Here is a 101,584-nt window from a genome sequence, read left to right as displayed (position 1 = left end):
AAATGGCTTCAACACCATAATTCATATTAACACTAGTATCAAAAATAAATTTGCCATAAATAACATTTATGTAATCTTAAATGGTTAAATAAAAAAAAAAAATTAACTCAATGAAACTGACTTATATCCACAAGTATTTTCTTTTCTGGGGAATTAAATGAAATAATTTGTACATATTTGAATTTAAAACACCAAAAGGTATCGCGAATTCTATATTTTAAATGCTTTTAGATTTAAAAGCTACGAGAAGTCAAAGTTAATATTTCTCATTCTTCTACTGTAGCCGCAGTGAACAATTAAAAAATATGGAAAATATGTATAACATCATAAGTTTGGGAATTTTCGTTAACCATGACGACTAAAATGACTTACTAATGCTAAAGAACGGCAAAAATCGTGAGGACCGAAGCCCGATTCCCTGAAAATTGTTGTTGAATTAACGAAAAATTAAACAGTTACACCAGGGAACCTAGTGGATATGAGTTCAATTCAAAGACCACTTCAATAAACACTCTACATACCAGAAAGCCTCTTAATAAACCTTACTTTCATATCAAAATTTAATCAACAAAACTGGATAAATTTTACAAAAATGGGTCAGAGTCATTACTTCTGGAGATATATTTTATTAACAAGCAAAGCAATACAAAAAAATTTAAGGTTTTATCAATAATTATACTGCAGCACAAGTTTTTATGCAAATAAAATGGCTGTACACTTTCCTTTGACTCTCGCTGTATGTATGTCACGATGATGTGCCTGAAATGGAATAGACATAGGTGGACGACAAAAACTGAAAGATAAAACGTTAAACTTTTGAAAATACCACCTTTTTACGAGGCACACTCATAATATTGTATTTAGAGGTCTAGAACATGATCGTAATATTTTTTAATTTCCTACTCTAAAATCGCTAGCACATGTTTCAAATCTTATTCGAGAAAAAATGGCAAACAATTAATTTTAGATTTTATAAATAAAATTGAGTTTTTGACTCACTTTTTAAGGTCTACAACATAGCATGATCGTAATATTTTTTAATTTCCTACTCTAAAATCGCTAGCACATGTTTCAAATCTTATTCGGGAAAAAATGGCAAACAATTAATTTTAGATTTTATAAATAAAATTGAGTTTTTGACTCAATTTTTAAGCTCGAAGAACACGCAATGCGCTATTTTAAAATGATGAATGTGCGCGAAAACCATTACTCTTTATCAAATTTTATTTTAAAATCGGCACGTCAAATTACATTTCAAGATGCACTAGCAGCAGTAGTTTAAATTTTGTGATAGTTACTATATAAAATTTACATTTCTAGTTAAAAACAAATGTTTATAATTTCATGCAAAATTATGTTCATTTTATTAGGAATTTGCTGTTTGAATTTAATTATCTAATTAATCCTTTAGGATTTTTTAATTATTTTTTTATTTGTTCACAGAAATCCATTCTGACACAGGTATCTCTGATAAAGTGAACTTAACCTAAAAATAATTTTATTGGAATAATATGTAGGTAAGAACTAGTCCTTCAGAAGCAACATTCCTGTCCATCTTATATTTTAATAATTGTTTGGATTTAATCATTAAACTATTAGTTGATTTGCGCTTGAAGTAGCGATATGTACTACATACTAAATACTGTTATATGCAAAGATATGTATGTATATGGAACAGGAAATCAGGAGGATATTTTAACAGCAACATCGTTATTACTGCTTTGCAATTTTCAATGTTGTTACTGCAGTTGTTATTGTTAGTAGTAGTAAAGAACTTTTTGTATAAATAAAAGAAATGAATCTAGAAATAAAAAGACATATTTGTCCATCTTGCTGTTGGAAATGTTATTGTTTTCTTGGTTGTTGGTTTCAATTGATGTTTCAAAAGTTTGTTGGTTCAATTCTCCATAGTCCTACCCTGGCACAAAATGTTATGGCGTCATTTACTTTGGCGACATGTTTTCCATTTAATTCAAGTATGACAGAAGAGAATGAATTAAAATGTTTTTGTAGCCAAATAAACAATAAGAAATTCGTTGGAAAAAGAAACAAAAACGCGCCCTGAAATGATGACAAAAAACATAAATGAAGGATGTAATCAGAAACAACACTGCCAAGATTAACGCCTACACAATTTGTCAATAAATACATGGGCGGCATTAATATCCTAACCAAACCGTCAAATGACATCCAAAAAATTACATACATACATATTTATGGTAAAGCTAAATTTACGAAAAAATCATATACATACATACATACATACATACATACATACATACATACATACATACATACATACATACATACATACATACATACATACATACATACATACATACATACATACATACATACATACATACATACATACATACATACATACATACATACATACATACATACATACATACATACATACATACATACATACATACATACATACATACATACATACATACATACATACATACATACATACATAAATACATACATACATACATACATACATACATACATACATACATACATACATACATACATACATACATACATACATACATACATACATACATACATACATACATACATACATACATACATACATACATACATACATACATACATACATACATACATACATACATACATACATACATACATACATACATACATACATACATACATACATACATACATACATACATACATACATACATACATACATACATACATACATACATACATACATACATATACATACATACATACATCATACATACATACATACATACATACATACATACATACATACATACATACATACATACATACATACATACATACATACATACATACATACATACATACATACATACATACATACATACATACATACATACATACATACATACATACATACATACATACATACATACATACATACATACATACATACATACATACATATACATACATACATACATACATACATACATACATACATCATACATCCATACATACATACATACATACATACATACATACATACATACATACTACATACATACATACATACATACATACATACATACATACATACATACATACATACATACTACATACATACATACATACATACATACACAACATACATACATACATACATACATACATACATACATACATACATCCACATACATACATACATACATACATACATACTACATACATACATACATACATACATACATACATACATACATACATACATACATACATACATACATACATACATACATACTACATACATACATACATACATACATACATACATACATACATACATACATACATACTACATACATACATACTACATACATACATACATACATACACATACATACATACATACATACATACATACGTAGTTTTTCCGATTTAACGAACATTCGTTTCTACGAACATCGCATTTAGCGAACTATCAATATTTTTACATTGAGTACCTTACATAACGAACAAAAAATACTTTTTGTACTCAGTTTAACGAACAAATATAAATAAAATTAATTGAAATTAGAGTTTAATTAACAAAAATAACTAAAAAACATTTCAGAAAAGCTTCGACGTTTTAGGAGGGGTATTTCCTTTTCCATTGCTTTCGAATATGGATTTCGAGAGTTGATTTTTTCTAATTTAGTAAAATGAAGGATCTAGATAATCTGAGATTTGTTATTAAAGATTTATACAAAAAATATGAGATAATCAAATCTACAATCCTTAATGTCGCAAAATCTAGAAAATCAGGACAACCAGAATTTGGCCTCAGAATTTGAAATCATAGAAATTGACGTTCAAAATAAAGACTTTACCAATCTTATACCTTAACATTTCGCTTTTATTTTTCGGCAAACTTACAAGTCCCCTTTATTTTTTCCAATAAAAATCAATTGTAAGAAATTGTAAGAAACGATATGTTATAGAATAAACAATTTAAAAAGTTTTTCTTTTGGAAAAAGGATATTTACAGGAATCGCTGTAAAATAAAGGAAAAAAGATTTTTTAAAACTTTGGGTTCAGATATCTCAAAGAAGGAAAAAGAACAAGATATGACAGAGGCAATATTGCAACAATTAAACTTAATTCGCGTTGTAATAACTTTACATTAATCTATTTCCTAAGCCTGATGTAATGGAGGAATTCTGAGGCCAGATTCAGATTCATCGCAATTCAAGACATTGGGTTTCAACTTCTTTAAGAATTATGTCGTCCGAGTGCTTTTCCAGAACGTAGATTAGTTTTACGAAATGAACTGTGTTTTTTTTCAGATTTCTTTATTGTTTTCACATTGTGATATAAATTGCTAGTTTTTCATAAAATTCTTATAAAATATTGTCTAAAGAATAATTGTTCAATTCACAATCGATGTTGTAGCGTTGTATGCGTAGTATGTCAGCAGCTGCTACAATAGTTATAACAATGTTGTTGGTATTTTATATGCAAAAGCTCTATACAACTCTTACAATTTTTCATATGTTTATTTCAGCATATAAATAAAAAATTCAATCGATTTTGGCATAAAAAACGCTAAAGTGGTAACACAGAAATTCAAACAAACAGCTGTTTACCAAAACAAACAAAAATAAAATTTTATTAAAAACTGTTTATTTATTAGTTTTAAATGTGGAATAAAGAAAATAAGAGAATTTTAAATTAAAAGAAATTAATTTGGTTTATTTCGCTTGTTTAATTAATTTAATATTATTTGATTTTTTTATCTTTTGACATTGTTTGTTTTGATTGTTTTTTTTTTCATTGAGTACATAAACTTATGACTTGCTGCAAAGATCTGTTCACAATCACTGTTACTACACTTTAGTAGATACAATATACAACTTGATTGTGAATTGAACAAATATTTCCTGAAACATATTTTTAAAAATTTGATTTTATGTAATTTTAATTATTTATGTACCCAAAAGACACTTTCGAGTTAGTACTGCATATAATGAACTTTTCGATTTAACGAACAGGCCTGACAACATATAGGTTCGTTAAATCGGAAACTACTGTACATACTACATACATACATACATACATACATACATACATACATACATACATACATACATACATACATACATACATACATACATACATACATACATACATACATACATACATACATACATACATACATACATAACATACTACATACATACATACATACATACATACATACATACATACATACATACATACATACATACATACATACATACATACATACATACATACATACATACATACATACATACATACATACATACATACATACATACATACATACATACATACATACATACATACATACATACATACATACATACATACATACATACATACAATACATACATACATACATACATCACATACATACATACATACATACATACATACATAATCAACATACATACATACATACATACATACATACATACATACATACATACATACATACATACATACATACATACATACATACATACATACATACATACATACATACATACATACATACATACATACATACAGTTGCGTTCAAAATAATAGGAGTGAAAAATTTAAAAATGTTTAATATAAATTTTTTAGTGAAAGATTTAGATTTTTAATTAAATATTTTTATAATTTATTTATTTAACTTGTTCTCTAATTTTTATAGTCGTTATTTTAAATATTTAAGAAATTTATATAAACAAATATTTATTTTTTAAAATTTATATACAAAATTTATTGTTCAAAATAATAGGAGTATTTGATTTAAGTATTTTTAAAATAAAAACAAAAATGAAAGGACTTTCATCTAAAATATTATTAATTAATGTGTGGCAGCACAACAACAGAATTTGGGTCTATGAGCCTCCGGAACTTAATGTCTTTCCGACAACGGTTTTGAGGGGCTTGATGACACATGTCGTGGCCGATTACCAACAAATACGCAGTAATTTATTCAGAAAGCCTTAAAAGATGTTATACGCAAGGTCTTTTAACGTTTTGTTTTAGAATCAGTAAGTTGACAACCATGTAATGGCCTACTTCCTATGGAACGAGCTTCCACCAATTTGGAATCAGTAATGTTTTCATAGGAAAACACAGCCATTTTATCAAATTTGTTTATTGGGATTATGAGAACATATCTTGGTGTAATATGTTTACCTACAACATTTGGTCTACGATACCATTTTACAATTTATTAGACCATACCCTTTTTGTCAAGAGCCATCATGAATCATTCCAATTATACAACTTCCGTGAAAGTTGGTTTTAGCTTAATATTTTTCGATTAATGGACTTCCAATATATTTTCTGAATTCATTTAGATTTAAAAATGTAATTTGTTGTCGTATTCATGCATTAAAAACTCATCCATTTATGAAACCACCTCTAAATGTGTTACTTGGCAAACTTTATGGGTTTCACTATAAGCTTTATAGTCTAAAATTAAATTTTTTCAAAAAAGATTTGTTTAAAAATTGATCTGAGCTGACTGAATATTGATCACGATGTTTAATAACCACAATTTGGCTTAGTTTCACTAATTCGGGACGACCTAATGGGATTAATTTTTAAAAAATGATAAGCGCTTATGGGAAGCCCTTATCGTTTTTGAATAAAATGTTTATTTTTTATGAGAGATTTTAAAACAATTGACTTCCTAAAGTATTCAAAAAATCTTTTAATGAAATTACCGTGAGAATTTTCATATTTTTTGGCGATATTTTTATAATTTTCAAGATATTTGAACAGATTTCATTTTCGTTAATTCTGACATTTTCTTTCAGGATATTAAATGAAATAATTATGAACTGAGCTCAAAATCATCTAAATATAACAGTTTTATGTTAAATTTTTAATATTTACTACGAATAAAGGAAATTAATCTAACTTAGGTTAGATAATATACGGTACTCCTATTTTTTTGAACAGTCGTATTCGGATATGGATTTCGAAAAAAGTGAATACCAAAAAAAACTAATGAACCTATATACAAAATTTCATTTGTTTGTATTTTAAACACTTAACAAACAATTATCGTGAACCAATATTGGATTTCTGTAAATCTTTCTTTTTTAAATTAAGATGCACAATTATTTTTAAGTCTCACTCCTATTTTTTTGAACGCAGCTGTACATACATACATACATACATACATACATACATACATACATACATACATACATACATACATACATACATACATACATACATACATACATACATACATACATACATACATACATACATACATACATACATACATACATACAGACATACATACATACATACATACATACATACATACATACATACAACATACATACATACATACATACATACATACATACATACATACATACATACATACATACATACATACATACATACATACATACATACATACATACTACATACATACATACATACATACATACATACATACATACATACATACATACATACATACATACATACATACATACATACATACATACATACTACATACATACATACATACATACATACATACATACATACATGATATGAATATATTCATTATTAATCATTTTTTTTTGTAATTTGACCCTTTTTTTTACTTAACTAGTATCATTTCACCTAAAGCACAAAAATGATGAGAAAATATCGAATTATAGTTAAATTAAATTATTTCAGAAAACTAATTTTTTAAATCCTATGAATTTAATGGTTTTAAATTGTCTTGGAAATTGTATTTTTTAATTCGGTTAACAAAATTTAATTATTATTTGTTCACTAATCACACTTTGTTTAAAAAACATTCACGTCACAAAAACGTTCACCTTAATCTCTACTCAACATAGAGATACACAAAACTGGATTTATGTATTTTTTTTAAGAAACAATAATAATTCTTAATTCAATATCTATTTATAGACTACGATGTTTTTGTTACGATACACTCGAAGTAAATAACCGAGATATTTACAAACAATTGTCAATTGATGCTACTGTATACATATATATTCAAAGATTTAACAAAACTTAGATGGTGATAAGAAGAGAAATATTTAGCTCGTTAAATGGTAAACAAGATTGAAATTAGAAAGTGTTATCAATTTAGTAATGAAGGGCATTTCAACTGAAACTGTTGAAACATCATCATGGAAACAATAAGTATGACGAACAATAAAAAGTAAATGAAATTTTGTAGACATCTAGAAAGAGCTCAGCAAAATACCTTCAATTTCATTTTCAATTAAAATATTCATTTATACGACCAGTCATTCTTAGAGTCAGTCATCAAGTCGTTCATTCAGTCAGCTATGTAGTCATTCCTTATCAGTATTCTCACTATAAAGTTTGTTTGACTTGAAACGATCATTGTGGTAACATTTTAAATGTGTGCAATACAGATGATAAGAACCAAAGATGCATGAAACTTGCAAAACTAAGCTTAACACAATAACTTTTATTGTTTCCAATGCATTCATCTTTCGCCTACACGCTCGCTCTCTTTGTGTTATAGATTTCACAAACTAACAAAGTCAAGACAACACTTTCTACTCCACCCTGACAGTAGGGTAGTACATGGATGCGATGGAGAACAATCCAAGGACATACAAATGCATTTTGCCTCATTCTATACAAATGAAAAGCGTAAAGTTTTAAATTGCACAAAAAAACTGAAACCGAACTCAAAAGAAAAACATTTTAAAAAGATTACTTAGAAGTTGATGTTTATGTTGGGTTTAATGTGTAACTTTGCCCAAAAATTAAATGCAAATTAAAAGTTTGACAAAAATTTAATACTGCTTCAAGTAAGAGAAAGAACCATTTGGATTTTTTTTAAATGAGGCCGTACGTAATACCTAAATAGTATGGCTGTGTTATTTCTTAATAATTAACATTTTCTTTTAATGAAATATTACGGAGTACTGCACTTTCACTAAGGAAATAATATAGAACGAAAAACCTTTTAACCCTTACACTGTACTTCAAAAAATAAATATTATACACATGTTTCCTGTTATTTTATTATACATACATATGTAGTATGTATAAATGTATATTTAATATAAACCGTTTATGTTATTATGTTCAAATTGAACTGTTTGGCAAATATAAACAATGTTTTCTTTTCAAACAATACATTTTGCACGGTCAATTCTGAACCGTAAATACTGCCCAGCAAAAAATCTTCAAATTTTGGTAATGAGTAATCTAGATAATGTAGTTATTTAATACATTACATGGTAGTGAGTAGTCGTTATCAATAACATTATTTAATTTTTTTAAATGGGATTTGTAGCCAATTATCTAGAGCATCAGTCCAATTATCTAAAGCATCTATCCAAAGTTTGTGGTTCGAATCATAGTTGATATCAGAATTTCTTTTTAAACGTCGATTTATACTTTTATGTAAAAACTATAACAAAAAGTACTATAATAACTTGTTAATGGAGCACTGAGTAAGCGGAAAGACTAATAAACACAAAAATTAACTGTAGAGCCAGGTTTAAGCCCGGGAAAGTCGGGTAAGCACATTTGTAACCAGTTATTTTTTGAACCTCGTCGAACAAAAATAATTAGTTATTCATCCCAGAAGTAAGTACTTCCACATTGATTCAATATTACTTGCCTGCTTACCGGGTAAGTAATGTTTTTCCTGGGTGTTTAATGGTTAATTAAGATTTTTGTCTTAAAATATAAGTCGAAAATTCAACATATAAAGCCAGTAAGTAAAATCAACTTTGGTTGAAATTAATACTTATACATATTTATAAAACTAAAAACAGCAACAATTTAAAACAACAATAACATTTACCATCCAACCATTTACCAGCCAACAAAGAACACCCCATTAACAACAAGAAAAAACAATATGTTTTTAATAGAAACATTCAGAAGATAAACATAGAAACCAGGCAGTACTTTAAAATAACTACGAAATGAGTAGTACAATGTCTAGAGAGGACGAAGAATAAAATCATCGTTTAACCTCCGCTTCTTTCCACAATAATCTTTGGAAACTTCTTTGTTGGCAAACGAAATTAAAAGCGCTTGCTTGTACTAGAAAGAAGGGGGAGCTTCCACCATTTTATAGCCACAAATTGGAGGCATTGTAAGCCAATTTAATAGATTTTTATCTTAATTAATCGCAGAAATTAACAAATTACCAAAGATGTTGTGTAAACTTAAAACGCTTCTAAACAAATAATACTCTAACTCTTATAATATACACTATCCTTTTCATGTTGTTGTTATTGTTATTGCTATTGTAGTTGTTGTGGTTTATAAATAATAAAACAAAAAAACACTATGAAATTTTAGTTAGTGGGTATACCCGACCGTTAGATACTCTACAATTTGTTTAAAGTTTATAAGCTAATCCTTAAAGGAGTATTTCTCTTTACTATTATTAAAGTTGTTTATATATGTATATATTACATACATATACACGGTCCCATACGAATTTTGAACTACGACTTTTGCCTTTATTTCATTTTTATTTTAAATTAAATATATGTTTTCTTATAAGTATGTACATACATACATATATATTATATTTTTCAATGATGTTAAACTGAGTCAATATACACACGAATCAATCACTTTACCAATTGTTATACTTTAAAGTGGTTGGACAATATTTTTGGGAGTTACAAACATCAGAACAAACACACGACAAACTCCCCACCAATAAAGAAAAAAATTAAATGAAAGTAGTATGCTTGGATTAAATTTAATTATTTTCATAGTACTTATACTTGTGCAAGTATATTGGGTTAATTAGTTGTTCTGTTTAGTTGTTGATGTTGTTTTTGTTTATTTTAATTTCAAATTTTTTTATTCTTATTTATTTTCATTATTTCGGTTTATTTCTATGGTGTGCGTTATAATCGCTCAATTGAACGTAAATTGTTTAATAACTTGGTTCTCGGTTCTTGGCTCTTGCTGCTTGATTCACTTCATAATCCAATTTTTAATAAAAGAAGAGGGGATGAAAATATATACAAATATTTATAATATGTACTATGTACATACATATGTATATATTTTTTCGGTTAATTAAATCGTACAATTTGTTTATTTGTTTATTTATTTTTTTAGATGCTTTCAATTGAATATCACTAACTCAAGTATCCGTGGTGTAATTACCGCGATGCTTGTATTTTTTAATTTAATTTCATTCGAATTTAATTTCAAAACTTTAATGAAATTGAAACAGGAGATTATTTATTTGACCTCAAATTTAAGGTTAAAATCAATAATCGGTTTTTATCTTTCAAAAATTATACAGCAACGTTTGAAAGTAAACTAACAATCTATCACTTTAATTTAGTAGAGATGTTGTGATATACATAAGTCGTTTCGCTCGTTGAAGTTGCAACAACGAAGTCTTAACAAAGTTTAGCTAAAGCTTTCTTTGTAAAACAAATTCTCCTGTAATTTACTAAGTAAGTGTTCATGTTTCAATGTATTGTTGTATTGCATCACCTTAACAGGAAGAATAAAACCATGTACTTCCATAGTTTCTTCGTACCGTTAATACGCAGAATTCGAGACGAAAACAAAAGAAAATTTGAAGACAAGCGAAATAAAAGAAAATAATAAACTTTTAGAAATTATTTGAGAGGATTTACAAATAAAAAAAGTACACAATGTCAACAATGCAATGGAAATTCTAATGAATATTTACATAAAAATGTTTAGGGTAATTTTTCAGAAGTCAAAAATAGAAATAAAATATAAAGTCTATTCAGAAAATGAAATGAGTCTACATATTGCATAGAATAAATATAAATAGAATCGAAAGTGGCTACGACAAAACCTAAGTGTAGAAACAAAACCTAAGTGCCAAAAAAAGAAAAAAAACATTTGGGTTTTAAGAAAACTATCCAGTAAAAATGCTTCTTCACCCATTTTAGTTAGAACCTAACATTATATACTTATAACGGTAACATGAATTATGCCTAAAATGTACAAAATTTCTTGAGGATCGGTCCATAATTGGCCCTAAATCTCATATTACTCAGTTTACAGTTAATTATCAATAAATCTTTTAACAACGATGGCAATAAGCTAAAATTTTTATAGACCTAGATGAGTTGATCATTTTACCATTTTTAGAATCTTCAATATACCCTAAAAATCGGAATATATTGGAAAAAACGCTTTTTGTTGACTAGACAGTCTAAAAAAATTATATCTCAAAATTTTCTTAACCGATTTAATATTTTTCAACTGTTTTGAAAAGAGTTTCCTTTGTCATTTTTAAAAAGTATACACACTTTTATATTTTTTACGAAAATGTGTAAAATATTTAGATCTAAATACAAATGTTTATATATTTTTTTTTTTAATTTTTTTATAATTCAAGATCATTTTTGACCCACACTTTAGTTAAAAACATATTTTTTTAATATTTCTTTATTTTAGCCCATATTTTTATGAATACATTTTTAGAATCTTCAATATACCCTAAAAATTTTTTTAAATTTTTTTAGAATTCACGATAATTTTTGACCCACACTTTATTAAAAAACATATATTTTAAATATTTTTTTTATTTTAGCCCATATTTTAATGAATAAAATAAGATATGAAACCTTGAAAGCTGATAAAAACTGACAAAAATATAATTTTTTATCTCTCATTTCTAAAGGAAATTATCAATTTGAATAATAAAGCTTATATTTGTGTTGCATATCTTACGTTGATATTTTACTTCAGCAAAGAGAGATTTGGAAAATTTTTGTTTTTACAAAAAAAATTCTATTTCTGTCAGTTTTTACCTGTTTTTATTCATAAAAATATGGGCTAGACCTACCAACTTCACTAGTTTTTGCGATGAGTGTATTGATTTTTTGTAATTTTGTCACACTGTGATATCAATTAGATATTTCTTATTTTCTAGTTTGCTTTTTAATTTTTTTAATTCTAAATACATTTTCATATCTTTTAATGCTCTATTCGACTTTCCTATACCAACTTGCATATTAATAAAATATGTCAATAGTTATATCCTTAATGTACATATGTACATACATCCGGCTTTAATTTGTTTCCAATATTATTCGGTCCGCTCAAAAATGGCTATAAAACATTTCAAGATAAAGTGTGATTTTAATCACATATATTCTAAGTAAGTGGATTGCGATTTTTATAATTATGACCTGTGACATTATATGAAATTTTGGATGGTCTTAAACAGCTCATGAATAACGCTAAAATTATGTAAGATTTGTTATCGGTGCAATCTATAGTGAGATTTTAAAATATTAATGCAGAGGGAAAATAATGCACAATAACTCGAAAACAAAAACAAAGTGTATGGAATTTAATTGTCAACGCATCTGAAATAGTAGAAATTAAAGTAAATGACATACATATGTATGTTTATAACCTTTGATTCCCAATATCTCGCTTAGCGTACATTGGATGATGACTTTTAGCCCCTTAATTTAGACCACACGACAAATTCATTCCCCAGTTTGCTTTTTTACTTACTTTCGTGGGGTACTAGATCAATTTAAATTTTGCGTATTTGAAAACGGAATTTAACAATTAAATTTTTCAAACCTTGGTATACAATAGAAAAAAGTTAAACACTTCACTACATCTTCAACTGCAGTAAGGTATGGAAGCAACATTCAACATTAAACAAACAACATCGTACACTTTACTTGGAATTTATTTCTTCAGCATTATAAATTGTACTTGAAATAAAAACATTGTCATCATTCATCCTTCGTTTCCTCCACTCAATCATCCATCCAACTCTCAAGTCATTTGTGTTACATTCTACTTTTAGATGTTTATTCTATGTTCTTCTTTTTTTCTTCTATATTCAAAATTGTTTATCTTTTTTCTTTTTGAACATTTTAAAACGAATAATAGAATGTTTTTCAAGTTATTTGCTGTTATTTCGCTCTTAATTTCTTTTAATTTACAACTTTGAAATGTTTAATTTGCAAAATAAACCAAATCTAAACAAATACATACATATGTATATGTATGTATGTATGTACGTTGTTCTTTCCACAAATATGTAGCAAAATCGACTAAGTAATTAAATCATATTTTACTCGTTTTTTTTTTGTGTTTTTTACATTACTTCTTCATACAAAACAAAGATCACACAATGCAATAAATGCATGATTTTTTTTAATATATTGCTTGGGAAATTGTTGTTTCTCATTTGATATAAATATTTTATACCTCTTTGGTTAGATAATTTTCTCTTTGGTAAACAAGTTAAGAAAAGATAATTTTCATAGTACAATTTTTGAAGAAATCAAAAAAAGTCCTTTTATTTACCCAATTTTACACTTTTCAATCGATTTCCGGCACCGGTTCCCGTTATCCGATTGGACTAAAATTTAACACCAGTTAGTTTTAGACACTAATGAACAAAATAAGATCCATCCAAACAAAATCATTTTTTTGGACGCCTCTAATGTACGTACATTCCAATGTACACTTTTCTACACACAACATTGCAGACAAATTTAGAACTGCCTTTTTAAAAATCTCATGTAGAAATACCTCCTACTTAAGGCGTATTAATGTACTGAACACGAAAAAAACGAAAAATATTTTTTTGGAAAGGACCCTCAGTTCCCTACCAGCGTTTGAAAGTTTTTATCTCAGTAAAATATGTTAAAAAAATGTCTGCAATCTTTTCGAAATGGGTCACAATTAAAAGTTCCGTAATTTCAGTCTGATTATAATAATTGTAAAACTTTTGGTCTACAAAATGAATTTTAGTGGGTTTGAGAGGCATATTACTTTTGCCACTTATAACGGCGACAGACAACTACATAAAATTTGACAGATGGTAGGTAGGGTCAATTATGGACAGATTGTCAGAAAATTTGGTCGAGAAGTTTCAGTTCCTATAAAAATAATTTGTGACAAATTTCATTGCTTTACTAGTATTTTAAACCCAATTATCAGCATTTAAGAACCTTATACGAGGACTAGAATTAAATATAACCCGATGTCCGCCATACTATATAGTAAAATTTCTGGGTGCATAAAACTGACTTGTGTTAAATTTCATAGAAATTGCTTCTGGGGGGTCACTTGTATGGGGGATAGGCGAAATCTTCAACCGATATTGTACTTTGTCAGTACCAAACAAACCTTACCTATAAAAAATACATGTTGAAAATTTCAGCTATTTATTTTTCTCGTATCTATAAAAAGTGGTCGGGACACCCTAGTATTTACGTTATATTCTTCCATTACCCTGCAAAAATTGAGACTACTCCGCCAACGCGTGTAAAGAGTACTCCTCAAAGGACTGGTCCAAAACTAATCCAAATATATGAAAAAACATACTCCATTTAACATTGTAATGTCCTAGGTAAGGACCACTTAATTCATCAATTCTAAGTAATACAAAAACTACTCCCTTCCTAACGTTGTAGGAGCACATGGTCTGAAGTAATGCATGCTACGGACCATGTTGTTAAAAAAAAATAAAATAAACATGATCCATGCCTGCATTACATAGGACTACCAAACGGATCATGTATTCCAATATTGTTTAAAGGGGATTAGTTTTTGGATTACCTAAATGGATTATGTACTCCAATAATTTTTGCAATTTCATATTAAATATAGTAAATCATGGGCAATCCACTTACTTAAGTAATATAAGTTATTTCGGTCTAAAGGGACTTTTATATTACACTAAATTTAATAATTAGATACTTGACATGTCCATAAGTCTATTTGCTAAGAGCAAATGTTTGACAATGAAATGGGGGAATATCAGTCCAAGGTTTCCACCTCACAGCTTTAACTGTGGACCATAAAAACCATTAAACTCCTATTACAGAACAAAACTGGCTATTGACAATAATTCGTTCAAAAATTATGGTATTAAAATATAATTGGAAAAATAAGTAATTGAGTTGCCTCTTTCGAAAATGCCCCCGATGATAATATAACTACATATTAATATCATTGCACTAGAATGCAATTCTGCATAAATCTAATATTAGTAGTAGATTCCAAAAGTATAGATCCATAATAACCAAATTCCATATGTACGACTCATGATTTATTTGCCATATGGGGAATTTCATGTCAAGTGAACCAACTCAAAAAATAGATTTTGATGAAATTTGCACTAACTTTAGTACTATTGGATAGTAGGTACCCCTTCAAGAAAATTGTTTAAGCTTCTTATAAGCAAAAAAAGGGCCCATTTAAAAAAAAAAAAAAAAAATTGGAAAAAATTAAAAAATAGCTATCTGAACTCCTTTGGACAATTTTTGCTGGGACCAATAGGTGAAAAGTTACTCTCATTTGAATAAAACCCTGTATGACCAAAATGTCCAACTTTGACCCCCTCGGACTCCGGCAGTTCTTGACCGATAGAGCTAAAAATTTGTGTCTGCCTAATATCCCATAGTACTAATCTTGGTGCAAATTTCATCCAAATCGATCGACATCGATTTTTAAAGTTGCCTTTACAAAAAATTGTTTTTTGGTAAAAGTAAAAGTGATTTCAGATTCAACTTGTTCTTCTCTATCTTATATACTTACAAAGTTTCCACGAAAAATGGACTTATAGTTTCCCAGAAAAATGTACTTTTAAGTTTTCAACAAAATCGATTTTCCAGAATAATTAAATTAAATCCCTCATTTCCAAAAATACCAAGAGCCAAAACTTTTTGAAAGAATTGTTTCCTTCAAAGTGAAATTAACAAATGGTTGAAATCAATTAGTCCTTTGGGATACCATTTGGACCTACAGTAAAAATATCTGAATATTTTTATTTGAGTATAAACAAGACGAGTCAAAAATATTTAAACTTTTTATTCATCAATTATAATTTCTTCTTTACGAGGTTGACGTCTTATACTACTTATATAAGAATGAGATGATACAAGTAAACGATGCAAAAAATCAATATTTGTTGAATTTCTATTACATTTTCTAGAAAACATTAACTTATAATTCCTTTAATCTTTTATAAGTATTTTATAGACAGTGGAGGGCATGAAGTACCAGTTGTATATATGAACAAACAAACTTTTAACTTTAAATAACGCTCACATGGGATAAACGCGTGAATTAAGCGAATTTATCACGAGTGATAATAGCATGAATATCGTGAGATAAACTCTTGATTCATACGTGATGTATGAATACATGCAGTTTTCCAGCTTAAATAGTAAAAGCCTAAAAGTAGGCAAATCATTTTATTGAAATATGCTTTACTATTTACTGCAAATATGTATAAAAAATAAGTTTTTTAGACAAAACATTATTCGTTCCGAAAGCAAGCCATGACTTTCTGTTAATAAAACATTTCTATACAGAATTGAATCATTAGATTTCTAAAAATTAACTGTCGAAAAAAAGATTTTTTCCCAAAAAATACCACTGTGCATGAAACGATAATAAATATTCTTAATTTTGGTCATACTTACTAATTGACATTTACATTTTCTTATTGTTTCTTATTTCTTTTCATTCATTCATTACTTTGAAAATATAACAAAGAATATTAAAATTTAATTAAAAGTCAAATAAAATATTGATAATTATTCAATTGGCTTCTGTATATGGATGATAGAGTGTCCCGAAGAATGTCCTTTTTAAGAATTTTATTTAGGAGAAACATGAGAAAAATAGAAAAATATATTTCGAATGGTCCTCAGTTCCCTACAAGCGATTGAAAATCCTGACCTCAGTATAATTTTTGAAAAATAAAATATCTTCGATTTTTTTTAAATCTGTCTCAAAAATTCCGCGGTTTTGAGCTGATTACAGGAAATATAATCTTAAAATTTTTGTGGAGTATTTTTGGTCCACAAAATAATGTTTAGTGTGTGGAGAGACACATTATTTTCGTATTTATCGAAATAGGTGTCTAAAATTTCGTAATTTTTAGTTGATACAGAAAAATATTTAAAAAATAGTTTGGCATTTGGGTTGGTCCATTTCAGTATTTTTAGAATTTTTGATTTTTATATGCCCCTTATAATACACTGAAAGTGGTTTTGCGGACCAGAAATACACTGAAAAAAATTTAATTATTTTTCCCTCGATAAGCTTAAAATTACGAAATTTTTGAGACCCATTTCGAAAAGATTGCATAATTTTTTTTTAATATATTGTAATGAGATCAAGATTTTCAATCACAGGTAGGGAACCTAGGACCGTTTAAATTTTTATTTACTTTTTCTCGTATTTAGTACATTAAAAAACATCTTTTGAGAGGTATTCCTCCAAAAAAAGTGGTCCACGGGACAACCTAATGTGCATAGTATGTATATTGAATAAATTAAAAAAAAAAAACAAACAGAAAATAAGTACGAATCTAACGAACCAGTAGAAGTAATAATAAAATTAGGTATTAAGAAAAGTTTAATATATATTTTTCTTTGTTTATTATCCTAATTGAGCGTCGACTTATTAATTAAAATATGAGAATTTCTACAAGTACATTGTATGTTGGACATCGCCACACGATGGCTTGACCACAGAACATTAAACTAAACAACAGGAGTAATTTTCTCCCATAACTTTTACAGTAGAGGCAAAAAAATTAGCATATGGACGGTCGTACGGACATTTGTACATAGTGTACTAAATACATATTTATATGTATGTGGAATACAATTCATCCCATTTAGAAACATGAGTAAAATGTGTAGTTTTCGTACGTGACGAAAAACTGAATTATTGTAAGATTATACGAAAATCTACGAATTGTGTAGGTGTTTTTTTTTTCTTTTTAATTTAATACACTAATTTACACAATTTTTCTATTTATAAACTTTTTTTAGTTTATAAACTGTTTTAAAAAGCTTAATGTAATCACTTTTATTGTACATATATTACAAACATTTGACCTAAATTGCCATTTTGTTCAACACTACTGTATAAAAATAAATGAACGAATAATACTTAAGCACCTGGTATTTTTGTTAATTTGAATTTAATAATGATTTAGTGTCGTTCTGTTTTGGCTTCAAGTGCACATGTTGTTTTGAAAGTTCATAAGAGAGCAGACCACGTAAGAAACAGGGTAAATGTATACAAGGATACAAGTACAGTCAAACTCGTTTATAACGAACTCGGTTATAACAAATTCTCGGTTATTACGAACTACTTTTCAAGTCCTGACATTTTGGTAACTAATTTCATATAAAAAAACATCTCTTATAACGAATTCGGTTTTAACAAATCCTCGTAAAAAACTAACTTTTTTTCAGCACATCTAATACATTTTTAATTTTTTATAAAGAACTTCAAAAACTATGTCCTGAAATCATGAGAAAATATTCTGTTTTGTTTGAAAAAACTTAAATTTGATAAAAAATAAATGAACAATTTTTTAATCTACAAAATCTTTACCGGGTTGTTACGAACTTCACTTATAACGAATAAATTAAACTGGACCACGGAGTTGGCCATAAACGGGTTTGACTGTATTTTAAAGTGACCAACTAACTAACTTATTTTCCAGCAATTACGGAACACTTGTAACATATTTCTATTAGTAACTTGATACAAAACACCAGATCACATTTGTTTTGATTAATATTGAGTTTACTAAATTTTAATACATAAAATTTTTATTTTTATTTAAAAACACATATAGGTACATATATAAATTCAGAACATAAAGAATGTCATTATTGCTCGTATTATATGTTTGTATGTAATTACATTTGTGTGCAGGATTTTAATCCATAAAAGTAAACAACTTCACAGAAAGTAAAATAAATAGTCCACAAATATAAAATGTCAAATTGCATTGTCGGTGGAGACACGAATAAAAAAATAATATTTAAATAAAAATGTTTAACGAAACGAATAGCATTAACAAAAACCATGAGTTTATTTTTACGAAAAATGTTGAAAGAAAACAATAAAGCAATAGTTATTGATTATTTCTATTAGTTTGTAGATATTATTTATATACATATTCACAGTGTGTGAATGTATGCACGAGCCTTTAATACGGTGAAGAAAAATAATACAAAATATTCTCTGAGGTAGGTACGAAAACGACAATGTTGACGGTCAGCATCATCTTCGGGGTATACTTCATTAATTATTTGCAACAATGCAAAGTTATTATACGGCTTTAAACACATGTATGCATACATCCATACATACATACATCGATAATACTTAACTAAGTTTAAAAATCAGTATAAAAACCTCATTCGTTTCAGGCTCCTCTAAAAGGATATTTTTGCTTAAGGTATTATTAATAACGTCATATTTAATTATTTTAATTATGCAATAACATTCAGAGATAGAATTTGTATAAAAATATTTCGGGATTACTGTTCACAATATTGCAAAAATAATTAAAATATCTTAAAGGTTTGAGTAGATTATTAAATTCTAACAGCTAACTCCTTATAAAATAAACATAATTTTAAACTAAATTTTTTACAGTAACTATTACAAAAACAAACAAAGAATCATTATTAAAATATAGAGGTACACGGCTACAGTACTTCGAAGAACGTCGAATTTTTGTTTTGTCACAAGCAATTTTTGTGAAATTTTAACTTTGACTTCTCGGAGGTTTTAAATCTAAAAACATTTAAAATATTGAATTCCCTAAATCTTTGATTCAAAGTATTTTATATTCAAATATGTGCATATTATTTCATTTAATTATCCAGAACAGGAAATACTTGTGGTATAAGTCAGTTTCACTGAGTTTTTTTGATTTAACCATATAATAATTAAGAATATTTACGACAGATCTGTGCAGAGAGTTATGTCTCAATTTGTTCGAGAGGAACTTCTGATGTATATGAACATAACATTGGCCATAGTAATAACACTGAACTAATTGTGTTGAAATCATTCTAAAACCGTAAAAATAAAAATTATTCGATTAATCGAGGAAAAATATTTGTTTTTCTTCCAACGAATAAAAAATTTCCAATTTAGTGCAATAAGTGAAACAGATTAACATTATTTAATTTAAGTATCTGTCTTTTCACAAGAAAGACAACAATTTCTAAGTATACTGAACCCGGTTTTCTGGGCAAGAAGATACGGTAATTGACAGAGTGTAACCCTTCACCGAAAATTAAAATGGAAACACCACATTGTAGATAGGATCAAAAAGGCATATGGGTGCTGGGCGATATGTAGGATAACTATAGGCATGAAATGGGGTTTTAGTCCTACTATGACACATTGGTTTTATAAAAGTGTAATTAGACTAATTCTAGCTTCAATAATCTGGTTGACTTCATTCGACAAAAAGTGTAATATCAAACTACAACAGGGAGTTTAGCTTACATGCTGGTTGGGTAAAAGTGGTGCCATAAGCACAACGTCAAGCAAGGCTCTAGAAACGTTGCCAAATATTCCACCTATTGAAACATATCGAGCCCTTTTCGCGCAAAAGACGTTACCGACAAAAACTAAATTTTAAAGGAGAGCATTCTTTTAATTATCTTCGAAGTAGGACATAGCATTACTGCAAAACTCCTTTAATAAATATTATTACATCTAAAATATAGGATACATTTTGTTCCGATTTTATATTTACGCTATGTCCGATTTTTTTTTATTACTTTTTTCTTGTATTTCGTAAAAATAATAAAAATTAATAAAATGTACATGTACAAATGTACAATTCGCCATATATCGAATAAATAAGGTCCGCCTTCCGAAATCCACAAACTTAAAACCAAATATAAAAGTTGGTTAAATGGTAATAATATAAATGCAATGTAATTAGCAATTGGAATGAACTAAATTCATAAAAATTTATAGAAAATCATATTATTTATTGCGTTAATTTGTTCAAAATTTTACAAAACTCATAAACAGAAAATAAATGTGTACTCACGCTTTTTACTTACTGCTGGAACTCTAACTACGAAATTTTCAGAGATGTTTGTTTTTTTATCAATAAACCTTTTTCTTCCATGAAAAGCAGAGCACAACGCGCCTGCTTCTAATACACAATTTTTTTATATAAAACAGTTTGAAAAAACGTCTGCAAACGGGTTAGTTAAACATCGTATGTATATATACATAATTATAAAAGCCTATAAAGCTTCCACTTCTAAATCCGTTGAGAAATTTAAAATATGTAGGTTGAGATTCAACTATATTACTAATTTATAAGTGTGTTAATGTAAGAGAACCGGTTTTTACAAGTATCTTAAGATTTTGAAGGTGTTTGGCAAATTGTATTATATTTTTTTTTAATTATTCGAATAAAAACATTTATTCTTTATTCGTTCGAATAATCGAATAGTACATTTTTATTCGAATAATTGACAACTCTAATGTATACTGAGAAACTAGGCAAATTAACATTCCGGTACGTAACATGCTAATGGGCAAAATGGGGCTCAAAGTAGGCCACCTTTGACATGTAAACCCATCCGATTAGAAGATTATTTTATTTTCTGAAAGTTTACATAGACTATAAAAAAACGTGCAAAAAACATGTTCGTAACTCAGAAAATTCTTGACCGATCTTGGTGAAAAATTTTGTCAACTTTAGAAACATCGATTTGTAAATGTGTAATAGATGTAAATAGATGTAAATGTGTAATAGGCATCGATTGAGACGTATTCCTACATGAAATTCTTAAAAAGACTGTTCCTCGGGACACTCTAATGCACATACATATGTATATACGTAAGAATGTATGTACCCAATAAGCAAAAACCTTTGAAATGATGTAAATGTGTATTTGAAAACCTCTTCAAATTTCATACATAGCCTTTGAGAACAAATTTGAAAATTTTTGTTTTCAAATGGAAAATTATGGCCTTCTCAAACAAAAAGGCAGTTAGAAATCAAACGTATTTTTCAAATGTATTTCAAATTTAAAAAAAGGCTAGAGGTAAGCTTGAAACTAAAAAAAATTTCAAACGTATTTCAAGTATTCTTTATTATTATTTTCATACATATTTCAAACCCTAATTATAATGCTAACTATTGCAAAATTCATATATTTTTTTACATCACCTGAAAATAAAACATTCATACATTTATTTTAGCATATTTTTCTTTTATATCTCCGATTATTTCTCCTATATTTAACGTTTTTTCGCTCCCTTGCTGTAGAAAAAATGTTCTGTTTTTATTTTTCTAAAATAATTTATTTTTTGAAAGAAACTTTTCTAAGTTCAATTAAAACAAAACTTTGAAAATTTTATAAATATCACACATTATATTTTTTAAGCGTTTTTTGAAATTATCATGTTTATTTCAAAGGCTAAACTTTAAAATTTGAAAACAATTTGGAAAATACATTATATAGTTAAGAAAATTTTCAAAAATATTCACAGGTTTGAATCGATGTTTATTGGGTATGTATATTAATGCGCTAGGTTTATAAATATTTACATATATTTTCATCATAAATTTAAGACAAACTATAAGTGAATACATACATATACGAATATGTATATACATACGTACATAAATATTCTGGTTATTTTCTGTTTTTTTAATTTTACAATTACGAATGTTTGTGCAGTCACATAGGATGAATATACACTTCAGTTTAAGTAGTGACAATGAATCCTTTAAAGTACCTTTAGACTATGAGCCTTTACGTATGGAAAATCAAATGAATTCCATCCGTATTTTTAAAAAGAGAATAAAAGTCGTATGATTTATACTTTTTGCGTTTACACTATTGGTATAAGACAATAACTAATTAGAATGGAAACAGCTGTTTCATTTTTTTGTATATGTTTACATTAAGGATGTCAAACGGGAAATCCCGCTTCCCGAAACGAGGATTTTTAAAAATAAAATCGCTCGGAATTCGGGATTTTAAAATCCCGAAATTTAAGTGTTTTTCCACTAAAAGTATAAAATAAGAAAATTTTAATATTTTATTTATTAAAAAGTATACAGCAACATAAATTACATTCTTGATTGAGTAATTTGGAACTTAAATATCCTTTAGACTTAATGATGACATTCTAAATAAAAATAATGTTCAATTGCTAAGATGCTGTAGCCTCGTATGGATCCTCATAAAACATCCTACCTAAATAGCAGGTTTGAACAAATTTGGAAACCTTGCAAGACACATGGGTCTTCCCTATAATGACTTCTGTAGAAATTGTTAAAATTTAGGTGAAGGAGAAACAATTACTCATATTATACATACTTATGTTCTAGAAACAGCATGTAACCATTCCTTAGGGTTGACTTATTTCTTTGATATCGCTGATACTGCTGAATCTAGAAAGCACTGTAAGCTTAAAGCTTATTGTCAAGCTTTTTGAGTGAAGAGTGAATAATATAAATTATATACTTAGGAGAATTATTGTAGTCATTACAAGTGAATTTATATATAATTAACAAATTTCTTGTTACATTAGAACACAATAAACTCAGTAGTTGGGTAACATTCAACTAAATCTGTTGGGCAAAACTAAGACTGTTCCTGTGTGTATACAACATCATGATCATCACCATCATCATGACAAGAGACAAATAAATACGAATCCCAAAATACTGAATGATAAAGCATGCGTTAAGAAATAAAAGCGTGTGAAAACCTCCAACATTTATTTACAATATTTTTTATTTTTAATTTAAACCTTATTCTTTCCCTCCAACATTTATTTTTGTCAGCGCCCAGGAAATGTAATTCATTCGGAATATTGGCCACTAGAGAAACAATGCTTAAATTGCAACCAAAATTCATCTGTTTTTTTATTCTCTTCTTCCATGTGGATTATTTTTACGTTTGTTTCATTTTGTTCTTTTTTATTTATTTAAGAAAACTGATGGGCAGCTTTTGGTTTTATTTTGTTGTATTTTTTATTTTTGGGTTTTTGAGTAATTCTTATAACATTTTGCGATTTTTAACGATGCAGTTCATGGTATTGTACTGAAGGAAGTTTCCCATCTACATGTTCTGAATGACTAAACGAACGAACGGGCAAATAAATGGATGTGTCGGTAAATATGGAAATTTTTTTATTAAATAAAAACATAAAAAATTTCATCATTTGTGTGAGTCTTGCACAAACTTAAACACATATAGATGCGTTCTATATAGATACATTTTTATGGCACATTCACACAAACTCTGACATGGCCATGTTGATGACAAAAATTGACGTAAGAGCACCACAGTGAACAAAATACACACCCGTACGTAATATTCAAGGATTCATAGCGGTTGGCTGCTTAATGCTATGGGCAAAATTTTTAAATTTAAACATTGAAACGAATACTCTGCTTCAATCAGAAATACACACACATACATACATTCATTCAAATACAGATACCAACCCGAAATGATGTCATATAAAGTCCACGCACTACGAGCTGCGAGATGATGTATTTTTTGTTAATTAACAACATTTTAAATAATAAAAGAAAAATATTATTTTTTGCTGCCGCAGAAGGACAACAAACGTATGTGTCTGTCCGTGTGAATGTGTGTGTATAACTGGAAGTAAAGCTTAATTGCTTTACCGTTGCATATACGTATGGGTGTATATTTTTTATATGGATACTTAATGCACGAACAACCACCCACCCACCTGTCACACACATATCAAATCTGAATGTAGTGGTAACAGACCCAACAAATATTTTCAAGTCAAAATATCGTACAGAATCGTTTCTGTGATTTTTTTTTTCTATGATTTTTAAGGTTATACACATATTTCCCCATTGCCCCATATAACCTCTCTTCTATAAAATTACTTTTTTTGTCAACAAATTGTCAAAATATTTTAGAATTAAGGTAAAAACTACTTATATATTTTATTAAGTATTAAAAATAATCCTAACTTTTAAAATAAGGTATCATTGATGTAGGGTATCATATGGTCGGCCATGACAGAGTATACATTCCTACTAGTAGGGCTTTTCCAAAAAGTCACCTGGCATCACTAATAAACCTTTTACCAGTTTCATACCTTACGTATTCAAATCTAAAGCGATTAATCTTCGTTTCGAGAATCCAAAGTAAATAATTCCACCGATTAGGCGTTAACATCAGGCAACTTAAGACATTCTTCTCATCATCATTATAGGCTATAAAGTATTGAAAATATTTTTTTGAACAATTAAGCTGTTCTCCTATTTCTTTTTCTTGAGTTTTAAAAAAGTATACACACTTCTGTATTCTTTACTGATATAAGGGAGTTAATAGGATCCGATTTCAAATTTTGTAATTTTTATCCATTTTTTAAATTTATGTAAATTTTTGACAGACTATGTTAGGTAATACAATTTTTACTTTTTGTTGTAAATTTTTCAATTATACAATTTACGTTTTTTAAAAACTTTGTTAAACAAATTTTAAACTTTTTCAGAGATTCCATGGGGATTTATTCTTTTTTTAAATTTAACGATATCCAAATTATTCTGTCTTTTAAGAACTCATCAAACCATTTTTTAATATTCATGCTATTTTTGTTAAAAAAATTTGGTTGAAACTCCAATTAACATAATACCCCAGGAAAATTAGGCAAAAAAAATATGCAATCTGGGGAATTTAAGATAGCTAAATAAAATTGACACATAACTTCCCCTTAGCATAATTAGCAAGGAAAGTCACCGTGCGCTTTGTGAGATATTGGAGGTCAAATGTTACAAAAGTTAGTTTTTGTCGAATAACTTGCTTATAATGTTATTATAATTTCTATAGAGAATTAAATTTCATACATTTTGGTTGAATAATTTTTTTGCGTATCATTAGCTGTTTTCGAGCTATAGTGCATTATTTTTCCATTGCACTAATATTTTCAAAACTTTATATAGAGTGTACTAATACCAAATTTGTCATATTTTTCACGTTATTCATAAGCAGTTAATATTTGCTTTTCCTTTTTCACATGTTTTATCTCAAATTCGCTATATGACTGTCTATCCATAATTTCAGATAGGATCACAGTTCATATTTATGATCAGAATTAGAAAAAAATTGGTGGCCACAATCCACATATTTAAAGTAATATCCCCACCAAACTTTATTAAAATCAGACTTTATCTTTAAATATCTTGTAACAATTTTTGAATTCTCAAAAGAGTAAAAACACTACGGTACACACTAATATTGGAAACAAATTAAAGTCGGTTGTCTATATTAGAGCTAGCTGAAGTCGTAGTTGCGACCCCATCGGAAATTTCGGATAGACGGAGATTTCATTACGAGCCAGAGAGTGATGCTGTGATAAGGGATGTAATAAAAATTAATTATGTACTTTTAGCTAATATTATAAATAAAAAAAGCGACGTTATCCGTATTGGAGCTAAAAATATAAAGGCCCAACTATAATGTGCATAAGCTTGCTTAAGGTAATGTCAAAATCGAACGAAAAGTCTCTCAAATGCTTAAGAAAATCCGAGGAAACTTTTAGGTGGCTATAATGTACCTACGGGCATTCAAAACAATTTAGCTCTATTTGCACATTTATGTGACACACGTAATATAAAAAATACATATTTCAAAATATTTTATTGAAATAAATTCATTTTCTTGTAGCTTTCCATTTTTTTCTTTATTTTCTTTGTGTATAATAAACAAACAAGTGATTACGTACGTAATGTGCTGTCAGTATCGCTCTTTGCTTAAGCAAATAAAATTTGACGAAACTTGACGAAACTCTCTTAAGTACATTATAGTTTGTCACATACATTTTATATGTGTTCGCACAGTTGTTTAAGCTGACTTCAGTTTGTTTAAGCATATTATAGTTAGGCCTTAAGGATTTGAGAAAGTCATTGCAATGAAAAAACATTCACTATAGCTCGAGAACAACTAATGTTATTCGAAAATATTCCTCAACCAAAATGTAGGAAATTCAACTCTATAGAAATTATAATAACATCATAACGCGTACCGACGCATAATATGTGAGATATTCCCTAAAAACAGATTTTTTTAACCTTTGACCTCAAATATCTCGCTTAGCGGACACGATATTTTCGGTGACTTTTAATCCCTTATTTATTATGCAAAGCTGAAGCTATGTGTCAATTTTCATTTAGATATCTTAAATTCATCAGCAAAACTCTTATAAGTAACCACAAAGCTTTTAAGGAAATGATGTAAGCTCTCATTTGAGCAAAAAAAAATACAACAAAATACAACGTCCATTTTGAAAAATAGGGGCAAATTAAGTGCTAAATATTGCTAAAAATCTTATTCTTGAGTTAAAAAATGTTTTTTTTATAGATATCCCACTCGCATCTCATTATGGGACTATAAAGTCCTTAAAAAAATTGTCTAAGCTTTCTTTTGAGCAAAAAAGGGAGTTTTTTGAAAAAAAAATAAAAATAAAATTTTCTCGAGATTTCCCGAACCCCATACTCCAGGTGTTATAAACATCAGCACAAAAGCATAATATCCTCCAAACTATAGTGGTGAAGGGTATAATAGCATTGTCTTTTAAATGTTCGAGGGGGGTTAACATCAGTGTTGTCATTTTAGTGATTTTCGGGTACAGCCGGAAAAATTAAATGGGTATTTGCAGTGCTTTTTACAATTTCTTACGGTGCTTTTAGTGAGTTTTGAAAATAATATGGATTTTTTTAGAAGTAAGTTGTAACACTTCTAATGAAGTTGTCTTTAATACTTTTTATTCAATCATAATTATTCATACCTATTTGTAAGTCATTGTCGAGATGAATTTTAATTCATCGTAAAATATTCTCTCTATGGAAATTGAGTGGTGTCGATTCAATCTTGGTTCAACTCGTGATAATAATTATTGGTTGGAAATAGTAAAAAAAATTATCAGAAATTGCAAAAAAATTTCACTTTCACTGTCGACTTGGTGTCGACACCGACTATATAATAAGGTGATTGTATGGTTTTAGGGCCTTACTCATAACAATTTATGAAAGGTTTATAAGACAAATTTTCTTAAAAAATTTATTCTATAAGCTTTTAGAATTGAAGTGTCAAATATATCCATATAACCCATTAGTCCAATATATCGGGCGTTATTTTCTAACGAGATAAACGTTTTAAAACTATTTCAATAATTTTGTTATACCCACCATCAAAAAATATGGGTGCTGTATTAATTTTGTCATTCCGTGTGTAACACATCGAAATATTGCTCACAGATCCTATAAAGTATATATAATCTGGGACCTCGTAAGATTCAAAGACGATCTAGCTATGTCCGTCCAATCAAAGTTTATTATATGGCAACGATTTGATAGTGGGTATATAAGATTCAGCATAGCAGAATATAACACTCTTGCTTGTTTTTCAATTAGTTTTTTATTTCGATTGTTGACGCTAAAAGAACTTTAAGTTTTACCACATGATGATTCTCAAAGTTTTTTCTTAATAAAATTTAATAAACCTACAAAAAGATTTTTTTATGTTTTGCGTTCTATTGTATTTGTAAAACGTTTTTAGAAAATTTTACCCGTTTTTGAGCCATTCACGGTGCTTTTGTTCATGGAAGAGTTGGCAACACTGGTAAACATGTACATACATATATGTTTGTGCATTTCACGTTATAGTATCTGTGTGTGATGCAGTAAGTTGAAATTAATTTTTTGCCTTTGCTCACATCTTAAAGTTACAAAAGTCTATCACTCTCAATTAGTGTACGTTAATGCGGTAGTTCTTGTTTCCCACTGTGTGAGAAAGTGGTGAAATTAAACAATTTTTTTTTTTTGAACTAAAATGCCCAAAACGCGGAATTATTTTTACTAATGAAATTCTAGTCGAAATGCTTAAAACTGCTAAAACATATGAGATATAGTACTGCCTTTTTAAGAATTTTATTTCATTTTTCATATTTTGATTCGAAGACAATATATATCAAAATATTTTTGGAATTAGACTAATTGGACAAAAAAATTGGCACGTACAATACTGTAGTTATATTCATTGTGTATTTAATTAGTCGTTGTATCTGTAAACTTATACGATTTGTTGCTCTAATTCTGTTTGTATGTGCAATATACGTACGTTTATTGTTAATAATCAGACAAAACTACAACTAGAAAAAACTGTTTTGTAAATCTGCAATAACCACAATGTAAAAATTTTATTTAAACTCTTATACAACGAGCACATAAATTCATACATACATATTTATTCCCATACTGAAATTTAAGAAAAATATAAACAAACATAAAATTTCATCCCAAATATAAAACAAACAAAAAAAGTAACAAAGTTACAAAACAATATAATACAATCATTTGTTAACATTGTGTTTTGTTAGATGCTAAAACCAGAGGTCGGAGAAGGTAAGAAACATTTAAACACTCATGCTAACATACTTATTTAGATTTACATACGAACATACATAGTTACATATACATATGAATGTATGTACATGTACAAACTTGAATTAACAGTAAACAAACATTGATGTAATTCCGGTTTCCGTAATGCACTCATATGTATATGGTCCTAATAGGAACAAAACTAATTTTTATGTTTTTATTCCTTACAAAACAATAGTTATGCGTTTGTGCCGATGTTTATATAACATCCAAAAATATTTGTCCTACACCAACCTTAAAGTAAACCCATCAGCTCAGAATCACTTTCTGAGCCGATTAAACTTAAAAATCAATTCTTTGGCCACGAATTGTTGAAATATTTCGGAATTGAGGTATAGAGTATAATTTGGTTTTATTTTGTTTTTATTTTTTCATTGCAGATACTTTTTAGATGTTGCAGCATAATTTAAAAATATATGTACATATTACTCGAAGTACTTGTTAGGGGTATAACATTAGAACAAACTTTTCAAAATAATTAAATGGGTTTTTAATACTGTAAAAGATAATAAAATATGAAATATAATATCAATTTATCGTAGGCGCACAGTGTGCCGTGCCCAATTTACTGTCACTTTAAGGAAATTTAAGGATTTTTGGTTTTTATACCCTCCACCTTCGTGAGTAGGATATTTACGTCCGTATAATTCTATCAGGATTGCTTTCGAGAGGTTTACTATTAAAAATAGGAAAGGAGGTCTATAATTATGTATGAGTAAAATATTGTCAAAATAAGATTTATTTTATTTAAATTACAATCAATTTTACGATAATAAGCAATTTTGAAAAAGATTAGTACAAATATAAGTTTAGATAAAATTTTCTTTTTGAAACTCAAAGCGAAGTATTGAAAAACAGTACACAAAAAAGTTTTTTGGTACTTATTGATGACCTATGATTACATTGAACTACAAAGCATTGAAATGTAAGTTGTAGTTTTATAGATTGACAAAATATTTGTCTTAGGAGTTTATAACGGTGAAACATATGTTTTGTTACCTTTTTTGACAGTTTTTGTTTGACATACGTATGCGTAAGATTAGGTTGTAAGTAAATCTGGACTGACAAAAGAGAACATTACCATTTGCCGGAGGCACTATCTCTACAAAAGTTTAATATATTTTATCATTTATCATCGTTTCATCATCATTTGGATTAAATACTACCCTATGAATATGTATATGTATATTAGGCCCACAATTACATACTAAGAAACATAAATTTTCTCTTTATGGATGTGTGTTTGCATGTATGTATATTTATGTTAGTTATTTTCAAGCCAAAATAATAGTTTTTAAATTGTCAACAAAGTTATAGGATGTCAAATGTTATTGAACTTCCGAATAGGATGTTGATTCAGCCACAAAAATAAAAACAAATTTGAACAAATAGAGAAACAAAGAAACACCCACCGCACTCTCCAAAAAGTATATACAATTTACAATAAATTAATTCTTATAATTTTGTTATTAAAATACAATGCACATTGTTGCCCCAAGTCAATGCAATCAATGCAAGCAAACAAATAAAACAACAAACCCAAGAAATTCTACAAGTGGAAGAACCACCACTGCAAGTTTGTGTGGGTATGTATGTACCCTTCAAACATTTAAAAGAGAAAACTATTGCGCATCACCCCAGACGCCACGTCAGAAACACTTCTGGACGATTGTCAGACGAGAACGCACATTTTACAAAAACAAAATACATTGATTTCGAATTTTCGTCTTCTAGAAATATACTTTTAAGTTACTTCCGGATGATAGTTAGAAGAGTGCATCCATTTTGCTTAAACAAAAAACCATGCCTGTTGAATTTTTTTCATCTGGAAGTATACGTTTTAGTGACTTCTGTATGAGAGTTGGGTGAGAACACACATTTTACAATAACAAAATACATTGTTTCCTAATTTGTATCTTCTTGATTTGTATGTTTATGTCACTTCTGGAAGACAGTTTGAAGAGTGTTCACATTAATGTTGTATTTTATTCATCTGGAAGTGTGGATTGTAGTCACTTCTGTACAATTGTCAGACGAGAGCACACATTTTACAAAAACAAAATACATTGATTTCTAGTTTTCGCCGTCTGGAAGTATACTTTTAGGTTACTTCCGGATGATAGTAAGAAGAGTACAAAAACAAAAAATATAAATACTCCATTTTTTAGCGTGAAAAAAAAAATAAAAATAAATAATGCAGAAATTTTGTTAAGTTCAGTGATGTTTTGTGTTTTGTTCAGTCATGTTCAGTTTTAATTATTCATCGTAAAACTTAAATGAGTTCTTGAATTTAATGTTCATAGAAAAATAGTGTAATTAAAATATTGTGAATCTTAAGTAATAAAAAACAATATGACAGTGTTGTGTTAAAAATCAACTGTTAATAAACATTTAAGAAGGTTTTCCTTATTGGCGAAGTGTATTAAATATATACCAAAAAGTATAAGGAAGGATTATATAAATAAAATTAAAAAGTAAGTTGTCATATTAAAATACTATTTTAGGAATATGTTAACAACTCTAAACGGCTTCCATTTCCATTATTTTTAAAAAAGTCTAATATGTTTCATTAAAAATGTTTTTATATTAAATTTCGACTCTCTCTTAATTCGTTTAGGAGGTATAAGCATTTAAAGACTTTTTCAAGTTGTACATTTCGGCTTTCATTTGATGAACATTGCATTTTTAACATATTTAGATTTATTTGAGTTAAATCTTAACTTTCAATATTTTTAAAACTATTTGCGCGTTTAGGTCTGGAATCACTATATTGAAATTAATACTACTGTTTTATACATAAATTATTTTTTGACTTGGGTCACTCGACACGAAATTGCCCATATAAGATATTTAATATTGAAATCAGATAGTTTTAAACCCACCTTTTTTAAATAAATACAATTTTATTAATTTCCATATAGCTTTGGATTTAATTATTCTAATTATAGGTACTTTTTTAGTTATTAATACCAGGTCTTTCTATGACCTATCATAAGATACTAATATTCTTAATATTTAGCATGCTGTTCCCAAGATATTGAACCTAAGTATTAGAAGAGAGCAAACAAAAAATGTCAAAAGCAATATCCCGTTTAGGTTCGTTAAGGTGTTTCTATCGTTAGTGACTGTAAATAATTTAAAAAATAATCCATGACTTAGTAATTTCAGATCTTTATAGACGGTTTAATTCCAAGTTATTGAAAAAATGTTCATGAAAGGTAATTTTTTTATTGATTCAAAACAATAAATAAATAAATTAATTAATTTTTAATTATTTTATTTTTTAGAAAGCAGTAGCTAATATTAAAATACTTCTAACTGAATTAAAATATAAAAAAGGGATCTGGTAAGTTATAAATGTCTTATTTCATCACGTGGTTCTACTAAAAATGTCGATTATTTGCAGAAAATGTAAAAAATGGATCTGACCGTTTAAACTTTGGTGGTAAATGTATTGGACATGAGAGAATCCTATTTTTATTGCTTCCTAAAGTATAACTGGTAATTTCAATAAATACAAAAGTATGTATATTCAATATTAATTATAACATTATTTTGGTTTATTTCGTTGAAGGATTAATGCGTTCCATAATATAACTCTTACAATTTGATGGATTAATCATAAAATTGATGAAGAACTACAAAAATATTTTAGAGTCCAACGTTTTACAATTTTTGGAAGTATACCAGTCAGCAGTTGGAATATTAATACAGACTCCCTGAAAATTATCTTATTATAAGGTAATAATTCTAAATTTTTGATACATATGTACATTAGACCGACTCCCTCTGTATGGAAAGCAAAAACGTGTTTTTGTTACCCCTCCCAAAATTTATCTTGCTTTGTTTTATGATGATTCCCAAAATATTTTAAGTGACCACTGAACCAAATTAAAAAAAGGTATTTTGGAATTATTTTTTTTAAATTTTTGTTTGTTTTGAAACAAAATATCCAATACGGGGTATCGTTTAAAAGGTATTTTAAAGTCGCGTCCAATGATGTATTAATCATAAATAACCGTTTGCTTATAATTTTCATATTCCAAAATATTTAAAATTGTTAGGTTTTTACTAAGAAAAATTAAATATATGCACAATTTTGCAAATTTTGCGCACCACTAGACTTGGCTTCAAAAAACCTTTCAAATGATACCACATACTGTATATATTGTTTAAGAAATGCTGTATAATTTAAAACAAAATAACTAAAAAGGGACTTTTTTGTAACCGGTTCAGCTCACGAACGGCCACCGATAGACTAGAAATATTTTGGGAACCATTATAAAACATAACAAAGATTTTTTGAAGCTGGATAAAATATTGAATTTAACATGAAGAATCGTGTTCCCATACGATATTTTCTTTAAAACTGTCCAGCTCACGAATGGACAACACTTAACCGAAAATATTTTGGGTAACATCATATTACATAACAGCGAATATTATGAGGGGGGTAACTCAAGCACCATTTTTTGTGAGTCGGTCTAATGTACATATATTACTTTTTTTAGATTAGTTGTTAAATCTGTTATTTTTTCTACTATTTTAATTTCAATTAATTCAATAAAAACTATAAAATTTCATTTTATTTAGATTTATTTTTATAGATTTTATTTTGGTGAGTATACAAATAGAAGAAGAGAAAACTCATCTTCTAGAAGACGAGAATACTCATCTTCTAGAAGAAGAGAATACTCATCTTCAAGAAGAAGAGAATACTCTTCTTCTAGAAGAAGAGAAAACTCATCTTCTAGAAGATAAGATAGGAACACTTCTAGAGGATACTAGGTAGTCACTTCAAGAAGTGACTTCCTAGTCACATCTAGAAGAGTCTTTGGCAATACCTTACTTCCAAGAGTCATCTAGAAGTTTCTTCTGCTGGTCTTCCAGAAGTATCTTCCAAGTTACTATTAGACGTTCCCCAGCTCGGCATCAGTTCTTCCCGACTGGTGACAAGAATTCTTATACTTCCGCAACATCGCTGGCGAGCTTTTAGCACGTTTGGAAGTTTCACACGGGTAACTTCCGCAATAGAAAATGTTTGTAGGGTATGTTCGTTGCACATGTGCGAAGGAAAATGCATACATTCACACATTGAAATTAGAATTTATTTAAGATACACTAACTTTGTGTTAGAATACATGTAGTCTTCTTAGCTTTAGGTTAGAAGGTTTTGTTTACATCTACAACACTTTAGTACTTCCTTCAAGCAAAACATGTTTATTTAATAACTTAGTTATTGTTTTTGTTTTTATAATACATCGATGAAGAATCCTGGTTGTAAATACACACATTTATACGTATATACATATGTATGTATGTACGTTCGTATTAGGGTAATCGATTTAAAAACAGCAGTGTTGATTTATTAAGAAAAGAGAAATCTTCATCGATAATAAAATGAGAGATTTTTATGCATCACTTGAAGTAATTATTATATTTTAAAGAAACTAGACGGAATCTGGCATTTCAAAGCGATGAATGTAGTAAAAATTAATCATTTTCAATTTCAAAAAATGGCACGAGAGAAAATTTTAAAATGTTTCGTAATAGTCTAGTAATATTGAGCCCTAAATTTAAATTTTACATACAAAATATTTAAATACCAGGTACATCTACCTGGTCCCCTTGGTATCAACATATTTGGTTATATCTTCTTCTGAAATTGGATATAGCTTCCGTATAAAGTCCACTTCCGAAAATCATTTAATAGTAAATAACTTATAAATTAATAGTGTTATCGGACAGTATTATACTCGAATATATGACATTTTTTCTGGATCATCCCATAATTGGTCATACCTCCCATAGAAAGCCCTCTTCTGAAAATCATTTAATCGTAAATAACTAATTGCTTAATTATGATATCGGGATATCATAATTATATATATAATATAATTCTACGAAATTTTTTCTGGATTGGTCGATAATTGATATCTTCCATATAAAGTCCACTTCTTTTTATCTGGTGAATGTGCTGCAGGGGGGGGGGGTTTAATATATATTTTTTATAATACTTCAAGTTATATTATTTAAAAAACTATTATCACTTATTGTTCATGGTTATTGACATTCTATCACCAACAAATATATTTTGTGTCTCACAAAAACTAAAAAAGTTAGCACAAAATATTCACACAGTGAAATATTTTTATATTATTCGGTGTTAACATATGAACTCCTATGGCGCATGATTGCTCTTCTAACCTACCCATTTTTACACTTTTTTATCGATTTCCGGCACGAGTTCATGTTATTGAGCTAAAATTCAACGCAAAAAAGTTAGTCAATAATAAATAAAATAAAACTCACCTAAACAAAATAGTTATTTTTTGGATACCTCTAATGTACATATACATACATGTACACATGATATACATGTGGATCTGTCTATAAATCCACATAGAGCACACTTCAATGATTCGGTGTGTATGTATACTGTATACTGTATATGGATGGCGCAACATGTTGTACTTGTATTGTAATTGTTTGAAATATTAACACCCATGTTGCTCACTACCAACTTAGACATGCACAAAATTCTTACATGTTTTGCATACTAAAGTAAAATAAACGGAAAATTGTCTGCTTTGTTACGGAACTAATTCCACAAAAATTTTAATATGTTATGTATTCCATCTACAATAATGAACTAAGAAATAAAAGTTAGCAATAAAAAGTACTTTACTATACTAAAATTCAATGCAATATTTTTATTATAATCTCCATCCATTTATTTTAGTTTAAATGTTAAGATTTTAATCGCGTTTAAAGGTAGTTTGTCTCTTATATTTTAAAGTCATAAATTATGTTCTAAAAGAATGAAAAAAAATGTATAAAAAAACTAATAATCGGGCCAAAAAGAAAGAAATCTGGTAAAAAGTGGGTTGAGGAAGTCCAAAAATGTATATTAAATATAAATATATTTCAAATGTTTTTCCAGCTGTACTGAAGCAAGGTGGTAAATTAAAACCACTTTATCTCAAAATTTCGATAGATAGGAAAAAAATTGTTAATTAACCACCGAACAGCCCTTTCCAAAAATATATGTTTCATTCAATGAGCAAACAAAAAATATTAAATTGTAAACTTGTGTTATTTACTGTTAAAATTCAAAAATGTAAATTATATGGACAAATTTTTGATAAAACCATTTTCCACTTCACCTGTTAACGTAGTCCTATAGTCCGAAATTTTTCCAGAATGCACTTTTATAACTTAAAGTTTTAGGTTAGAGGGAGAGACGCTCAATATTCGTGACTGCTGTATGATTAAACGGCCAAGCTACAGTCTCAGTTAAAACATGATGGTAATAAAGAATGTACAATATTAATTCGCGATGTGCCTTTTATAAAATGTCTCCAGAAAACATTTTTTAAATTTAATTAATTATACAATTTTACACAAATTATTTTTAGGTATCTCACTTAAATATTACGAAAATCGGTCCACGGTCCAAAGCACAACAAACTATAGGTATAGCGATACAATGCTACACAAATAAGTTTTATGCATAGCTCTAATGTTGAAAATTTTGTTTCGTACTTAAATTTTCCTATGGAATTGTATACCGAAGTCAGAATTTAAATATATTCAGCAGTTTTTGGTCTATAAAATATGCCGCGCAAAATCAGTGTTTTGGTCGCAGATTTCCATATGAAGGAGTTGGAATTTTAACAAAATAATTACATCAAACTTTCATAAAAGTTTGCCGATTAGAAAATTGGGAGTGGGTTTATCCATTAAAAATTTATATTGATGGGTTGGCTAGTTAATAATAAAAATCGTGTTCGCGGATAAATCCGTAATTTTATTCAAAAGGAAGCTCGAGATATCTTCGGAATCCAAATCTCGGATTATTCTATTAAATATCATTTTAAGAATTTTTCTAATTAAAGCTGGTCCATAAGTATTTGGCAGCAGCGGTTTCACAATTTCTTTTTGATTAGGGGATGTAAAATTATATTTGCAAAAATCAAAATTTCAAACCCCAATGTACAAATATATACAAACATACATATGTACATACTTATGTTTAATGTGTGTACGTATGAATGTTCGTTGGATCCAACTGTTGCATGATATCTGAAGGTCTTGTGCTTTGGTAATTTTATAGTATATTTGCATGTCAACCATTTACAAGCCTTTTAAAAGTCATTCCTTAAATTCAAACAAGTTGTGCAATAGTAGACAAAAAGAAAAACAACGATAAATATGCATACATAACAAGACAAAGCCCCGTTTTTTTTATTTTTCAATCCAAAGAAAAAGCTTTTACCTTAACATCAAACATAAAAATTTTGCAGACCGAAAATAAGCCAATTCATACAACATTATTTGGTCAAACATTTGGTTTGAAATAATTTCAAAAAGATTTAAACGTTTTAATCAAGTGTGGCTACGGGTGATCTATCGTTATCGCTAAAACAATCATTCCGAAATACCGTCATCGCTAAAGTACCGTTACTTTATAATCATATAATTCTTTGTACTATTGATCAAATTTTAAATGATATTTTTAGATTACAAAAAAAATATTTTTAGACACAAGCAGAATGGAATACGTGCTGGCACTTTTAAGAGTACTCTCGAACTCAAAACCTTTGGTTTGCAATGAAGCAATTTTCCTGCCTACCTAGGGCATTACTCTAAATATTTAAAATATGATACTATCTGAAATTATGGATAGATAGACATTGCTCAATGTGCCATAGATCTAATTTGAGATAAAACGTATAACAGTGTAACCATAATTCCAAAATTAATCGACCAAAAAAGGCAATAAAAACTACATTCTTCTAGTTAATGAGTTTATAGGACGTATAAATTGAATTCATAAATTATACGGTTGATACATGGGCATGTCGAGTATTTTTGTGATAAATTATAAATGTTGAAGACTGAATAACTTTGGAACCCGTTAGCCGACTTCGATTACTCGTTATTGACATTTCAAATTACATGACAAAATGGAAAATGTCTTTTATCCTTGAATATCATAAAAAAGGATATTTTGTTTTTCTTATTTTTTTGTACAAAATAGACAAAATTATTGTCATTGCGATTAAATTTTTTTTAATTTAGCTTCGTTTATAATTTCCGTGGAAATGAGTCCTTTTACACATTTTAATACATTTATAGTCTTATCAAATGCAGGTTTTAATGCCGAATAAAGCAAAAATTTTCACAGACCATCAACTTGTTGTTATAAATATGATGGTAAAAATTATCCAAAATCATGTCTTAATTGCACGAAAATGATAAATATATTAAATATATCTGCCCTCTAATGCATCCTAAGGATTTAGGAGTCAATTTGTAGAAAATCAAATTTACAGGATTTTGGTTTAAGATAATTTTTTGATATTATATGCAGTTTTCGAGTTATAGTAATTTTTCTTTAATTAATTCTAACCTTAATTTATATTTTGTACTATAAACGTTATTGTGATAATTTTTTCTCCAGCCAATAGTAATGAAAGCGTATAATTAATTAATTACACTCTTCGAGTTGCTCTGTCACCCATCTTGAAATGTAAATTTTAAAATGAAGTTGAAAGCTGTGATGATGAATCGAAATTAAATAAACTTTAAATTCATTTCATACATTCCCATTCTGACTTTTTCCAGAAATTTTTTGATAGGAATTATCAGGATTTTGAAGAAAGGGAGTCATTGTTGGGTTGTTGTGAAAAAGACAAAGAAGAATTGTTACGTAAAAAATTAGAACTCAAGGTTCTTTCATTTGTTCGAAATCGAATTTATTTTTGGTAACATAGACTACGTGTCTTCAAATACATTGTGTCACGCATACATAATGTATTAAATAAAATAATGTATCGAACATGTATGTAGTTACATACATACATGTACATCTACATACATATCGTCACCTAAAACGCAAACGGCCCTATCTAACATTTTTAAAATTTTACAGGAGGAGCAAAAAAATATTTAAATTGAAAAGTTTGTTTCTATCAACACGATTTATATGTAATAAATAAAAAATTGTTCAATAGTGAAACCTATCATTTGTTATGATAGTTGACAATGGTGTATACAAACATGAATAAATTGCACTTTTTATCTTCAATATTTAAATGTTTTTGTATATAGGGCCTCTTGTTTTTTGACAATAAAATGGATAATTTTGGTCGGAGGGGTCTAATTTTTGATGGTGTGGACATTTGATTTGACGCAATATATTAGTATCAACAATAAAATCGATTTTGAATTTTTGGTTAGTTAGAGCCATTTGCGTTTCAGCTGACGATATGTTACATACATACGTATGAGCTTCAAATTGTATATTTGTGTACGGGATTTATCAACATAACAAGAAAAAATAGGAAAAGTTGAGATCATCAAATTGACATAAAGCCGCGATGTTTGTTTGGTTACACATCCCTTCTGGTATTGTGTCTGGAATTTTGTGAATTTATTTTAGACATCAATGACGATGCAGAGACTACCATGACGAGTTTATTTCTTGTTTAGTTTCTGTTGAATTAAATTTTGCAAACTGCATGGAGTGCATTTGGCATTCGACTGGTGAACGTTTTATAAAAATAGGGTGGCACAAAAATTTAACTTGCTGGACCAAAGGATAAAATGGTCCCTTTTAAGATTTTTTATACCCTACACCACTTTAGTGGGGAGGGTATATTGGGTTTGTGCTGATGTTTGTAACGCACAATAATATTGGTCCTATACCCACCTTTAAGTATACCAATCGGCTCAGAATCATTTTCTGAGTCGATTTAGCTATGTCCGTCCGTCTGTCCGTCCGTCCGTCTGTCCGTCCGTCCGTCCATGTAAACCTTGTAATCAAACTACAGGTTTTTTTGAAGATAATTCAATGAAATTTGGTACATGATCTTCTATTGTCCCAGTGACGAAGCCTATTGAAAATGGTTAAGATCGGTCCATTATTTCACCTAGCCCCCATACAACTGAACCCCCCAATAGGGCTTGTAATCCTTGTAATCAAATTACAGGTCGCAATTTTGAAGATAATTCAATGAAATTTGGTACATGATCTTTTATTGTCCCAGGGACGAAGCCTGTTGAAAATGGTTTACATCGGTCCATTATTTCACCTAGCCCCCATACAACTGAACCCCTCGAATAGGGCTTTTAAATTTTGTAATCACACTACAGGTCGAAATTTTGGAGATAATTCAATGAAATTTGACACATGCTCGTTTATGGTACCGTAGACAAAGTCTATTGAAAATGGTTAACATCGGTCCATTATTTCACCTAGCCTCCATACGACTGAACCCCCCGAATAGGGCTTTTAAACTTTGTAATCAAACTACAGGTCGCAATTTTGGAGATAATTCAATGAAATTTGGCACATGATCTTTTATGGTATCGTAGACGAAGCTTATTGAAAATGGTTAACATCGGTCCATTATTTCACCTAGCCCCCATACAACTGAACCCCCGAATAGGGCTTTTAAAACTTTTAATCAAACTACAGGTCGCAATTTTGGAGATAATTCAATGAAATTTGGCACATAATCTTTTATGGTACCGTAGACGAAGCCTATTGAAAATGGTTACCATCGGTCCATTATTTCACCTAGCCCCCATACAACTGAACCCCCGAATAGGGCTTTTAAAACTTGTAATCAAACTACAGGTCGCAATTTTGGAGATAATTCAATGAAATTTAGCACAAATGGCACGACAAAAAGCTGCAATAACCAAGTTGTATACTAGACTTGATGACCCCCACGAATTCCATAATAATAGGTTCTCATATGACCCTAGCCCCTATGAAAAGCCCCCATCAAAATTTCACTTAAATGTCCACAATTTTATTCAACAATAAACGGCTTAACAAATAACGGCAATTTTGGAGATAATTCAATGAAATTTGGCACATATGGCACGACAAAAAGCTGCAATAACCAAGTTGTATACTAGACTTGATGACCCCCACGAATTCCATAATAATAGGTTCTCATATGACCCTAGCCCCTATGAAAAGCCCCCATCAAAATTTCACTTAACTGTCCACAATTTTATTCAACAATAAACGGCTTAAGTATGTATATCTAAGGCAAGGTACAATTCTACTTAAATGCTTTATTATGGCAAATAAATCACATTATATTTTTGACAAAGGTGTAGGGTATTATATGGTCGGCCACGCCCGACTATAATTTCTTACTTGTTTTTTTTTTTTGAAATTTAACATAAATTTTGTGCGATCCCAAATCTCTCTACGAAATTTTATGAGGAATCTTCAATAATTAACCCTACCACCCTATAAAGACCCCTTCAGAAAATGACTTTAACGTTCATTAATGACTTAAAAATACGAGTAGAGCGATGAAATTCGTAATGAATAGTTTTAATAGGAACTAAAATGTTTAAATTTTATCATCATCGGTCTATAATTGACCAAACCACACATATAAAGTTCCGTTTATAAAATTACCATAAGGCTCATATCTTGCCTTGAAATTCCAGTAAAGCAACGATATAAACAAGTTTGATAGGAACTGAAATCTTTCTGTTATATCTTATGATGATCAGTGCATATGACATGACTGCCTTAAAAATATCATTATAACAATTCGACATAAAAAGTCTTATTGAAGCCAAAACAATTGTCAAATTTACGAGGATCGGTTCATAATCAACCATACCTCCAATGCTCAATAAATCATTATAAAATGTTATTATGACAAAATATCACCCTGGCGTTTTTACCTATTACCTATTAATATAAGATAATAAAATTTAGAATAACTCGAATGAATTAGTAAATTCTGGTATCAAAAGGATCAATTCATATAGTATAGGATGAATTTCACTTTAAATTTACATCAAACAATTCATATCGTAAAGGACGAAATTCACTTTAAATATACATCAAATAATTGTCTTCTCCATACAAATGGGGCCACCCTAATATGCATACTTATATCCATACGTACATATGTATGTAAGTATGTATTTTCTAAATACATACATATGTATGTACATACATATGTTGTTTTTCGTGCTGTTTTATGAATGATGCATGCGTTTGTGGTATTCCGATGTTTTCACAATAAAGCGCAATATTGTGCAAATGATTGTTTGTTGCTTTGGTTACCAATACGCTCATGGTTACGCTGCTTATGTTATTGGCGGGTGGTGTTTGCATTTCTGTTTTCGTTTATATTTGTTATTCTCTATATTTCACCCCTTCAGCACTGCATTGTGTCTACTTAGGTACAAACAGTGATTATTATAATATGTTGATATTACTACTAAACGGCTATATTGATTTTGTCATTCCCTTTGCAATTCAGACCCCATAAGATACACATACTACATATGTATATACATATGTATGTATATGTTCTGGGTTCATATTAAATTTTAAGAAGATTGACCAATATACATCCGCCTGTTAGCTACATATACATAGTCAAGATTATACCGATTATATGTCCTATCCAGGTGGAGTTCCATATATTATTTAAATATTGTTATTATATCGAAATAAATAATGGTATTTAGCAAAAAACCAACATTTGTGCATTTAATTTTTATTGATTTTATATCGGTACACAAAACGCTAAAATAGTTTCGGGAATAGTATAAGGATATAATTTTAAATGCCGAAATTTCAAACTTAAATGATTTGTACTTTATTTGTTAGACACTGTAGTTAAAATATTCGATAGTGTGACAACATAAATCAACAAACAAACGCTACGGCAACATTGGATTTAAAATTTTCCCCAACGAATTTGACTTGGAGTAAATAAAAAAACAAAAATACACACACTACAACTAAACAAATTGAGTTTTCATTCCTGAAGTACAATCAAGCAGACTTTCAATTTGTTTTCAAATTTTAAAACTTTTTTCAAACAAGAGTATTACTTTGCTCGAGCATCAATAACTTTTTTTTTTCGAAAATACAATTTATAATTAAATATTTAAAACGTTGCTAATACTAGGTGAATTTTTGCAGATTGAAAAACGAATTTTAATAAAATATTTGGTTAAAAATGCGTTGCATTTAATAAAAGGAAAACATATTCAACGCAACTTGAAAACTTTCTTGTTGCAATTGTAAATATTTCAGAAAAACATAGTGCATTTCAAATACTCCATGGAGTTAATTTTTCGGTTAAAATTTAACAAAGAAAATTTGGAAAATATTTCATCATTAATTTATTTTAAATCAACTTTTTTATCCTTTAGCTTTTACTAAGAGGAAAAGGGATTTGAGTCTCATTGAATATAAAACAAAAAAAGGAAAAACTTTAAAGCTTATCGGCAGGACTTCAACGAGAACTGGAACGACAAAGGCAAACACATTGAAATAAGAAAAATACGCGTCGTTAGTTTTATTTTATTTTTGTTGTGTCAAGTAGCAGAGGTACTAGTGGCAGTACTGTTGCCGTTACTTCTGGTGTTGGTGTCATTTTGTCATATTGTGGTGTCTCTTATCTCCATCATAAAAAATCGTATCACTAACGAAAGATTTCATTGTCATACATATTTCTGCATACCCACGATATACTCTCATTCATTCATTCATTCATACTTAAGTATCATACGTATCATAGTCGACATAATCATTATCATCTTCATCGTCAACATCATTATTATTGTCAATACTAGAGGAGAACACCTAAAGTTCCCGGTAACCATCGTCATCATACCATGGAAGATAATCGTATTTTATGGCTTAAGTGCAGCATCGCAAATATGCTGGGTGTATATGAACCTGAATTCGTCAATGCTGCCATCTATGAAAATCTATATGATTTCAAGAGTTTTTTAAATGACAAATATACCAAGAACGAGGATATCAATAAAATTATTCTATACGTTTGGCGTACTTTCTATGACAAGTTGGTCGAGGAGGAGATTACCGTATTGGAAGAGGGTAAGTTGGAGTGCATTGTTGATAAGAAGTGTGTAATTTAAGATATCTTTCTGCTTTCTAACTTGCGTCTATGTATGTGTATGTATGTATTCGTATTGTTAAGGTGGGTTATATGGGTGGGCTATCTTCGTGCAAATCACACATAGAAATAAAAAAAAGGAACTACTTTCTCTTGCTGGAGCCTGTTGGGGGTGTAGGAAGATAAATTTAATTGAATTTATAAGTAAATATTGTATTAGAAATAAAGTTTATTTCCAATGACAATTTGAAGAGCTCTTGAAATGAAAGATTTGCTAAACATTTATTTTCAATATACGAAAATGTTATGGTTTTTTTCGTTTAAAATGCTTTTTCAAAAAATATCGTAATTTTACTTTAAATAAATACGAAAATTAATGTTTATTCCGTACAAACATTAATGATAATTGAAGCGATTTGCTTAGTATTACATATTGCAATTCTAGCCAAATATTTTTAATAAATCAATTGCATGCATTCTTTACGACTGCAATATTTTAGCAATTTCTTAGTTTGACACTTAAGGTATCCTTTTGGAACACTCTTAAATTCATATTTCCATACTCATCTCATCCACTTATCTTTCTAAAATACTGTGTATTGTTTTAAGTACTTTAACGAAATGATAAAACCATTTGAAAACTCCTTCATCTTTTCTGCAATATTTGTTAGCGAGTAACTTTGCATGTGTTCAAGTCTAACTACCAGAAAGGTGGATTATCCTGAGTGGAGTGTTGTGGGGCGAAGAGTGGATGGAGTGCAGTGTTAAGTTGCAAAACAAAAAAGTTGCAAAAACAAAAAACTTTCCAAACTTCTAAAACAGGCGTCGAGTTGACATTGATGCTTAAGCTACGAGCACAGGACAACATCATGTTCAACTTGTTTGTTCTTCATTTTCTAGTCATTTCTGACTGATGCTGATGAAGTAGTCGCTGCGGATTTTATTTTATCGTTTTTCTTTAATACTCTCTACTTTTTCAAGCTTTTTTCTGTTGGAATTTTGATGTATGATAAGGAATGAATGACTAACAAAAAAAAAAAAAAACTGAATATCATTTTAAACGAAAGTGTTGCACATTCATATTTTTGAATGGAAATAAACAAATAAACAATAGGGTATTCGATCGATTAATCAATTTTTCAATATTTTTATTTTGGAATCCCGGACAATACTTTACTCTGGTAGAAAGAATTATAAAATCTTATGAGTATTTTTGGTTTTCTTTAATCTGATTGATATTATATTTGAGAAGAATAGGCAGTCTTTTAATTGAATCCCCTAATAAACATACGGACTATCTAAAGAAAATAAAAATATTAACGTGACCAACGTTAATATTTTACTTAAGAACAGGTTTACTTTCAACACCATAATATTAACATTACATAGTTTAGCTCCCAAGTCATGTAATTAAAAAATAATATTTATTTTAATTGGACAGTTGGTCCCAAGAAATTTGGTGTAATTGAAGCAGAAGAATATATTTCATATTCCTTTTATTTGGCTTGCGTAGTTTTTAGAGATTGGTTAAATTTACTTTACGAATGGCACCATATCCGGCTTAACAAACACTTGGTGTATCCGTTGATGTCCATTGAGGAAAGTCTTATAATTGTGCATCTAATAAGTGTATATGACTCCAGATAATGCTGTATAATATACATACATATCGTCACCTAAAACGCAAGCGACCCTATCTAACTTTTTAAAATTTCACAGGAGAAGCAAAAAACTATTGAAATTGAACAGTTTGTTTCTATCAACGCGATTTATTTGTAGTAAATAAACAATTTTTTAATAGTGAAAACTATCAGTTGTTATGATAGTTGACAATGGCGTATACAAACATGAATAAATTGGACTTTTTACCTTTAATATTTAAATGTTTTTGCAGGTAGGGCCTTTTGTTTTTTGTCAATAAATTCGCTAATTTTGGTCGGAGGAGTCCAATTTTTTGTTTGGACATTTGTTTTGATGCAATACATTATAATCAACAATAAAATCGATTTTGAATTTTCGGTTAGTTAGGGCCGTTTGCGTTTCAGGTGACGATATATTTTTTTTAATTTTTTAGTAAATTGCAAACATTTTTAACTTCACATGAAAATATTTTTTCTATAAAAAGAGTTTAACAATTTTCATTCATATTTTATGGTTTAAAAAAATTAATATGAAGTATTATCTTTGAAAGTTCCACCAGAACTGCCACCGGAAACTGAAAAGAAAGACAAGAAAAGCAAAAAAGGAAAAGGCAAAGGTGTGGCAAAGGAAAAGGAGGCCAAGTCTAATGTCAAAAGCGCCATTGAAAAAGAACCTAAAGGTAAGGTCCTAAAGACGTTGGTGACATGTTCTCCTGTTAGTAGTAAATCTGGTGACTAAAGACATTAATGATTCTATAATTTGTAAAAATTAGGAGAAAGACCATCGTCTAAGGCCAAGGGAAAATCGTCCGATACAGAACGACAGAAGGCGGGAGAAAATACGGCAATGGAAGCTACCGACACAGGCATAGAAAGTGCAACTGAAGACGTAGGAGCCGAGAGTGTTAAGAGTTCTGCTCTATCAGGTAAGAATTTGTATCTCATTCAAATGTTGATTTCTACACATCTAACACTAAAATTACACCTTTTCCCAACACTCTTAGCTAGCGATGAGGATGATGATGAAATTGGTAAATATTTAATTTCTTATTATTTTATTTCATTGGTGGTGAAATAGAAAAAGAAACAAAAAATAGAAAAATAACTAAGAGAAGGGAATCTCATACATATAATTATGTTTAAATTGAAATTTTCATCGTTATCACTTGAAATTTCATTTATATTTAGATTCACTTGATTCCTTTTTATTTCAACTATTTCTTTTTTGTGTGTGCGTCCTTCAAAGGATAAGAAATGATTAATGTGCAATGCGACTTTATTTTTGTATTTTTTTATATTTTCATTGTTAGATTTCTTTTAATTGTGAAACTTTTATTTCGTTACTTTTTTCTTTTGACGTTCATAAATATTTAAAAATCTCATTAATGATATGAACAGAAATGAGTATACATATTTTATCCTTAAAAAAAGATCGTTAACCCTTTAACAGACACCAATACAAAATATATATAATTTTCCTCAAAGCAATGAAACCAAATAGATGTCCTTCTTCTGTTCAAATCTAAAGTTGTATTTAAATAAAATTCCGCGCAATGATTCATCGCATTTGTAGGCTAGACCAAATTCTCATCTATAGTAACACAAGCGCATACAAAAGACAAAGCCATACAGAGTTGTAAAAAATTGCATACAAAAAAGTCATTAATTTGGGAAAGTTTTTCCATTAACGTTAGTGTTTCTTCTTGATTTGTGTGGACTCCTCTATGAATGTGCTCAAATTCATTTATGAATGAACACCAACTACAGCCATCAATTTAGATTATTCATATAAAAGACATGATTGGTTAGAATTGTTCTTATTCTATCTTATGCATTCGCATTTCTGCCTTTTACACATTTTTCTGTTTTTTTTTTCATGTAAAAGCATTTCATTTTAATATAAATTACTTTTCTTTTAATTTTTTGCTCAACATGAAGTTGGACATTTGAATGGGCAAAATTGTCTGTCGGTTAGTTTCTGTAACTTACTCTTGAGTTCGTTATTTCGAATGTATTTCTTTTAATACTTTTTATGCTCTGTGCCAACATTTTACACGTTTATTTTAATCTAAATAATGTTGACATGCTAAATTAATTCATTCGTTTACTAATTCATCCATCTATTTATTCATTTCTTCGGTTATTCTTTAATGCACAAACTTGCAGGTTCCAAGAAAAGTGGCAAAGGAAAAGGCAAGCGAAAGAAAAGAAAGACTTTACTGGCACCATCTCCAGTCTATGTTGAAGTCAAGGTAAGTTCTGTGCATCTATCCCTCGAAACCTTCCCACGAAAACTTTTTTACACCAATTTTCAAAATGAAAGAATGATCTTTATTTTGTGAAATATGTAGTAGATTTAAAATTTCGTTTTTCATTAAAATTACATTTTCTATTACATCTATATATTTGTAAAATTTACAAGTTTCACTAAATGTATATTAGAATGCTCCAAAAAAAAAAAAAAAAAAAAAAACTAAGTTGCGAATTATAACATTATAATTATAATTATTTTCGAACATAAGTTCCAGATTTTCTTTTTTAGCGAATTTGAGTTACAGCTATTACTGATGCCAACAGCTTTGAAAGTTTTTGTCACCAGTAAAATACACCTTTCCCTATCTGTCGAATTTTCTATTAAAATACGACATACATACATATGTGTGTATGTATGTAAAAAATATAGGGTTTCTAAGCGGGAAAAAATTCCCGGGAATATTTTTTTCGTAAATTCCGGAAAAGTTTTGTCGGCAAATTTCGGAAAGTCCATTTGTAGATTTCTTCATAAATTTGTTAAAAATAAACAAACTAAATTTATATAACAAACATTCAAGACGAAACCCTGAATTACGTTCAAGATAATGTTATCAGATATACAAATTACATTTAGAGCGGGTTTTACAGCTCTCGAAAAGGGAAGAAATTACACTTAAGTTTTGAAAATTATATGACATTTTTCAAACTTAAGTAAACTTTAGAACCCGGTTCTTACTCCCGGAGATTAAGATAATGATAGTGTTTCGAAGCATAAATTTACGTTTCTAATTAAAAACAAATGTTTAGAATTTCATGTAAAATTACCCAGCAAAAATTGTATTAGTTCCACAACTAGTTCTAGAACGCATGATTATAGCCTGTAATCGTTCCACTTTGGCGTTGAGACCAATGATTTTTGTTCGAAATTGTCACCTTCGGAACTGCTTCTGAGGAAGCAGTCGGAAGTCGTTATTCATTCTTTGGAACGATTCTGAACTAGTTCTTTAATCAATGATTTTTGTTTGAATTTGTCAACCTCGGAACTAGTTCTAGGGAAGCTTTAGAGAACGTATACTCTTAATTAATCTAAAAACAGTTATTTTTCAGGGGATTAGCACCAATTATGAGAAACCGTTAAGGAATTATTAATATTGTACCAATTTTATTACGAAAACTTACATACCAATGTCTTATTAACTTAAAATTCATGATCATTCTGCCACACGTATAATAATACTATTTTTTGTACAGGATATACAAAACCAGCGGCTAACTTTCCATTCCACCTTTACAATTCAATAAGGGATAATTTAAAATCCTTATAATTCAGTTGTATGCAGAAATATACATATGAATGTGCGTTTTCTATTTCGATAAAAATAAGTTTAAAAATTTAAATTTGTTGAAATTTTTTTGTAAACTTATTTGACTTTCCTTTGAACTAGTGTAGTATCAATTTATAACCAGTGTCAAAAAACTAATTCCTTAAAACTCTTTAGAAGTATTTTAGAACCAAAACAATGTTTAGAAGAACGGGTTCCAGACATCATTAGTTCCAAGGTTGTTGTTTGAGAATCTGAAATGGTTATATTTGCACTCGTTCTAGAACTAGAGGTTTTTAGAACAAGTTCCGAAATTTTCCTGGGATATTTCTTTTTTGAACATATTCATTGAATGTATAAAATAAATTAAATAGTATTCCTTAAAAATTAAATATAATTTTTACCACATTCTAATGATACAGAAACGATCGAAACTTATAAAAAATACATTGTGTCTTTAAAAAGTTTCAGGTTATCATATATCGAAAATTGTTTTATAAATTTCCCGGGATTTCCGGGAATAAAAATTTTTAAAAGTCAATTCCCGGGATGGGAAAAAGTGCGGGAAATTAGAAACTCTAATAAAATACCATATTCTGTAATAGATTTTCATCATAGTCAAACTTCTGACGAAAATCTATGTTTTGAAAACTCGACACAAAATCGATATGACTTCGAAATGCAATTAGTCAAGAAATTCTTTTCTATAAGAAAATGTTTAACATTTCATTAAATTAAAACGTAATTGTGCAAACAAATTAGTTGTTTTTTATGAAAAGTGAATTAATTTTAACACTCGACTGAAATCAATAATGAGTTTTTATGTGTTGCTCATCCCATATGCCACATCCCACATGAAATTAAAAACAAGATTAGAGCAAAAATATTTATACGGTTTTCATTGTTATATCTTGTATGTTTATTCCTTTTTTTCTTTTTTGCAAACAAAAATATATTATAAATCCCAAATCAATTCATTACCACACCTTCCACACCGCTTTATTATTTGCAAACACACACGAGTATTAACTGCAGACTGATGTAGAATCATTTTAATCCCAAAGGAGAATAAAAATATTATTGCAATAAATATTGTATACAACCCTGTGTATGTATATTAGACCAACTCACTCTGTATAGAAAGCAAAATCGTGTTTTTGTTAACCCTCTCAAAATTAACCTTGATATGTCTTATAACGATTCCCAAAATATTTTCGTCTAGCGATTATCATTCGTGAGCTGGGCTGATTTCCAAAAAATATATGTAAAATTACAGTTTTGCAGATTTGGCAATTTATCGACATTTTGACGATTTTCAGTGCCATTATTTAATTTACCTTTTGATTATTTCTTTAAACAAGATTTTTGTACTAGTATTTTCATATTTATTATCATTATTCCATTTAAAAATTGAAAGAAAATCGATGTGTTTAGAATATTCAATGAAAATGTTAATAAAATTAAAAAAATATGATGTTTTAGAATAGAGGTAGAATGTCCATTGACCAAATATTTGACGTAAAAGCGAACCCATAAGGTCATCAGAATTTAACTTTTTTGGACTTGGACTTAGGTGATGACCTTTACTCATGCAGTACACTGTGTTGGAAGTAGTGTTTTTGGACATTTAAGTCATTGACTAAAAACTTCTACAATGGGTTCTTACTTTTTTGGTAAAATATTAATCATACTTATGAAAAAAATTTTAAAAAATAAATAAGAAAATGCTATTTTAACGAAGTACTGGCACCTCCCGGTATAACGAATGAAATAATGTCAGGCCCTTTCTTTATGTCGAAAAATTCTTTATATAGGATTTATTTTTTCTAGTAAATTTCTTTAATTAATGAGAAAACAGCTAATAACAACGCAAGATGTCAATAATATCTGGACGAATTGACAAATTTGCTTATTGCTATATCTTTAATTTAATTTAATTTGTTAGATCCAAATTTAATTTAAAAGATAAAATTAAACTTTTTGATTTTTGTTAATTTGAACCACCATAATATAGAAAAACTACGTACAATCAGAAAAAAAGAAATTTGCTGAAACATCAAATCGAAAATTTACGTGTGTATGTAAAATTGTTCATCATATGAAAATACTTGCGCCCCCACCAGTTTTAAAATGTGTCAATGTATTTCATTTAGACAACATTTACATTCATTAAAAGTCAAGCATTTACTATGGCAACACTGGCAATCATCACATTAGTTTCCCAAAGTAGTTATATGAAAAGTATGTTTCATTTTTGTACTGTTCTAGTCAACATGATTGGTTTAATAAGAGTCAAATAACTTTCTCCTAGGATAATCAGATGTTGAAATAACTAGCCACATTGAGATTTTTATTAAGTATGAATCAAAGTATATTAATAAAGTAGCGACATCTCTTGTTGTACAACATCTACAACAACCACATATATTTTGTTTTTGGAATAATTTAAGACTGTGTCAAAATAAAATTTCCTTGAACAACAATGTGAACAAAACATAAATAAAAAATATTACTTTTAAGTTAAAAATATTAACAATTTAATTATATTATTATATATTATACAATTTATTACACTTTTAAACTACTTTAAAACCACTTTTAATTCACTTTTTCAACTTTTCACAAATTTTAACAAATAGCAAAACACAATTTAAAAATGGCGACGTAAACAATGTTAACAATTTTCAAAACAAACTTTGACAACTTGCTTCATTTATCTAGTTTAAAAAAAATAGTCAGCTGTTCAAGTGATGCTACTTTATTAATATACTTTGGTATGAATAAGACGCTAAAAGAGTAGGGTTCTATAGTTGAAACGAAAAGTCGACTTTTCGACTTTTTGCATTTTATGAAAAGTCGGTTTTTCGACTTTTTTCATTTAATTAAAAGTCGACTTTTAGTATTTTATAAATAGTCGACTTTTTCCGCCTTTTCGATTTTTTACGACTTTTTGACTATTTTTTGACTTTTTTCGACTATTTTAGGGCTTTTGAATTTTTTCCGCTTTTTTAAAATTTAAGACTATTTCTGACTTTTATCTACTATTTTCGAGTTTTCGACTTTTCCGACTTTTCGATTTTTTACGACTTTTCGACTTATCGACTTTTCGACTCTTTTCATAGACGATAGTCGAGTTATCAATTTTTTGGAACAGAATAGTCGACTTTTCAACTTTTTTCGATTGTTCGATTATTCGGAAGTCGATTTATAGAACCCTATAAAAAAGTTAAATATAAAATACTGAATGTTTACTAGCACTGGTTACTGGTTTACATGCGCTGCATACTGTACTATAAATAAAATAAAACGAAGTACTTCCAAAAGAATAACATTTATCACCACTTCAAAAGTAGCACTAATTGAATTCTGAGGAAGTGATGTGATTTTTATTATATTTGGGCTTTTGTATTAAATGTGTCTATTACCCTAATTAATGTTAATATTATTTAAGTCAAATTAGTTGTATTCTACATAGCTGTAAAATTTCGATTACGATTAATAATCAATTAAATTATTTTTCAAAAATAATCATAATTGATTACGATTAAAATTAATCTAAAAATAATCAGGATTAATTAAAATTAATGAAAATAATCAGAATTAATCAAATAATTAATTTGATTATTTTCAAGGATTAATTTTGATTATTTTTGATTAATTTCAATATATTTGGTACAATTCTCTATCTTTTTACATTACATGTAATGGAAAACTGTTTTTCAAGTTACACACTATTCGATTATATGACTGTTTTATTGAAAACAATATATTTATCAAGTTTATTTCGATTGAAAATCTTGATCTCAGTACAAGATATTAGAAAAAAAATTACTGCAATCTTTTCGAAATGGGTCTTAAAAAAATCCGTAATTTTTAGCGGATTGCCGGAAAAATAATTAAATTTTTCTTAGAGTTTTTTTTTTTTTACTATTATACTAAATATATGGAAAATAATCAAAATTAATCAAAATAATTCTTGAAAATAATCAACTAATTTTTTGATTAATTTTGATTTTTTTTTGGATTATTTTCATTAATTCCAATTAATCCCTGATTATTTTTAGATTATTTTTAATCGTAATCAATAATTAATTAAAAAAATTTAAAATAATCGTTAATTAATCATTAATTTTACCTATTTAATAAAAATAATCTAATTAATAATGATTACGATTATTAATCATTATTTTACAGCTATGGTATTCTATAATAATAAAATTTCAGTTCCGAATAACTTCAAAAAGAAAATTTAAATTACTTCTTGAGAATGACTTCAGAATCACTTCTTCAAGTCTTTTTCAGTACTTCCATGGAGTAAATTCTACTTCTTTTTCGCTTCTTAGGAAGTTTTTGGGAAGTGAAATAAGTAAAAATAACCCACATGAATTTAAATAAAAAGATATACATATATACACAGAAAAAAATAATTCATATCTGGAATGAATTTGGTAATAAATATTATGAATCGAACATGACCTTTTTTCCCAAACCATTTTCATTCAGATTATTCAAAGTTTATAAAATGTATGAGTTTGAACATGATAAAATTTTTTTTAGTTTTTTCTACGATATTCATGGAAAATGTTGAAAAAAGTCCATTATCTATTAAACTGTTTCCATATTCAGTAAATAGTAATTGGTTATTATCGAATTTTGTATAACTAAAAAACAGAAATTGAAATGTTGAAAAACAAAGTCTAAAACCAGAAAACATCAGCAAATATACTTAGTTATCTCTTCTTCATAAAATCCTGCAAATTACCCGCACATTTCATCGTTTTCAATCATTAAGAAATAAACATTTTTCCGAAGAAAATTTCAAACATTTTTAATAAATAGAAAAATATAAAATAAATCTGTAATATCTTAAATCAAGGCTTCCAGATTAAGTTTGAAAATAATAAATATTGAAAAATGCATACCGTTTAGGAATTAATTCTTGAATATTATTAACTTTAGTCAATGAAAGCAGTTCATAATATTTATGCTGAAATTTTTTTCTGTGTATGAAATATTTATTTAGTTTTACCTTTTTACGATAATTTTTTGTATTCATTTCACAGAAAATCATACCAACATTTGTAAAAACGCCAATATTGCATTGCCACTTTGGGGAATTGAAATGTTCACACTTTGACAATAACATCAAATATGTTTATGTGATACGCAAAGAAGTTAGCGGAATACGTAAGTATCTTTGTTACGTTCGTCGATATTAGAGACTTGCATGAGTGACTTAAACAATAAACATTTGTTGTTTTTCAAGTACTGTGTTTAATTCACTCTCATGAGCTCGAATTTTCGATTTTTTTTTAGTTTTTTGGCAAAAGAAAAATTTAAGTGCATAAGTATTTTTTTAACATAACTTAGAATTTCGAACTTAAATTGCAATATTCGAATGTTGTAATCACTTGTATTCAAGACTGTTAAATTTCAGCAAACTCGGGCTACGGGAAGTAGTTTTAACAGTTTAAAAAAATTCAATATTTATTCAAGAACAAGTTTGAATCAATTCATTCGATCCAAACAATCTGTTTTGTATTGTTTTAACATAAACAACTTGTTTACTGCCTCGATTTGAATTAGGGATGCCAATCGGGACTGGTTTTTAGAAATCCCGGGATTCGGGATTTTTAAATAAATCCCGGAATCCCGATATCGGGATCCCGGGATTTTCGGGATTTCTAAATCCCGAGAAATATAAAAAAAATTCAAAAAATCTTAATAATTTACCGACAAAAATAAAACGTTTTATTTCATATTGCAATATGAATACTCTTAGTAGGTGTTTACTTTCCTATAAGCATTTTGTGAAAAGAAAAACAAATTAATTCAAAGTACATACTTAGAATAAAAATCTTTCCATCCCAGGCACTGAATAGTAGAATAAAAACCTAAAATAATACCCATGATATCCAAATTTACAATGGTTTCCAAATAATATTTAAATAGTATGTGTAATGGGGATCCATACGAGGCTACATAGAGCACCTGTACTGCACCTATATCTCCTCCACCTTATATTCCGTGTTCACTAACCAAGGGAATTATCTTCTCGCCATCTTATTGACAGGTTGACTTCCATTATAGATATTCGATAGTATCAATGCCTATTTATTGCACTTTTTATACCCTTAGTAGGGATGGTATATTGGGTTTCTCCGGAGTAGTGCTTTTGTTTTATACTGTCCTAAAATACGCTGATGAAATTTGAAATAATCGGGCTTTTGATCCGAGCCCCCATACAAAACACAGCTTTAAAAAAGAATTAGTGTCCACAATTCGCTTAAAAAGAGAACTGTCGCAATGAAATTCAGCATAAAACATTTTTTGTAACCGTAAATTCGTCCTCCAAATTTTATGAGGATCGACTCATATGATGGCGTCCTTCCCCCAAGCATATTTCAGAAAAATAGTTTTTTAACAATAAAGTGCTAGAATATATCGGAGGCGAGGTATACATTTATTATGAAAACTAAATTACATTTTACTCTCATAACTGGTGTATGGGGTTATATGGTCGGCCTCGCCCGCCTATAATTGCGTACTTGTTATTTTTATATATCCGATAGTATCTATGCCTATTTAGTATAGCAATGAAATTTGATATTAGTAAATCCCTGACGAGCCAAAACCTCTCTACCAAATTTTATGTGGGTCGGTTCATAATTGACCCTACCCCCATATAAGGTCCCGTTAAAAAAATGACTTTAACGCTTATTACTGGCTTAAAAATAGCGATGAAATTCGATACACATATGTTTCATGCGAGTTAAAATCTCTTTACCAAGTTTTATGTGGTTCGGTCCATAATTGACCCTACCCCTACATAAGGTCCCATCCAGATAAATACTTTAACGCTCATTACTGGCTTACAAGTACGAGTGTAGAGATGAAATTTGAAATAAGTAAGTTTCTTACTCGCGAAAAGCTAAGAAACTTTTATAGGAACGTAAATCTTCCTACCGGAAAGTGTATGAACCAAAATTGGTCTAAAAAATTATGAAAAATTTTATAAAAACGGTCAATGATTCACCCTACCTCTCATATAAGGTCCTATCAGTAAATTTGATGAGTAATATCACCCTGATGTTTATAGAAAAGCATTCCTTTTACGGCATACGGTTTGATGGTGGGTATATTAGATTCGGCATAGCCGAATATAGCACTCTTACTTTTTTTTTTTGATATTTCAGCTTGTAAGTTAGTAGAGTCATCTTAAGTCCAAAAACTATTAAAATTATCTTATTTAGTACTTTATAATGTATAAAATAGCGGAAAAATACTTAAAAATTCGGGATTTTAAAATCCCGAAATTTCCCGGGATTTCATTTTTTAAAATCCCGGTTTTCGGTACTTTCAAATCCCGAAAATCCCGGGATTTTCGGGAATCGGGAATTCCCGTTTGGCATCCCTAATTTGAATGTAGTCACTTGATAGTACTCATAATGTTTGAGTATAACAAAGCTCGTAAATATGTTTTATGCGAAACAAACAAAACATTGTGGGTAGCATACAGAGTTACACATGCAGATCTTTCGATGATATACAAACATATCGTCACCTATAACGCAAACTTCCCTATCTAATATTTTAAAAATTTTACAGGAGAAGCAAAAAACTATTTAAATTGAAAAGTGTGTTTCTATCAACGCGATTTCTTGTTATTCAATCAACAAATTGTTAAATAGTGAAACCTAACATTTGTTATGATAGTTGACAATTGTTGGAATTGTTACCTTTAATATTTAAATGATTTATAGCCTTTTTGTGGCCTTTTATTTTTTGTTAATAAAATCGCAAATTTTGGTTCGAAGAGTCCAATTTTGTTTGTGAACATTTGCTTTGATGCAATATATTCGATTTTGAATTTGTGGTTAGTGAGAGCCGTTTGCATTCCAGGTGACGATATGTATGTACAACTTTAAAAAATAATTTTAAATAAATTTTGAGAGGGGTAATAAAAATATGTCTTTGATTTCCATACATACATAGTAAGACTGTCTAATGTACAGATGTATGTATTTTTTTAGGGTCGCTGATGTTCCTGTCGAAAAAAAAAATGTAATTTATTTCTCAAAATTTATGTCCTGACGTCAATGTTTAGAAAGCTGAATCAGAGGTAATTTTTTGAGGTTTTTATGATTTTTACAATATTTTGAAACGTCATTTTATGCGCCCTTCCCACCAAAATTAGATATCAATAGTCAAATCAAAATTTGATATTATCTTTGTGTGAAATATAAGAAAATGGCAAAACCTTAAAAAATTATCTTTTTATTCTGCTGTTTCAACTAACATCGACCCCAGGAAAACATTTTGGAAACGGTATCATAAAATGAACAAAGCTTTAATTTTCGGTGGTAACATCAGTACCTAATTTTTCCCTTACAAACGGGAATCTTTCAAAAATTGTTATAATATGACATATTTTGCTAAACTACTACTAAACTACTAAATTTTGAGTTTAGTAGGAAGAAATAAATACAACAATATAACATTTTAATATTCTGTTTCCATTTCTAGCATTCTATACAGACATCAACAAATGTTTTGCGGAAATGTCACAATATTTCATATTTGGAACAGTTCGTGGTTCTTTATTAGACTCAATGAGACTAGACTTGGAAAAGGTAAAATTTGATTTTTCTTAAGAGTCAATAAATAAATCAACAAAACTAAGTATACGATGAAATATTTAAACTGTCCAAGTTTAATTCTAAAATTTCAATGTTTCTAAATCAGTTTGAACGAATATCAATTAATTTCCAACAGAGAAATACACACAAACGATATTAAACACAGATCCTTTTTAAAGATTTCAACGTGTTCACAGTATCTGGCCACCACAGTTTGTTTTGTTTTGTTTTAACACTGTAATAAAGTGTTGAAATGTTGTAATTAATTCTCTTGTAATACTTACATCCTTCCAAACATTTTAGTGTGTATGTATGTATACGTATGTATGTACACACATACATACATATGTATATTTGAATAATAGCGGCAGTAGCAACACCAACAAATCAACATTATTAACCATCTATCAAAATGCCTTGGAGGCATTTCATTTTTCCACTTGAGAAAACATTTTTCTGAGTCAAAAAGCGGTCCAAAAAATAACGAAAATGTTTTTTATCCAGATTCGAGGAAAGAAATTATAACAAAAATCTTATAACGCCATCATTAAATATTTCATTATAGATGTTTTTGTTGTTTTTGTGTTTCCACTTACCACTCATCGTCTTTAACATGATGCTCATTCATCTATACTGCCACGGTTTTCATCATCCTCATTATTGTGTTTTCGGTTTACATTAAAATTTTGTGGTTATAAACCCTTTTTATTTGTACCCAATATCCCACTCTCCGACATTTATTTGTTGCTGCCGCTGCTGTGGCCGCTTTCATTATAGAAAAAGCATAAACCAGAAGTTGAAAAACATTACAGCAAAACAGACCAACAAATACATTACAGAACGTTTGAATGAAAATTTCACATCCAAACTCCCACTATGAATTTTGCTTGAATGGTGCCATTTTGTTTTTAAGTGTCTTAAAAATTTTAATAATTTTCTCTATAAGGTAAGATTTGGTCAAAATGTTAAGAAAAGAACATTTTAACAGCACAATTTTTTAAGAAATCATTTTATTTACCCAATTTTATACTTTTTAATCGATTTCCGGCATGGGTTCCCGTTATCCGATTGGACTAATATTTAACACTAGAAACTAATGAACAAATAAGACCCATCCAAACAAAATCGATATTTTTTGGGCCCCTCTAATGTACACATATTTATACTACATACATATATGTAAAATAAATTGCAAAAAATGTTTGAATTTATTGCGCCGTTTTAATTTCTTAAAGCAAATCAATTAGAAAATATTCTTATGTTGTAGTTCCATGAATATGTAAAAGGTTCGATATTAAGTGAACATTAGATTTTAACTAAATACTTCATAAAATATTAATAATTTCAAAAATTATATGAATCAGATTTGACCATTAATAACACCATTGAATACACCAAAAGATGAAGGGGTTGTCATGTAACAAAAATTGACAATGTTCCTCGTCACTTCTTTTTTTGATTAAAAAGCAACACTTATACTTAAAGCAAAATATCAGATTTAAAAATTGGTTAAAAATTGGTTTTTCAAAGGTAAAACTTAAAAAATGGAGCTTTTTCACATATTTTGCTATCAAAATTATGTTAAAGAAGTCATAGGGGAAAACAAAAAAAAATATATTCGAACTGTATAGACTATAACGATATGGAATTGTTATATAAGAAGCCCTGTATTTTATTTTTCTTCACTTTTGTATCACAGTGTAATCATTAATTTATTTACTTATAGATCTTTAAAAATGCTATTAAATTTCAATTTCGTGAACCCAAGCTAATCGAAGGCGAACAAATTGAAAATCGTGAAACGCATCCAATAAGTAAATCTCGCAACGCTGCCGATTCAACTGAAGTTAAAGAAATGGCGCCTGGTCTCCTCGAACTGTCTAAACCATCGGAATTTCGTATGAAGGCTCTCAAACAAAAAAAGTATGTAAAAATTTTCAAAAATAGCTCTATATGAATTTTTATAAAATGTCGACAATATTTATTTCTGTTGATTGGCATTGAAAATAAGCATATAACCCTGAAATAACCCTGCCCCATACAAATTAGGGCTCTATAAATCGATTTTGTCCATACATAGGTTTTGTTAATAAAAGTCAAAAGAAAACGGAATTTTTGAGTACCATTTAAAAAAAAAAATGCAGAAAAGTTTTTTCATATATTGTACTGAGATTAACATTTTAAATCGCTGGTAGGGAACTAAGGCCCCTTTTCTTGTGTTCAGTACATTAATTCGCATCGATTGAGAAGTATTCCATTAGATTCATAAAAAGGCAGTTCCTCGGGTCACTCTAATGTACATTTCACAAAAATTAGATGCATAGACCTACCTCCGGACTTGATTGATTTGTTCTATAAAATTAATCAGTCTAACTGTGAATTTCAATACATAATTATTATAAGTTTTTTTTATTTGCTTTCTGGTTTTGTATTCTTAAGCCTTTTTTACCCCTCCATGGTTTATCAATATTTAACATCATAATTTATACACATAAACAAGCATAAAAGAAAAATTAAATATAAACAAAAATAGTGTTATATTCGGCAATGCCGAATCTTTTATACCCATCATCGAACGATGTGCCCTAAATTTTAATTGAATTTTGGACAATCATTTATTACATTTATGCTGAATTTTATTGTACATACTTATGTATGTATATCGATATTATTATTGACATTATTTATTTATTGACAATAAACAAACAATTGGCTAGTTGAAATCGTGGACCGATATTTCTCATCAGTACCAAACAGAGAATAGAGAATTAAATAATGACTCAGAATACATACATAATATAAATAATCCTGATCTCAGTACAATCTTTTTTGATGATAGGTACAAATTAAACGTGGGAAGTTTCATATCAAAATTAACAAATAAGATAGTTAGTGCATAGTATAGTGAATATATACACATGTTATCATTCGATATTTATGTATATTTATCAACACTGTTCCAAATAAGATTCAATAAATTTAAAATACTACAGTATATAATTTTTGTGTATGAAACGCCGCTCTTTGTATTTATTCCACTTGTATAGGAACAAATCAAGGGAGTCACTTTTTTGTACGTGATGTTTAAATTACAATAAAAAATCTGATAAGGGAAATTTGCTTTTCAGTTATTCTTGTGTTATTGGTAATTTTATTTTCAGGTTTTTTATTTTTGGTCTTCAGTTATTTTTTAATCGGATTTTTCTACTCTTTTGCAATTAAGTACTTCTTTTATTTTTTTGGTCTTTGCGAAATTTTTCAACACAAAAATTTCTTTGTGAGATTTAAGTTGCCATCCTCGAACAGAGCAAAGGAATGAATATTTTGTCCAAAAAAAAAAGAAATAAAAAAATAACAACAATAAATAAAGGAAATCAGTAGTAACTCATCAACACAAGCATTCGTCCGAAAATAAAACACAAAAGAACACAACGTCATATGCGAATTTTAAATGAGCTATAACTATAGTAAACTTTGTATTATCTCGCAAAAATGATGTGAATGCAGAAGTGTATGTAGGGTATACATATTTATGTTTTTGTGTACGTTTCCATACGAGAACAAGATATAAAACACAAGGAAAATTATGTATATCGCCAGACGAACGTGCACATATTTATGTAAACACATATGTATGAATACAGAGTGTAAAAATTGTAAATATTTTATTCCTAGGAAAAACGATCCTTAAGCTACCCAGATGAAAAAAGAAATAGGTACAAATAATAAAGGATAAATCATTTATTGAGATTTAATAAGCGAATAATGATACATATTGTTCTTATTGAAAACAAATATTACAACATATGTAATTAATTTCAAACATTTCTTTGCTGTAAACTCATCTTTGCTTTTTCTAAATTTGGAAAAACAACAAAGTATTCTTGTTAATGGATTTTAAATACATACATACATATGTATATTATTTATTTCGCGGCACAGTGGTATATAATAAAAAATTGAAAAAGGGCACAAAAAATCTAAATTCTAAACGTTTAGTCCAATTTTACATACTTAAAGACGATTTGCTATAGAGTGTTTTGAATTTTTGGGGGCGTGGTCCAAAGTAGATCATATTGGTTAAGTAAAATTTTTAAAACTATCATAATTCTTCGTTTGTGGTCCGATTCAAAAAAAATTGTTCTATAAATGAAATCAGCTCGTTTTTTTAAAATTACTTATTTCTGACCAAAAGAAAAAACATCTATTTTTTTGCAAAAAATAAAAATCAAGAAACAATAATTATATAAAAATATATATACCAAATGAAATAAAAATCAATGATTTAAAAAACATAAATTTTATAAAAATCTAGTTCAAAACAATAAAAATTGAATATTTGAAATTGTTCTCCGATATTTTTCTGTGCTTGATTTTTTTCTTTAAAAATTTAAAGATAATAACTACCTTGTCCTACTGAAGAAAGAGTATCCAAAAATGCTTAATATTTATGCTTAATAATAGTATTTGCAAAGATACAAAATTTAATTGGCGACCTCTGGCCATGAACCCGGAGATCCTTAAAGTCCAAATTCAAAACTTAAACTGGTCAATACTTCTTCTTTTCATTAAAAATCAGACTATACGTGTTTCAGATTTATATCCTTAATTTGTTATATATTTTTACTGTGCGCTGTGCTGTGTTTCCTTTTTATACTTGTTTTAGTAGAAAAAAAAATTGTTTTTATTTTGTTTAAATTCGTTTCGCTTATCAGCAGGAGCTTTTATTACTTTTGTGTTAATTTTCCATTTTTTTAGGTTTTAAGTTGCTCTTTTTTTGAGTTTAATGTATTTTATATTCGTATGTTTTTTCTGTTTTAATTTATCTCCCTTTGGGTTAAATATTTTTCATGTGCCTTTGTTAAATTGTTGGCCCTTTTCCACTGCCTTTCCTCATTTTATTTGCATGAACGAGTGTATGTACACATGTACTTCCATCCGTCTTTATTTTTGTCTATCTGCTGGCCTCTTGTCGACAAATAAACCCTTTTTCACTGATTTAACAATAATTATTATTGGATTGTTTCATGAAAATGTTTAACAAAAAAATTACATACAACCAAAAAAAAAACATTTAAACATAAAAGGAAAATGGAGAAATTAGCTGCGAGACGAAGATCTGAAGCACATAAAAAAGCCCTAGGAAAATCAATGAAGAAAGGGCAATCAGGCATTAGGCATACTTCTCATGGTATTGGTAGTGGCAATGGTAGCGAAAATGGCGACATTGTTGACGAGGATGAGAGAGAGGAAATTAACGCAGATGATGCAGCAAAAGACAGTGTTTCTATGGACTCCACAGATGAAGATTTAGGTAAGTGTGAAAATATTTCAACAACAAGAACGGAAATCTAATTACCTTTAATAAAGACAAACTGATTGTTTATTTTTGTGTTCTTTTCGCAAATGTGCCAATAAAAAGGGTACAAAAAGAATAAACAGCAGACAGAATACAAACAGAAAAAACATAAACCAAAAGTACCTATAAAATCGTAAAATTAGATTGTGTCAAACTGAAACAAAAAAAGAAGACAGAAAAAGAACGGAAACATGGAAAACTTAGAACAAACTAAAACCATAATTGATATTAAATGTTGCTTTCTTTTTCTTATTTCGTTTTATGGACCCTTCTTAAATGTAATCAGATAAACGGCCGGAAGTAACACTCACCATTGGGGAACGATGGGAAAAGCTTCTTAGTGAAACTCATGAAAAGGTAAAACGTCATCACAAAGAAGCTGAAAATGTAATAGAAAAACGCCCACCACATCAGGAAGCTTTTTTTAATCAACTGAAAGATTTCGAACAGGAAATAGAATGGACCACGAATCATATTGTTTGGGCATTTAATTTTCCAACATCATATGCAGCTCCTGGACAAGAACATATCGAGTTTGAGGAGTCCAAAGTGCGAATTCCAATCGACGTAAAGAAAATTAATTCGATACCTACGTACTCACCAGAGCAATTAGAAGATGTGGTCGATGGCTGGATAAGATATATGAAGAAAACAATTAAAACTCTAGATGAGAAGGTAGGAAATCAATGATTATACTAATTTTTTTAAATCTAATATAATCATTAATAATCAATAATCATAATATAATCAATAGCCTTTAGATGAATTTACACCCATGGCGGAATATCGTTTATGGCATTTTCGCGAAATTGAACTCAACACATTGCTGGAACAGTTAAAGTCCAGTTTTGTAGTTGCAGTCTTAGGTGAGCAACATATATCTTATCGAACACTTCTGTTCATAAATGGGAAATTATCTTTTTAATTTAGATTTTATTGTTCCATAAATTATTCTTTTAATAGTACCATACATGGGAGTAATTAATTATATCGACTAATTAATTGACGATTTCATTAGCATTAAATTGAAAAAAAAAATATAATATTGTCTAATTGTAATGCGTTTTAATGGAACGATTTCACTAGTAATTATTTAAAAGAAATTTTCATTATTCAATGGTATAGAAACAAATAATTGTTAATGCCCTAAAAATTATTTCGAGACATTTCAGATTCGAAATTTGAAAATGGGAGGAACTGAAAACAAAACAAACTAAAATAATATTATTGTAAAACCCCATGATTTTGAGTTTATTATAACAGATTTTAAAAATGTTCGAACATAAGTTCGAATTTCGAAGTTAATTTTGAATATCCGAACATTATATTGGATTGTCATTAGGTGAAATCATGCATACCAAATTTCAGCCCATTCGGACTACAAGAACTAGTGTCAACTCTTTTAAAAATTTTGGAACACGAGTTCGAATTTTCGAAACTTATTTTTTAGTTTTTATGAACCAGAGAATATTTTAAAAATAAAAATAACTTCGAATTTTCGAACTTAATTTCAGCCAATTTGGGCTACGGGAACTGGTTTTATCTCGAATCTTCGAAAAATTTTCCTTAATATATGAAATATAAAGAAATTTTCGACAATTATTATTTCTAATTAATTTTTTTTTTTTTTTTTGAAAATTCATTATCAAATTCATTACCATTATCATAAAAGTTATAATGAAAAATATATATAAAATTTTTTCTATAAACGGTAATGAAATTTTAATACTTAATAAAAAATTCCCATGTATGAATAAATAGTACGAACATTACCGCCAAAGTAGCTGCTTAAAGTTAAAAAAATCCTGATAAATATGTTTTAAGCTAAAACTCAAACATTTAAGCGAGGATATTTTCCACGACGTAGGACCAAAAATACAAATTAAAATTAACCAAATATTTTAAATGCTCCTGAATAAATTGACTTTTTTTTTAACACAGGTATACATTTTATTTATAAATTGTTTAACATGGTTACTCGTTCAATTAATTTATAATCATAAACAAAAAATACTTATGTTTGATAGATTAGAAATTATGAGTTTTTAGAGAAATTTTAGCTTAAAGTGCTTATTACTACAACATGCAACCACTCTTGACTATAAATTTGTTGGACTTATTATTTAAAATTTTGGGAACAAAAATTCATTTAAGAGATTAAACCAATGTAATTAAATCTATAATAAAAAGTTAATTTACTATATATGTATGTACCATACATGGGAGTAGTTAATTATATCGACTAATTAATTGACGATTTCATTAGCATTAAATTGAAAAAAATTATAATTATTTTTTTTCATTAGCATTATTTTGTCTAATGGTAATGGTTTTTAATGAAACGATTTCATTAGTAATTATTTAAAAATAAATTTTCATTACCATTATTCAATGGATTTTAAAACTTTTCGAACATTAGTACGAATTTCGAAATTAATTTCGAATATCCGAACATTATAATGTATTGTCATTAGGTGAAATCATGTATGCCAAATTTCAGCACATTCGGACTAGAAGAACTAGTTTTAACAGCTTTAAAAATTTTTCGAACACGAGTTCGAATTTTCGAAATTTTTTTTTTTTAGGTTTTATGACACAGAGATTAATTTAAAAACATAAAAAAATTTTCGAAAATAACTTCGAATTTTCGAACTTAATTTCGAATATTCGAACATATTATTGTATTGTCAGCAGATGTACTTATGACTGCAAAATTTCAGCCAATTTGGGCTACGGGAACTGGTTTTAAAAGCTTTCAAACCTCGAATCTTCGAAAAATTTTCTTAATATATTTTTCGACAATTATAAATACTAATTAAATTCGTTTTTGAAAATTCATTACCATTATCAAAAAAAGTTATAATGAAAAAAATATAATTTTCATTAAATGGTACTTAAAATATTTTTCATTACAATTTTTTCTATAAATGGTAATGAAATTTTAATGCTTAATGAAAAATTCCCATGTATGGTATGTACATATGTATGTATATGTATTTAAACAATTTTTTTAAAGATACACTAACATCAAATCAATCACAAATTCTACAACGTTGGTCGGAAATTCTTACCAAAATTAATGACAAATTCCGTTTGGCAAAAGAAAATGCTGACTATGTTGGTACCATCACGGACTATCTAGAGGTATATTATGGAAAACATTCAAAACACACATACCTCCTTTGCATAACATTATTATCCTCTTACAGAAAATACGCTCCTATGAAAGCTTTAAAATGACAACCCTCCTCATCCCGAATGTTATGGTGGGTTTACGTCACATATGGACCATGTCAAGTTATTATTGCCTTGACGATAAAATGCAGATTTTGCTATGCCAAATTTCCAATGTCTTTACAGAGAAGGTCAAAAATATTGTATGTTTTGAAAAAATATTTCGGTAAGTACTTTTCTACTGGAGAACAAACATGACCAAAAATTAAAAAAAAGAAAAACATTGAAGAAAGTAATAAAGATAGATAACAAAAATCCATCAACATTCATATGTATATGTGTCCGTGTATACATTATATTGCATCAAAATAATAAACTTTCAAAATGAACCTTGTATGAAAAATATGGTTGAAAAAGCTCTGTATTTTTTCAATTTTATATGCAAACATTCTCAAAAAACAATTCAAAATTATTATAATATAAAAATAATCAATATAATATAAAAATAATCAATAATCAGAAAAGTTTCTTAAATTATGTAAGTCCCGTAAAATTTATAGGCAAGACAATTATTTAGTTATTAAAAAATATATACATATATATCAAATATCTGCAGGGAATTTAGTTATCCATACAAACATGAACCATTATAATGTATGTAGTATGTACATTAGATTGGCTCAAAATTTCGATTAAGTCTTTGGTTCATTAGTGTCTGAAACGAACTGGTGTAAAATTTTAGCTTAATCGGATAATGGCAACCCTTGCGTAAAATCGATTGATTCATGTAAAATTCCGTAAAAAAAAAATAATTTTCAACGCCATAAATAATTTAAATATCTTGCATTTTTTGCAATGTTTGCATGTTCATATGTATGTAAAGGTGATGTGAACAAAAATATAAAAAAAAATATTTTTGCACATATTTGCTGAAAGAACATCTGCCATATTCATAAATGCTTTATAAAGTTTTTGGTGGTTTATTGTTAGAATTTGGCATGAAAAATGTGCGTAATAATTATAAAAAAAAATATTGATATCTTCAGGAATACGGGGGAGTGCATATAAGTTTGTTATTTGAAACTCGAATTTTCTCTAGAAGATAAGTTAATTGATAACAGTTCTATTATTTACCCAATTTTAGACTTTTAAATTGATCCCTGTTATCAAATTTTACACAAGAACACTAATAAATGAAATAAGATCAATCCAAACAAAATCGATATTTTTTGGGCATCTCTAATGTACATATGTATATAAATGTGCGGAGGATTTGACAAGAACCTATTGATTGCCTACCACATACTTTGTGAAACTCACAAACATGCTTACATACGTAAAAAGTACTTCAGCTGAGGGTTCTTGAAAAATTTAACTCAAGTTAACAATTTTTTATCTTTAAAGCTTTTAAAATTCAAACCATAGAAAGTTAAAAAAGACTACTATATAAGTCCTCTATGAGTACTGCACAAATCAACCCCACTTGCACAAACAAAGACATACTAACTGCGTAGATATACCCTGCAGTTTTAAAGTTTATTTTGACATCTCTTTATCAAATATTCGTGAAAACATGAGTTTCAGTTTTAGATAAAAGGAGAAGTGTATGGAGGAGAATGTATAATACAACATATTCAAAGAATTACACCTAGCCCTTCATCGGTCCTGTTATACACTCCCTTTAATGTCTTACAAAATCTTTAATTCCTTTTTTTATTACATTTTTTAATTCAAAATTATTTTATCACTATATGTATATGTATCTATGTATATACATTTAATATTAGTGTTTTAATTCAAATTATTGCAACCCTTTGTTACTGACTGTTATTTTTTCTACACTACCCAAAACACGTGTAAAGAATACTCCTCAAAGGACTGGTCCAAAACTAATCCAAATATATGGAAAAAACATATTCCATTTAACATTGTGATGTCCACGTAATCCATCAATGCATTACAATGGTGTAATCCCGAAATTAGTCCCTTGCTGAAATTATGGAAGTACATGATTCGCAACATGGTCCTATGTAATTTTTTTTTTTTTCAAAAATAACAAACATGATCCATGCCTACATTACATAGGACTACTCAACGGATCATGTACTCCTATAATGTTTACAGCTGAGTAGTTTTTGGATTACCTAAACGGATTATGTACTCCAATAATTTTTGCAGGGTACCACTGAATTGAGTTATAGTAATAAAAAACATTATCACTAAAAAAATATTAGTGCTAAAAATATAAGCTTCACGACCACTAAGCTGCTGAAAATTAGTGAAGAATTATTTTCTAAAATAATATTTAGCGCTAGTGAAATGTTGATTTAACTAAAAATTTAGTGCACTACCCCTATCTCTGCTATTAGCTTACTTTTTCAAAAATATTTTCTATTAAAGATAATCGTTGAAATGAAAAACTCATTACATTACATCATATGATCTCTCACATTTATGCATTTTTTACACAGATATTCCTCAAAGTTTACGTATGAAACAGCTACAAATTGTGCTAATTTACTAAAATGTTGGAAAACCGCCTACTTATTAAGCCGCAAGCATATCGAAGAATCTGGGGCAGGGTCTCGATGGGAATTTGACCGCAATGCACTTTTTAATGAAGTTGATCATATATGTCGCATAAGTCGAGATATTGCTTCTATTGGACGAGTCTTCATACAATATGAAAATCTTTTTGGAAAACGCCTTAAAGGATTGATAACACACCCCTCGCTCATAGACGATCTCATGCGTAAAGTGTATCGTCTATTAGACGATATGTTAAATAGTGTTGATTATGATATTTTTCGACCTGGTAATTGGGAAAATTGGGAACACACTCTGAGTACATTCAATAAACGCCTAGACTCAGTTGAATCTGAGGCCAAACTGGTCATCGAAAGAAGCATAACCATGTTAAGATCATCCGAATTAGGTTTGTCATTAATTCGAGACGTTAAACATTTAGATACACGTCAAGCGCTTACTGAATTTATTTCAACAAAACACGAAAACTTACTTCGATTCTTTGTAACGGAAATTAATGCGGTGGAATATGAATACATGGTAAGTTGTATAAAATACTTCATTAAAATTACTTTAATTTCTTTGGATAGAGAGATATGATCAGTTGAAAGAAAATTATAATAATTATTAATAAATATAAATAAAACATGGTAAGAAATTAAGATATTTTATTATAGAGAGATATGATCAGTTGAAAGAAAATTATAATAATTATTAAATAAATATCAGCAATATAGAATTTGAAAACATGGTAAGAAAGTAAGATATTTTATTGATTAATAATATAATATGAAATCAATTGAGAAATATTATGCAACCCTGATGTGGTGTTTTTTATTAATTGGTTTTTCTTATGTTGGTTCCATTTTCTTCCTTAGAATAATAAAAAAGCTCCACCGATTGGTAAACATCAGCCAGCAAAAATCGGAGCCATACAATGGACGCGTCTATTAAGCGCCAAATTAAAAATATCTGTACTTGCTTTTAAACGTGTAAGTGATCTGTATTTTATGTATAATGTTTTAGTTGAGTGAATTCTCTTTTTACTTTTTTTTTTAATTTTCAAGTACACCATCGCCAAAACAATAGCCCAGGAAAATGAGGGTTGTGCTGCGGAATTTTAGATAGCTAAATGAAAATTGACACATAGCTTCTCCTGAGCATAATTAGTAAGGGATTAAAAGTCACCGAAAATATCGTGTACGATAAGCGAGATATTGGAGGTCAAATGTTACAAAAATTTGTTTTTAGCGAATATCTCGCTTATTATGCATCGTACGCATTTTGATGTTATTATAATTTCTATAGAGAATTGAATTTTCAAGTCTTAATAATTTTTAACTCCAATACAGATAATTTCGCATTTTTTCTTTCTAATATTAGCTAAAAATACATAATTAATGTCTGTTATATCCCTTACCATAGCATCATCTTCTTGCCCATAGTGCAATATCCGTCTCTCCGAAATTTCCAATGGGGTCACATGTCACAATTATGAATATAATATGAATGAATATAATGAAACAAATTAGTCGACATATGCCCGTATTTTCAACAAATAGATATCTACGAGTGTAATTACCTATTAGATATCATTACCCAATCGGTAAAATTGATTTGGTAATCTCAATACTAATTTTACCTATGTTCGAGTTTCTATCTAACAGAATTTTTTACAAATATATATAGTTAAGATAGAACTAGTCTTATAACTGCCGGTCCTGAGAGACTGCGTGAGAGAGAAAGAGAAAGAATATCATTCATCTCTCTCGCGGTAAGGAGTTTCTCGTACTCGGAAACGTGTTTTGTTTTGTTATTCTTCTCATTCGTACAACAACAAATCAATGCAATTAAAACGTAGTTTCAGAAACAAAAGTTTCTATGTGTGGACATTAAGGAAACTTCAAAAGAGAATTAAGAAAAGTTTCAACAAAAGTTTCCTAGTGTGGACTAGGTCTAAGCATACGCATCAAGCATGTCCTGTTAATTTAAAGTGAATTTCTGAGTATGGACTTTAAGAATCAACCCTTTTATTTGCAACCGCGATTTATAATAAAATTCAGTATAAATCTAATAAATGAGGATTTATGCAGAATTTTATTATCATATATCAATATTCTAGATACCACTTGTATATGAGCTATGTGAAATCATAGACAGATATTTCTCTTTTTAAATACCAATGAAAACCTATTAATATCTCCTCCCTTGTGCGCTCTTTCAAATGACAGACGGACGGAAATGAGTAGATCGCTTTAGAATATTCTTTTGTGGGTGTACGACCAATATTTCTATGTGTTACAAATAAACTCTATAGATTCCATTTCATAGTCCCACAGAGTATATCTCCCAAAATGCACTCTTTTACTTTAAATATGTGGATTGTGACCACCAATGTTTTTCTAATTCTGATCATAAATATGACCTGTGATACTATCTAAAATTATGGATAGACGGACATTGCACTATGGGTCATAGAGCCAGTTTGAGATAAAACGTGAAATAATGTACAACCATATATTAACTGCTTATGACTAATTTGTTATTAGTACAATCTATATTAAGATTTGAAAATATTAGTGCAATGGAAAATAATTCACTATAGCTCGAAAACAACTAATAATACGGAAAAATATTCTTCAACCAAAATGTAGGAAATTGAATTCTTTATAGAAATTATAATTACATTAAGATGCGTCGACGCATGTTTAAACTAATTTTTGTAACCTTTGACCTCCAATATCTCGCTTAGCGCGCAAAATATTTTCTATGACTTTTAATTCCTTACTAATTATGCTAAGGGGAAGCTATGTGCCAATTTTCATTTAGCTATCTGAAATTCCCCAGATTGCTTATTTATTTGCCTACTTTTCCTGGGGTACAAGTGATTTGTTAAACTGGCTCTAACACCTAGAAAAACATTCGAACATTTTATACAAATACTTAATTTTTTTAAAACACATAACGACGAACGTAACTGATCCATTCTACATTTTTATAATCAATTTTTTATGTGTTTAAACCAAATTTAAAATTCAAAATACCTCTTTTTGATTATGGGTATACAAATTTATGTATATGTATTTATATATGTATGTGTATACAGTAAAGTTTCGTGTTACTGTATTTTTCTAAATACGTGAAACTTAGAAAAAAAAAAAATTGCAAAGAAATCAGTACATATGATACGTTCATTGATTAAGAAATGAAAAGGTTCTGTAGTTCGAAAATAGCTTTTCAAGGTAATATTATTTTGAATATTTGCTACGGTGATCGATTGTTCGAAATTTTCCAAAAATGTTAAAAGATTATCGCTTGTATTTATAAAAAATTCTTATTTTGCTTTTAATGCAAACAATAGTTAAAGCACACTTTAGCCTTAAAAACCATTAATAAAAAATGATATTCATAAACAAATAATAAAGCAAATTAACTATTGTGCTCTTTTATGTTTAACTTGGCAGCACTGTACAGTTTGACTGCCATTTTATGTGTTAGTGTTGCGTATATCAATATTTGCAAAACTGTATTAAAAATTATAAGGAAAATAATAAAAATAACAAAATGTGCAAGAGTGATGTTTATTTTGTCGCAAAATATCCGTTATGCGGATATATATATATATATATATATATATATATATATATATATATATATATATATATCTATAAAGCTATATAAGCCATATATATATATTTATATATATATATATATATATATATATATATATATATATATATATATATATATATATATATATATATGGCTTTAATAAATGTTTATTTAGTTCAGATGTATAAATAACATATAATTTCTAATTATTATTAAAAGTATCCGTATAACGGATATTTTGCGACAAAATAAACATTACTATTGCACATTTTCTTATTTTTACAATTTATAATTTTTAATACAGTTTTGCAAATATTGATACATTTTTTTGATAATTGACTAATTTTAACGAAGTTAAATATATTTTGCATTAGTATAACACTAATCAATATAATTTACATGATTTATTACTTTATGGCATTATATTTAACTAACAAGCTTTGAAAAAGGCAAATCAAATGATTTTGTCCATCATTTGGTTGACAGACGGGCATTTCCAAATTGTCTAAAAATTGTGCTGACCAATTAGAATATTGTTAAATATTCGTGTATTAATATATTAATGCCTAGATTTGTGTTTTTTTTTTTTTTTCAAAATATAATCGTTTAAAATTTTTCTTTGATTTTATTTACAAATTTGTAAACGTTAAAATTGGAATTTTTAGATTTTATTTTAAAAGAAACCATAATTATTTTATTTATCAACCTAAAATTACCGAAAAAAGCTTTATCTGAAAAAAAATTTAAATCTACTTATTGTTGGCTTAAAGAAGGTTCGAGCCTACAATAAAATTCTTATATTTGTCAATGGTTTATTGAAGACGTTGTAAGCTATTTGACGTTAATGAATACGATTTTCCTGAATTTTTCCTAAAATTGTTTAATAAACCTAAAATAAGTTTTTATAAATACAGCCGTATAACTTTAGATGTGTACACAATTAGGGAAAAAGTATGACACTTCTGTTAAACTGACCTTACATATATACATATATGTATATTTTAACAATTTGTTTTTAAACAAGGGTAAATATGGGCCTATTCTTATAATTGTTTTTCAAGGATTTCTGTTTACATTAACGTTATTTAAGCAGAATTTCATCGTGGTTCTGGTGTTTATATGTGAATTACTGACTTTCAAATTATTTTGTGAAGGGGATTTTGTATGGGGTATAGGGTCAAATAAGATCCGGTCATTACGAAAATCGGAAGTATCATTTAGGCTAACATAGAATTAAGTTATGCCGATTTGTGTAGTGTTACAAGAACATTTATGAGCTCAAAGGCCATTTTTGGGGGGTGCGGTTGTATGAGGGCTAGGTGAAATAATAAACCAATTTTAACCATTTTCAAGAGGCTTCGTCGTTGAAAAGAAACTTTTGTGCCAAATTTTATTTCATATACTATATATATTTTTTTTTGAAAATTGCTATTAAAAGGTTTATATGGACAGACAGATGCTAAATCGATCAGTATACTTTAAGGTAAGTATAAGACCAATATTATTGTCCGTTACATGGACAGACAGGTGCTAAATCGATTAGTATACTTTAAGGTAAGTATAAGACCAATATTATTGTCCGTTACAATCCAATATACCGTGCCCACTAAAGTTGTGTTAGGTATAAAAACATGCACGTAAATTTACAATTCCAAATCAATTTCCCTAAAAAGTTTTCTAAAATTTCTTTCTAAAAAAGTACGCCGGACGGCACACTCTCTAATATATTCCGTATTTTTTGATTTTTTTCCATAAACAACAAACGAACAAATGTTTGTTTGTTCGACCGTATTCTACCCTTTCTCTAAATTTTATGAATGCATTTAGTATAGTACAATAAAACACGATTTTTTCTATATATGTATATATACAGAATTTTTTATTCAGATTACACCCATGCAGTCGGTGTCGGTGGTTTTTGATGATGATATTTGCTGTATTGTTAGTGTTTGTTATTTGTTTTTAAAGATTGAGTTGGATATTCATTCATTCATTGCGAATATTGCTGACGTTGCTACTTCAACAGTTGTAATTGTAATAGTATTGTTTTGTTTCTGGTTTCCTTCTTTTTTTTTGGAGAATTGTATCTTATTGTTACATTTTATACATTGAAGTCATGTATGGACGAACATATTCATATATAAAAACTTACAATTTACGCATACAAACAAACACACAATTTAGCGTTTTCAACAAACATTGCTACAAACAGGAATCGCTTTTTAATTGAAATTGCAATTTTGTTATTTTTTCGCTTATTTTATATGTTTTTTTTTTACAACAGAAACAAAAACTAAAAGAACGAAATAAAATTATTTTTCTGTTACAATGAAACGCGCTAGATGTAGAATGGCAGTCTTATTGTCAGAAATTGGAATGTCTGACAGACTTTCTGACTCACTGATATAAAAATGATTCGACAGCCGGGTTTTCATCGACAAGTCACTTCCACATTGTAATAAAAATTTTGTTTTAAACAAATTTTGCTAAAGAATTATTTCAGTGTATTTGAAATTTTATTTATTATTTTTTTTTTCATTTTTGTTTTAACAATTTGTATATTTCCACTCTGATTCTTTGTTGAGAAAAATTCGCTACATATATAAGAAATTTAAAAACAGAAAATATAATTTATCTTTTGTTCTTGTTTTTTTTTTTTTTTTTTTTGCTAGATGATGAATTAATTTATTGTTTTCCATTTGTATGTTTTATTTTATGATTGCGATGCTTTACTATATATTTTAGATGGAAAACGAACCAAATCTTAAGAATAGTTATCTCAAGCGTAGTGCGTTTAAATCCTACTTTGAATTGGTCAATAAAATGTATACTTATGAAAATAGTCTATTCGAAAGATACTGTTCACAAGCAACGTACATGGTCAATGTGGTTATGAGAAAAAACATCTTAACTATACAAATCTGCAACAAGGATACACGTAAGTTTCACTACTTTTGCCATTCCCATTGCACTTGGTAATACAATTAGTCTTTTTAGTGTCTTATATATCAAATGCTCTGGAAACGATTAAATTGAAAAGGATTAAATCTGTGGATGCCAACGCAAACGCCGCAACAAATGAACAATTTGCTCATGCGGCTCCTACCGGTTTCATACGAAAAATATCCAAGTTCACCGTCATTGCAACAATGATTCAATGGTTTGTAGGCCGCAAAACATCTGCTGATGCACACATTCTGAAGGCAATACAATTTCTAAAACTGATGAAATCAGGGAAAGTTAGGCCCAATGAAAAGGATAAATTTTGTATTAAACAATGTGAATGTATGTATGAAACTTCCAATATAAAACTATTCACTAGACATTACATTTGCTTTAAAAAAAATATTCCTTATAATTTACACTGTGCCTCAAATTTTGGGTCATCGAATCCTTCCCGAATGAAAACAAATGAAAAGGAAAGTAGGAAAACAAAAGATTAATTTTGTAGGCATTTAAATTTTTGTAGGGTATTTTCAAACAAGTAAGAGTTCTATATTCAGCTGTGCCGAATCTTATATACCCTTCACCATGATGTTTTAACACAAACAATCTGTACGAATTTTATTACAAAATATCAAAAATAGCAATTGTAAAACGAAAAAGTACCAGAAGTACCGGCGGTTTATATAAAAATTTAAACTTCGACACCATATGTCGGATAAATTTAAAACTTTAAAGAACATTTCTCACGATCCCTGAAACATATATATTAGACCGACTCACAAAAAATGGTGCTTGAGTTACCCCCCTCAAAACATTCGCTGTTATGTAATATTTTGGATTTAGTGTTGTCCGTTCGTGAGCTGGACAGTTTTCAAGAAAATATTCTATGGGGGACACGATTTTTCATGTTCAATTCAATATTTTACCCAGCTTCAAAAAATCTTTGTTTCGTTTTATGATGGTTCCCAAAATATTTCAAGTCTATCGATGGACGTTCGTGAGCTGGACCGGTTACAAAAAAGTCTCTTTTTAGTAATTTTTTTAAATTCTTCATTTTTTTTAAACAAAGTGGTATCATAAGTGGTATCATTTGAAAGGTTTTTTGAAGCATACATTTTATTTATATTAATGAAAAACATAAGAATTCACATCATTGGAAGCGGCTTTAAAACCCCTTTCAAACTATACCCCATATTGGATATATTGTTCCAAAACAAAACTAAAATTAAAAAAAAAAAAACAGTTCAATAATACATATTTTTAATTTGGTCCAGCTCACGAACGACTTAAAAGATTTTGGGAATCATCATAAAACAAAGCAAGGTAAATTGTGAAAGGGGTAACAAAAACACGTTTTTGCTTTCCATACAGACTGAGTCGATCTAATACACATATTTGAAATTTTTTCATATCAGGTACCATAGTTGCTGAATTTATCGATTACGAACAAAAATTATCCTTTTATTTGCATATATAGATTATAGTTTTAAAATAACGATAAATATTAGAGTATTCAATTATTATGTTTTTTATTCTGTTTATTCGACAAATAATTATTGGCTTAAATCTAGTTTATGCAAGTTTGAGGCATAGTTTCCAAAATCCTAGGGCTGATAAAACTTTATGATCTGAGGCGGTCCATGGTTTCAGAGTTATGACAAACCGGCTATGATGATATTAATGAAAATATCAGTAAGATCTCATATGAATTCCATATACAAATATTTATGAACCCGAAACTCGTAAAATACCTGTCGCCGCCAAATTTATTTATCTTATATTATTGTTCTAAATTAATTTCTACCATTGTTTTTTGTATTATAGTACAGTGCAATCCTCAGTTTTTTCTAATCTTATCTTTTGATCAAAAATAGACTTATTTGGTGCTTTAAAAAAAGGATCTAGTAGTTATATATACTACAAAAATAATTCAAATTATATTTATATGGACAAAATCATCTCATTAATGATTGCATTATTCATTATTATTTATTATTATTTATTTTCAAAAAAAATCAATGAAAATATCTCGAGTTGTTCTTGAGTATCTCTTTTTAGTGGGTTTCAATACTTATACATACATAATGATGATGATTTTTTATTTTTATAAGATATTTTTTATATTGTTACTCAAAATGAAATAAGTAACGTTTTTGTTTTATGACTACGGAAGGGAATAGAGAAAAAATCGTACTGTGATTGAGGAAACATTTAATGGAATTTATTGGTTTCATTGAAGCGAATCCACTAAAAGAACCAACGGCCAAGAAACGAACGAACGAATTAATAGAAGGCCAGCCAAAGATGAAAGACTCAAATGTAAATAATTTTCCATGGTATAGAAAACAAAATAAAGAAATCTATAAAAATTTGATAAATAAACCAACCTAAAATGTATTATAATATAATAATGCTTATTATTACCCTCAACCTACTAAGTTCACAAGATAAAATTACGAAAACGAATCATTGAGTTATTCTTCAAGTAGGTGCTATTCCTTGCATGGCATCTTTTTCCTTTTTGTTGGGACTTACTTAAGTTTACGGCCTAAAGCTTAATAATTTTTTGTTTGTTTTTGTTTCTGTCTCCTTTCGTATTCATTTTCCTCGATATTTAAGGGAAAAGAAACTCAAAGAGTCGCACTCACGTAAAATAAATTTATACACGAAAATACCCTCACTCCTGCTAAATAGGAAAACAATTTCATTGAAATTGCAAAGAGCCTTAAAAAGGGCAATAAAATTAATGATAAGGATTTTATTTAAACCAAATAATATTTAACGTACAAAAACAATCTAATCATCATAACAACAGCAACAAAAACATCCATAATAATAATCATCATCTGTAGCGTCATCAACATAATAACAATCACCATCATCATTACTGAAATAACAAAATCTATTCTTTTCTAAAACAATTCTCCAGTGTTGGTGAAGGCATCCACTCAAGAAGGTTTGCCGACATGGCGTACTCTGGTGGGCGAACGTATATTAATTGAATTTGAAATGCAATTTACTGTCAACTTAACAAGAGGTATGAAAAGCTATATGGGTGGATACTAGATAGCTAGTATTTATGCTAAACAGCTTTAAAGTGGATTTTAATTGGTTTTCATTTTATTCCTCTTCTTTTTAACAAAATTTAAGATATTTTTGAGGTCATGTTTGAAGGACAGCAATTTGAACATTTTGGATTCCAATTACCTTCAGTATTGCGAACTGCAATCATGAAAAAGGAGATGCTATTTAACGACTTTGAAGCCGTTTCGACAGTCATTAACAACTACAATGCCTTGCTAAGTAAGCTCTCGTTATCCGAGGTACTATATTTTACAAATACATTTATTTTTTTACAACAAGATCGATTTTGATGTTTTCAATTATTCTCAGGTGAACTTTTTACGAGATCATCTCTATGAAACCGAAGTAGCTATACAGGTTGGAGTTGGTCGATACGCATGGCAGTCTTTTAACATTAGGAAATATTGTTCCGGTGTAAACACCCTGATGCGTAAACTTCAATCAATTGTTTCCCAAATCAACTACATACGTGATGATATTCGCAATCGTATTGACCGGATTAAAACATTTAATATATTTTTAATCGATGACATCGATAGTTCTACTGAAGACTCCTTACAATTTGACGAGACTGGATCGCCAGGCACAATTGGTGAGGAGGCTGAGCAGTCGGAAAACGAGTCTAAGGTGGAGATAATACGTATAAAAGAGTCTACGGAATCCGTACTGAGTAGTAAAAGGGAATGCGGGATAGCTATTTATCACTGTCAAGGATATATGGAACGTTTAGAACAGTCTAGGACTGAAAAATGTTCTCATATGAAAAAAATCTATGATTCCTTAGGTCCAGTTCTAATTAAGCTAGAAAGTCTAGTCTTGGGTACTTTTACGGGTCGTTCGGAAAAAATGAGAAATTACTATGTCTTCTGGGAAGAGGAGACATACAAGTGTATTTTGGAGTAAGTTAAATATTTATGACCTCCAAAGACTTTAAATTAAATTAAGTTGTTTCCCAAAAGTTTTACATACAAAAATCTGGAATGTTTCTTGGATCGCTTAACTGGAAAAGAGCCCATGTTTGAAGTCAATGCAGTATTGGTTTTATCGGAAATCATGTTGGAGCCAACTTCAAATGAAATTAAGAACATGATAGTACAGGCTGCTAAAGATTTCCTAGAAAGGTAAATATTTGCATTTCGTCAATGATTTAACAACATTTAAATAATGACGTCCAATAGATTAAAAATGTTTACCCGTTGGATGGATGGCACCTGTTTGCCCTGCTCACCTATAGAACATATCGGAGGCACAAAGTACACATTTACATTTTACGAGGATGTTATAAAGGTATTAAAAACTGTATCTTAAAGAAAACAGCACCAAAAGTATCTATCTCTTTCCCATTCATAGATAAAAAATATTGGTGGGCTTCTAGTCAAAGTACAAGAACTAGCAAATCGAGTAGTCGAAGATGCTAAAAAATGTGTTAAAAAGTAAGTTGTAAACATCCCTCCAATAACAAGCTAATGTAAAATCCTTTTTACATATTTTTCCTCACTTTTTTGCTGGGCTACTAAACACTTTTCATATAACATAAAACTTTCAAAAATATTGTTTACAAAACACAAACTGAACACAAAATGTGATTTATTTTCAAAATTGCAACAGTATACACATCGAAAGAATTCTAAGGTACACATTTTTTTTGTTAAAATAAAATACTCTATTTCGATTTTAAGATTATATAATGTTTTATAAATTATGTGGACAAGAAGAACTTATTTGGATATAAAATATTCGATGTAATTTTATATTTGCAAATATAAGAATAAATAATTTAATATGTAAATTCGTAGGATATAGTTATAGGGCACAATTTGACTTTGATCTTAGTTTGCCCGGAAATTTGTGTTTAATTCTTGCTAAAGCTGGAGGTCCACACTACGCGTCTTCGCGGCAAAGCATTTTGTGCTTTTCATACATTCTTTGCATCCTACGCATCAAGTTACATGCTACGCTTCTTAAGCGTAAATTGTTTGCTTTATTTACAAAGAACTTCGCGTTTTTTTTAAGTTTTTATTTATATTTTCCAGGGACCGTAACCGTTATGATTTTTATAATAAAACTCAGAAAATAATAATTATTTTGGATTTTTATTTTTTTTGGTGGAAATAATAATTATTTTCTGATTATTATTTTTTTGGGCAGAAATAAAAATCAAAAAATTATTTTTATTTTTTTTTTTTGCAGTAATAATAATTATTTTTTGATTTTTATATTTTTGACAGAAATAAAAATCATTAAGGTAATATCATTTTTGTTTATTCATTTGTTTGTTAATTCGCTTGATATTTTTCTTTGCTTATTTGTTTATTTGATCTTAGATAGTTTCTTTGTTTGTTTGTTCGTTAGTTTGTTTATTTGTTCGTTCGTCAGTGTCTTTGTTTGTCCGTTTAATTGTTTGTTCGTTAGTCTGTCTGTCTGTTTATTTGTTTGTTCATTATTTTATTTTAATATAAAATAATATAACATATAGATATATTTAGTTATACATTTTATTATTTATAAAATTGTTTTTTTATTTGTTTTTTTTTATCAAGCTAAAATACGAATTACGTATAAAGAAGAAGAGCTATACTTATTTTTTTTTTTTTGTAATTATACATTTTCAATTAGCTAAATAAGACAATGTGTCCTTAAATAAACATGTATTTTATATTTTGTGTACTTATAACAAAAAAATAAACAAACAATTTTATAAATAATAAAATGTATAACTAAATAAATCTGTATTTTATATTATTTCATCTTAAAATAAAATAATGAACAAACAAATAAACAAACAGACAGACTAACGAACAAACAATTAAACAAACAAACAAAGACACTGACGAACGAATAATGATTTTTATTTCTGCCAAAAATATAAAAATCAAAAAATAATTATTATTTCTGCCAAAAAAAAAAAATAAAAATCATTTTTTGATTTTTATTTCTGCCCAAAAAAATAAAAATCAGAAAATAATTATTATTTTTTGCCAAAAAAAATAAAAATTAAAAATTTAAAAAGCATAGCGTTTTATAAAAATATAGCTCAAATCAATAAAAATGGTATCTTTAAAGTTGTTCTCCTATAATTTCTTATATTTGATTTTTTTCTTTAAAAATTCAAAGATAATAATTATTTACGATCCCTGATATTTTCACAATTTAACTCGTTTTAGTTTATTAAAATTGATAAATGCACATTAAAAATAGAATATAAATTGTCAAAATCAGCTGACATGTTCGTGCGCCGCTTATGACGCTTACAAAAGTAGAAAGTAGATCTACTTTAAGCATTCTACGCGTCAAGGCATCCTACGCATTTTTGCTTGTAACTTGTAGCACACAACAACATTGATACTACTTTATTGATAGCCACGTAGAATGCGAAGAAGCGTAGAACGCGTGGTGTGGACCTCCAGCTTAAGAATTGAAAGCAAAAGAGAATTAATGAATTTTCTCTTAGAATGTATAAAAAGTACTTGAAAAGAGAAAACTAAATTTCTCTTTTAAAAAATTGTATTGAAGTTTATTCAAAGAAATTTCTTTTGAAATTAAAATAAAATGGAAAAATACAATCACACATACTATTTTATGAAAATAAATATTTTATAAATTGACCCTAGCTGCCCTATATTTTTTAAATTGACCCTGCAAATTATGACCGTTAAAGTCATTTTTTGAAGGGGGGCCTATATGGAGGGTAGGGTCCATTATGTGATTCAACTTTCCATGAGCCTTGATCGTGTCGAATTAATTCGCTATACAGAAATTTTTAAGCGAGTTATGGAAGTTAAAATAATTTTCTGATGGATTCTTCATATGGATGGTAAAGTCAATCATCGACCGATTCTCATAAAATTTTACAGAAACATTTTAGTTCCTATACGAGCTTTTTTAAGCCAGTTATCTGCGTAATAGCTAGGCAAAATCGTGGATCGATATTGCCCATTTTCAATACCAAACAAACTGCACCAACTAAAAATATTTACAAAATTTTAGTTTTCTAGCTCATCCCGTTGGGACACTATCTTGTTTTCAACAGACGGACGGGCATGTCTAAATCATCTTAGAATATAATAAGGACCCAGAATATATATACTTTTGTGGGTCTCCGACAAATATTTCTATGTGTTGCAAACGGAATGTGGCCTTCGGTAGGTTAGTGGCCTCCGGTAGATTAGTGGTTAGTGTTGAAGTCTGGTAGACCGGAGTTGGTGGGTTCGATTCCCACCTGAAGCATTGCTTAAGGAGCGCACAACAGGCCCGATAGAGGGGTAGGTGTATTTGTTCAGATTTGATGTATTATATACATCCTCCTCTCAAACTAACTAACTAACTACAAACGGAATGACACCCATATTTTTTGATGGTGGTTATAAAAATGTGTAGCATTACAGACCAACACTCTAACAAAGCAAGTTAAGCAAAAGCTTGTAATAAAATTAATTTTTATACCCTTTACCTTCGTGAAAAGGGTATATATAAGTTTGTCATTCCTTATCATCGATATAAAAATTTCAAAAAATATAGGTTTAGTTAAAGAAATATCCGACATTTAATAGCTTCTAAACAGAATCTCCAAGAGCTCTTAGAAATATCTTACAGGAATATGAAAGATAAATTAGCTGTAAGCTATACGAATAGTTTTCTTGTACCTTATAATTCTTTCGAGGTGTGTACATCTTATATTATATAACTGTTTTACACATACATGAAACTCTAAGTGTTGCCGCATGATAAAACCAAACAAACTAACCAGTTCCTAACCAATATAGATACATACATATGCACAACATTGATAGTTTTCTATAATACATATTACCACCATACACGAACGCGTTCCCAGACTCGTTTTCCACAAATGTTTATGTATGACAGTATCTTGACAAATTAAAATTAAAAAAAATTAACTGATATAAAATATCTATAGTAAAACCAAATATAGTACATTTAAGGATTAGGAAAGTCCAGCAACGAAGTGCACATGTAATATTTTCTTTCGTTCATGCAAAAAGTTCTAATTTTTTAAGAAATTTTTAGAGATTGTCTCGGATTTTTTTTTCATATCTCCGTTATATATAGGCTGATTTGGCTGATTTTAAATAGGAAACTTCTCGAATCCATGTCTGATAGAATTATTGAAGATTTAGGGCCCTAATATGTCCGGGGTCTTCTGAAAATTGATTTCAACAGACATACAGACAGACGGATATGGCTTAAGTAATCGACATCGCTATTTATAAAGATCGTGAATATGTATAAACTTTATGGTGTCGGAAAATTTTATTGTGGAAATTACAAACGGAATGAAAAACTTATACATAACCTTCTCAAGAGGTGAAGAGTATAAAAATATAAAATGATAAAAAATAAAGTGTGGTAAAAAGGATCCAGAACATAGAAAAACGAAATCCAAATTTAGAGGAAAAAAAATCAACAAGGATTGAACAAATGTAATCAAAATAAATATTTAATAAATCGAGTATTCTCCAATATTTAATTAAATAGACTACGTATAGCTGTAGTAATGAAAAATCGCTATTTTTGTAGTTAAGAAACATTTTCCTAAAGTAGCAATAAATAAAATTAAAGTTTTTAACTACCAATAATTTGGCAGCAACTGCTACCTAATTGAAGTAGCAATGAGACCAAAATGTTGGTAGCATGGTGAAACTAATAAGGTGAAGTCATTTCAACAGCTGATTGTTTTTTTGTTCATGGAAATTTAGCCCGATGCTGTCAAATTCCATATAAACAAATTCTTTCTCAAAACTGACGCTGTCAAACTCCATATATAAAATTTTTTATGAATTTGACGCAAAATGAAATGACTTCACCTTATAATCTATTTGCATGAAAAATAAAAATTTTATTGAAATTCGAAAAAATAAACGAAATTACAAATTCAGAAAAAAAAAGGCACAAGTAAGCAGCGGGAAAAAATACTAGGACTTCGATTCGTGAGCCTTCTAAAATACATATTTACATATTATAAAGATGCGATACTCATTTCGCATGAGATATTCCAAGAGGACTTTGCTTCCTCTTCTAAAAGGATTCATTAAAGGTTTGTGTATCAAATTTTGTATGAAAATTCACGTTATAAAACATTTATAAATTGAAATAAATACGTCAATATGGCTATTAATGTAATTTCCTATGAGGACATTCTACAGATCCATCGTCTGAAGATCTTCTAATAAGCCTTAGCGCAACATTTTTTAAAAACTGAACATTAAAAAGCATTATACCATTTAAAAAGCTTTATAAGTATGTATTATAATAAAATAAGCACTCACCTTATTTAACACTTCTTTTTTCCTTGTTTCCTTTCCGCAAACAGCTTCAATTACTCTTTTTTACAAATTTTCAATTTGCTTATACATTTATTTTCACAACATTGTTCGTTATATTTTCTTCTAATTTATAGATTTTTCATTTGCTTGTTATATTTATTTTCTATATTTTTCTCAGCTTTTTAATATGCTCTTTTATTTATTTTAATAACTTTTTTTATTTTCTCATTATTTTAGCTTTTTTCTTTAAAAGATCAACATTTTATTTCCTTCACTACATTTGAAAGCTTATTGCTTATTAAATACTCACTTATTTTCTTATTTCCTTTGCTAGCTTTATAAAAGCTTTTTTCCTCTTCTTTGCTTCTCACAAAGTTTTATTCACTTCTCCCTTTACCAACTGTTGCACTTAACACATTACCCGCACATCCATACTAACATACATATTTATTAACAACGTATAGCCAAACTAAACAATGCCACACTATTTTCACTAATTTATACGTTATTTTTTAACAATATTTTTACACAGAAATATTAACAAACATTCAAATTTTATATTTATGCAAAATAATTAACAATTTATTAACTTTTAACCGGATTTATTACTTAATTAAACGACCACTAATCACCAAACAACCGAACACTTGCGAAGTTTCTAGAAAACTAAAAGAGAAAAATGCAAGTTATACTGTTGCTATTGTTGTTGTTGTTGTTCCTGTCATTTTGTACTAAATTGTATGCGTATATAGATTAGGAGAACAATGTTAAGTAGAAGAGTTTTTAGTGATGGTCAAACTAGGGTTCTAAAAATCGACTTTAAAATAATAGAAAAATCGACTTTTTTGTCGGAAAAAGTCGAAAATCAAAGTCGACTTTTTTGTCCCAATGAAGTCAAAAAGTCCACTATCTTGCAAGAAAAAGTCGAAGAATCGATTATGCAAATAAAAGTCGAAAAAAACTGATAAGTCGAAAATTTTAATTTTTTTCCATATTTCTGCTTCAAGTATAATAAAAAGTTAGTTTTTCGTGTTTTTTAATATAACACCATCCGACACTCAAAATTAGACACAAACCGGATGATATGCGTCTGAAACTATAAATTTAATGGAGAAAAACTGAGTTTTTAGTTTTTCATAATCCTGTGTCCTTTTTAAAGGACTTCAAAGTTTTAAAAAGTAAATTTCAAAAAAATATTTTCATATACTTCTACTGATCAAACAATGTCAAATTTGATGTCAAGCGAAAAAGGAATAATATTTTGTGTTATTTTTATTTTACTCTGTCAGGATCAACAGATATAAAAAATGTCTTTCAAAAATTGTTTAAAATAATTATACTGAAAATCTAAATAGATATGGAAGGATACAAATTTTAAAAGACATTTTTGGCATCTTTTTGACAGGATAAAAAAATAATACCAAATATTTCCCAAATCTTGTTCGCTTACTTAATATTCTTTGATCAGTAAAAGTATTTTAAAATATTTTAATTTTTAAAACTTTGAAGTCCTTTATAGGTGATTTTAAGAAATTTTAAAGGTGAGTCCCACGATTCGGCTCTCAGTGCCCCGTTTCTGTAATTCTCGCATCGAGAAAATCTGTCGAAAAATTCATGATCATCTTGTGTAAAACAGAAAGAAAGAAATTTTCTTATTAAATTTTAAAAATAATCAGAGTCACAGAGTAAAAACTGGAAGACTACTATATTTTAAGTTTTTTTCGCGATTCGAGAAAATTACAGAAACGAGGTACAGGTTTCATATGCCCAAAAAATGGTTAATAAACCCATTTTTTAATTTGAAACATTCGAGTATAACATCTTTTTAAAAGCTTTTATTTAACTTGCTTTGTTAGTTTGTAATGGTACAATTTTTTAACAGAATTTTCGACCAGTTCCCGTAGCCCAATTTAGTGAAAAATTGGTACACATAAAGATACCTGAATCATGCTATTACTTAGATCATTTAACCCTTTCACGCACAAAACTAAACCGCTGGACTTGGATATGACTTCGCCACACACTTTATTTTGCCGTACATTTATTGATAATTTTTGATGAAAAATGGAAAAAGCGTTTTCGAAGGATATCGCAGGATATTATCCTTTTTAGCATGTAGTGACATCGAATTCTAAAAAATAACTTATTTTCTTTGGAAATAACCATTTACCGTAGCTGTGAACTCAAAATTATGCTCAAAATAGAGAAAATTTTAAAAAATCTTGAGACACTGTTGTCCCGTATACGTGAAAGAGTTAAAAAATGTCAATTTAATAAACACTTTCAACGAATAAAAATTTAAATTTCCTGTGCTGCATTTCTCTTTTATTAGTTTATGAAGTAAAAATGTTCTTACAGGGTAATTCCATAGACATTTCGACCACATCAAATTTTCATCCCTTTCGATTTAGTTTCTTTCAATGCCTTATAAATTGGATCCTTAACTCATTCGGTTCATATTTTATGTTCCTCTAAAGTAGGGCATCTCGGGTATTTTGATGACTGAATAACTTTGGAACCAGTAATCCGATTTTAACAAATGATGTTTCGTTCGACAGGTCTTCGGATAAAGGATATTTTGTTTTTCTTAATTTTTTTACGACAAATAGACAAACTTATTGTTATTACTATGTAAAAATTTTAGAATGGGATCCCAATGGGTTTGGAAGTTATAGGAGTTTTTATATAGCTACATTTACAATTTCAATAGGAAATTAGTGCTTTTTATTAATTTTAACACATTTATAGTCTAGTAAATTAAGGTTTTAATACCGAATAAAGTAAAAATTGCCACATACCATAAAATTAATGTTATAAATATGATGGTGAATAATATCTGATATCATGTCTTATATAATTGAAATATTGGAGGTCATAGGTCAAAATAATAAATTTTTTTGCAATATCTCCTTTTGTATACATCCTATGGATTTATGAGTCGTTACAAAATTTGTAGAGAATCAAATTTACGGAATCAGACAATTTTTTCCTATTATCATCAGTTTTGGAGTTATAGTCATTTTTCGTTCATTTAATATATCGTCACCTAAAACCCAAACGGCCCTATCTAACATTTTTAAAATTTTACAGGAGAAGCAAAAAACTATTTAAATTGAAAAGTTTGTTTCTATCAACGCGATTTATTTGTAGTAAATAAACAAATTGTTTAATAGTGAAACCTATCATTTGTTATGATAGTTGACAATGGCGTATATAAAAATGGATAAATTGGACTTTTTACCTTTAATATTTAAATGTTGATAGATAGGGCCTTTTGTTTTCTGTCAATAAAATCGATAATTATGGTCAAAGGAGTCCAATTTTTGGTGTAGACATTTGTTTTGATGCAATACATTAGAATCACCAAAATCGATTTTGAATTTTTGGTTAGTTAGGGCCGTTTGCATTTCAGGTGACGATATGTTTTTCCCAACGCCGTCATAATTCCTCCTTAGCATCTTGCTCTTAATCTATTTACGCACTTTTTATTATTACGCCCTCTCTACAACAAAATAAAATAACAACAAACACTTTACATATTTGTATATAATTTAGTACAAATCATACAATGACAGCAGAAAAAAAACAATAGCAATAGAATCATTTTTTCTTTCAGTTTTCTAGAAATTTCGCAAGTGTTCAGTTGTTTGGTGATTAGTGTTCGTTTAATTAATGAATCCGGTTAAAAGTTAATAAATTGTTAATATTTTTGCATAAATATGAAATTTAAACGTTTGTTAATCGTTGTATGTAAAAATATTGTTAAAAAGTAACTTGTAAATAGTAAAAATAGTGTAGCAAAACTGTTTGGAAAAAGATAAAATGCAGAGCCGTGGTGCTTTAGTTGGGCCATTCGTTGTTAATACGTATGAGTTGGTGTGCGGGTATGAGAGTGTGTTATGTTCATTGGTTAGTTGGTTGGTTGGAAAGTGGAAAAAAGGTTGTTAATGAGAAAAGAAAAGCTTTTATAAGTTTTGTAAAGAAAAATGAAGAAGTAAAATAATTTCATATAAGTAAAAGCTTTCAATTATAGCAAAGGAAATGAGAAGGAAATCAAGTGTAGATCTTTGTAAGAAAAAAAGCTAAGAAAATAAAATAAGTTGTGAAAATAAATAAAAAAGCTTTCAAATAGAGGAAAAAATAAAAATAAATAAAAAGCTAATCAAAAGTTTGTGAAAAAGAGGAAATAAAATTGTTGGCGAAAAGGAAAGAAGTGTTAAATAAGGTGAGTGATTTTTGATATTTTATATGTATGTAATTCAAAACATTTAAAAAGGATTCTGGTTTTTAAATACTATTAATTTTTAATTAATATTAATTTAAGAAAATTTTGTTCAAAATTAAAAAAAATTACAGTCGAATAAATAGCAAAAAATGCACATTTGCACAAATGGCTATCTGTATTATTTTGAAGTGAAAATTTAGTTTAAAATTATCAGTTCAAATAGGCGATCAAATGCATCAGTGTTGTGGAAGTAAAATCCCATACAATTTGTGACAAATTCAATGTAAAGTCGAAAATGCAAAGATTGCACAGTTTGCGAGGCTTTTGAACATTTATATGAAAACCCTTATTATGTTTCCCCATAAAATATTTATTACAATTCATAATAAAATGTTATTGGAAATTTATGAAAATTTGTCAAATAGATAAATTCCAATATTATAGTTTGAAACAAATACCATTATGGAAATCCGAAAATCAGTGTTAATATACATAACTAGACTACAAGAAGCTGTAGAAATAAACAATCACTACTTTTGTAGTTAAAAAATGTTCCAAAGCTAGCAGTAAATCATTTACTATTACTATTGGTAGCAATAGTTACAGTAGTAGATAAAAAATAAAAATTTTAATGGCAGTAGTACAGTCATTGGTATTTAAATGTTTCAATGTAGCTATTGAAAACTTCAAATTGTAGCAGTAAACATTTTCTCGAAGTAAATAAAATTATATTTTCCAACTACCAAAAATTTCGTAGCCACTGTTACCAAAATTAAAAAGTATTGCTATTAAAGGTTTGTGTATCTAATTTTGTATGAAAATTTGCTTTATAAAACTTTTATAAGTTCTAATGAATAATTTCCAATGAGGACAGTTACAAAGCCTTCGGAAGACTATCTGCCGCCCTTTTTAAAGAAGCATTCTATTAACATGTAAAATAGAAACGACCTCGTGCTATATGTTTATTTGTTACTTTGTTTTTAACTGCTATCGTCAACTCATCAAAAGTAGGAATAAAATTATCTAATTGTAGTTTATGTTTAATAACTATTGTTACTTCTTGTTACTACCGCTATATTTTCAGATTTTAAATTCTTTTTGCACTGTCAATGTTGAAATGATCTGTATTTTATATAGCGCTGTATTCTTCACATCATAACTCAAAATCCGGGGTAGACATACGTATAAATGCATAATAAAATGATTACTTAACCACTACAAAATATTTAATATATATTTAATTTTAACATATTTAATGCTCATAAATACTGCATTGTGGTTTGCCCATGTGTAAAGAGGAAGTGCTATCGAGTGAAGGTCCACCAGGAGAGTAGTCAGGGGTCTGTAAAATAGCACACCTCGGGTATGTTACATATATTTTTAAAGCGATCCTATATCTTCGTTTCGACAACACTTCCTCTTTACGCATGTAAAATTTCATTTGAATTATAAAAAATAAAACAAAATTCAAAAACGATACAAGATTTTCTTATCACAAAAATATTGAAAATTCCGTTGAAATAATCTTAAATCTCGGTGAATGGATGTCAGTCATATATGTTTCATTCCATGAGCAAACAAAAAGTATTAATTTGTAAACTAGTGTAACTTTTTAAGATAGAGAAATTGTAAAACAATTATAAAAATGCAAAAAATAATAATTAAGTTTTTTTAATCACAATTGAGTTTATTTTCTATCAGAAACTTCCTCGATGTACATATTTTCTGATGTACATACATATGTAAGCAATCTTTTAATTTTTGTGACAGAATGCATTCAGCATTCTACTACAGGATATTTACATATCTAACCATAAAATTGTAGCTACTAAATAAATATATTTTTTTCGATTTCTGTTATAATTTCTGTTCAATATCATTTTCTTACAGTCACATTTGCATTTTCTTCTTTCTATTTATAGATTTAGAAAGTATTACAATCTGTGGGCATTCGATAAGGAAACAATTTGTGAAAAATATGTGAATCGTGGTGTGCCACTTGTGCAGCTTGACGAAAAATTTACATTTTATGCAAATATCATGGACGAGCTGCAGCATTTGCCAACACATTACGACGTCCAATGTATACGCATAAATTTAAAACCATTGCTGGACACTATTTGCCAACATGCTCAGCAATGGCGTACTAAGTTGGGTGAAAAGTTGGCAGAAAGAACTATTGCCAATATGGATAAAATGCGATTTGAAATCAAAGTAAGTATCTGAATTCAAACAGTACAAAAGTCGTCTTGTAGAACGATACAAAAACTTATAGCTCTATAATGAAAAATTGTTGCAATGCAAAATAGTAAGAATGAAATGGTATGACAAGTTTTACTTATTTTTTATTTAATTTTCTTTTTTCATTGACATAGTACTGCTCGTAAGAATAGAAAGAGAAAGAGCGTAAAAACACTTTTAACTATTTTACAGGAGAGGCAAAAAACTGAATAAAATGAAAACTATTGTTGGTTTAAAAACGACAGTTTCTTACTAGTATTGTATCCCAATATCAGTAACAACGTTTGAATATAACTGTACCGCCAGGCATTGTCTACTATGTTGCTTTTTAGGACTGTGGAAATTACAAATTTGTTGTTACGCCCTTTTTAATTTTGTCGATTTTAAATTTTTTGGTTGTTACGCCTTTTTGCACTTCAGTTGATGATATGTACTTATGTATATTCTTCCGATACGATTTGTTGAAAGAACGAATATTGTGTATAACAGCCGTTATACACAATATTCTTGTTCCGTGTAATATCAAGATTGTATTAAACGTTCTATCTCTAATAATAAATCTTGAGATAATGTTTACAAAACGTTAGTGAAAACAGTTTAACTAATGAAGCACATTTTAAATTAATTGTCTTTAAATATTAATTAAAAGTAACTGGACCCAGTAGTATATTTTTTATTCATTACATTTAGATCACGGAATTTTTATGACTTTTTTGAGAACAATATTTTTTTAATAAAATAAAACAGTGAAAATTATTGAAATGTCTATTGTAATTATGTGATATTGGACAGATGTCCATCACTTCACGCATACAAATGTCGATTTCCCGATCAAAATTTATTATTTGATCTATGTCATTAGATCTTATTATGGTCCAATCCTCACAGAATTTGTAAAAATGATTCATTATTTAGGTACAAGAAACTTTTGAATTTGATGACAAAATTGTAAAAACATAACAGATGTATGGAAAAATTTATAAAAATTAAAATGTTTTATTTCTAAACAGGTTCTTAGTGAAAATCTAAACAAAGCCACAAAGGAACTATATGATTTCAAGTTGGTGATGCAAACTATTGCAACAATTCAATCGACAACACTCACCCACGAAATTACTATACGAGAAATACAGGAGACATATACAGTGCTAAGTGAACATAACATCAATGTAAGTATGAAAAAGTAGAAAGTATTGTCGGATATCGCCAATATGATTCCCTACACCATTCATCATTAATGCATTTTATCATAAAATATAATACAAAACATATCCTAAATATACATGCAATTAAAAGTTATATGAAAATAACTAATTTGATTGATTTAAAAAAATGTTAACAATTTTCTTATTGAAACTAATTCCTTGAATAAATGTGATATACATATGTATGTATGGGTCAATTATGGACCAATCCTAATATGTTAGTTATGTATAGTTTCATTCTAATGCTAATGTAGAAGGGGCTAATTTATTACGAAAATTATTACAGTACACAATATTGAATAAAATTGTACACAATTTGAATATTCAAATAAAAATAGATGATTCCTATGTACATATTTTCACCTGCTGAATTCAAAAATCATTATGAAAGTTTCCAGTTAGCTCTGGTTTCCGAGATATTGCGTTTTTTGTGAAAACGGTATTTACTATATTTATTACTTAATTTTTCATAACTAAAGGACACGTTTACATATAAAAATTTTTTACTGAACATTCTTTCAATGGAATTTAACAAAAATATACACGGATAATGAATTCCCACTATCCCTTAAGTATCAAAAAGTTCACAAATGTTCATTTAAAAAAGTGCAGACTTCAAAGAAAAACACAAGATTTATATTTCTTTTAATTTTGATGTCAAGTTAAATCCTCATTTTATATATTTTTCGTATTGTTGTCATAAAAAGCCATGTTGGAAACATTGGCTTTAAATGTCCCACTCATCTTATAATTTCGAGCTGTATAAACTCTTTACCAAAGTTCTTAGTGAGTTTAAAGTCAAAATATGATAATATATTTACATATGTATGTATACATATGTACATACAACATGTAAATTAGACCAACCCACTTTTTATGAAGAACATAAAACATTGATTTCCAAACTCTATTGGGTATAATGTAGTTATTTTTGAAATTGTAGTATTTTTAAGATAGTATTTATTGAAAGAAAATTAAGAAAATTACAAAAATCAATCCTTTCAACGAATATAAAAAACAGGTCATATTTTTAGAGGGATAACAAAATCACTATATGAGAGTCTGTCTAATGTACATACAAATGTTGTACATAAAAAATAATATTTTTATTTCAAACTACTTGTCGCATGCAAAGTTCAACATAAATTGTATACATAGCATTTGAAGCCATCCTCATGCTTACTGCTACTACATGGACAACAAAACCAAACTAAAAAATATATTAAAATCACAAACACACAGATGAGACTCTTGATTTCCCAGTTTATATATGTATGTACATACATAGATGCATGCATTTTGAAATGTTAGAGCGGCTACTTACAACTGTCCACACCCGGCTTTAAAGGATAAAGAGTTTTTGATTGTGTTTCTGTTCTTCTTATTTTGTGTCTGTTGCAACTATTTGCGTATATGTAGTATGTCAGTGTGTATGTACAAATTTTTAAGTCTGTATACTCAAGTTAAGTTAAAGTTGATAATATTTATTTAAACAATTTTTTTTTTCTAATATCCACTCTTACTTACGAAAAATTAAGATGTGTAATCAGTACTCAGCAGTACTCATATGTACATACATATGTATATTTATATATATAGATTTTAGCGAAAAATCACAATCTTTTAAGAATAATATAAAAAGATATTTTAGCTATTTTTTCAGAAACTTTATTTTCTCTTTTAATAATTTATGGTGCTTTCAGTTTAATTTCGAAGACATGCTCATGGCACATCATTTGGAGAAACGATGGACGCGTTTATATCGTTCATCACTGTACCGTTTGGATAAGTTGCAGCCGATTAAACAGAAATTTGCCGATATGACATCAGTAGAAATATCTGGATTTTGGAAAGAGGTACGTACGTATTTGTAATATTACTTTCTTGATTTTATAATTGTAATATTGTTACCACAAAGTACAAACATACTTACATAAATATTTATGTATAATTGTTGGTATTATTTTATTAATATATATAATGATAAATAAGTCTGAAAGTATACAGCGTTTAAAAACTATTTTATACGACTTTATGCGTTTTGCTTTGATTCCGTTCAGATTTTTTCCTTCTTTATTTGCAATTTCAATACAATAGGAATTTAATTGGATTTTATTTTATTTTCTATAGTTAGTCAGACATACAGGCAGCAAATACTACCACCCAAACCTATTGCATTTGTAAAACAAATCATTATATGTATAATACTCATTCTATCTTTAACCCTCTACCCCCACTATTAATACTGTCAATTATATAAAGAAGCAATAGTGTGGTTTCCGTAGTTCCTGTGTTCTCTACATTCATATTGTTGATGTTTTTCCATTCCCATTCTCTAAATAAGTAATTCAGCGCACAGTGGTTTAGAAACTTTTATTTTTGGAAATAAGTCGGTATCTCTGGAACTATTGGATATATCGCAATGAAATTTCCCATGTTTGGAGCTGAGATGTTTTCGGGTCGATTGACAGAATGGGGGCTAGTGGGTAGGCCCTCATAGTCGATCATCTGGGTTTTATTTTTTAAATCGCCAAAAATCCATTTATGATCTGAAATTTAAAATTGAGAAAATAAATTTCTAAATAAAAGAAGAACAACTTTTCAACAGTTATTTTGTTCCTATAAAAAGATAGACGCATCCAAAGTTGCAACATGTAAACTCTAATTTTTTTTTTTTTTTCCAAAAAAGTCTTCTATAGAAACAAATTTTCTTCAAGACTAAATACAAATTATATATGATCCGGAAAGAGAACTTAATTTAGAATAAATAAAAATAGAATAAATAAAAAATGTATAAAACGAAAAAAAAAAAAACGATCCTAACAACGGGCTCATATTTATATAACCATATATGTTCCATAAATATATACATACTATAACGTATTTGCTTCAATAATCTGGTGGACTGCTTTGGACAAAAAGTGTAATATCAAACTATTAGAGGGAGTTCAGCGTACATGCTGCTTGGGTATAAGTGGTGCCAAGTATATTACTTCAACCAAAGCTCTAGAAACGTTGCTAGATATTCCACCCATTGAAACATGTTTAAGATATGAAGCGGCGCTTATAGCCGAACGGCTCTTTACTTTAGGCGAACCGGCGCCCACAGCCCTTAATATATTTACCGACAGCCACAAAGATGCTATGGGGTGACCCTGATGAGAACAAAGTTAGTATGATGGTATTCCGTATTCTAAGTGGACGCACTGGATTACGAGCACATCTATACAAAATTGGCCATGCGGATTGAGACGAATGTAGAGCATGAGGAGAGGACAGTGAAACTCTGGAGCACTTTCTTTGCCACTGTCAGGCATTCGTCGCAGTTAGATCCACATATCCTGGAAGTGATGTGATTCCTGACTAACACTGATTGGAAAATTCTTAGGAATTACGTTCAGGAAACTGAGTTTTTGAATTTGAAAAATAATATACTAACCCCCCATTTCACCACCTCCAGTTATCGTTTAACTGGTAGTTATTCTTCCAGTTAAGACAATTTTTGTATGAGAACTGTCAATATATCTTAAAGTTAAAAAATAACTAATAAATGTGAAAATGGGGGTTAGTGAACTATTTTTTTAATGAAAAGGAACGCACAACACATTAGAGTGTCCCGAGGAACAGCCTTTTAAAAAATTCCATGTAGGAATACCTATCTAATGTAATGAACACAAGAAAAATAAAAAATATTTTTTTCGAATGGTCCTCAGTTCCCTACCAGCGATTTAAAATTTTGACCCCAGTATAATTTGTTTTTTTGCGGACCAGAAATACTTTAACAAAAATATTATAGTTATTCCAGCAATAAGTTCAAAATTACGGAATTTTGGAGAACCATTTCGAAAAGATTGCGGAAAATTTTTTTTTATCTGAGAAAATATAACAATTAGAGTCCTCAAATATTGTCGGAGCCACTTTAATGTATATACGATTATTTAGGACAAAAAGTGGCCGAACCAGGAGCGGGGGGCGTAGCACCCCCCATACTAATTCAATACAAAAATTCGTTTATCTTGGAAACTATTATTAGAATGTTAAAATTTTGCACAAAGAACTCTAACCTCAAAAAATAAACCTTTGGCCCCTTTGAATTGTAGAGCTCAAAAGTTTTAGAGAACCAAAGTTTGGCATTTTCTGACAATATTTAAGTTATAGTGTTTAAATATTAGTTGTAAAATAAACTGCATAAAAAAATATTACCAAAAATAATTTATGTTTTTACTTTTAAATTTATCCTAAATTCAGCAAAGAATTTAAGTGTATATTTAACCCTCCATAACATTTTTTCTAAGTAAAGTGTCGATTTTACCTACCCACAAAAACCGCGTGGCAATCCCATCAAAGGTTATATATTTTTGACCGCCTTATGGTAGAATAGCCCACTGTGCACCGCATCCTTATCCGTTTTTGTTAAACTTTTCATAAAAGCAGTACCATATAGAAAAGGAATGCATTTTTTGCTCCGTAGACTACTATTCCGTTCTTGCTTTTCGCTTCGTTTCCATACCAGTTATACAACAATAAAAAATAAAACTTTCTTTCAAGTTGTTGATACCAAGAAAAACGAATTAACTTAAAGTGTTTATTATACGCATTAAGATCGACAATCACATCTGCTACTTGTGCAGTTTTCTATTTTTTTCTTCCTCTATTTTGAAAAAAAAAAATAGCAACATGGCTTTTCGCTCTTAAGGCAAATTATTATATGATTATTACATCGGCTGCATTTTTTAACCCACTTATACATAGTTTTAGGTCATAGTATATCGCTCTTATTTCCTGTTATCAATTGAAGCCCAAAATTCTACAATTGAATTATTTTAATTTGTTTGAAATACATACATAACTTAATATGTAACTTTTGTCTTTTTAGCTTCAAGAATTTATTATTGACTTTGAAAAAAATGGACCAGGATCAGTGACTGGGGATTTAGATCGAGGCTCAAAGCTGATGGAGTCTTATGGTCAGAAAATACATGAATTTGATGCAAGACGACAAGAACTGGGTAAGATAGACCGTTCGATGAACTGTAAAATACTTTAAAACTTATTTAAATTTAATATTGGAATATTTTCGTTTTGAATTATAAGTTAGTTACTTTGAAAGGATACATATGTCTCATGAAATCCGAAAAAATACACCTAAGTAAAAAATTAACTCCCTTCAACAAAATTTGTTCCAAATAATCATTGCTTAACTCGAAACAATGTACGTTTTCATTGTATAAAAAAAGTATTAAAGAATTTGTAAAAAATACAGTTTTTAAGCAACTTTATATAATTTCAACCTTTAACATACGCCTATTCTTTACTGACCAATATTCATTTGAATTGAGTGCGTGCATTTACATACGTAAATGAGAAAAAGTAGCAAAACTTTTTTATTACTTTTAATTGTATTTACTCATTCTATTTTTCTTCTTTATAATCCCTTCTGTTCTTTATTTTCTTTTTGTTTTGTGTTTTAGCCAACGCTGAGAAACTTTTTGATATGCCCATGCAAGATTACAATGAATTTTCACGTATTAAAGACGACTACGAAGGCATGCAAATTGTGAGTTAAGAACAACTAAATACCACTTTCAGTAGAACTTCTGTTAGAACTCACATTTATACTACTACTACTGCGGATAGTACAAATAAATGAATTCGACAAGGACTGTGGGGAAAATGTTCATAAAAATTTTTTCCTATTTAGCACACAGATAAAGTTTAATTTTTCAATTAAATTATTTGTGTAGCTGTTGAGTAAACTTCCTTTCAATCTTTGGATACGTCGTCCCCTTGTCCACCGTCCTTCCCCCCTTATTGTTGTGGAAGGAAAGCAAAAGATATGAAGGAAAAGCTAAACATCCCAGGAAAAACTTACATTGAAAAGTAATGAGTTAAATAGCTAATAAAACCTCTTTTCACTACTTCTTCATTAGCATTTTAAGTCATTATTTTAACACGGTGATGTCATTGGAGGCAAGTACTTCTACGCATGCTTACAAATAGGGACTTAAAGAAGTACTTGCAATTTCCCTTACAAAACAGTTGTTGAGTAAGTTGTTTTGTTTTTTAATAATAAAAAGAGCCAGCTAGAATACGAACCAGGGGCTTCGGTTTGTTAGTCAAATGTTCTACACACTGCACCACTGCTTAGCTATTTTATTGCGCGTCAAATAATGGTTTTCACAAACAAAACTAATTTTTTTTTTATTTTTTTAAAACACAATTCTTAAAACGCAATTAAATAAAATGTGCAAACAAAATGACAAAGCCGAAAATAAAGTACTTCTATATCAGATTATAAGAAAGTCGTTACTAGAGTACTTCTATGTAATGCAGACGGTAAGTAATAGTCATTGAAAAGTAAGTGGTTATGGAAGTACAACCCATTACCGAGTTTTTGCTGGGATAATATAAGAGTAACCTCCTGAAGTTGATTGAATATCACCTTTGCATTTCTTGTTTTTCTTATTCATTTAATTCACTTTTCTTGTTGTTTTTCTTAGGTTTACAAATTATACAAAAGCCAAAAAGCAGCTCGTGAAGGATGGTCGAAAACTTTGTGGGCCGATTTGGATCCTTCCGTATTGACTGAGGGTGTAGAGAGCTTCTTGAAAGAATTTCGTAAACTATCCAAACAGGTAAGAAGAATGAATTGGCACCAAATATTATCATCCAAGGACTGTGTTTATGGGTGTTGGAAACTATGTACATACATATGTATATATATGATGATGTTGACGTGAATAGTTGTCGATGGACTTAAATGATTTTTGATGCCAATAAAACTTTAGTAATTAGTTTATAAAATGAAAATGGCTAAAGTTTTAACCAAATCTCCGCAAAGAGTAGAAGAAATTAAATATTTATTTAAAAGTTAGTTTATTTTTAATAAAATTTATACTTGAAAATGCCGCATAGATACGTATACAGTTATACATATCTACCATTCATATGTACATGGGTACGTATTATGGGTACGTATTATATTTAAGAGGATTTGAATACATACATACATACATACATACATACATACATACATACATACATACATACATACATACATACATACATACATACATACATACATACATACATACATACATACATACATACATACATACATACATACATACATACATACATACATACATACATACATACATACATACATACATACATACATACATACATACATACATACATACATACATACATACATACATACATACATACATACATACATACATACATACATACATACATACATACATACATACATACATACATACATACATACATACATACGTACATACATCCTTTATTTATTCGGTTCATAATTTACGGTCCTCTAAAGTAGGGCATCTCGGGTATTTTTGTTCAAAATTAAAAATGTTGATGACTGAATAACTTTGGAACCAGTTATCCGATTTTAACAAACTTATTGTTATTGCTATGTAAAAATTTTAGAATGGTAGAAATCAAAATTTCGTAAATTTAATTCACTAAAATTGTAATTTGTAATGACTCCTAAATTCGTAGGATGTATGAAAATGGAGATATTTCAAAAAATTTATTATTTTGACCTATGACCTCCAATATTTCAAGAATATAAGACATGATTTCATATATTATTCACCACCATATTTATAACATTAATTTGATGGTCTGCGGTAATTTTTACTTTATTCGGCATTTAAACCTTAATTCTCTCATTTCCTATGGAAATTGTAAATGTACAGAAATAAAAACTCATATAACTTTTAAACCCATTGGTATTGAAATGGGCAATATCGGTCTACATAGCCCCAATACAAGTGGTCTCCGGAAAACGTTTTTGGAG

At 28.6% G+C, this 101,584-nt stretch overlaps 1 protein-coding gene across 1 annotated transcript; it reads left to right on the top strand.

Annotated features, from left to right (window-relative positions):
* Positions 1–44,992: 44,992 nt before the first annotated feature.
* Positions 44,993–100,382, top strand: LOC119615970 (dynein heavy chain 10, axonemal-like; the record flags this gene model as incomplete). The annotated part of the gene is made up of 28 exons (XM_037972043.1): positions 44,993–45,218; positions 47,429–47,557; positions 47,651–47,803; positions 49,044–49,129; positions 55,516–55,639; positions 58,979–59,085; positions 60,818–61,014; positions 64,179–64,405; positions 64,737–65,125; positions 65,205–65,316; positions 67,467–67,594; positions 67,660–67,850; positions 70,096–70,690; positions 71,029–71,142; positions 76,508–76,700; positions 76,760–77,047; positions 79,638–79,745; positions 79,859–80,031; positions 80,102–80,691; positions 80,752–80,913; positions 80,971–81,079; positions 81,143–81,225; positions 92,224–92,515; positions 93,553–93,711; positions 95,451–95,603; positions 98,624–98,756; positions 99,219–99,304; positions 100,248–100,382. Coding segments are annotated over exons 1-28 (5,442 nt in total), but the record flags the coding sequence as incomplete, so codon positions are not given.
* Between the last annotated feature and the right edge of the window lie 1,202 nt (positions 100,383–101,584).

Source organism: Lucilia sericata, unplaced genomic scaffold (genome assembly GCF_015586225.1).
Source record: "Lucilia sericata isolate MDLA Ls3-8-SP2 unplaced genomic scaffold, ASM1558622v1 Contig000051F_arrow, whole genome shotgun sequence".
NCBI lineage: Eukaryota > Metazoa > Arthropoda > Insecta > Diptera > Calliphoridae > Lucilia > Lucilia sericata.
This window is presented reverse-complemented; position numbering and strand designations above follow the sequence as displayed.